At 48.0% G+C, this 143,180-nt stretch overlaps 1 protein-coding gene across 1 annotated transcript; it reads left to right on the top strand.

Annotated features, from left to right (window-relative positions):
• Positions 1–35,541: 35,541 nt before the first annotated feature.
• Positions 35,542–129,793, top strand: UNC5D (unc-5 netrin receptor D; the record flags this gene model as incomplete). The annotated part of the gene is made up of 16 exons (XM_083880569.1): positions 35,542–35,635; positions 68,266–68,484; positions 74,773–74,916; positions 78,455–78,558; positions 96,180–96,360; positions 97,081–97,248; positions 97,657–97,821; positions 109,046–109,231; positions 111,670–112,047; positions 115,250–115,334; positions 116,900–117,068; positions 118,028–118,255; positions 120,418–120,567; positions 123,561–123,725; positions 125,871–126,049; positions 128,495–129,793. The coding sequence occupies 16 exons, from the start codon at positions 35,542–35,544 to the stop codon at positions 128,694–128,696; spliced, it is 2,817 nt and encodes a 938-aa protein (XP_083736695.1). The 3' UTR covers positions 128,697–129,793.
• Positions 129,794–143,180: the final 13,387 nt, after the last annotated feature.

The raw sequence follows: 143,180 nt of genomic DNA, 5'->3' as shown, positions 1-143,180 counted from the left end.
AGAACCTTCCCCAGGGTCTGCTACAGAGAGAGGATTTGAAATTCCACCACCATGAAAGGGAACGAGGCAGGGGCTCCTCCAGGGCAGGACTGGGGGATTTTTTGGGGGGATTTCTGTCCCCACCCTGCAGGGGACAACCAGATCAGGCTCGAGTTGTGACCCTTTTTTTGTTCAGTTCTGTTTAAACCAGATTTTTTTTTTCCCTTCTGTGTGGAGTAAAGAAATGTTGGGAGGTTTTTGTTTATTAAAAGAGAGAATTGTGATGTTGCGAAATTTAGGAGTTGAGGACAACAGGTTTTGTTCGCAGCAAAGAGAAATATTCTGTATTTCCCACGTTTTTATGGCTTTTTTTATTTCCTTTTTCCACCCCGTGCAAAGGCCTTTCCCAGGTAAACTGCAGTGCCTGTGATCTCCATTCTCCTCAAAATTCAGGAATTGGGGAAGAACTGGGATATTGACAGTTCTGATAGCAGGGGTTCTGCCAGCCCCAGGTGAGGAGGGAGCCGAGCAGATGGAGGAATTTAAAATTCTGTGCGGCGCAAAGACCTTGAAATAACGAAAAGGGAGAGAAGAAAAAAAAAAAAAAATCAAAATGCAAACTGAATTCCTCCAATGCGTCTTCAGGCAGGGGAAAATAGGATGCAATTAAGTTCTTCCACCAAGGCTCCAGCCCCTCTAATGATAAGGTTTAAAGGAGCAGTTTAATGAAATGTCACAAGGATGGGGCTGGAACAATCCCCAGGTCCTGGCAGATGAGCAGAGCTGCACCTGATGGAGGAGGAATTACAGGGAGGGGATGAAAAAGGAGATTTTGATGCTGTAAATCCAATGAAACCTCTAGGGTTGTGCCATGGAGGGATTTGGATCTGCAGTTTCAAACAGGAACGACCCCCCAATGAAAGGATTTGAGTGGGAAGTAGCCGAGGTCCTCAAATAAATGGGATTTTTTTTACATTAGGTTGTTGGTAATGTCCTTTAACTCTGCCCAGGATGTTTGCCAGTCTTTGGGGTGATGGGGCTGGGAATTGGATCCCCTCAATCCCAGCCTGGATCCCCTAAATCCTTCCCTGGATCCTCTCAATAATTCCCTGGATCCCTCAATCCCCCCTGGATCACTCAATCCTTCCCTGGATCCCTCAATTATTCCCTAGATCTCCTCAATCCCTCCTGGATCACTCAATCCCTGCCTGGATCCCCTAAATCCTTCCTTGGATTCCCTAATCCCCACCTGGATCCCCTCAATAATTCACTGGATCCCCTAAATCCCTCCCTGGATCCCTCAATAGTTCCCTGGATCCCCTAAATCTCTCCCTGTATCCCCATAATAATTCACTAGATCCCCTAAATCCCTTCCTGGATCTCCATAATAATTCACTGGATCCCCTCAATCCTTCCCTGGATCCCTCAATCCCCCTTGGATCCCCTAAATTCTTCCTTGGATCCCCTAAATCCTTCACTGGATCCCCTCAATAATTCACTGGATCCCTCAATCCCCTTCTGGATCCCCTAAATCCTGTCCTGGATCCCTCAATCCCTTCCTGGATCCCTCAATCCCCCCTGGATCCCTCAATCCCCCCCTGGTCTCTCCGAACTGAGGTTCTGATGGATTTGGGTGTTTGAGAACGAGATTTTTTTGAGCGGAAATTTGCTCCAGGTGAGATTTTTCTGCTCCCTCCTCTCCTCCCCAGGCCCTGCCAGTCCCAAATTTGGATAAAAACAGGTAAAAAAAACCCAAAAAACAAAACAAATCCAGCACTCAGTAAAACTGTCCTGGAACACATCAGCAGCTTCTTGTTTTGGCCCTACCTTGGAAATAAAATTCTCCCAGCACAGCTCCCCTGGGGCAAGAGAGGAACTCTTGAATTCATTTCTTCTGATGACCACGTCAACCTGCTCTGCACCAAAAAAATAAAAAAGAAAAAAAAGAAGAAAAAAAAAAGAAAAAAAAGAAAAAAAAAAAAAAGAAAAAAAAAAAAAAAGAAGAAAAACCTATATTTAGAATGCATAATGCAAGCATATCATCTTCTAAACAAGAAAGTAGGACACGTCCTCAGCTGGGATGAAAAGAAAAACGAGGAAAGGAGAATAAAAGGCAAAAAAAAGAAATAAAAAAGCTGATTCTGCATTAGGAAGGGGGGGGATGGCTCCCACATAAATGGGGTGTCAGAGCAGCAGCTCGTTCTCTAATCACGGCCGTGTAAATACAAACACAGACAGGCCCCGCCGCACGCGCCGCGACAGGGGAACAAAAAGGGTGACAAAAAAAAAAAAAACAAACCCAAGTGATGAATATTTCCTGAATGTTTCTGAACTCCTGGCAGGGAGTGAGGGAAAAGCTGATGGAGCTCTGGGGCTGGGTGCTGAGTCGGAGTTTTCTCAAACTCCTGGGGCTGGTTGGGCTCCTTGGAACTGTCAAATGTTAAAAAAAAAAAAAAAAAAAAAAAAAAGAGTTTTGAAATGTCCAAATTCTTCTCATCAATGGGCTTTTAATTGGAGTAAAGAGCCTTTCTTCAGGCAGGTGCCCAAAGAGGTAATTTCTGATTTCCCGGTGTCAGGATGGGAAGTTTCATCCCTGGGTTGGGACTTTTTAAACCAGATCCATGAAAAAAAATCCATGGAAAAGTGGCGTGGGAAGCTGTGCCTGGAGGGGATGTCCATGGTCATCCCTCAGGGCACCCTGGAAGGTCACAGAGAGCCCTGGGACCCGAGAAAGAGGGTCTGGGGTCTGTGCAGGGGGGTTGGAGACCCTGGCCCAGAGCCCAGGAGGACACAGGCTTTGATTTCAGTCCATGAGAAAAACTTCCAACACAGAGAGGAATTACAAGTCACAAATGTGAGACAGACAGTGGTGTGGGTTATCACCGGGTGGAAAATTTAGTAGTTTTGGGGGTTTTAGAATGGAGCTGACTGGGGGACAAGATGGAGGATTTAGGGTGGTTCTGTGCCCCTCGCTTTGGTCCCTTTGGTCCCTTTGGCTCTGTCCCCTCACTTTGGTCCCCACCTTGACCACCCTATAAAACCTCTGCAGACCCCGCTCACTTTTGTGATCACCCCACTGGAGAAGATCCCATCTATGGGCATTTTTAGGCCTCGAGGACTCGTCCCTCCACGTTGGCAGCTGTAATCCGCTTCCCTTTTTCTCTTATCTTTTTCATTATTCTTTATTTTTTTCCCCCACTATCTCATTTGTCGGCACTAAATAAAAATGCATTTTTTTATTAAGTCAACTGAGTGTCTTTTGCGCTCTGAGATCCTTAAAACGAACCATCAGGTTCCCCTCATATATTTTTTGGACCTTGACACCCTTCCAGTCCAGGCCCTGGGCATTGGAATGAAATGATAAATCACTGAGCTCCCAGCAGTGCCCGGGGACGGAATCCTGGCGGCGTTTGGGGCTGTTGGCGGAAATTCCGAGTGAAAAACTCTTGGCCTTCAGTCCCAAGGGTGTCGGTTCAGGGAATTTTTGGCAGATTCTCCTCCCAGCTCGGCTCCAGCTGGCCCCAGTCACCTCCCGGGGCTGCCGGAGTCGTTTCCAAACCGGCACAGCCTTGAATTTCCTCATGGTTTGTTACGCGGGATGCGCTTGGCCGTGGATAAATCAGGACGGTTGGGTTGTTTTGGAATGGAGCATAGGCATGGATGGAGGGAAAAAAACTAACAAAAATTCTGGGTTTGGAGGGAAAAAAAACCTAAAAAAAATCCTATTTTTGGAGAAAAAAAACTAAAAAAAAAAAAAAATCCGATTTTTGGGGGAAAACGGCATAACAAAATTCTTATTTTTTGAAGAAAAAAAAACCTTTAAAAATTCCTAATTTTTGGAGGAAAAAGACCTTTAAAAATTTCTAATTTTGGAGGAAAAAAATCTAACAAAATTTCTATTTTTGGAGGAAAAAATCCCTAACAAAATCCTATTTTTGCAGAGAAAAAAACCTAAAAAAAATCCTAATTTTGGTGGAAAAAAAACCCTTCAAAAATTCCTACTTTTGGAGGGATAAAAAAAAACCTCTTTAAAAATCCCATTTTTGGAGGGAAAAAACCCTTTAAAAATTCCTGTTTTTGGAGAAAAAAAAAACCTAAAAAATTCCTATTTTCGACAAAAACCCCCCTATTTTTGTAGAAAAAAAATCTAAAAAAATCCCTATTTTTTCTCTCATCCCCCACCTGGCCAGAGCCGCTCTCCCAGTCAATGTTCCCTGGTATAACTTGTTTGTTTAATTGATTGCATTGCTGTGTCAACCTGCCCACGCAGGAGCCTCAAATATTTGCCCAGAGCGAGTTGGGCAGGGCTGGCTCCTCTCACGGCTCAGCCCCCTCCTATCCAAACACCCCAAATTAATTTGGGTTATGTCCATAAACTCGCTCTGATTCTCTCAGCTTTGCGAGGAGAACGTTCCTCTGCTTGTGCTCAAACACGTTGATTAAACAGCGCTGAGGTTTTTTGGAGTTCTCCTTCGTGGTGGATAAAAGCAGATTATTGCAGAGCTTCAGAGGGTAAATATTTGGGGTTTTTTTGTCGGGAGTTGTTTTGGTTTTTCCCTCTGTTGAGTCTCCTCTTGTGGGCAGGCACTTCTCCGTGAGGTTGGGATGACTCCTGGAAAATCAGGAAGGTGCAGCCCTGAGGTGTTTTGGTTTTCTGAAATTCTTTTCCCAGGGAATTTTTTGTAAGCAGGAAAAATGTTCTTGTAACTGTACTTTGGTTTTTATTTGTTTTTCCCCCAGGAGGGACTTCTCCTTGCTGTCCCTCTGCTCTGACCAATGGGAGTGAAGAGGTTTGTCTTTGTGTCACCAATCAGATTGGTCTGTGTGAAATGGGATAAAAGGGAGACACATCCCAGAAATAAATAAATGAGTCATTTTCAGCCTCCTGAATCTCAGAGTCTGTGTTGTTGTGGTGTCAAACAGCATCAAAGGGGTGACCCCAAAATGGAAGAGGAGACCCCAAAAAGGGGAGGGAAAAGCCTTACAAAGAGACCTTTACAGGTGAAGGGGTGTAGCCCTGGTTTCATACCTGAGGTGTTTTGGTTTTCTGAAATTCCTTTCCCAGAGAATTTTCCATAAACAGGAGAAATGTTTTTGTAGCTGTACCTTTGTTTTATTTGTTTTTTCCCCAGGAGGGGCTTCTCCTTGCTGTCCTCTGCTCTGCCCAATGGGAGTGAAGAGGTTTGTCTTTGTGTCACCAATCCAATTGGTCTGTGTGAAATGGGATAAAAGGGAGACACAGCCCAGAAATAAATAAAGGAGTCATTTTCAGCCTCCTGAATCTCAGAGTTTTGTGTTGTTGTGGTGTAAAACAGAGTCACACCAGGAGTGTGCCCAGCCCTGTGTCACAGCCTGGTGGGAAATTCCAGATGAGAAATGAGGATAATGAGGATGAGGATGATGAGGATGAGGAAAATGATGAGGATGATGAGGAGGATCCCATCATTGGAAAGAGAGGACCCCAGTGTAGCCTTGGTTTGTACCTGAGGTGTTTAAATAAATATTAATTTCTATATATTTTCTAATAAATAAATAAATAAATATTAATTTCTATTAAAATAAATATTAATTTCTATACATTTTCTAATAAATAAATAAATATTAATTTCTATTAAAATAAATATTAATTTCTATACTTTTTCTAATAAATAAATAAATATTTATTTCTATTTAAATAAATATTCACTAAACCAGCCCCTGCCCCTGCCTTGTCCCCTGCCAGGTCCTGCAGAAATCAAATCGCATCCAGTCCAGATCAGTGTGAAAACCCAAACACAAACCAGGTGTTTGCTAATTAAAACTGAGATTTTAATGAATGACCTGTGTGGTTTTTTGGTGAATAAACACCACTCTCGGCATCTGCTCTGTAATTAGGTTCCAACTTCTCTTTTTTTTTTTATTTTTTTTTTCCTCTCCTTTTCCTCAAGTCCCAGTAAATAACTGCAGAGTGCCAAGTTTAACAAAAACCTGCAAATCTTTGCTCTTTAATGGGGGAAAAGCAGATGTTTCCTGCCCAGGTAATTCCAATCAACAGAAAAAAACCACCAAATTCTTCATTTTTAATGTGTTTTTCTCTCTGGGTTGTACAACAAGGGAGAGATTTCCTAAAATCCTCCCAGTGCTGTGGGTTGATGCCACGTTTGTAGGGTGGCACCACTTGGGGGTTTATTTTTGTTAATTTAGTGTTTGCTGGGACAGATTTCATATATATATATATATATATATATATATATTTCCCCAGTTCTGGACCTGTTTTATATTAAATGTAAATACGGATCCATGGGAATGGAATTATGGAGCTGTTTCTGTCACTGGGGTAATTTGGGGTAAAAAAAAAAGGAGTTGAGGGAGCCATTTGTGTCACTGTGGAAATTTGGGGTAAAAAATAGGAATTAAAGGAGCCATTTGTGACTTCTCCTTCTCCTTCTCCTCCTCCTCCTCCTCCTCCTTCTCCTTCTCCTTCTCCTCTTTTCTCCTCTTTTCTCCTCTTTTCTCCTCCTCCTCATTCTCATCCTCCTCTTCTTCCTTCTCCTCCTTCTCCTCTTTTCTCCTTCTTCTCCTTCTCCTTTTTCTCGTTCTCCTCCTCCTTCTCGTCCTCCTCTTGTTTCTCCTCCTCCTCCTCTTTCTCCTCTTTTCTCCTCTTTTCTCTTTCTCTTTCTCTTTCTCTTTCTTTTTCTCTTTCTCTTTCTCTTTCTCCTTCTCCATCTCCTTCCACGTGAACTCCAACCTGGCACAAACCAGGAGCTCTCACTGCTCCATCCCATAATCTGATACTCACTTTTTTTTCATATTTAAAAAAACATAAAGCTTGAGGGAAAATGGAAAAACAAACAAAAAAAAAAGGTTTAAAATGAGGTTCTGGGGGCTTATTTAACAATTGACCCTTTTTTTTTTTCAGCACGCTCAGCCTTACATTCAATTACATTGCCAGGCAACAGCTGCTGTCAGGCCTAAGTGGATCCCGGGATTAATCCACCATCAGTCAAGACACACATTTATTCACCTTCCCTCACAAGAGTAATGGGATTTTTATTTTTTTTTTTCTTTCTTTCCTGGGCCAGGCTTAATTCTGTAGATGAGGCTGACACTGAATTAAAGCTGCTTAAATCCCAGGTGGTAATGAGGGGGTGAGATCCCAGGGGAGGCAGAGCAGGGACGGGATCTGGGATTAGAAATTCTGGTGAGGGGGAAAATACCATTAAATAAGGGTTGAAAAGCTCAATTCAGACTGAGCTTTTGGTGGGCATTACACAGATCCCTGCTGTGCCCCTGCCTAGAGCAGCACCTTGGACAGGTTTTATTCAAATAATCCCCCCATGGATTTCACAGTTCCTGTGGTCCCAAAAGTCGTGTTTTTACCCACAAAAAAAAAAAAAAAAAAAAAAAAAAAAAAAAAAAAAAAAAAAAAAAAAAAAAAAAAAAAAGAGAGAGAGAGAGAAAACTCGACTGTGGTGTGTAGGATTATCTGTGGAGGGCAGGGAGAGGGAACTCTGCAGAGCTGAGATATTCTAGAAACACGTGGGTTTATTGCAAGGGTTGTGGGTAAAAAGGGCTTTGCCTTCAGCCACCAGCCTGGGCTGGAGGGAACCCCAAAGAGAGAGGGAGAGAGAGGGGGTGAGGTGAGGGAGGTAAAAAAGATGAGAGGGGTAAGAGAGAGGTAGAAGAGTAAGAGCAAGAGGTAGAAGAGAGTGAGGACCTTGTTCCAATCCATTCCATCTCCTTTTGTGTTGAATATTCTAATTTACAGCGACCAACCGGCGCCAGATACAAACCCTACAGACTTTGCCTGCAGCCCATGAGAACTGCTCTATCACCACATCATCCTGTATTCTAAACTCTAAAGAGACTTTTCTCATCCCCCTTTTCCCTGATGCCTTGGCAGGGTGGAGAGGGGCTGCACCCTTGGGGCCTTTTGTTTTCTGTCCTTCCACCCATCTCCAGCTCATCCCCGTCTTCCTGCCTGCCATGATCACATCTCAGAGCTGCCCTTCATTTCTATTTCCCTCACAGGTTTTACACCTCCAGGATTTCTTTACCAGACAATCATATCCACAAGCCCTTCCTGTCCCATCTTTCCCAACAGCTGGTAGAGATGTTTACAAAAAGGTGGTGCCCTAAAGGACCAACCCTATTCCTTGTACCCAAAATTGTATAAAATAATCTGTCTCTCAATAAACTTTGCTCTAAACCCTCCAAAGAAATTGAACTTCTATGTATCGTTACATGAACTATCCTGAATTGTAACGATAATATTCCACAAAAATATAATTTACAGGATTGTCTCTTCCTGCAGGCACCTTTCCCTGGGCTGTGATTCCCACCCTCCTCTCTCACTGACATTCCCAAGTGGGAAAATGCTGAAATTCCTCAGATTTCCACACCAGGAGCTGTGGGATCCCTGCCCTGGCCCTGCTCCTCCTGGGGTCACTGCAGGACATCTCAGAGAAGCTCTTTGAGCTCAGCCATTGTCTCTCAGCTCTTCCCTGGCGCAAACAGATGACATTTTCGAGTGGGGGAAAGGTCTATTAATCTATTATTAATTAATATTCCGCGTGTCTCCTGGGAGGCGGAGGGGAGCGTTTGAAGCCATCTGGTTTGTGCCTGCTCTGGAGCAGAGCCATTGTCTGCTGTCTGCTCCTGAGTGTGCCCAGGAGATGGGGATGTGCTCTGAGCTGCCCCAGTGTCCCCAGTGTCCCCAGTGCCACCACAGGCACAGCCACAGCCCCACAGGATCCCACAGACCCCCGTTTGACCAAAATTACAGGTTTTTATGGGATTTCTGCCCCTCTTTTCGTGGATAAGGGTAGTGCAGGGAGGGGTTTATCTATGAGCAGTGCAGGAGGTGACACCCTGCAGGAAGGTGACACCCTGGGCAATGCAGGGAGGTGACACCCTGCAGGAAGGTCACACCCTGGGCAATGCAGGGAGGTGACACCCTGCAGGAAGGTGACACCCTGGGCAATGCAGGGAGGTGACACCCTGCAGCTGTGACACCCTGGGCAGTGCAGGAGCTGTGACACCCTGGGCAGAGCAGGGAGGTGACACCCTGCAGGGAGGTGACACCCTGGGCAGTGCAGGAGCTGTGACACCCTGGGCAGGGCAGGGAGCTGTGACACCCTGGGCAGGGCAGGGAGGTGACACACTGAGCAGTGCAGAGAGGTGACACACTGCTCAGGGTGTCACACCCTGGGCAGTGCATGGAGGTGACACACTGCAGGAGCTGTGACACACTGAGCAGTGCAGAGAGGTGACACCCTGCAGGAGCTGTGGCATCCTGAGCAGAGCATGGAGGTGACACCCTGAGCAGTGCAAGGAGGTGACAACCTGGGCAGTGCAGGGAGGTGACACCCTGAGCAGTGCAGGAGCTGTGTCACCCTGAGCAGTGCAGGGAGGTGACACACTGCAGGACCTGTGACACCCTGCAGCAGGAGCTGTGTCACCCTGGGCAGTGCAGGGAGGTGACACCCTGGGCAGTGCAGGGAGGGGACACACTGCAAGGAGGTGACACCCTGGGCAGTGCAGGGAGGTGACACCTTGGGCAGTGCAGGGAGGTGACACTGCAGGAAGGTGACACCCTGGGCAGTGCAGGGAGGTGACACCCTGAAGGAAGGTGACACCCTGGGCAGTGCAGGGAGGTGACACCCTGAGCAGTGCAGGGAGGTGACACACTGCAGGAGGAGCTGTGACACCCTGGGCAATGCTCTGAGGGTAGGATTGGTGTCACTGGGCACAGATTGGGGTTGTTCTCTCTGCTCCACGTTTCTCTTTGTGTGGAACCCAAATTTTGGAGCAATTTTCACCTCCTCCACTGGGCTTGGCCTCCAAAAATCATCACCCAGCTCACAACCCAAAGGCAAATCCTCCACCCCAAAATGCCAGTGGGGATGGGGGAACCATCAGGATTTTGCAATTCCAGGAGTGTGGGATCCTTTCCCTCTCTGCTGCCTGAATTTCCATCCCTGCACAGCTCCAGCTCTGCTCTGCACTTCCAGCACAAGGATTTCACCCCCTAAATCACTTTTTCCCCTCTAAATCACCAGCCCAGGCTGCAGCAGGATCCCAAACCAGGCACCAGGCAAAGCCACGCCGCTCCAGGCGGGATTTACACAAATCGAGCACTAAAAACCCCTCTAATATTTAAAGTGTTATAACAAAGCAGGAATAAAACCTCCTCTTTTCAAAGCTCTATGACAACCCCATGAATATGTAAATTCCAACGCAAAGACAATTTTCTAGTGGCTCCCAGTAAATATTGAGGCAGAGCATTTAAGTGGCAGATTTAGGTCCGGGTTCATTCCTATTTTTATTTTTTTTTTAAATTTTTTTTTTTTTTTAAATACCACACTTAGAGACCAATTTGGTCGTAACGCAGCGAATCTGTCGAGGATTGCAGCCGGGGCTGATGGCGTTGTTAAATCATACTTATTTTGGCATTTCTTATTGAAAGCAATAGAAGAGCAACCAGAGGTGATAAATTTGTTTGTGGAGAGGCAGCGTTGCCTGTCGGAGCCGCGCGCTCCTGTAACGAGGGCAAAATTACACGATAAATTTGCAGGTTTATTGCCCTTTTTTCTGCTATTTTTTAAAATTTTGTTGTTGTTGTTGTTGTTGTTGTTAGTGACCTGCTTTTTGTATTCTAAGTGCAAGGGATGCTCTGGCAAAGAGAGGATTGTGAAATGTGGGTGCAGCAGTGTGGGATGTCCCAGGTGCCTTCACTGGATTCATCTTATTCTGCTCCAAAAAATGGGATCTCCCAAGGGGAAAAGGTTTATTGGATTCACCTTTTTCTACCTCCAAAAAATGAGATTTCCCGGGAGAAAAGGGTTATTGGATTCACCTTATTCTGCCCCCCAAAAAATGGGATCTCCCAGGGGGAAAGATGAATGAATTCACATTATTCTGCCCCAAAACATGGGATTTCCGAGGGGGAAAGATTAATGAATTCACCTTCTTCTGCTCCAAAAAGTGGGATCTCCCAAGGGGAAAAGGTTAATAATTCACCTTATTCTGCCTCCCAAAGAATGGGATTTCCCAAGGGGAAAAGGTTTATTGGATTCACCTTATTCTGCCCCCTAAAAAATGGGATCTCCCAGGGGAAGAGATGAATGAATTCACCTTCTTCTGCTCCAAAAAATGGGATCTCCCAAGGGGAAAAGGTTAATAATTCACCTTATTCTGCCCCCTAAAAAAATGGGATTTCCTAGGGGGAAAGGTTCATTGGGTTCACCTTATTCTGCCCCCAAAAAATGGAATCTCTCAGGAGAAAAAGTTTCTTGGATTCACCTTATTCTGCCCCAAAAAATAGGGTCTCCCAGGGGGAAAGCTTAATAATTCACCTTACTCCGTCACAAAAAATGGGTCCTTCCAGGAGAAAAGATTTATTGGATTCACCTTATCCTGGCCTCAAAAATGGAATCTCCAGGTGCTTTCACTGAATTCACCTTATTCTGCCTCAAAAAACGGGATCTCCCAGGAGAGTAGGTCAATGAATTCACCTTATTCTGCCTCCCAAAAAATGGGATCTCTGCTTGGAAGTTTTTCTCATTGACTGAAATCAAAGCCTGTGTCCTCCTGGGCTCTGGGCCAGGGTCTCAAACCCCCCTGCATAGACCCCAGACCCTCTTTTTTGGGCGCCAAACATCTCTGTGACCTTCCAGGGTGCCCAGAGGGATGCCCTGGACGCCGACAGAGGAGCAGCTCTGGGAAAATCCAGCCCTGAATCCCTGGAACGTTCAGCCCATGGATCAGCTGCTCCTCCAGAGCCAGAGCACAAAAGCCAAAATTCCAAAAGCTGGAACCTCGGAGGATTTGTTGCACACGAGGCAATAAACAGCTCCTGCAATTGAATAAATGCCAGGGCACAGCAGTTTATTTTAATTACGCTGCGAAGGGAGGGATATTATTGTTCTTATGGCACGACATAACAAGGGAAGGAGGAGAGGAAATTGTCTCCCGCTCTCCTCCTGAGAAGGTTTAGCAGCAGAGTCTTGTTTATCACAGAGGGCTCAGGGCAGCAGGATCCTGAAATAAAACATGAGGAGGAACTGGTTTAGAGAGGAGATGGAAATAAAAACCAAACCAAACAACAACAAAATGAGAAAAAAAAACACCCTAAAACTCAGAAATTAAATCAAATCCCTTTGTCTCTCTCATCTTGAGCGGTGACTGGTTCTGGCCCCCTTGGCTGCAAAAGGAAATGTTGGAAAACCTGGAAGTTTTCAGGGTTTGGATGGAGGATGGAGGGGTTGGGAGGGGGCTCCTCCTGCTGCCTCTGAGTCCATCCAAAATCTGGGCTGGAACATTCAGGGGATTTAAAAAAAATTGTCCATTATCCGCAGAACTCACCAGAAAGAAAAAGAAGTGGAGAAAGTTCCCAATTCCCAGTTAAATCGAGAATTTGCTCCCTGTGCATTTTCCCCCAGCAGTTCTCATTTTTTTCCTTGATCCCACCTCATTCCCTGTGGCTTTTCCACGAGCCTGGCACACCCCCAGATGTTCCCTGCATCTTTGGGAACATTTCTCTGTGTCCAAAAATGAGATTTGAGAGCAAAAAAAAAAAAACCCACAGAAAACCCTCTGTCCAAAGGGAAATTCCCAGCAGGTTTTCCTGCCCGTGCCTGCACAGCCCCAGTAAATCCATGGGATTTCCAGCGCCAGGAACAGCAAATCTGCCCTGGCTGGGAGCTCCAGATGTGGGGTTTGGTGGGGTTTGGTGGGATTTGGTGGGATTTGGTGTGGGGATGACAGGACAGACATCGGCATCTCTGGATTTGTGGTTCATCTCTCCAAAAAAGGCAGGGAAAACCCACAGGGAGGGATTCCATGGGAATGTTTCCATCAGGATTAGCACAGGCAGCTGCAGGTTCATTGAGAGCAGCAGCTCCAGCCAGAGGCTCAGGGAGCAAAGCCTTGGTCTGATGGAATGGCCAGGAGCAGCCCTGCTCCGGCTCTGCAGGGTGGGAATTGGAGGGAATCTGGAGTTTCAATCAATCCATGGATGGAATGGCTCTAGCCCTGCTCCAGCTCTGCAGGGTGGAAATCAGAGAGAATCTGGAGTTTTACTGAATCCATGGAATCACCAGGAACAGCCCTGCTCTGGCTCTGCGGGGTGGAAATTGGAGGAAATCTGGAATTTCACTTCATCCATGGATGAGTTTTCTCCAGCCCTGTGTGCACACACAGACAGGTCTGGCATCCATGGATCCTTTCCTGCTCCTGACTCTGCAGGGTGGAAATTGGTGGGGATCTGGAATTTCAGTCAATGCGTGCATGAGTCCTTCCCTGCTCCAGCTCTGCAGGGGGGAAGTTGATGAGAATCTGGAGTTTTCCTGAATCCATGGAATCACCAGGAACAGCCCTGCTCTGGCTCTGCAGGGTGGAAATTGGAGGGAATCTGGAATTTCACTTCATCCATGGATGAGTTTTCTCCAGCCCTGTGTGCTGGACAGACAGATCTGTCACCCCAGGACCCCTCCCTGCTCCAGGGTGTCCCTGGGGGGGCAGACCCTTCCAAAGCCAACACAAACCCCTCCTAACTCAGATTGTCCCCATCACCTCCCCAACACAGCCTTTAACCAACCCCCGTGTTTTAAATCCCGCTTCTAATCGCTCTTTTAATTATTTCCACTCTCCAAAATCACCTCCTGCCCAACCTTTTGCTGTCTCCACGTCCCTCCCTGGGGCTGTGAAACGCTCTGGGATTTCTGGCGAGCAACAGGGAGGGAGAAATTTGTGTGCTGTGAGCACCTCCCGCTAAATCCCGGCACCGCGGATCCAATTTTAGATAAAAACGACTCCTCCAGAGGAGTGGAACGAGCCTGTGATCCTCACCCCGGGCAGGGTTCAGGGGCTGAGCCACGGATAAAGACGTGTCAGTGGCAAAATGGGAAACGCGCGGAGCTCGTCGGAAACTCGGGATATGATAAATTTATGGGGAAAGAGAGAGAAGAATCGTGTCGGGAGCTCCAGGCTCCAAATCACTTTGGTGGCTTTGGCTTTGTAGAGTTGACAAAGCCCAGGAGCAGAGGGCATTACCAGGGCTGGGCTGAGCTCTGCTCGCTCTGGATATTCCGCGAGTCTGTGAAGAGGGAAAATCTCTGTGTTCAGTGAATTCGGGGGACTAAAGAGAGAAAATCCTCTGAGCTCAGCCTTGGCTTTGATATCCCTGGGAAATGTCGCTCTAAAGAGTCGTGGGCACAGAATTCAGACTGCAGGGTTATTCTGAGTTGGTTTTTGAGGCGTTTCTGGCCCCTCCTCAGCTTAACCTGCTGAATTGATGTGGGAAATCCTGATTTTATTGGGATTTTTTTTTTCCTGGGTGATGTTGGTGGGAGCAGCAATCCTGGGGTGTTCAGGGCTGCCCATACTGGAGAAAAAAAAAACCCAAAAAATGTCAAATGAGCTGTGCTGGAAGGTCCTGGATGTTCCCAGTGCTGGGAGAGCCCTGGGGCAGAAATCCTGATTTTATTGGGATTTTCCCCACAGAATTCCATGGGTGCTGTTGGTGGGAAGAGCAATCCTGGGGTGTTCAGGGCTGCCCATCCTGATGAGAAAAAAACCCCAAAAAATGCAAAATGGGCCCTGCTGGAAGGTCCTGGGTGTTCCCAGTGGTGGCAGAGCCCTGGGGCAGAAATCCTGATTTTATTGGGATTTTTTTTTTCCTGGGGGTTGCTGGTGGGAGCACCAATTGTGGGGTGTTCAGAGCTGCCCATCCTGGCAAAAAAAAAAAAAAAACAACCAAAAAGTCCCAAATGGACCCTGCTGGAAGGTCCTGGGTGTTCCCAATGCTGGGAGAACCCTGAGGGCAAAAAATCTGATTTTATTTGAAATCTCAATTCCCACTTGGGGGAGCTTCAGCTCCCCAGAATCTTCTCCTTCCCTTGGCACTGACAGCGAGGAAAAAAAAAACAACCCATAAACGGATATTTAGGATTCTCTGACCTTCTTCCCCTAAACACTGTAGCAAAGTCAATTGTCTTTCCCAACTTTAAACTGAGTCAACATTTTATTAAAAAAAAAAAAAAAAAAAGATAAAACATTTCTATTTAAATCTTTACCTGAATTCACCATCCTGAAGTTTTTTTTTGGGGGGAGATACAAATATAGGTTTTGTCACCGAGCGGAATCAAAGGTAATAAAACCCATTGATCTCCAGTAGGACAATATTAATATTACCATCCGCCTTTTATAATTAATTTGCTGCCAGATGAAAGGGAAAACACGAGCTCCTTTTAATGCTGGTGATTAAAGCAAAAAGTAAACCTTTGAAAGGCGGATTTGCATGGGCAACGTGTTGCGCCAGTTCCAGCGGATCGCGGGGAATTGTTACCGCGCAGAGTCGCAGTGAGGAGTTTGGGATCAAAGACTTGGGGGAGAAAAGCCTGGACAGAGCTGGGATTTCTGTTTGGGATGTTCTGTTTGGGATATTCCATTTGGGATATTGTATTTGGGATATTCTGTTTGGGATATTTTAATTGGGATGTTCTATTTGGGATTTCTGTTTGGGATATTCTATTTGGGATATTCTATTTGGGATATTTTATTTGGGATGTTCTATTTAGGATATTATGTTTGGGATATTCCATTTGGGATATTCTGTTTGGGATGTTCTATTTGGGATATTTTAATTGGGATATTTTAATTGGGATGTTCTATTTGGGATATTTTAATTGGGATGTTCTATTTGGGATATTATATTTGGGATGTTGTATTTGGGATATTCTGTTTGGGATATTCCATTTGGGATATTCCATTTGGGATATTCTATTTGGGATGTTCTATTTGGGATGTTCTATTTGGGATATTCCATTTGGGATATTCTATTTGGGATGTTCTATTTGGGATGTTCTATTTGGGATATTCTATTTGGGATGTTCTATTTGGGATGTTCTATTTGGGATATTCCATTTGGGATATTCTATTTGGGATGTTCTATTTGGGATGTTCTATTTGGGATATTTTAATTGGGATGTTCTATTTGGGATATTCTGTTTGGGATATTCCATTTGGGATATTCTATTTGGGATGTTCTATTTGGGATGTTCTATTTGGGATATTCTATTTGGGAAGGATTTTCTCCTCACGGAGCCCCTCAGTGGGGCCAAAGGAGGAATTTCTGTGGTGAGCCAGGTGAATTTGGCTGCAGTTTCCTCCCTGAAATCCCCATCCCCATCGACTGGAGCCGCAGAAAAGTTCATTTACAGGGATCAATATCACTTTTCCTCCTGCCCGCCCTGGGAACACCTCCCGGAGTCAATAGTGATTAGAGAGACAGGCTGGGACAGGACATCGATGGAGTTCAGGGATTTCCTCCTGCCCCAGGACAGCTCCTGGTGGTGGAATATCAGATTTGGGGACGGGACATGGGGAGGAAACCCCGGCTCCAGAGGGGTGGGGACAGGAGATGGGCGGGGGCTGCAGTGGGGGAGAATTTGGGGACTAAACTGGGACCAAAGTGGGACCAAATGGGGTGTGGAGCCAGACTCTGGGGCAGAGGATTCCTCCAAATGCTGCAGGAATCAGCTCAGTTTTGTAATTAGAGGGGAGTGATGTGGATAAATAATGAGTGACGTGGATAAATAATGAGTGATGTGGATAGTTAATGAGTGACGTGGATAATTCATGAGTGACGTGAATAATTCATGAATGATGTGAATAATTAATGAGTGACGTGGATAATTAATGAGTGACGTGGATAATTTAGGAGTGACGTGAATAATTCATGAGTGGCATGGATAAATCATGAGTGACGTCAATAAATAATGAGTGACGTGGATAACTAATGAGTGATGTGGATAATTAATGAGTGACGTGGATAATTAAAGAGTGACATGGGTAACTCATAAATGATGTGAATAATTCATGAGTTATGTGAATACTTAATGAGTGACTGGGACAATTCATGGGGATGGATAAATCTGGAGGTCAATCCGTGCTCACTGGGCCCTGCACTCTGTGAAGGGCAAGGACAGTTCCCACTCTGGTTTCCAGGCCAAGCTCCTGGCCCAGCTCATCCTGACGGGCTCAGGATCCTCAGGATCCACCCCTGGAATTCCCAACACCTATAAAAAACTCCCCACAAAATTCTCAGGACTCTCCTCAGGAAACTGCTGCCGTAATTTATTAATTTTCCCCCTGAATTCTCCTCCCCATCACCTTCCCCTCACCCCTCACCCCCAAACCAAAGCCCAGCTTTGTTCTCCTGTGCCACAAAAGCCGCTCCAGAGCCAGGCCCGGGTGTTTTATTCTGTCAGCCACATGTTTTATTCATGTGTCACTCCCCTGTTCATCGCTAAGGGTTTACAAATGCTTCATCAATTATTAACAGCCTGATACCTGCTCGGGGCTTGTCGTCGTTGTTGTTGTTGTTGTCTCTTTTATTTATTTATTATTATTTTTTTTTTCTACGTAAAGAGGTGTTGGGAGGGTGGAGGAGAGAGCTACAGATGTAAGGAAACAAATTAAAATAGGAATTCAATAATTCAGTGCCGATTCTCAGGCAGTTAATGTCTCAGGGAGAGCGGCTGCAGCTGAGATAATTGAATTAAGGGTTTTCAGTCAGAGCTCAGAGCAAAGGGGAAACGCTCAAAGAGGGTTTGAGGAGGAATCCAGGAGTGAGGTGTGGAATTCAAGGGTGAGGAATGAGGAGGATGAGGATGATAAGGATGATGAGGGTGATGAGCGTGAGGAGGATGAGGAGGATGATAATGAGGATCCGATCGTTCCGCTAATGAGAGGACACCAGGAGTTCGTTCAGCCCTGTGTCACAGCCCGGTGTGAAATTCCAGGGTGAGGATGAGGATGATGAGGATGATAAGGATGATGGATGATGAGGAGGATGATAAAGATGATGAGGATGATGAGGATGATGATGATGATGAGGAGGAGGATCCGGTTGTTCCAGGAAGGACAGGACACCAGGAGTGTGCTCAGCCCTGTGTCACAGCCCGGTGTGAAATTCCAGATGAGAAATGAGGATGATGAGGATGATGAGGATGATGAGGATGAGGAGGATGAGGAGGATGATGAGGATGATAAGGATGATAAGGATGATAAAGATGATGAGGATGATGATGATGATGAGGAGGATCCGATGGTTCCAGGAAGGACAGGACACCAGGAGTGTGCTCAGACCTGTATCACACCCTGGTGTGAAACATTTTTGGGGTTCCCTGGATCCTCTTGGCTCCATAATTAACAAATTAACGCTCTGCTGGCATTAATTTATTTCCACTTTGGTCATTCCTGAGCTGGTCCCACCTCCATTGATTACAGCAGCCAATTAACACAAGTTCATTAGCACAAACCCCCCAGGACTCATTAACACCCCCACACCTTCCCTGTCCCCCGGGGTGTCCCCAACCTCATCCCAACTGATCCCAAGATTTCCTCTTCTTCTTCTCTTTTATTGTTTTTTTTTTCCCTCTCCTGTCTCTCACTTTTAAAATCTGAATTTTTCATTCGGGCTCCAATTGTGGTTTATGATGTATTTATCTAGTTTTTAAACTAACTTTTATACTTACAGGCAAGCAATTACTGCTCCAGAGGAGCCCGGAGTTAATATTTTTTTTGGGGGTTTGAAGCCTCCTCGCTTTATTTGAGACTATATAAATAAGGTTCTCATGAAGTATTTATACAGCCTGAGCCGGCTCGGGGAGGAAAACAAAAGCAATGAGTAAATAATGAAGAATCAGATTTGTGCTTTTTCATTTTCCAAAACGGGGCGGAAAAATTTTTTTTTTTTTTTTAACTTTTTAAAGGGAGAGAGAGCAGAGCTTCGTTCCCGCGGGGTTTTCACTCCTGAGCCTTTTTGCGGCAGATTTGGCCACAATTATTCTCATTTTTACCCTTAATTTGCTGAGCACCAAAACACCTCCCAGCTTTTTGTTCAATGGGGAGAGATGAGATTTTTCCAGAGTGATGGAATGATCCAAACTCTGCGGAGAAAACTCCGCTCAGGTAATTACGTCTTCTCCAGATAATATCATTTGCATACACATTTCTACCTCCGCCAGCCTTCTCGGAGACTTTAATTAAAAATTAGGCCTTTCATTTCCATGATTCCATCCCTTCCCTGCTACTCCCACTGTTTTTTAATTTCGTTTCAGGGTTTATTTTTTTTTTTGATGACCCTTCGATGTCTCCTGAAGACGTTTCTCCCGCGGGCAGAGCGTGATTTGATTTATTTTTGTTCCATGATTCAGCACTTTTGCCATCCCCTAAAAAAATCAAATTTCAGCGATTGCTGCTGGTGCTGAGATCAATATCTGGGGCCCCCCTTCACCCCTGGAGCCTTGAGTGACCCCCCACGTCCTCCAGGAGCTGCTGGGAATTCAGTGCAGCTCCTGGGCTGTGGGCCTTGTGTGACTTGAATAGAAAAAGGGGGGTTTGGGGTTTTTTTAAAAGCTTTTTTTGCCTGGATTTAAAACAAAATGGATTTTTTTAAAAAAAGTTTCGAGTGTTTTGGGGTTTGTGCTCTGCCCCTGGGGGCTGCAGCCAAAGCCCTGATCCCAAACTGATCCCAAATTTCACCTGGGGAGCTGCTCCATCACCCCTGGTCACCCTGGTTGTTCAATTTGGGACTGTCCAGAGGGAATTAATCCCAAATTTCACCTGAGGAGCTGCTCCTTCATCCTGCAGACCTTTTTATTTTTACCCCTGCAAAACCCTCATTTGTACCTTTTTTTTTTATTTTTTATTTATTTATTTTCCCAGGGCACAGCAATATTTAGTGGCAGAAGCAGCTCCGTTAACTTATGTTGGTGGAGCCCCTGTTATATTCAAGCTGACATAAAATGCCAAGAAATGGCCAAGAATGACATTTAAATGCATGGAACCGACAGCCCAACCTCGAGGTGTGGGTTTGCTGCAGCTTTTTTTTTTTTCACCCCCTCCTTAAAATAATAACGAAAAGCTGCATTTGCCATCCAGCCCTGGTACCTTAAAGCACCTTGTTTGACATTTTACTGTGATGAGTGAACCTTTAACAAGGTCATTAGCTTTGAAGGATTTTCCTCCTGGGGCTGTGGGGAAAAGCAGTTTATCCCGAACAGCCGAGGAAGAGAGAATAAAATATAAATAAAAATAACACGGTGTAACCGTGAAAGGGATTTCATTTGTGAAGGAAACATAAAGTGGAAGTCTCCACGAAATAATCCCGGCCCTTGAAGGAGCCAAGGAGTCGTGGAGATGAATAAATCCAAGGCACGGCGGAAAAACGCCGGAAAAATAACGACAACAAACTCCTCTGGGTTGATGGGAGGGGAGGAGGAGCTGGGGCAGCTCTGGACTGGGAATGTTCCTGGAATTGCCACTCAGATGGAGAGGGAATGGGAGCAGAGGGATGGCAGGGATGAAAATGGGTGGATTTTAACTTAAAAAGGGAATGAGGTGAGGTCTTAACATGTGTTTTTCCTGAATTTCGAATAAAAATGGGTGGATTCTCACTTAAAAAGGGAACAGGGCGAGATCTTAACACTTGTTTTTCCTGAATTTCAAATAAAATAGGCAGATTCTCACTTAAAAAGGAAACAGGGATCCTAACCCATGTTTTTCCTTGAATTTCAAATAAAAATGGGAAGATTCTCACTTAAAAAGGGAACGGGGTGAGATTCTAACGTGTTTTTCTTGAATGAAACAGCGTCAAGCAAAGACAAACTCCTGCAGGGACATGGGGGCAGAAATGGATTTCAGACTGGGATAATCCAGGAATTCCAGTCCCCACTGTGGATGGGAAATGTTCCTGTGTGTCTCTGTCCATGCAGGACCTGCCAGGCCCTGACAGCTGAGGGGGGACTGTAGCTCTGGTTTGTGACTGAGGTGTTTTGGTTTTCTGAAATTCTTTTCCAAGGGAATTTTCTGTAAACAGGAGAAATGTTTTTGTAAACTCTACTTTGTTTTTTGGGGGTTTTTTCCCCCAGGAGGGACTTCTCCTTGCTGTCCCTCTGCTCTGCCCAATGGGAGTGAAGGGGTTTGTCTTTGTGTCACCAATCAGATTGGTCTGTGTGAAATGGGATAAAAGGGAGACACATCCCAGAAATAAATAAAGGAGTCATTTTCAGCCTCCTGAAGTTCAGAGTTTTGTGTCGTTGTGGGGTAAAACAGAGCCAGGGGACAGAGGGACACCAAGGAAATGCTCCCAGGTGGTGCTGGAGGATCTTTGTCCACTGCCCCAAGAGCAGCCAAAGCAGAGCCCAGCCTAATTAGCATCTCATTAATTGCCCTGTTCAATCAAAGTGGTTATCAATGAGCAGGAGAAGGAGTTTTCAGATATTTATTTGCTGCCCACAGCCCTGTGGAAACGTCTCCTGTTTAATACACAAATGTGTCTCCTTTATCTCCCGTCTCACCGGGGATTTGTTTAACCCAGGCTCGGGCTGATAGGAGCAGCTTTTAAATTGAAAAATTGCAATTCATTCCCCCCCCTCCAGCTTTGATACAAGTCTTATCAGCAGGAGGAAGTGACAAAAGCATATCTCTTCTCCAAGACAGAGGAAGGATTAGCTGAGCAGCAGAGGAGGCTTCGTTTTGTGTCTGGGGAAGGAGAGAAATGGGAGGGAGGTTTTGTCCTTCAACCAGGAACACGAGCTGATGTTGGGCCTGGCTTTGCAAAGCTGGGCCTTGTAGTCTGGGTTTTGTGCCTGGGCTGTTTTGGTTTCTGAAATTCCTTTCCCAGGGAATTTTCTGTAAACAAGACACATATTTTGGTGACGGCAATTTTTTTTATATATTTATTCCTAGGAGGGATTTGGGATTTCTTGCTGTCCCTCTGCTCTGACCAATGGGAGTGAAGAGGTTTGTCTTTGTGTCACCAATCCAATTGGTCTGTGTGAAATGAGATAAAAGGGAGACACCCTCCAAGAATAAAGGAGTCATTTTTTCAACCTTCTGAAGTCAGAGTTTATGTCATTGTCATTATGTCACTGGGCTCCTCCTCAGGCTGGGATTGTTGCAAAGTTCTCAGGGGGTGTGAAAATAACGGGGAGGGCAGGTGGGGGCAGGAGGGGTCTGCCAGCCCAAACCAACCCTGCAGCCCTGGTTTGTGCCTGAGGTGTTTTGGGTTTCTGAAATTCCTTTCCCAGAGAATTTTCTGTAAACAGGAGAAATGTTTTTGGAACTGGAACTTTGTTATTCATTCCTTTCCCCAGGAGGGACTTCTCCTTGCTGTCCCTCTGCTCTGACCAATGGGAGTGAAGAGGTTTGTCTTTGTGTCACCAATCACATTGGTCTGTGTGAAATGGGATAAAAGGGAGACACATCCCGAAAATAAATAAAGGAGTCATTTTCAGCCTCCTGAATCTCAGAGTCTGTGTCGTTGTGGTGTAAAACAAGAATCAAACCCACCCCAGGGAATTTCCTGACAAAACACCCCTAAAACTCCCAGTTCTCCTGGGATTCCCTGACCAGGGTGAAATAACCCAGAACAAGCCCCAGGAGCTCCCGGGTGTGCAGCAAAACCAGCCCAGGAAGTTTCTCCTGAGGGCAGAGACTGGCAGGGCTGGTAATTTTGTGAATTGTCTCATTAATAAAATATATTTTATTCTATTTGATGCTGGCTTTGGAAAGTTCCTGGATGATTATTACATTTTTTAAGCGTGAGGAATTTTTCTTTTTTTTTTTTTTTTTTTTTTTTTTTTTTTTTTTTTTTTTTTTCTGAAGGCTTTACTGGAGGCTAAATTGAGATCTAATACAAAATTCAAAGAGGTTCTGCTGGAACGCCATTAAAATTTTAACTTTATGTTCTTTCAGGGGTTTGAAAGTTATATAGAGGCAAAGCAGTACAAGCCAAGAGGAATTTAAATACCAGATTTCTGCGTTCTCTAATGGGCAGAGCATCCAAAAAAAAAAAAAAAAAAAAAAAAAAAAAAAAAAAAAAAAAAAGAAAAATTTTCTACTTTCCGAGAAGGATTTGGTCAAAGAAACTGCTGAGGAATGAATCCTTGGCCCATCCCTGACTACAAATTACATAAATGTCTGTGGGCATTTCCAGCCTCCCAGGATGGGTTTAATTTACAATCCTGGGGTAGAAAAGCCCTGGGAGGAACATCCCATTTAACACCCGTTCCCTCCTCCCGGCTGGAATTCTGGCTGGAGCTTCATCCAGGGGAAAAATAAATAATAATAAAAAAGAGAAATATCAGCGGCTGCCACTCCTCCCCGCAGCGATTGCACGGGGCTTTTAATTTTGGTGATAGCCGCTGAAAAATTCATGAAGGAGTTTTTTCTGCTGCCTCACAGAACTTGGGGGGTGGCAGGGAAACGCTCCCTGGCTCTGGGAGGAGTCTGGGTGAAGTCTCCCTGCTTCTATCCCACAAAAAGCATTTGATAACAAAAACCATAAGTTACCAAGGAGACCAAGTGTTGGATACTTAAGAGCGCTTGACCAAAACAAAGAGGTGACCAAAGCTCGTCTGGGGAGATTTTTCTTTATCTGTTGTAACTCCAGAAGGGAGGAGGTGACTGCCTTCCCTGATAACAAACCAGCTGTTAAAACAGGGTGGGGAATTGTTTCTTATCTCAGCTCAGTCTTCACTGCCTCCCAAGGCAGCTGGGAAAACCAGATGGAGCAGAGTTTGTTTTCTCTGGTCACTCCTCCACTGCCCCATGGGGATATCTCCTGTTAATGGGCCATTAAAGCTCACCAGTGACATCACACATTTCCTCACCCCAGTGTCCCTTATCTTCTGTTGATGGGCTATTAAAGTTCACCAGTGACATCACACATGACATCACCCCAGTGTCCCTTATCTCCTGTTAATGGGCCATCAAGGCTCACCAATGACATCACACATTTCATCATCCCATTGTGAGATGCTCCACCCAGGGAGGAGGAGCCAAACCATTTCCACCCAGATAAAAAGGAGCCACAAGTGTCCCCAGACACTCCGGTGTTCCCACGGGACTCCCAAAGGAAGACCAGACCCATCTCTGGATCCTTTTCCCCACAGGACCATCTCTGCTCCCAACAGGACACACCTGCCCCTCCAGGAGGGCTGACTTTGGGCTGTTCCCAACCCCCTGACTAACAACAGGCTGTCAGGTTGTATTTCTGACTCTATCAGGGTTTTCTGGGATTCCTGGTTTGTTTGTTTTGCTTATTCTTTTGTACTACAACATTTGTATTTTTAATATCCCCAGTAAAGAACTGCTGTACCTATTCCCAAAATCTTTGTCTGCCAGCTTTTTAATTGCAAATTTATAATAATTTGGGAAAAGGAGACTGAGGGGCTGACATTCCAAGGGAGATCCCAGTCTTCCCTGAAGACACCTGTCTGTCCAAACAGGTAAAACAGGGATGTGCATCCACATCCAAACATTCCTGAACCTGGGGCTCTCCTGGCCCCATTTCAGAACTCAAACAGAATTTCCCTCTCTCCTGCTCACTCACTGTGGATTTTGTCCTGCTCCTTCACACAAAACTGCTTCTTAAAACTCTCTGTGACTTTATTTTGACAGGGTGGAACATTCCCCAAGGGGGTTTTTCAGGCATTGAGGTGGAAAAGGGAAAAAAAACCCAGTTCCTTGCTGCAGCAGGAATGGCCCAAAATCCCCGTGTGCCCTGCAGATCCTTGGGGTGCCTGGCCTGGCAATAAACTGGGGTCAGCAGCTTTAATCGAGTTATTGCCATGAGATAATGCCACAAGAATCATTGGAGTCCTTTTAAATCCTTTTGTTTTCACAGCAATTAAATGGACCAGACAAAAACCCAAAATCTTTTTGGAGAAAGGGAGTGGGACATGGGCAGGGGGAACTGCTCTGGCGCCTTTGGGGTTTATCCCTCCTGCAGCCTCACATCTGCACTCCACGGGAAATTAAAACACAAACCACATTTTCCTGGCACAAAACGCTCTGGTGTCAGAGGCAGTGCTGGATGAGCAAAGCCCTGAGTGCTGAGGCATCAAATAGAAGGTTTTGATTTATATATATATATATATAAATATAAATATATGTGTGTTACATCAGACATCCAATATAGACACAGATCCTAAAACTGAAATTCCCAAAGCTCTGAATTCACCATTTCCTGTCCCTCTCCTCAATGTCATTCCACTGCTTCACTTTGCCTTGTCCTTCAGCTGAGGCTCAATGGACTCTTTGAATCCTGGAGGTTTGGGTCAGCAGGGAATCATAATTTCAGACCTTGGGGTTGGTTTTTTTTTTTTTTTTTTGGGAAATCATCAGCAAAATCCCTGGCTGGTGAGAGGTGAGGAATTCCATGGATAGAACAAAGGGGAAGGATAATTCAGGAATTTTCCATGGACAGCACCATGGACAGAGAGGCTCTGCTGGTGATTTTTGTGCTGCAGGATAATTCAGGAATTTTTCCATGGACAGCACCATGGACAGAGGGGCTCTCCTGATGATTTTTGTGCTGCTGCTCCTGGGTGCTCACAGGGCCAGGCTGAGTGGGCTGTGCTGGTTCTGGCATCAAATTCCACTGGGATTTTTACCCAGGAATTCTGTAGAGCTGAGGAGTGACCTGATTCCACCTGGGAGCTCACCCTGAGCTCACCCAGCTGGAAGGGAAACTGAGGCTGATTCCAGGTGAGAAGCCCTGGGGAGCTCTGAGTGAGGAGCTGTGAGTGCCTGGCCTCACCCAGAGCTGGGGAAGACCTCAGTGTCAGGGCTGAGTTTATCCAAGCCGAAGGTGCCTCGTTTTCTTTCAGATCTCCAGCCGAATTCTCTCCTTTCCATAGCAACTGCAGCTCAGCAGAAGAAATGTCGGATGCTCGGGGAGATATTCGGCCTCACTTGAAGATTTTTTGACAAAAAAAAATAAATAAACCACTCTGAAGATGCAGAAGTTTATTTGCGTTCAACAAAATTAAATGTATGCTTAGGGACGGCCTGGAGAGAAAACCAGAAAATATTCTTTATTGCCAATTTAGGGGTGAGGGAGAAAGGGACGAAAACGCCACTGTGAGAAATGGCTGGAAACAACAATAAATGTGTGAAAACGGGGACGTTCACACCTTTTTGTGCTGCAGATGCCGAGGAAAATCCTTCCCAGGCACGAATCCTGGCTGAACTCTGCTATATCACACTTGTCTTGAAATGGTTTGGAAAAGAAGTGTCTGGAAATTACGAGGGTTGGGAGATCATCTTCAGGGGATTTTTATTTTTTATTATTTTAGTCTCTCTCCTATGTGATCACTTAGAGGAAAATGTTGGTAATGACCAGAGCTGGGGGGATAAAATGAATGGGCTGGGCTGGTGGGTTGGGGACTGGGAGGGGAATGCGGCAGGGAAATGTCCCTGTGGAAGGAGAACAGACCCACAGCAAACCTTGACAAACCCACGGTGCCTCAATTCCTCGAAAAAACCCTCACAGAACATCAGTTCCCTCAAGAAACCCCACAGAACCTCAATTCCTCAGCTAAAACAAACACACAGCACCTCGATTGCCTCCAAAAAACCCACAACATTTCAATTCCCCCCAAAAACCCCACAGAACCTCAATTCCCCAAAGAAAACCCCACAGCACCTCAATTCCTGAGTGTAAAACAAAGCCACAGCACCTCAATTGCCTCGAAAAACCACATAGCATTTCAATTCTCCCCAAAAAACCCCACAGAAGCTCAATTTTCTCAAAAAACCCCGCAGCACCTCAATTCCTTCAGTTAAAACAAACCCACAGTGCCTCAATTTCCTCAAAAAACCTAATTTTTCTCAAAAAACCCCACAGCACCTCAATTTTCTCAAAAAAAACCTCAACTCCCCAGTTCCCCCAGTTAAATCAATCCCCTAGTCCCCTCAGGATGTGTTTTTAGGGCCTCTCAGATGCTCCATCTCCCTGCTCTCCATCAATAGATGGAGCTGGAACCACACAAATCCATGGGAAGGATCCTGGGAGCTCCTGCTGCCCCCGGGCCGGGAGGAGAGGACACAGAACAGGGATGGGAGTGCTGTTCAACCCAGTCTGGGATTGTTATCCCATCAAACAGGGCTGGGAATGCTCTGAAATCAGACCTGGAATTTTTATCCCATCAAACAGAGCTGGGAATGCTCTGTGATTGGATCTGGGATTGTTATCCCATCAAACAAGGCTGGGAGTGCTCCCCAACCCAATCTGGGATTGTTACCCCAACAAACAGAGCTCGGAATTCTCTGCAATTGGATCTGGATTTTTTATCCCATCAAACAGGGCTGGGAATGCTCTGAAATCAGACCTGGGATTGTTATCCCATCAAACAGAGCTGGGAATTCTCTGCGATTGGATCTGGAATTGTTATCCCATCAAACAGAGATGGGAGAGCTCTGAAATCAGACCTGGAATTGTTGTCCCATCCAACAGGGCTGAGAATACTCCTCATCCCAATCTGGGATTGTTATCCCATCAAACAGGGCTGGGAGTGCTCCTCATCCCAATCTGGGATTGTTGTCCCATCAAAGCACCTGTGGCCTGAACTGGAGGTGCTCTGGGTTTGTTTTAAACAAACAAACAAACAAACAAACAAAAAAAGATCTTAAATGTCTTTTCCAGTGTGGTGTCCTGAACTGGAGCCCTGCACACTTCTTGGGCCTGGGAGAATTTTATTGCAAATCTCAGCTTGGCTCCAAATCCAAGAGCAATTTCCTGGCAGTCACATCCCCACCTTAAAAATACAGCCCTGGCTTGGAAATGTGAGTTTCTGTCATAGTTCATTACAGCCACTCTTTAAATAACCAGCAATTACCAGCCTTTAACCTTTAGTTCAGACCTGAGACAGCAGTTATTCCATATTATTTTACCTTAAAGTGTTGAGGACAGGGAGAAAGAAAATCTGTATTTCAAAGCAATTCAGTGTTATGGTTTGGCCATATGATCTGGGCGTTTAATGTTTTATAATTATTCTTTACCTGGGTTGTCTCTTTCTGCCTCCCTGCCCACAAATCTCCTTCATGGCAGGATGGGGGAATTGTCGCCTTCAGCCTCCCTGGGAACAGGGCAGGGAGGGAAACTGAGGCAGGGAGGGAAACTGAGGCAAGGAGGGAAACTGAGGCAGGGAGGGAAACTGAGGTATTATAGGGGAATTGAGGCATTAAAGGGGAATTGAGGCATTAAAGGGGAATTGAAGCAGGAAGGGAAACTGAGGCAGGATGGGGGAACTGAGGCAGGGAGGGAAATTGGGGCATGAAAGGGAAACTGAGGCAGGAAGAGGAATTGGGGCATTAAAGGGGAATTGGGGCTTTAAAGGGAAACTGAGGCAGGAAGGGGAATTGGGGTTTTAAAGGGGAATTGGGGCTTAAAGGGGAATTAGGGCAGGAGGGGAAACTGAGGAAGGAAGGGGAATTGGGGCAGGATGGGGGAACTGGGGCATTAAAGGGGAATTGGAGCATTAAAGGGAAACTGAGGCAGGAAGGGGAATTGAGGCTTTAAAGGGGAATTGAGGCAGGAAGGGGAATTGGGAGTTTAAAGGGGAATTGGGGCATTAAAGGGGAATTGAGGCAGGAAGGGGAATTGGGAGTTTAAAGGGGAATTGGGGCATTAAAGGGGAATTGAGGCAAGAAGGGGAATTGGGGCTTTAAAGGGGAATTGGGGCATTAAAGGGGAATTGAGGCAAGAAGGGGAATTGGGGCAGGAAGGGAAATTGGTGCATTAAAGGGGAAATGGGGCATTCCGGCCAGAAATGCTCATCAGTGCCCAAATTCCAGCCCAAAGTGCTCGAGACTGCCAAAATTCTGGCCCAAAGTGCTCAGGAATACAGAAAATTCCAGCCAGAAATGCTCAGGAGTGCCCAAATTCCAACCCAGAAATGTTCAGGAATGCTGAAATCCCAGCCTAAAGTGCTCGGGAGTGCCCAAATTCCATCCAGAAGTGCTCAGGAATGCCAGTGGAGGTGGCACCAAAGCATGGATTTACGTGGACAAAGCTAAAAAGGGCCTGGAATTAAATAATAATCATATCATACTTAAATAATAATATATTTTGAAAAATAATGAATTTAAATTAATAATTAAATAACAATTAAATAACAATTAAATAACAATTAAATAATAATTAAATAACTATTAAATAATTATTAAATAATTATTAAATAACAATTAAATAATAATTAAATAATAATTAAATAATAAAATAATAAAATAATTAAATAATAAAAAATTAAATAATTATGACTGCTGAAGTTGTGATTCTTCCCATCCCATTTGGAGGAAACACTGCCGGTGAAAATTTCAACCACGACCAATTCCCCCAAATTACAAATCAAAGAACAAATTAGATATGAAAATAATGACATATTCCAAATTCCTGGTTCTTCTGATTCCTGAAATCGATGAGGAAAATTCAGATTTTGTCCTCCCCTGACACGTTAATGCACATCTCCCCACCCCGAGCTCCCCCAGCCACTCCAACATTTGATTTTTTTATCAGCTCCACTTTGCCCCGCGCTCCCCGCGGCTCCTCGGGATGAGCAAACACAGGGAAATGCAAATAATTGCCTTGTATTTCATCTGGGATTAATGGAATAAAAAAATAATATGGATTTCCAGCTCCTCGGAGCTGCTGGCTGGTGACAGATCAAATGGGGACTGCACTTGAAAGGAAGTGGCTGGGAATTGTTTAGAGAAACATCATGAGGGGCTTTAAAGAGGTTTTTTTTGTTTGTTTTTTTCTCATCTCTGAGGAGGATGAAGTTTATCCTTTGAAATAAAAGTGGCTCTATTTTATTTTATTATTATTTTTAATTGATTTGGAAACAAAACAGCACACGTTGGCCAGGGAATGAGGAATCTTCTGATCTGATGTGCTCAGATATTGATTTCTTTCTTTTTTTTCCTCCCTCTCTCTTAAAATTCTGTTTACAAATTCCTTTTGCTTTAATTGGGGATGGAAATGGAGTTTGTTTCCAAAAGGAGGATGAGAGCTGAGCTGTGCTCTGGGCTGGACCCCAATGGAAATGGACTTTATTTCCAAGAGGGGATGGAAATGTTGAAAGGGACCACAAAATCCGAAGGGGAGCTGTTCCCTGGGGCTGCATCAGAGGTTTCTGTTGAAATCCCGTTATGGTCCTTTCCTGGCTGGTTCTGCTCTTCAGATACCACATAAATGAGTTATTATTCCTTGTGGAATTCCTGTGGTTTGTCTTTGTGGGAATTCCTGTGGTTTGTCCTGGACAGGGATGTCCTGCTCTCTCTGGATGATTTACCTGTGGCTCAGGTGAGAACATCAGTGATTCAGGTGTGGAACATCAATGGCTCAGGTGTGGAACATCAATGGCTCAGGTGTGGAACATCAATGGTTCAGGTGTGGAACATCAATGGCTCAGGTGGAACATCAATGGCTCAGGTGAGAACATCAGTGGGTCAGGTGAGAACATCAGTGGGTCAGGTGGAACATCAATGGCTCAGGTGAGAAAATCAATGGCCCAGGTGGAACATCAATGGTTCAGGTGTGAACATCAATGGCTCAGGTGGAACATCAATGGCTCAGGTGAGAACATCAATGGCTCAGGTGGAACATCAATGGTTCAGGTGTGAACATCAATGGCTCAGGTGGATCATCAATGGTTCAGGTGGAACATCAATGGTTCGTGTGGAACATCAATGGCTCAGGTGAGAACATCAGTGATTCAGGTGGATCATCAATGGTTCAGGTGGAACATCAATGGTTCATGTGGAACATCAGTGGTTCAGGTGAGAATATCAAGGGTTCAGGTGCATTTATTCTCTTTTATCAATGGCTCAGGTGGGTTTATTCTCTTTTATTAATGGTTCAGGTGGAACATCAGTGGCTCAGGTGAGAACATCAGTGGCTCAGGTGCCTTTATTCTGTTTTATCAATGGTTCAGGTGGAACATCAGTGGCTCAGGTGGGTTTATTCTCTTCTATCAATGGCTCAGGTGTGTTTATTCCCTTTTACCGTGTCTCCCATTCAGATCATCAGCTCTGTCACACACCAGGGATGTTCCCACACACCAGAGCAGCAGGAGGAGGCAGCTGCAGCTCACCTGTGTCCCCTGCCCTCCTCCAGGTGACAGAAATCCTGATTTACAGCACTGCACAGGTGAGGAGCTCCAAGGACACCCTTCAAACAGCAAACCCAGAGCTCTGCAGCCAGGTGAGACCTTTGCCAGCTCAGCTGGAGGGTTGTGCTGAGCCTCCAGCACACAGAAACTGATTTATTTCCCATCTCCCCCACCCCTGCAGCCCTCGGGGTTATTGAGAACGATCACAGTGTCAGAGTCTCCTCCACACAGAGATTCCCCTGCAGCTGCAAAGTGCCAAAGTGGCTTCAGGGAGTTAATGAAGATTTCAGGGATCTCCTCAGGGCCCAAGAACAAACCTGAGATGGGGGAAAAGGTGCCCAGAGGTTCCTGCGGGGTGGAGATTTTGGGTTCTGGATCCTTTCTTATTTTCCAGCTGGGATGTGGCTGTTGGGTGTCACCCCTGGATTTTCTTGCTTTTGAGTGTTTGGATCTTTGCAGCCTGATTCTCACACTGTTTCATGTAAACTATATCAGTATGTTTTGCATAGTTTTTCTCTGAGAGAGAATTTGACTGATGGTCACAGTGACCAATGGGGTCAGGAGGTTGTGACCTCCTTGGGCCAATCCTGTAAAAAGTGTATATAAGTGATGGAGTCAGAAAAATAAAGATTTTCCACGTCTCACCTGCTGCGCCTGCTGTCCTCTGTGAGGGTCTGTGACCCCTCTGAGTGAGGGGACCACAACTGGGTCAAAGCATTCAAAAAAAGCCCAGACCAAAACAACTTTTCTCCTTTTTGATTTTCAATTTTTTCTGATTTTTTTTTTTAATTTTTTTTTTTTTTTTGGTGGGTTTTTTTTTTTTTTTTTTTTTTTTTTTTTTTTTTTTTTTTTTGGTGGGTTTTTTTTTGCAGCTGCCTCAAACTCCAGGCCTGGAGCTTCCAGGAAACTCCAGATGTGGAGCGTGAACCCAATTCCTGGAATCCCTGAAGTGCCCTGGTGTGCTCAGAGCTGCATTCCTGGATTTATTATTTATCCCCCAGCAGCACCGAAAGGACGGATCAACTCCAGCAGAATCTGCCTCAGCTCGAGATTTTATTTTTGTGGAATATTCTGCTTATTTCCATTTCCAAGCGCGCTGATTGAAGGCGCAGCTGCTGCCCTTATTTCTACTTTTGCTCTCTCCTTCCCCATCGGAGCCGCGTTGGGGTATTTTTATCTGAAGCACCAAACACAGACTCGGTGGCGAAGGCAGAAATCCAGAATTAGTGGGGCTCGAGGCACAAGTGGCTCCGGGAAGAGGCTGAGCTGACGTGGGCAGGGGAGGGGGCTCTGCCACCTGAGAACGGCCTGGCTCTGCTCCTCCTGGGGTTTTGGGGTTGGTTTGGGGATTTGTTTGGGGTTTGGGATTTTTTTTTGGGGGGGGCTTTTTGAGTTTTTTTGCTTGGGTTTGTTGTTTTTTTTAATTTTTTAAAAACTTTAATTTCATTTATTTGTTTATTTATTTACTTTTTTAATTTTTTAATTTCTTTTTATGTATTTATTTTTATTTTTTTAATTCTTTATTTCTTTTCATTTCTAAAAAAAATTATTGTTTAAATTTTTATATCTTTATTTGTTTATACTTTTAAAATTTTTATTTATTTCTATTTTTATATTTATTTATTTATTTATTTCTTATTTATTTTTATTTTTATTTATTTAAAAATATTTATTTATTTATATATAAATTTTTATTTATTTTTATATTTATTTTTATTTAAAATATTTATTCTCTTATTTATTTATTTATTTAATCAACTAATTTATATATATATATATATTAAATTTTTTTATTTCTTTATATATATTTTAAAATTTTATTTTTAAAATTTTTATTTATTTTTATTTTCCTCGGCAGCATCAAACACAGAGAAATGACCTAAAAGCCGTTGAAGGAAATCCATTTTTCCTGTATTTTCTCCCTGCCTTTGCAGCTCCTCATTGTGAGCTCCGGCCTGGCCAGCACAGCTTGCCCAGGGAATGAGGAATCTTCTGATCTGACGTGCTCAGATATTGATTTCTTTCTTTTTTTCTCCCCTCTCTCTTAAAATTCTGTTTACAAATTCCTTTTGCTTTAATTGGGGATGGAAATGGAGTTGATTTCCAAAAGGAGGATGGAAATGGAGTTGATTTCCCAAAGCAAAGGGGAATGGACACAGAAACTGCAATGTCTTGGCCAGGAATTCTGCCGAGCTCCCTCCCACAGCCAGAATTCCCTCCACGGTGCAAACACAGCCCGGCTGTCCCTGCCCTGACCTGGGGATCTGAGTGGGATCTCCATCCCTGAGCACCAAATCTCCTCTGGTGCCTTTCCCTGCCCCGTTCCAGGGTTTATATCCTGGAGATCTGAGTGGGAACCTCCATTCCTGAGCACCAAATCTCCTCTGGTGCCTTTCCCTGACCCATTCTGGGGTTTGTGTCCTGGGGATCTGAATGGGAACCTCCATCCCTGAACATCAAATCTCTTTTTGGTGTCTTTCCCTGCCCCATTCCAGGATTTATATCCCGGGGATCTGAGTGGGGATCTCCATCCCTGAACACCAAATCTCCTCTGGTGCCTTTCCCTGCCCTGTTACAGAGTTTGTGTCCTGGGGATCTGAGTGGGATCTCCAGTCCTGAACATCAAATCTCCTTTTGGTGCCTTTTCCTGCCCCATTCTGGGGTTTGTGTCCCTGACCCTCCCATGCCCCTTTCCCCTGCAGAGAAAACCCCAAATCCTGTCCCCAAAGGGACATAAAGAGCCTGACAGTTCTTTATGATCCCCAAATTCCTCGCCCTTCCCTCCAGGCTCTGCCTTTGCTTTCCCCCTGTCCCTGGTGGGATTTAATTTATCCCCAGCAGAGCTGAGGTGGTTTCACCAGGCACAGCCAGGAGGTTTTGGCCTCGGGACCCTCCTGCCATGTCCTGATATCTGATAAAAAATATTGATGCGCAATTAGCTGGGGAAGGGAAACTGCTGCTGCCGGCAAGAAACGGAATTTTAGATCACAGCCCCCTGCAATATTGATAACAACAGCCCAGGGAGGGATGGGAGGGATGGGGGGATTTTCCATCCTGGTCCTGGTCACAGGGATGAGTTTTTAGGGGTTGGGGAGTTTAAAGGGTGGAGCAATTTGGGGAGGGTGGAGAGGGGCAGGGGGGGCGCAGGGTCAGGCTGGGGGGTCCCAGCCTGGGTTTGGGATCTGGGGAGGGGTCGGGGCTGGTCCCGGGGGCTGTTCCGGGCTGGGGCTGGCGGGTCCTGAACCCCCGGGGGGGACAGGGAGGGACGGGCCCGGGGTGTGTCCTCTGGGTGTGTCCCGGCTCACCTGGGGGCGTCCTCATTCTGCACACCTGGGTGTGTCCCCGCCCCGCACACCTGGACATGTCCTGGCTCACCTGGGTGTGTCCCTACCCTTCACACCTGGGTGTGTCCCCATCCTGCACACCTGGGCGTGTCCCGGCTCACTTGGGCGTGTCCCCGCACACCTGGGTGTGTCCCCACCCTGCACATTTGGGCATGTCCCCGCCCTTCACATCTGGGCGTGTCCCAGCTCACCTGGGTGCCCCTCCCCCTCCGCATTTTGGGGATGGGGGGAGGTCTCGCCTGTCCCCACCCCCCCCATCCCCCCCCCCACCTGCGCGCGCCTCCGGCCCCGCCCCGCGCGCCGCTAATTGGCTGCGGGGGGAGGGGCGGCTCATTAGCGATGCGGGCGCGCGCCGCGGGCGCGGAGAGCGGAGAGCGGAGAGCGGAGCCCGCAGCGCGACCGGGAACCGCATCCCCGAACCGCATCCCGGAGCCGCATCCCGGAGCCGCATCCCCGAACCGCATCCCGGAACCGCATCCCCGAACCGCATCCCGGAGCCGCATCCCGGAGCCCCGCAGCGCGGGGGGCAGGAGCGGGAAAACCCCCCAAAACCGCCCAAAATCCCGGCGAATTGTCTGGCTGGAGATCGGCTTCACATCCTCGGCACCACATCCCCGGCACCGCATCCCCGGCACCGCATCCCGGGGCTCCATCCCTGGGCTCCATCCCCGGCTCCGTTCCTGGCTCCATCCCTGGGCTTCATCCCCGGCTCCGTTCCTGGCTCCATCCCTGACTCCGCATCCGCGGCTCCGCATCCCGGGGTTCCATTCCCAGCTCCGCATCCGCGGCTCCGGATCCGCAGCTCCGCATCCCAGAGCTCCATCCCGGGGCTCCGCATCCCGGGGCTCCATTCCTGACTCCGCATCCCGGGGCTCCATTCCTGACTCCGCATCCCGGGGCTCCATTCCTGACTCCGCATCCCGGGGCTCCATCCTCGGCTCCATCCTGGGGCTCCTCATCCCGCGGCTCTGAATCCCGGGGCTCCATCCCGGGGCTCCATCCCGGGGCTCCATCCCGGGGCTCCATCCTTGACTCCTCATCCGCAGCTCCGCATCCCGGAGCTCCATCCCTGCTCCACATCTCCGGAGCTCCATCCCGGATCCATCCCCGGGGCTCCATCCTTGACTCCGCATCCGCAGCTCCGCATCCCGGCTCCATCCCGGCTCCACATCCCTGACTCCGCATCCCCAGAGCTCCATCCCCGGAGCTCCATTCCTGGCTCTACATCCCCGGTTCTGTCCCGGCTCCATCCCGGGCGCTGCGGGCTCAGGATGGGCGGAGGAGCCCCGCGCCTGCCCCGGCCGCTGCCGCTGCTGCTCCTGGGGCTGTGTGTGTGTCTGTGCGGCCGGACGGGCGCGCTGCGAGGTGAGCGGGGCTCGCTCGGCCCCCCCAGGGCCGGCCGGGGGCGCGGGGGTCGCTCCGGGGGCTGCGGGGATGGGGGAGAGGGGGGATGGAGGGGACCCGCCGGGAGAAACAGCCGCAGCCCAGCGCCGGGAAAAATATCTGTGATCCCACCTGCGGGGAAAATATCCGCTATCCCACCTGCGGGAAAAATATCCGCTATCCTACCCAGGGAAAAAACATCCACTATCCCACCTGAGGGAAAAAATATGCGTTGTTCCACCTGTGGGAAAAAAAAATAAATATCCGTTATCCCACCTGAGGGAGAAGCATCCGCATCCTCCCTCTGGGATAAACACCCGCATCCCACCTCCCGGGAAACCGCCACAGGGAGCGGAGGCGACGGCGCCGGGATGCGCTGGGGGGTCCCGGGGTGGTCTCGGGGTGGTCCCAGGGTGGTCCCGGTGGTTTTTCCGGATGGATCTGGCGGTTCTGGGGTGGTCTTGGCAGTGGTCCCTGCGATGGTCCAGGCGGTGGTCCCAGGGTGGTCCCGGGATGTCCCGGGTGGTCCCGCTCAGCTCCCCGGGTCTCGGCTCATCCCCGCGGGCTGCGGTCTCTCCGCGCTGTGGGAGCAGCAGCCGCAGCGGCCTCGGGGGGCTCGGGGGGCCCGGGGGGCTCGGGACCGGTTGGCTCTGGGCCCGGACACGGCTCGGGCCGTCCCGGGACGGGCTCGGGAGGCTCCCCGGGCTCATCTCCGGGCTCATTCCTGGGGTGATGCGCACCCGCGGCTGGAGCTGCTGTCCTTCTGCAAGGGAGACACCGGAGATGCTCCGAATCCCTTTTTTTACTGTGAATTTATTTCACTTTTCCCCGGTAAATTACCCCAGGGCACCCGGGCAGGGATGTCCCCCACCCTCATCCCCTGGTTGTCCCGCACCCTCGGGGCTGCCCGGGCTCCTCCCGGCGCTGCAGGTGCGGGGATTGCGGGCGGGCTCTGCTCTGCCTTTCCCAGGAAAGCACCGGCTGCGGTCAGGCGGCTCCGGGTGTTCCTGACAGCAACGGGCTGTTCATGGAACCTCCGGGGTGTTCAGGGCAGCTCTGGGTGCTCAGGGCAGTTTTGGGTGCTCAGGGCAATTTTGGGTGTTCGTGGCAGCTCCGGGATGCTCACAGCAGCTCTGGGTGTTCACAGCAGCTCTGGGTATTTATTCACGGCAGCTCCGGGTGCTCAGGGCAGCTCTGGATGCAGTTTTGGGTGCTCACAGCAGCTCTGGGTGCTCATGGCAGTTTTGGGTGCTCACAGCAGCTCTGGGTGCTCATGGCAGTTTTGGGTGCTCACGGCAGCTCTGGGTATTTATTCACGGCAGCTCTGGGTGCTCATGGCAGTTTTAGGTGCTCATGGCAGCTCTGGGGTGTTCACGGCAGCTCCGGGGTGCTCATGGCAGTTTTTGGGGGCTCAAAGCAGCTCCAGGTGTTCACAGCAGCTCCAGGTGTTCACAGCAGCTCTGGGTGTTCACAGCAGCTCTGGGTATTTATTCACGGCAGCTCTGTGTGCTCATGGCAATTGTGGGTGCTCATGGCAGTTTTGGGTGTTCCTGGCAGCTCCGGGATGCTCACAGCAGCTCTGGGTGTTCACGGCAGCTCTGGGTATTTATTCACGGCAGCTCTGGGTGCTCAGGGCAGTTTTGGGTGTTCATGGCAATATTGGGTGCTCATGGCAGCTCTGGGGATTTATTCATGGCAGCTCTGGATGCTCATGGCAGTTTTGAGTGCTCAGAGCAGCTCTGGGTGCTCAGGGCAGCTCCAGGCTGTTCCTGGGAGTTTTGGGGTGCTCATGGCAGCTCTGGGGTGTTCACAGCAATTTTTGGATGCTCAGGGCAGCTCCTGGCAGTTTTGGGTTCTCACAGCAGCTCTGGGTGTTCACAGCAGTTTTTGGGTGCTCATGGCAATTTTGGGTGTTCCTGGCAGGTTTTGGGTGCTCACGGCAGCTCTGACTGGGGCAGAGTTTTGGACACGGTTTTGGGGAAGAGAAGAGATTTTGGGGCAGTTTTGGGGGCAGTTTTGGGGCAGAGCAGGGATTTTGGGGCAATTTTGGGGCATATTGGGGCATTTTGGGGCATTTTTGGGGCATTTTGGGGCATTTTTGGGGCGGTGCTGCCTGGTGCTCACCAGCAGCTCTGGCTGGGACAGTTTTGGGCACGGCTGTGGGGCAGAACAGAGATTTTGGGGCGTTTTGGGGCAATTTTGGGGCGGTTTTGGGGCATTTTGGGGCATTTTGGGGCAGTACTCCCCAGTGCTCCCCACCAGCCCCAGCTGGGGCAGTCCAGGCCCAGCTGCTCCCCCAAGCCAGGAGGGTTTTTTTTGTTTTATGAAGTTGTCTCAAAGCTGCCTGGGAGACAGATTGAGCTCAGCTTTCCTCTTCTGAGCGGGGATTAAAGACAAATGGAGCTGCTGTAGGAACCCCTGGCACGGCGTTTGAAATCTGCTGGAATGAATAAACACGGATAGCTCTGGGCTGTTGTTTTCACAGGAAAAAAAAATTAAAAAAAAAATTAAAAAAATCGCCCAGACAGGCTCGAAATTGGAGGAGAGAACCACTAATATTTATTATCTCACTTGATGCCTCCAAACTAATTTTAAGTTGCAATATCTGTGAACACAGCATTAATTCTCCATCCCCCAGCCTGGAGCTGCGTCTCACACGGTGCTGAAATCTGAAGGGATTTGCTGCTAAAGAAGCAAATTTTGGGTGATTTTCCTGCCTTTCCCTGCCCTGCTCAGAAATGAAGGAACAGGGGCGGCTCTGGAGGTGCTGGAGCAAAGATTTAAAGTTTTAAATTGCTTTTTTGGCCGTGATTTTTGCTGTTGCGAGAGCTGCGGTGTGTTTACGGTGGCGCTGTCCAGCAGCACCAGCCGGGGATGGGGAAAGAATGTTGAGTTTGGGGTTAAAAACAGCCATTTCTGGTTGGGATAAAACCAGAAACTTCTAGTTCAGGTAAAACCCAGCAATTTCTGGTTTGGGGTAGAAACAGCAACTTCTGGTTTGGGGTAGAAACAACAACTTCTGGTTGGGGTAAAACCCAGAAAATTCTGTTTAGGGTAAAAACCAGCAACTTCTGGTTTAGAGTTAAAACCAGCGATTTCTGGTTGGGGTAAAAACCATCATTTTCTGGTTGAGGTAAAACCCAGCCACTTCTGGTTTAGGGTTAAAACAGCAACTTCTGGTTGGGGTTAAAAACCAGCAATTTCTGGTTTGGGGGAAAAACAGCAATTTCTGGTCTGGGGTAAAAAACCAGCAACTTCTGGTTTAAGGGATAAAAACAGCAACTTCTGGCTTGGGGTAAAATAGCAACTTCTGGTTGGGGTTAGAACAGCAAATTCTGGTTTAGGGTTAAAACAGAAATTTCTGGTTTAGAGTGGAAAAGCAACTTCTGGTTCAGATAAAAACAGCAACTTCTGGTTGAAGTTAAAAACAGCAACTTCTGGTCTGGGGTGAAAACAGCAACTTCTGGTTTGGGCCCAGATTGGCCCTTTAGTCTCACATTTAATGATGTAAATTAGATGAGGCCCCAATAAGCCCATCCTGGAGGGGCTGGGGGTTCTCTGTGTGCCCCAGGATTTGTCCCCAGAGCTGGTTTTGGGGTTACTGGTGCTCAGCTGTGCCCGTTTCTTCCCCAGGGGAGGATTTGGGGTGTTTGGGGCCATTTCTGCCATGCCAGCCCCAGTGAGGACACTCCAGCATTGATTGATCTGCTCTTCAAGTGTCATTGATAACCCAGCCCTGGGTCTGGCTTTATCCTGGGCTTGACTTTACCCTTAGACTTGACTTTATTCCTGGGCTTGGCTTTACCCCTGGGCTTGGCTTTACCTTTGGGTTTGGCTTTATCCTTGGATCTGGCTTTACCTTTGGGCTTGGCTTTACCCCTGGGTTTGGCTTTACCTTTGGGTTTGGCTTTATCCTTGGATCTGGCTTTACCTTTGGGCTTGGCTTTACCCCTGGGTTTGGCTTTACCTTTGGGTTTGGCTTTATCCTTGGATCTGGCTTTATCTTTGGGCTTGGCTTTACTCTTGGATCTGGCTTTACCCTGAGCTTGGCTTTACCCCTGGGCTTGGCTTTATCCCTGGGCTTTGGGATGGACACAAATCCAGGCACAAACCCACCAATATCAGACTTTTCTGTGCTCTTGGAGCCTCCCCTGACTCTGCTGGGTCTCTCCATGTCAACAATTCTGCATTTTGAGCCCGGACAATTCTGCATTTTGAGCTCGTTAGGACAAAGCGTTAATTAAAACAACGACCCCACGCTCAGCTCCCCCTCCCCTGCAGGACCTGTGTGGGCTTCTCCATCAATATTTATATAATTTAATTTATTATTTATATTATTTAATTTGTAATTTATATTATTTAATTTGTAATTTATATTATTTAATTTGTAATTTCCCAGGAAATGAACCTCCCCAGGGGATAAACTCCCTTCCCTGGTGGGTTTAGGGGCAGCTCAGGGTCCATTTCTCACCTCTCCGGGGTGACCCAGGGCTGGTGGAACTTTGTTGTCCTTAGACAGGGACAGGATTGTTTACTGATTGTTATTGATTATTTTCTCTAAACCACAGGGGATTTATTGATTTATTATTTTCTCCAAACAATGGGGGATTTATTGATTTATTGATTGTTCTTGATTATTGTCTCCAAACCATGGGGGATTGATTGATTGTTATTGATTATTTTCTCCAAACCACGGGAGATTTATTGATTTATTGGTTGTTATTGATTATTTTCTCCAAACCAAGGGGGATTTATAGATTTATTGATTGCTATAGATTATTTTCTCCAAACCACAGGGGACTGATTGATTTATTGGTTGTTATTGATTATTTTCTCCAAACCATGGGGGATTTATGGATTGTCATTGATTATTTTCTCCAAACCACGGGGGATTTGGGGACTTTGCAGAGCAGGGTGGCAAAACAGGAAATAGGAGTAAGTGGCTTGGAATTATTTTCTTGGGGGTTCTGTTCAGCCCTTAATAAATATATATATATAAAATATATATATTATAAAATATAAATAAGTATATTATAAAAATAGAAATATAAAATTATATATTATATAAATAATAAATATATAAACTATATTATAGAAATATATATTATAAAAATAGAAATATAATATTATATATTATATAAATAATAAATATATAAACTATATTATAGAAATATATAAGATATAATATATACAAATATATATATAAATACATTAAAATAGATATTTTTATATATAAATACATAAATATATATATATAAATATATAAAATTTTAAAAATGATTATAAACTTTTTTTTCTGCAATTCATTTCTGTGTTTGTGACATGCTGTGACAGAATCCAGGAGACAAAATAACCCCTGATTTGGACAGGAACATTTCCCTGCTCTGGAGCACTTTGGGGTCTGGTTTGGGGCACTGACCCTCCCATCCCAAACACAAATAATTCCATTTCTCCCAAGACGGAAAATTCCAGAGCCCAGCAGCCCTGGGGGTCAGTGGCTCTGTGTTTTTCCTGTATTTTTAGCCCTGCTCTGGAGGAAGGAGGAGTCTGGGGAAGCAGCAGAGTGTTGACACCAGAGGCTGCTGTTCCTGAGGCTGCTGGAGCAGATGGTCACATTCATCTGCCTCAAACACACCCAAAATGCTTCATTTGCTATTTATAACTGTGAATGGTCCGGCTGTGCCGCGCGGGGCCGGGCACTGGGGAGGGGCTGTGGCCCTTCAGAGCCCACCAATAAATCACATTTTGGGGCCTTCAGCTCCCACCAATAAATCAAATTTTGGGGCAGGTAGGGGAGGGTCTGTGGCCCATCAACTCCCTCCAATAAATCCCATTTTGGGGCTCATCATCTCCCACCAATAAATCAAATTTTGGGGTCCACCAACTCCCACCAACAAATCACATTTTGGGGGCCATCAGCTCCCACCAATAAATTCCATTTTGAGGCAAGCAGGGGAGGGTCTGTGGCACATTTTGGGGCCCTTCAGTTCCCACCAATAAATGACATTTTGGGGCCCATCAACTCCCATCAATAAATCCCTTTTTGGGGCAGGTAGGGGAGGGTCTGTGGCCCATCAGCTCCCTCCAGTAAATCCCATTTTGGGGTCTTCAGCTCCCACCAATAAATCCCATTTTGGGGCTCATCAACTCCCACCAATAAATCAAATTTTGGGGCCCATCAATTCCCACCAATAAATCACATTTTGGGGCAGGTAGGGGAAGGTTTGGGACCCTTCAATTCCCACCAATAAATGACATTTTGGGGCCCATCAACTCCCACCAATAAATCACTTTTTGGGGCAGGCAGGGGAGAGTTTGTGCTCCTTCATTTCCCACCAATAAATCACATTTTGGGGCCCACCAACTCCCATCAATAAATCCCTTTTTGGGGCCCATCATCTCCCACCAATAAATCACACTGGCCCTGGCAGTGAAACCTTCAGAAAATGTGGATTTTGGCCATTTCTGGTGATGTTTTCACAGGATATTTGTCAGTGGCAGGCTCAGGGTTTGAGTTACCAACAGAAGCTGTGCCAGGGTTGATTTTTGTGCTGATTTTTGGGCTGGGAAATCTCCCTTTGCTGAGGCACAGAAATACAGGGTCCCCTGCCCTGGGTCCAGGTGAGTTTTGGGTTAAATCTGCTGGGCCAGAGCACAGGAATTATTGATGTTCAGAGGAGACAAAACCCATCAGAGCTCAGCCCTGATAAACCCCAATTCCTGCAGCTGCTCTGGCTGTGAACTCTGAGTTTTGTTGTTATTTTTTCTCTCCTTTTCCACGTTCCCATTCAAGGCAGTGGGAGGAACGAGGGGGATGAACACAGCTCTGAGTGCAGGACTAATTATTGTCCTTAAAGAAGATAAAAAAAAGGAAAATCGAGTGCTTGTCCAGGCCTCTTTTATCTGTACCAGGAGCCAATTATTTAATTCAGGATGAAATTGAGTCTGGGCAGTGAAGAAGTGCCCCGGTAACATCTGCTCTGAAAATTCACCTCTTGGATCTCGGATCCATTTTCTTCTCATTAATCCGAGAGGAGATTTGGCACGTGCTAATTAAAACCAATTAAAAACACTCGTTGACCTCCCAAACTGTTATTTATTCATAACAATTTGCTTGTAATTTAAACTGATAATTCCGCTTTGAATAATTGAAAACCCGCCACCGAACTTAATTTAAAGCCGAGCGACGTCCGCGGGAATAAATTGCACGAGACGGTGGTTTCATCAATAACGTGTCAAAAGCCAATCAATATTTATGGCTCAGAGCTCTGGTAATGGATGGTGATGTTTAAAAAAAATATATAACAACCTTCCTGAAGAGCTGAAATTTCCTCCTGGTGTGAACCCCCTGGGCCAGAGCTCTGGAAAGGAGGATTTGCCTGGGAACAAACTCCTGGATTTGACACCTTGGAGGTAAAAAAAATAAAAAAGCATCTTTAATATGAAAGGATCAAATAAAAGAGAAGTTCCAGAGTCCAGTGGGGAAAAGTGTTCAATGTTCCTTCTGCATCCATAAGCCAAACGCACAATTTAAAGTGGCTTTTTTTTTTTTTTTTGGGTTTTTTTTTTTTTTTGGACTGATTTATTTTAGATCAAATAAGGGAGAAGTTCCAGAGTCCAGTGGGGAAAAAGTGTTCAATGTTCCTTCTGCATCCATAAGCCAAACTCACAATTTAAAGTGACTTTTTTTTTTTTTTTTTTTTTTTTTGACTGATTAATTTTAGATTTACCTGGTTCAGATTCATCCCAGGCTCAGGGGACACTCTGGGCCTCACCCCTCATCCAGGAGAGTTAATTGGGATCCAGGGTTTTCTGGGAATCCTGGAATGTTTATTTACTATCAGCTGTGGAGATTTAATGTCTGTAAAATATAAAACCAGATCCTGAAGTGGTTTTGTGAATCCCCATCCAGGTTATTATTTTATTCCTGTGGGGCCAGGAGTGGGGTGGGGACCAGTCCAGGCAGGAATTCAGCCCCAAACCCAGCAGGGCTCTGCAGTTTCCCTCCAGAGGGGCCAAACGAGGATGGAATTGTGGATTGGGGCTGTGCAGAGAGCAGGGGGATTCCCCAGATCTCTGAAATCCCTGGATTGCTTTGGGATGTCTCCCTGCAAGGACATACAATGGGGAAAATATCTTTATTTTCCTGCCCACACAATGGGATCAGAATCTTTATTTTCCTGCTCATATAATGGGATCAAGATCTTTGTTTTCCTACTCACACAATGGGAAAAAGATTTTTATTTTCCTGCTCACACAATGGGATCAGGAACTATGTTTTTCTGCTCACACAATGGGGAAAAAGATTTTTATTTTCCTGCTCATATAATGGGATCAAGATCTTTATTTTCCTGCCCACACAATGGGATCAGGATTTTTATTTTCCTGGAAGCGGCTGGATTTGTGTTTCCTCACCAATTCAAACTCCCCTTTTTGTTTTTTTATTTTTTTAATTTTATTTTTCTGGAGAACATCTTGCACACTTGCATTTTTCTGGCTGCTGTCCCTGCCTGCCCTGGTGTTTTTCCTCCCTCTGTCCCCGCTGAAACATGAATTATCATCTCAGCACCGCGGACCCGTGAGAAATGGCCCGGAAAACAACTTAAAGAGCAGCTCAGCCGAGCTGGTGTGGTGCCTTTGGATTCCTGGATGTGTCCTGGAGGAATTTATCTCACCTGGGTCAGGACTTTCTCAGCCATTTCCAGTTCCAAGCAGCGATTTCCAGTTCAGTTGAGCCCTTGGCTTTGTGTGACACTCAGTGAGGGGAGCAGATCTTGATTTTCTTGGGAGTCCATCCCTTCCTTTGTCCCTCTGTCCATGGCCAGGCGCAGGGAGTGAATTGAGAGTGATAATTCCAAATTAATTCCATGGACACGGGGATTTGGGAAGCCTGGATTGGGTTCAGTGCCTGGAGGTCAAAGTCACGACAAGGAAGAACGACACTCACTGTCAAGTTGAGAAGTGAGGAGAGAAAAGAGGAAGTTTATTATGATTTGAGGTTTAAATAATATTTGGAATTTGAACCGGGATTGGGGGATGAAGGAACCACCTCTCTGACCCCAGTGGTCAACTCAGAAGTCCATCACAGAGAAATATGAAAACAATCTACATTGTTTTGAGAAACTCCAGGAGAAATATGCAAAAAACCATCAGAAGGCTGAAGATTAGAACGACACTTGGCTTTGTGTGACACTCAGTGAGGGGAGCAGATCTTGATTTTCCTGGGGGTCTGTCCTTGTCTTTGTCCCTCTGTCCATGGCCAGGGAGTGAATTGAGAGTGATAATTCTGAATTAATTCCATGTTCACGGGGATTTGGGAAGCCTGGATTGGGTTCAGTGCCTGGAGGTCAAAGTCACGACAAGGAAGAACGACACTCACTGTCAAGTTGAGAAATGAACAGAGAAAAGAGTAATTTTATTATGATTTGGGGTTTAAATAGGATTTGGAATTTGATCAGGGATTGGGGGATGAAGGAACCACCTCTCTGACCCCAGTGGTCAACTCAAGTCCATCACTTTCATCTTTCTTCCTGAAAAGAATGGGGTTTTTTACAAAACATCAGTCTTTGTTTATGTTAAATAAACATTTAGGAGAAATGTTTATAACTCAGATTATGTTAAATAACATTAGAACCATAAAGAAACTCCAGTAGAAATACAAAAACAAAAATCAGAGGACTGAAAAATCAGGGTGACACCTGGAGCATCCAATGACCCACATCCTCCAAATAAACCTCTTTTTTATTATTTTTATTATTATTTTCTTTAATTGGAATAGGACTGGAACTTTTCTGCTTCTCTCTCTGGGGTCGCCAAAGGAGCCCAGAGGATTTTTGACCTTTTTTCCTCTCTCTGGGGTCACCAAAGGAGCCCAGAGGATTTTTGACCTTTTTTCCTCTCTCTCTGGGGTCGCCAAAGGAGCCCAGAGGGTTTTTTCTGCCTCACTGAGCACCAGCCCCGGAATAAAAATTATTTTTACAAGGAGTTGGGAGTTTTTCCCCAACACCTCAGGAACGGGGCTGGGCAGGAGCTCCTTTATAAACCCTTTAACAACAACAATTTCCCAAATCAAAGCAATCTGCGCTTCCCCATTTCCAATTTCATTTCCGAGCGCTGAAGCCTCATAAAAGGTTTTACAGCTCTGTGAAACCATCCAGCAGCCGACAGTGGCGTTATCTTCGCTGGAGTTATTTTATCTTTAAAATGATGAGGATTTGTTCTGCTCCTTTTTTTTTTTTTTTTTTTTTTTTTTTTTTTTTTTTTTTTTTTTTTTTTTTATGCAGAAATAGAATGCTAACAGATGCGAAAGTTTATTTTTAAACTTGGCTAGGGGCTGGAAAAGCACATTTGGTGGAGGTGTCGTTTGGTGCTCTGAATGTATTTCAGGCTTTAATAGTAAAATGTTAAAGAAATAAAATAAAATAAAAAAATCACAGAGCTGATGATTTCTGTGGTGGAGGTGACACCGAGGGTGGACATGGAGAATTTCCCAAATTCCATCCCAGGGTTGCCCTTTCCTGCCTGGATGCTGCTGGAAAAGCATATTATTATTAATTATTGATTAATATTTATTATTTATAGTTATTTACTATTAATTTTGTTAATTATGAATAATTATATTAATTAGAAGTAATAATATTAATGATGATGGAGGTGATGATGAGGAATAGGAGAGAGAGTGGAGCTCTGGGTGTTCCCAAAATCCCAGGGAATCCGGCCCAGGATTTATTGGAGGATGTCACAGGAACTTCAAATCATTGTTGTGGATTTTAATATATTTAATATATTTTAAATATATTTATTTTATATATATTTATAAATATTTATATTTGTATATATTATAAATATATATTTATATGTATTTTTGAAAATATTTAAATTTATTATAAATAATACAGAAATATAATATATAATTATAATATATAATTATATAATAGTAAAATATATAATATATAATATATAATATGGAATTTATTATATGTAATATATTATATGTAATATATGTAATATATTATAGGTAATATATTATATTGTATTGTATTATATTATATTATATTATACATATTATAATTATACATATTATAATTACACACTTTAGATATATTATTGAAATTATTTAAAATTATTATTTTTTAACATTTGTATTACATGTTTAAAATATATTTTAATATGGCAGGGAATACAGAGTTGTGCGGCTGTAATTAAAACCAGGTGTTAATTGTGGAGACAGGCAGAGAGGAGCTCCCAGCCCCAGCACCTGCTCCCATTCAGATCGAGGAACAAAAAGTAATTTACAGCAACAGATGGGCTCCAACTCGTGCTGGAGCCGCTGAATTCTTTTTCATTTTTGATTTACGACGCCTCCCTCATACAGCACCGAAACAGCTCCTGTGTCGTGTTCTTTTATCATCCTGGGGAGGTGTGAGAGGGACCAGAGTGTCACTAGACTGACATGAAAGGGCCACACTCACCAGTCAGGTTGTGAGAACAGAAAAAGAAGGAAGTTTATTTGAGATTTTGACTTTTACAGCTTTTAGAGTTTGATCAGGGATTGGGTGATGAGGCTGACACCTTTCTGACCCCACTGATCAAACTAGAAGTCACTTAATTTGTCCTCCTTCTTCCCAAAAGGAATGCACAGTTTTCAAAACATCATTTTTTGTTTACGTCACAACGCGTAAAAACTCCAAAATGTACAAAAACACAAATATCAAAATGCTGAAAAAAATCAGGGCGACACCAGAGTGTGTTTGTGTCTGCTGAGGGATGGAACAGGGAGAGCAGAGCTCGGTTTGGAGCTGGAACCCAACAGGAGCGAGGGTGGAGGTGCAAATCCCACAGGAAAAACTCCAAACCTGCCTCTCCCAGTGGGGATGGGGCAGGAATTAGCTCAGGTCTGGTGTGGTTTTGTGGGGCAGGAATTAGCTCAGGTCTGGTGTGGTTTTGTGGGGCAGGAATTAGCTCAAGTCTGGTGTGGTTTTGTGGGGCAGGAATTAGCTCAGGTCTGGTGTGGTTTTGTGGGGCAGGAATTAGCTCAGGTCTGGCCCAGGGTTTGTGGGGCAGGAATTAGCTCAGGCCTGGTTGTAGTTTATTGGGGCAGGAATTAGCTCAGGTCTGGCCCTGGGTTTGTGGGGCAGGAATTAATTCAGGTCTGGTGTGGTTTTGTGGAGCAGGAATTAACTCAGGTCTGGCCCTGGTTTTGTGGGGCAGGAATTAACTCAGGTCTGGTGTGGGTTTGTGGGGCAGGAATTAGCTCAGGTCTGGCCCTGGTTTTGTTGTGGGACAGGAATTAGCTCAGGTCTGCCCGTGCTTTTGTCACCAAATCCCAGAGATTTCGCTCTGGCTGCTCCACTGTGAAGATTTGGGGATTCCAGGCTGGAATCCGTTTGGGGATTTGGGATCCCTCAATCCCCAGCAGCTGGTGCCGTGTCCCAGAGCCAGGACAGGGTTTAATGGCCCATCTGGTGGCTGGAATTGCCGTCCCTGCGGGCTCAGTCCTGCCCGGGGACAGAGACTGTGCCAGGAAAACAGAACTGGAGCTGGATTTCCTTCCCTTGGGGTTCCAGGGGCTCCAGGAAAACAAAACTGGAGCTGGATTTCCTTTCCTTGGGGCTGCCAGGTGCTCCAGGCTGTGCCAAGAAAACAAAACTGGAGCTGGATCTCCTTCTCTGGGAGCTCCAGGGGCTCCAGGAGAACAGAACTGGAGCTGGATCTCCTTCCCTGGGGGCTCCAGGTGCTACAGGCTGTTCTGGGAAAACAAAACTGGAGCTGGATCTCCTTCCCTGGGGGCTTCAGGCTGTGCTGGGATAACAAAACTGGAGCTGGATCTCCTTCCCTGGGAGCTCCAGGTGCTCCAGGAGAGCAAAACTGGAGCTGGATCTCCTTCTCTGGGGCCTCCAGGGTGCCCAGAGCAGCTGCTGGGCTGGGAGAGCTTTGGGATGCAGGCAGAGCACTCTGCACCTGTGCCAGGCTGGGGGAACAGGGACCATTTCCGGTGATTTCCAGTGGGACAGGTGTGATTTTCAGTGGCACAGGTGTGCCATTCCCAGTGGGACAGGTGCCATTCCCAGTGTGTCATTTCCAGTGTCACGGGTGTCGTTTCCACTGGGACAGGTGTGATTTCCAGTGGCACAGGTGTGTCATTTCCAGCATCACTCCCTGGTGCACAAATTCAGTATCTGTGCCTTGAAGAGGAGCAGACTGGAGGTTCCAGCTGGCAGAGGACAACTGCACAGACAGTTGGGATAGGAGAATTTTTCTGGGATATTTTTTCTGGGATAGGAACTGCACAGGCATTTGGGATAGGAGATTTTTTTCTGGGATAGGAACTGCAGAGGACAGCAGGGATAGGATATTTTTTCTGGTATATTTTTCTGGGATAGAAACTGAAGAAGACAGTTGGGATAGGAGGTTTTTTTCTGGGATAGGACATTTTGTTTTCTGGGATAGGAACTGCACAGGCAGTTGGGATAGGAGAATTTTTCTGGGATAGGATAATTTTTCTAGGATAGGATATTTTTTTCTGGGATAAGAACTCAGAAGACAGCTGGGATAGGAGATTTTTTTCTGGGATATTTTTTCTGGAATAGGAACTGCACCGACAGTTGGGATAGGATTTCTTTTCTGGGATAGGAACTGCACAAGACACTGGAATAGGATATTTTTTTTGGGATAAGATTTTTTTTTTTCTGGGACAGGAACTGCAGTTGTCTTTGGAAGACAACAACAACAACAACAAAACTCCAGGAATTGTGTGGATAGTTCGGGAAACAATGGAAAGTTTCCCAGCTGCCGCTGAGTTCGTTGTGTGTTAGTTGGGCCCAGGAGAGCAGCCACCACCTCCTGCGGTTGATTATGCAAATGTGGATAAATATGTGAATACCTATTCCAACTTTTTATCCTCTGCAATCTAATGTCTCCCCTGACACAATACTCTCAAATTATCTTCAGTGAGTAATGACTTGCATTTAGCATTTTACACCGAACTGTCATATAGATCATTTTCCGTAATACTTTACATAAATTAGGAATCCTCCCCCATGGAACGAGCGCGGCTGCCGCGAGAGGTTTTTTTACAAGATTAAAAGTGCAAACAACACAATTCCGGTGTAATTTGGAAACCCGCGAACGGAGCTGAGGTGGGAAACGTGGAGGTGACAGCAAATTACGGAGCCATCAGTCAAAACCCCACGGGGAGCCCTTTGGCTTCCCCAAAATGGGATTTATTGCCTTTGGCAGGGTGGGATTGGGGCTCGGGGTCATTATCCTGCTAATTGTTACCCTGGTAATTGTTGTTCCGTGGCCTCGCTGGCTCAGGGTCTTGTTATCCTGTTAATTGTTATTGTGTTTATTGTTATTCCATCCTGGCTCTCTCTGGGACGGAGAAGGTTTGGGGTTCTGGGGGATGGAGAGGAGGATGATGATGGAGGAGGAAGGCAGGTTTGGGGTTCTGCGGGGTGCAGGGGGTGATGCTGAAGGAGGGAGAGAGGTTTGGGGTTCTGGGGGATGCAGGGGTGATGATGATGATGGAGGGAGGCAGGTTTGGGGTTTTGTGAGGATGATGATGGAGGAGGAAGGCAGGTTTGGGGTTCTGGGGGATGCAGGGGTGATGATGATGATGGAGGGAGGCAGGTTTGGGGTTTTGTGAGGATGATGATGATGGAGGAGAGGTGGGTTTGGGGTCCATGGGATGAAGAGGATGATGCTGAAGGAACTCCTGAGCCCACCTGAGGCAGGTTTGGGGTTCCATGGGGTGGAGAGGAGGATGATGAAGAAGGAAGGGAAGTTTAGGGTTTTGTGGGCTGGAGAGGATGGTGCTGAAGGTGCTCCCAAGCTCACCAGAGGCAGGTTTGGGGTTCTGTGGGATGGAGAGGATTATGATGCTGAGGGCGGAGCTCTTGATCTCACCTGAGGCGGGTTTGGTGTTCCCCGGGGTGCAGAGGATGATGATGATGATGAAGGATGGAGGGAGGGAGGTTTGGGGTTCTGTGGGGTGCAGGGGATGATGATGAAGGAGGGAAGGTGGCTTTGGGGTTCTATGAAGGTGGGAAGGTGGTTTTTGGGATGAAGAGGATGATGCTGAAGGAGCTCCTGAGCTCCTGACCCCACCTGAGGCAGGTCTGGGGTTCTGTGGGATGAAAAGGATGATGATGAAGGAGGGGACAAGGGACAGAGGTTTGGGGTTCTGTGGGTTGCAGAGGATGATGATGCTGATGGAGGAAGGCCCCAGGGACCAGGCTGGGCTAACTGGGAGCTCCTTACTGGGCAAACTGGAGGCGCCACCCCCTCCGCGAGCGCGCGCTGGGCGCGGGACCCCACAGCCGGTGTTTTCCCCCAAAACCTGCTAAATGTGGCTGAATCATCTGCTGCTCTCGGAGGCAGTGGGATTTCTGTTTCCTGTCATTACCATTTCACCAACTTGGGCTGCCAGCCCAAACTCTGCTGCTCGTTTTCCCCGCCGGGATCCTCCTGGTGCCATCCCAGAGGAGCTTTTTGGGGCCATCCCAACCCCACTCGGGATATTTTTGCTGCCAGCAGCCCCCAGAGCTGGGGGATTCCAGGATTATTTAATTTAAAATCTGCTTGGAAGGGGCCAGAAGCTCTTCCCTGGGCTGGGGGATGTCCAGCAGCCCTGGAAATCCCTGGATTAGGGATGATTAGGGATGATTAGGGATGATTCTGCATGTTAGGAATGCGCGTTATAAAGTTGGCTTTTGGCAAATATTAAAATGAATGCTCTACGTGATGACGTGGAAAGTTTCACTGTATTTTTTTTAAGTCGTGAAAGCTTTTTGTGACATTTAAAACCAGTCAAGCCAGCTGACCAAACTAGATCAAACTGTCACCAGAAGATACAGAGAGAATATTCCACATTTCAAAGCTTTTTGTGACGTTTAAAACCAGTCAAACCAGTCGAACGAAACTGAATCAAACTCTCATCAGAAGAAACAGAGAGAAACTTCCACATTTTAGAGCTTTTTGTGACGTTTAAAACCAGTCAAATCAGTTGACCAAACTGAATCAAATCCTCACTGGAAGATACAGAGAGAGAGAATTTTCCACATTTCAAAGCTTTTTGTGACATTTAAAACCAGTCAAACCAGTTGACCAAACTAGATCAAACCCTCATCAGAAGATACAGAGAAAATCTTCCACATTTTAAAGCTTTTTATGACATTTAAGACCAGTCAAACCAGTCAAACAAAACCAAATCAACCCCTCACCAGAAGATACAGAGAGAGAATCTTCCACATTTCTGAATTGATAAGATGGAGATAAAGGTGGAACAAAAAAGCTCCAAGAAGGAATTCATTGATCTCCTGGTGTCAGAAAGAACTACCAGGCACCAGTTGGGATTTTTATCTAATAAAATGTTAATTTTATTAACAAGTTTGGAAGGAAGGAGGGGCCGAAAAAACCAAAGGGAATGTGTGGACTCAAAGGAAAGTTTGAAAAATGCAAATATAAAAGGTTAATCCTTAAAAAAACTATTATTTTGGAGGAGTGAGTGGCTTTTCTGGCAAGGCTGAGATACTTTTGCTTTTCTGTCTCCTAAATTGTCTCGTCTTTATTTTTTATTAACCTTATAAATTTTTCCGAGAGAGCAAAACTCATTTTTCACTTCTTTTTTGGCCCTTTTTTGCTGCGCTGGTGGATAAATTCCCCCCAAAAAACCCCACCAGGAATTGCCACCTCCTCCCTGGAATTCCAAGCGGGATTTTTCCAACTAAAACCTGTCAGGAGGCAGCAAAAAAAACCCCAAAGAAACCCTTTATGTGCCTCACTTTGACACTGATGAATATTCAAGGCAGCAGCTCCTGTCCCTCACCTGCAGGAACAGAGTTTACAGGTGATATTTCACCTGTTCAGGAGCCATAAAAAAGGGGAATTTTAGGGAAAAAACAAGTCCAGGTACATCCCAACCCTCCCCAGGGCAGCCCTGCTTTGCTTTCCCCGTTTATGTTGCTGCAAAGGAAGAGATAAAAATTTTTTATTTTGCTTTTAACGGGAGATAAAAAAGCTCTGGCAGCGTGACTGCTGTCCTGGGGATGGGGAAAAGGGACAATGACAAAGTTTTCAGGCAGCTCCAGAGGGTTGGGATCGTGTCCTGCAGAGGGGATGAGGTGAATTTATCCTGGAATTGATTCCTCCCATTGGAATAAATCCCGTTCCCCCCCCCCCGGCTCAGTTGGAATTTTATTGTGTTTTGTTGTGTTTTATTGTGTTTTATTAAGCACAATCCTGGCCCTGCAGCAGCTCCCAGGGGAGGGGAGAGCAGAGACCAGAGCAAATCCTGCTGGTTTGTTTTAGGGATCTCAGAGCGTAAAAGACACAGTGAGGGTGTCCTGGGTTGTGGTGTGGGATGTGCACAAAGTATTTATTCTCTCCCCATCGCCATGAGCTGTTGGAACCAGGTGGGGCAGTGTTGTGGTTTGAAAGCAAAACGAATGAGAGGCTCCAAGTCAGAGATATAATTTAATAAGAAGAAAAGTAAAAAGGTAAAAATAAAATAAAATCAATGCAATAACACAAAGGAGCACTGCCAGAGTCAGAACACACCCTGAGCAGGGTGGGGGGAGCAGTCCAGGTGAGGGGCTCTTCCTGAAGCAGTGATCCCACAGAAAGGTCTGGGAGCTCTGCTCCTCTGGGAATCCAGTGGCTCAGGGCTGCTTGTCCTGTCCCAAATCCCAGATTCTCTCCAGGTGGGAATGCTTGGCTCCTCCCCCTGGGCATTGGGAGCATCTCCCAATGGGATGAGGAGTCGTGCAGTGGCTCCTTGATGGCCCATTAAACAGAGAGAGCTCCTGGAGGGAGTTCCCTGTGAGTCCTGGGCAAGGCATTGATGGGCCATGAGCAGAAGAGCCCAAAGGAGGGGCCTGGGAAAACACTGCCCCACCTGGTTCCAACAGCTCATGGGGATGGGGATGGAATAAATACTGTGTGCACATCCTACACCACAACCCAAGACAGGCAGTGTTTTCCCAGGCCCCTCCTTTGGGCTCTTCTGGCTCTGGCTCAGCTGGGCTGGCTCAGGGACAGGGCTCGGGTTTAACGTCCAGCCCAGTGCTAGAGCCGGGTCTGGATGTCCATAAATCCCAAAATCTGTGCATTTGGTTCCTGACTTATGTCACAGCCGAGGGGGGCTGGCTGAGGTTTCTGTGAGTTCTGTGATTTCTGTGATTTCTGTGATTGATTTCTGTGATTTCTAGTTTATACTCAAAGACCCAACATCCCTAAATGGTGGCTGAGAGCACCCAGAGTGTGACACTGCTGGGACTTGGGATGAGCAGGCTCTGGCCTGGCTCTGATTTCTGTGATTGATTTCTGTGACTGATTTCTGTGATTGATTTCTGTGATTGATTTCTGTGATTGATTTCTGTGATTGATTTCTGTGATTTCTGTGATTGATTTCTGTGATTTCTGGTTTGTACTCCAATACCTGACCCAACATCCCTGAGAGCACCCAGAGCGTGGCACTGCTGGGATTTGGGTTTTTTTTTTATCAAGTTTTAATCCCTCGGTTTATTTGTGTTTGATGAGGGTCCTGATGGTGAACAGCACCCTTGGGTTGTGTTCCTCACAGGAGGCGACGGAGTTTTGTGATGAGGAAAATGACTTTAAAACATCCCAGCGCTGCCCTGATGAGGCCTGATGGTGTTGATCACATCATTCTGTTCCAACCTCGAGCGTTTCAGCTCAGCCCGAGGTAACACCACTCGTTTTTAGCGCAGAGACAATCTCATTTTTTTACTCTAAACGAGTCTCTTCTGTACCTGTTGATTTCTCGAGATGCCTGGATGGAGTTGAAGTGTTTTTATATCTTCTTAAAAAAAATCTATAAACCACATGTTAAGCACACGTGAGACGTGTCACTTCCCTGCTCCTTGATGCCTTCACAGCCTTTTTTTATGGAAATGCAGATTTTAATCTCCAGCAGTTGTTTATCTCTTTCTCATTTCCAAATCAACCCTCGCCGTGATTTTGCCTCCTGATTTCATAAATTCCTGCTCAGGCGCCGCAAGAGGAGATCGGAGCTGTCAGACTTGACAAATAAATCTCCAAGTCCTGGAACAAAAGGGCTGCGAGTCCCCGAGCAGGGGTTAATAACGCTGCCGGAGGATGACTCAGGCAGCAGGGGAGGAAACCAGCGATCTGATCATGCTGCAGATATGAAAAGGATATTGTTCACAGGGCGATGGAGCAGGGCTCCGGAATAATTCCAGGGTTTGTTTTTTTTTCCCGGAGATTTTCCTGGTGGATGAGCAGAGCAGAGCCTGGTTGGGGATGGTGGCTGCACCTGAGGGGGTCTGGAGGGTCTGAGAGGGGTTGGGACATCCCAGAGGGACTGGGACATCCCAGAGGGGCTGGGACATCCCAGAGGGGCTGGGACATCCCAGAGGAGCTGGGACATCTCAGAGGGGCTGGGACATCCCAGAGGGGCTGGGACATCTCAGAGGGGCTGGGACATCCCAGAGGGGCTGGGACATCTCAGAGGGGCTGGGACATCCCAGAGGAGCTGGGACATTCCAGAGGGGCTGGGACATCCCAGGGGTGCTGCTCCATCCCTGCCACAGCTGGGATGTGCTCAGAGGAGCAGTTTGAGGTGGAGGGGAGCAGAGTTCCAGCCAGGAACAGCTCTGGGATGGGGTAAAGGATGGATGGATGGAGGGATGGATGGATGGATGGATGGATGGATGGATGGATGGATGGATGGATGGATGGATGGAAAGAGCTCTTGGGATGAGTTCTCAACTCCTGGGACACTCAGGGAGTGGCTGTGGGGATTATTTCCTGCCCAGCAGCCTGTCCCTGTCCAAGGAACAGCCCCAGGGACATTCCCAGGGCTCTTTAGGATCAGTTTTCATCCAGGAGCAATTCTAGGATGGATGGATGGATGGATGGATGGATGGATGGATGGATGGATGGATAGATGGGAGCAGCTCTTGGGATGAGTTCTCAGTCTCAGCTCCTGGGACTGAGCTCAAGGACTGATCTCATTCCCAGTGACATTCTTTAGGACCAGTTCCCATCCAGGGGCAGGTCTGGGATGGGGTAAATGAGGGAGGGATGGGTGACAGCAGCTCACTGGGATGAGTTGTCACCTCCTGGGACACTCAGGGAGTGTCTGTGAGGATTATTCCAGCCCAGCAGCCTGTCCCTGTCCAAGCACGGCCCCGCTGACGTTCCCAAGGCTCTTTAGGATCAGTTGCTGTTAGAAGTGAGATGAAACCCTCTCCACTGTGTTCTGCCTGAGAACAAAGCCCGAGGATGCCTTTGTCTCTGACAGGCTGTCTGAGCTGACGAGGACGGGCTTTGTACATCATTAATAACAAATTTTCACGCTGTTGTTCCTCTCTGTTCTCCTCTCCCAACACGAAACGTGGCACCGTGTGCTGCTGCTGTGCCAGAGCTGCTCCCACCAGTGACAAACTGCTCAGAGTTCCAGCCCCAGAGGAGATTTTTCCCCTTCACTGGAGGGTTTTGTGTCCCTGAATTCCCAGGGATTGTGGTGTCTGTCCCTGCCGTGCTGAGCAGGGGGATCCAGCTGGGAAACTGCAGGAATTGGGAGTTTTCCAGCAGGGAGACAGTGCAGTTCCATCAGAGGAGTGTCCCACAGGGCACAGGAGGGTCCAGCTGTCCCTCGTCACAAGTCACTTTGACTTGGCGATTTCACCCTATGAAATAAAATATAAATATAAAATAACAGCTGGACAGATTTTTGGAGCGGAGCTGAGCACCTTGCCCAGGAAAGGCTGTGCAGGTCCTCAGTGGAAAGGAGTTTGTCAGCTCTGTGCAGACCCTGGGGTGATGGTGCACTATTTTAGTGATTGATAAACATCCAACTTCACATTGTGTTGTCGTTAACAGTCATTAATTACGCTTGTCATCGGAAATGTTCTTAATTCTGAACCCGGCCCAGTTCAGGGCTCTGTCAGAGGGGGCTCAGACACCCCCAGCACTCCCAAATGTCGTTCCCAGATTAACCAGGGTGGGAGAGGGGCTCAGCACAACCTGCAGGTCGAGTGTGCTTCAATCTCAGTGACTTTGTAACAGCAGCCTGAGAGCTGCTCCCAGATAAACGAGAGCTTAAATGGGAGTTAAATGGGACCTTAAATGGGATCTAAACGGGATCTTAAACGGGAGCTAAACTGGAGCTAAACGGGAGTTTAAATGAGACTTAAACTGGAGCTTAAACTGGAGTTGAACGTGAGTTAAACAGGAGCTTAAACAGGAGCTTGAACAGGACCTAAACGGGACCTGAACAGGAGTTTAAACAAGAGCTGAACGGGAGTTAAATTAAATGGGAGTTAAATGGGAACTCAAACGGGATCTAAACTGGATCTTAAACGGGAGCTAAACTGGAGCTAAATGGGAGTTAAATGGGAACTAAATGGGAGCTGAACGGTAGCTAAACTGGAGCTAAAACGGGAGGTAAACAGGAGCTAAATGGGAGCTTAAAGAGGAGTTTAAATGGGAGCTAAACGGGAGCTAAACTGGAGCTAAATGGGATGTAAACAGGAGCTAAACTGGAGTTAAATAGGAGCTAAAATGGGAGCTAAACTGGAGCTAAATGGGAGCTTAAACTGGAGCTAAATGGGAACTAAATGGGATGTAAAAGGGAGCTAAACTGGAGTTAAACAGGAGATAAGTGGGAGCTAAATGGGAGCTTAAACGGGAGCTAAACTGTGCTTGACTGGGCACAGTGAAAATTGTGAAACATGAAATAATAAACAACACAAGAAACATTGAGAAACAAGACCTTGAAGGCTCTGCTTCTTTCTCGTGACCTGGCTCAGGGTTTTCAGAGGGCAAAAGACTCTCAACCACCTGAATTTCAGGTGAAAAAACCAAACCCAAGACTCATCCTCATCCTCTTCCTCATCGAGCCCAGCTGGGCTGAGCTGCAGCTCCCGGAGGAGCTGGATCCTCACCCACCGCCCAGGCTGACATTTATCACACCTAATAAACCCCAGCGCCGAGGAACTCAACTCAAATATCATGTTCAGGCAGCTGGAAGGAGATGGATTTTAATGTCATACTCCATGATTTTTGACGTGCTGTGGGGGAAAAAAAATAAAATTAATAAATGGGAGCGTTGAGTGATGTTATTGCTGCTTTTTTGTTCTGAGAGCAGCTGGTGAGCTGTGGGAATGCAGAGGTGGCTGATCACCCTCTTCCCCTGCCCTGTTAGGGACAAAAAAAAAAAAAAAAAAAAAAAAAAAAACAAAAAAAAAGCAGATTTTCACCAAATTTCCAGCTCTGGGTGTTATAAACCCCCCCCAGCATTCAATCCCAAATCTGAATTCTGTATTTCTGCATTCAGCCCGTGGGTTGCTGCCTCTCCAGCCATCAGCCTCCACTTCCAAATTGGAATATTCCCGCTCCTAATGGCTCGAAAAAAAACGCCTGCAAATGGGTGCTTGTTCAACATAAAAATTACCAGCAATTTGAGGATAAGTCATGGAGGGTGTAATGACTTGTATTACAAGGTTCGGGGAAATTGAAGTGTGAATTGGGAGCTGAAGGGGCGGCTTTGTTCTCTGCCAGGAGTTCAGTCCTGAGCAGGACCTGAGGAAAATCGCTGCCCTCCCTTCCCCAGAGCTTTTCATCTGCTGCAAACGCTCCTCGGGTCGTGGTGTTCCCTTTTCCCACGCAGAAAAGGAGAAATTGCGGGTTGTTAACTGAGCAATAGCTCAGTTAACAGGGGAAATTCTGATGTCATGGAGGCCGGAAAAAGAAAAGAAAAGAAAAAAAAAAATATATATATGAAAAACAGAATTATTCTTTTAGAAATCAACCCAAAATCTCACCCTTCAAAGTTTCCCCCAGTCTGAGGAGGCATTCTCAGGATGGTGAGAACAAAAGGGGCTGGTGTTTCCTGACCCCACAGGAAGGAATTTTTTAATTTTTCCCATCAGCAAATGCTGGAGGTGCCGGAACTGGTGTCCCCTGCAGGCCCCTGCAGGTGGAGATCTGGGAAATTCTGTAGGATTTTGTAAAATTCGTTTAAAAATTCATCGTAAAAGCCTCGAGGAGATTCTGTAAAAGATCAGAGACTGCAATATTGGGTAAAATCTCTGGAAATCAGGCTGGAGATGGGGAAGGGGGAGCTGGGAAAGGGTTTGCTTGGAGGGGAGGTGGGAAAGGCTGGGTGGATCCTGGAGTTCTCCAGGTGGGCACGCGGCAGCCTGAGGATTTCAGGGCAGGGAATGTGGCTGGAAATGAGGAACTTTTGGTGTTATTGAGGAACCTTTGGTGGTAATGAGGAACCTCTGGTGTTGATGGGGAATGTTTGGTGTTGACGAGGAACTTTTGGTGTTAATGAGGAACTTTTGGTGTTGATGAGGAAGCTTTGGTGTTATTGAGCAACTTTTGGTGTTACTGAAGAACCTTTGGTGGTAATGGGGAACCTTTGGTGATGATGAGGAATTTTTGGTGTTAATGACGAACCTTTGGTGATGATGAGGAACCCTTGGTGGTAATGAGGAACCTTTTGTGTTATTGAGGAACCTTTGGTGCTATTGAGGAACCTCTGGTGTTGATGAGGAACCTCTGGTGTTGATGAGGAACCTTTGGTGTTTGTTAATGAAGAACCTTTGGTGATGATGAGGAATTTTTGGTGTTAATGACGAATCTTTGGTGTTGATGAGGAACTTTTGGAGGTAACGAGGAACCTTTGGTGTTGATGAGGAACCTTTGGTGTTGATGATGGACTTTTGGTGCTGATGAGGAACCTTTGGTGTTGATGGGGAACGTTTGGTGTTAATGACGAACCTTTGATGTTTGTTAATGAGGAACCTTTGGTGTTAATGACGAACCTCTGGCGTTAATGAGGAACCTTTGGTGCTGGCAGCCCCGGCCCCTCCACAGAGCCACCAGCTGGAAACCCGCCGGGTCTTTTACCATGACAAAACCCCTTCAGCGTGAGAAACAGCGTGGAGCAGGATATGGGGGAAAAAAAAAAAAAAAATCTCTCACAAAAGTAGCTTGTGATTCAGATGGAAAATGTCAGGTTTTGAAAATTATTAATCTTTGTGCGGCACAAAACCGTCAGCTGTAGGGGCGGTGGGTGTGGGAGGTTCCTGCGGGAGAGCGTTTCCAAACGGGGCTTTTTTTGGGGCTGTTTTTCTCTTTCCCTTTTGTGCTTTTTTTTTTTTTTCTTGGAGGGGGGTTTTCTTTTGTTCCTTCCCCCCACGGGGGGCTGAGTAAACAGGCAGCTGAAGCTCCCGGTGGGGACAACAGCACGAGTGACAGGGGAGGGAGGTGACAGCAGAGTCAGGGGATTGTGATTCACCGCAGAGGGGGAATAATGGAGTGAAAAAAGGGTAAACAACCTCCCGTGGGATGGTTTGGGGCAGATCTGACACAGAAATGGGGTTGGGGTGAGGGGATGACTCAGGTGGCTCCATCCTGCTCACCCTGCAGGGGCTCAGCACGCCCTGGGTGGGTTTGGCCAGGAAAAAACAGGGAAAGTTCCAGAAAAGGTCCCTGGGGTGGCTGGGAGGGTGCTGGGGGGATCAGGAACAGGCAGAGAGGATTTCTGTGCCTTCTGTGCCTTCCAGACCAGGGCAGCTCTTGGGGCTGGGTGGGGCTGGCTTTGCTCTCTTTGCTCTCCCATTCCAGGGGAGATCTCTCTGCTCCCATTGATTTATTCAAATCTGGGATATCTCTGCTCCCATCACTTTATCCAAAGTTTCCTTTTTACTTTGGGATATCTCTTCTTCCATCCCTTTATCCAGAGTCTGGGATATCTCTGCTCCTATTCCTTTATCCAAAGTTTCCCTTTTATTTTGGGATATCTCTGCTCCCATTACTTTATCCAAAGTTTCCCATTCCATGTGGGATATCTCTGGTCCCATCACTTTATCCAAGGTTTCCTTTTTATTTTGGGATCTCTCTGCTCCCATCCATTTATCCAAAGTTTCCCTTTTATTCTGGAATATCTCTGCTTCCATTGCTTTATCCAGAGTTTCCCATTCCATGTGGGATATCTCTTCTCCCATCCCTTTATTCAAATCTGGGATATCTCTGCTCTCATCTCTTTATCCAAAGTTTCCCTTTTATTTTGGGATATCTGTGCTCCCACCCCTTTATCCAAAGTTTCCCATTCCATCTGGGAAATCTCCACTCCCATCACTTTACCCAAAGTTTCCTGGTTGCGAAGGGAAGAGCGAAAGAAAAATTACAAAATATTCCCTTACCCAAACAATTAACTCTGAAATCCAATGTTGTCCCAGTGCAGGAAACAGCTGATGGCAGCTACAAACTCCAGCAAACCCAAATCCTCACAGGTCTCTAACAATGTTATTCACCAAGACATTTTACTGATTAATTTGAATTGCATGGAGGTCGTGTTTCAGGAAATATTTGTAGCCAAATGCCCTGAAAAAAGCAGAAAAATGAGCAGCCAGAAGAGGCTGGGTGTGGAACCCAAAGCTGCTCCAGCGCCCAGCTCCCCCTCCTGGGTTGAGCTGCTGCAAACACAACGTTAAAATATTCCTTAAATGTCACTTGTTGCTTTGATTGAATTCACAGAGAGATCTAAAAAAAAATTCTGTGGCTCAGTGTCCCTGCAAGTGGAGAAAACATCAATGGATTGGATGTTTCCTGTTGTAAGGGACACTTCAAAAGCTGGACAGAAATCCCAAATCTGGTTTTTTTTGCAAGAAAAAAAAAAATCATAAATTATAAAATTTTACATCCCAAACTTTATTGTTTAACTGCAGGTAAAGTTTATTTCCCCAATCACAACGAAACGAAATCACAGAATATAAAAACCAATCATTAAATTCAATTTATGCAAAGGGCAACAAGGACTGGAAACTCCTGCAAAAGCAAGAACTGGGAAATCTGATAACTCCAAATCTCCTCCTCTAAAAACTCCTGTTTAAATTGGGCTCTGGCTGTTGGAATTATGTCCATTAATACTTAATGGGCCCAATTTTCTCAGCAGTCCAGATTTACCTGAAGGAGCAGAAGGAGCTGCAGGTTCCTCAGCCCGGTTTTAATGAGCTCAGCGGGGATTTTAAGGCTCTGTTGTCAAGAGCTGCTCTGTGATGTCTCACTCGGCCACTGAGTGTCCCTAAATTGTAATTTCATCATTTTTTATTGCTGTGGTCTGTCCAGCTCTCAGCATTGGAATGAAACCCCATTTTTGGAGCCTGGTTTTTCACCCAGCCTGGGTGGAATGAAGTTGGATTTCTCTCTGAGCTCCTCTTGTGGGTTGTTTTGTTGGGGTTTTTTTGCATGTTGTTTTTTTTTTTTTTCTTTTCCAAATGAGCATTTCCATATCGCTGTCTCAGTAATTAAGATTAACTGAACCCGGATCTCATCAGAGACACAACTCTGGGAGCTCGGCAGGGATCCACATTAGCAGGTGAAACATGAAATTTTGAGTAGGAGAGGAGTTAATTTGGGGAGTCCCCTCCTTGCCTGCCTCATCCATTTCTCCGGGAAGTTTGGCAGCACTTGGGAGGGGTTTGGATCCAGCCTGGGAGGAGGCCCGGGGTGAGCTCCCAGCCCCTCTGATGGGCAATAAATGAGATTTTATTTGGGATGTTCTGCTCAGGGTTCCCTGGTTGGGATTGTTGGGGGCAGCAGGTCATGGAGAGGGAGAGCAGAGTCCCCAGGAGGGCAGGGCTGGCACTGGGGACACTGCAGGGATGGTGACACTGCTGGGGTGGCACTGGGGTCACTGCAGGGATGGTGACACTGCTGGGGTGGCACTGGGGTCACTGCAGGGCTGGAGACACTGCTGGGGTGGCACTGGGGTCACTGCAGGGCTGGAGACACTGCTGGGGTGGCACTGGGGACACTGCAGGGCTGGCACTGGGGACACTGCAGGGCTGGCACTGGGGACACTGCAGGGCTTGGGATCCTGTGGGGCTGGCACTGGTGACACTGCAGAGCTGGTGACACTGCAGGGCTGGCACTGGTGACACTGCAGAGCTGGTGACACTGCAGGGCTGGCACTGGGGACACCGTGGGACGGGCACTGGGGTCACTGCTGGGCTGGTGACACTGCAGGGCTGGCACTGGGGTCACTGCTGGGCTGGTGACACTGCAGGGCTGGCACTGGGGACACTACAGGGCCAGCACTGGAGGCACTGCTGGGCTGGGGACACTGCTGGGCTGGGGACACTGCAGGGATGGGGACACTGCAGGGATGGGGACACTGCAGGGATGGGGACACTGCAGGGCTGACACTGGTGACACTGTTGGGCTGGAACTGGGGACACTGCAGGGCAGGCACTGGCACTGGTCCCTAAGGGATGGAGTCTCCTCTTCCTCCTGGATCTCCCCTGGTAGGGATCAGGGATCTGATCCATCCCAGGGCAGCGCCCCACAGCTCCTTCTGTGCGGGGCCAGCTCTGCCCAAACCCGGGGCTGTGCTGGAGGGGAAACTCCTTTTGTGCTGGGAATTGTCCTGGAGCTGTTCGGGAATTGTCCTGAAGCTGCTCAGTAACTGCCCTGGAGCTGCTCAGGAATTGTCCCAGAGGTGCTTGGGAATTGTCCTGGAGCAGCTCAGGAATTGCCCTGGAGCTGTTCAAGAATTGTCCTGGAGCTGCTCAGGAATTTTCCTGGAGCTTCTGGGCCATTCCAAACCCACAGTTTTCCATTTCCAGGCTGTGATTTCCCCCCAGCAGGGGCTGAGGTCGGAGTTGGATGCACAGCAAGGCTGATACTCCTCACACACCCCGTGTTGGGATACTGTGAGTTACAGATCCCTCTTTTTGGGATTCTGCAGGATCCTGTTTCCCTTCAAAGATTTATATTGTTTGCATATTGCTCAAATAAAAAAAAAATAAAACCAAAAAAACCCTAGATGTTAAATAAATGTATGAAAGACGCTTCGAGTTTGTAACCCAGTTAATATTTAATAAATGTAATGGATCATTTTTATAAATCAGTGTGGCTGGGATATAAATAAATTCAGGGCGCAGGAGGGATTACAGTGGGACTCACATTCATCTCCACAAGCACAGGAAGGGGCAGCGACATTTTATCAACAAATTAATCCTGGCTGGGGGTAAAATAAATGTGCTTCCCTCCTGCAGCCAGGGACTGGAAATTCCCTCGGTGAATTTCATGGATTTGGGAACATCCATGGGATGGTTCTGAGGAGGATGAAGTTCGGGATCTGTGGGAAAAGGTGGGATGGGTGAAACTTGCTTCTCTTTTTTTGGGGTTGTCGTGGTTTGAAAGCAAAACGAGTGAGAAGCTCCAAAGCAGAAATACAATTTAATAAGAAGAAAGGTAAAAAGGTAAAATAAAATAAAATAAATGCAATAACACAAAGGAGCACTGACAGAGTCAGAGCACACCCTGAGCAGGGTGGTGGGAGCAGTCCAGGTGAGGGGCTCTTCCTGGAGCAGTGATCCCACAGAAAGGTCTGGGAGCTCTGCTCCTCTGGGAATCCAGTGGCTCAGGGCTGCTTGTCCTGTCCCAAATCCCAGATTCTCTCCAGGTGGGAATGCTTGGCTCCTCCCCCTGGGCATTGGGAGCATCTCCCAATGGGATGAGGAGTCGTGCAGTGGCTCCTTGATGGCCCATTAAACAGAGAGAGCTCCTGGAGGGAGTTCCCTGTGAGTCCTGGGCAAGGCATTGATGGGCCATGAGCAGAAGAGCCCAAAGGAGGGGCCTGGGAAAACACTGCCCCACCTGGTTCCAACAGCTCATGGGGATGGGGATGGAATAAATACTGTGTGCACATCCTACACCACAGCCCAGGACAGGAGTGAAGGTTTTATAGGAATGAAAGTGTGAGGGGCACAGGGATTGAGGAAGGACTGGGAGCTTTGGGAAGAGGAAAATGAGGGTTGTGGAAATCTGCTGGGCAGGGCAGGACAGGACAAGAGGGACAAGCTCTGTGTGTGTGACAGCACAGCCACCTCCCGGTCCTGGTGCCACCTTTTGGCCTCTTTGGTGACACTGGGGCAAAAAAAAAAAGCCTCTTTTATAAAATTTTTTATTTTTAAAGATAAGTTGTCGACACTGCAGCACTCATTGCCCTTTTCTGGTTTGTTTTTGGTTGTCTGCCTTGATTTTTATTGCGATTTTTTTGTATCATTTTGTGTACTGGATTTGTTGCTTGTATCTTTATAGATTATATATAGGAAGAAGTTTTATTGTTGTATTTTTAAGGGTAGTTGAGTTCTATAGTTTTAGATTTAGTTTTATAGATTTAGATTTTAGTTTTATTAAGAAGAGGTTAAAAAGAGGTTTTGCATTTGGAAATCTCTTGTAGACTTGGCCTACAAAAGGTTTTTTAGGGTTTTTTTTAATAGTTATAGGGTAATTTTTGATTCTGCCATTCCCACCCCTTTCTGAGCCTCCCAAAAACCCCACTCTGCGTGGGGGGCCGGGGTCATCTGATTAAGCAAATGTAGGCAAATCTCACCGAGCTGCTTTTCTGACTGAATAATGACTCAAATTTCATCATGGAAACGGTGCCAGGCATGAGGAAATTCTCTATTCTGGAACAGGCTTTTTTATTTTTCCGTGCCCTGATTTCCCAGGCAAGCTGAGCACGCCTGGGGATTTATTTGGTGCTGGAGGAAATCCTGAGTGCAAGGGGTTAAAATCCAGCGGGGTGGGATCCATGGAAAGGGGAATATTGGGAATATTGGGAATATTCTTCATCTCCAGTCGTGATTCTGCTCCTGAGCTGTCCAAAGGAGGGGTTGGGATGTTCTCAGCTGGGAAAAAAAAATGGGTTTTTCCTTTTGGGTTGGGGTAGAAAACATCCACAACAGCAGAAAAAACATCCAAAGCAACAGAGAACATCCAAAGCAACATAAAAAAACATCCAAAGCAGCAGAAAACATCCAAAACAGCAGAAAAAACTTCCAAAGCAGCAGCGAATTACCCAGAGCTGCTCCAGGATTTATAAATTCAGGGGTTTGGGAAAAGGAAGCAAAGGAGGAGGAATTCCAGGGAGGGAACTGGGAGTGGTTTGAGGTGGGAATGGATCCTGTCCCTGCAGGAGGGATCGCCTCAGTCCCAAAAATCAGGCAAAATCCCAAATCTTGGGCAGAGAGGGAAAAATCCCAAACCTCGGACAGGCAGAGAGGGAAAAATCCCAAACTTTGAGCAGAGAGGGAGAAAAGCTCCCTCTGATCCCAAAAATCTGCTGGATCAGAGAGGGGAATTCAGCCACATTTGGGACTTTTGGAGTTTTGTTCTTTCTGGTAGCACAAAGTGTAAAAAAGTTGTGTTTAGACACTTGGGAAAAGCCTCTGCAGAATTTATTGCCAAATTTATTTGTATTTATCACAAGCTTGTTGAGAACACTTTAACTTTTGGTTTTTTGGGTGTTTTTTCTTTTTTTTTTTACTGCAGGAAGAATAACGCCGCTCAATTTAAATAATTCCTAATTTGAAAAAAAAAAAAATAAATAAATTCAGGACTCTCAGTTTTTCACTGGTTTAAGATCTCATTTTAACATCTAAATTATCCTAATCAGTTTTGAAATACTGACTCATCCCTGTCTGCTGCTGTCCAGATCTCCTAATGTGTTCTGACAACAGCAGTGTGTTTATTTCAGAGAAGAATTTAATGTTTGTTCCTAACTTTTTTTTTTCTTCCCTCTCCTCCTTTCTTTTTTCATTTCTATTATTGCCATAAAAAGATTTAAAGTCCCTTTTGGCCTCTCGTGAAGAGCATAAAACACAAAACCCTTCCTGAAAGGTAATTTTCCAGGAATGAAAGCTACCAGAATTGTGTGTCAGGCTTTGCTTTTCTGTCATTTGCTGCTGCTACAAAAAAAAACAGCTTTTTTTTTTTTTTTGTTGTAGCTCTGAAGGGCCTGAATCCCAAAAAATGACATGGAAAAACTCAGGGATTTGCAATCAGCCCCTGGGAAAGTTCCAGAAGCTTCTGGGGGAAGGTGAATTCGAGTTCAGGCACAATAAAGGTGATCACAAGGGGAAAGGGGCATTGAGGTAAAATCCTGAATATTAAAGGGCACTTTAGGAGAGGAAAATGGGGAAAAAGTTAATTATTTGGGAATTTGTGCTGGTCCCTCCTGGAGCAGGAATGTGCCACGAGGAGGAATTCAGCGCAATTCCATTTGTAAAACACAGGAATATTTGTAAAATACAGAAATTTTGTAATACAAAAAAAAAAGTGGGGCTGGGATTTCCCCTCTCTGTGCCTTGCCCTAAATAGCAAATTCAGTGGAATAACTCGGGGTCAGCGGGAGTTCTCCAGCTGGGGGATCCTGAGGGGCTCAGCTGCTGCTCTCCCTCCACTCCAGCCCTTGGTGGGAGTTTGGGATTTCCCAGCCTCTCCAAAATCTCAGGACATTTTTTTGTTATTCCCTTTAAAACTCGGATTCAATAAATCCCGCGGGGACGCAGCGTCGCGGCAGATTGACAAGACGGAAATTGGCATCAGCGTTGGGGAGTAAAACGCTGAGAGTTGTGATGATGTTTTATAAAGCGCCCTGAGAGGGGGATGAAAGCTCCCAGCTCGTTTGAAGGTGGCTGTGATTTCCCAGCGCACACAGAGCTCCGCGCTGAGGGACAGCTCCCTGGATTTCACAGAAATAAATCAACGTTCTCCTTATTCTGTCGTCTCCTTCAAGGGTTTGGTTTCCCTTCTCAGCACCACAACTTCCCTCTCGTCTGCCTTAATTCCGCTGCTGTGGGTTCAGTGCCCTCCTTGGTGCCCTCTGTGTTCCCTCTCTGATCCCGCTCCCTTCATCCTCACACCTCGTCCAGATCTCTGATCCTCCCGCAGAAATCAATCCCCGCTCGCTTGCGTTTGTCACTTTCCTCTGAATCGTCGCCAAAAAAAACGACAAAGTGCCGAGATAAATTCCAGCATTGCCGGAGATCAATGGGAATTTCCCGGGTTTGACAGCAGCCAGGAGGGTTTGAGTGGGTGGGAGCTGTTCTAAAGGCAAAGCCTCTGCTCCAGAGCCTCGGGAATTTGGGGATTGAGGGGTCTGGGCTCATCCATCCCCTGCTGGAGGAATGCCCTCACCGCTCTGAGGGGGTGTGTGGGAGTGGTGAAAACTTCTCTGTAGCCCTGGTTTGTGCCTGAGGTGTTTTGGTTTTCTGAAATTCCTTTCCCTGAGAATTTTCTGTAAACAAGAGAAATGTTTTTGTAGCTGTAACTTTGCTCTTCATTCCTTTCCCCAGGAGGGACTTCTCCTTGCTGTCCCTCTGCTCTGACCAATGGGAGTGAAGAGGTTTGTCTTTGTGTCACCAATCAGATTGGTCTGTGTGAAATGGGATAAAAGGGAGACACATCCCAGAAATAAAGGAGTCATTTTCAGCCTCCTGAATCTCAGAGCCTTTGTGTTGTTGTGATGTAAAACAGAGTCGCTTCTCCATTCACATCCTGCAGCCTCTGGAGCCTCAGTTCCCCACCTGTGGGGCAGCTTCACTGCAGTTTGGTGGCAGTTTGGCAGCTCTTACCTTTCAATAATTTGATTTTTTTTTTTTTTTCTCTGTGTGTCCTTGCAAAGCCCAACCCAGCAGCTCTGCAGGCACTCCAGGAGTAAAACCCAAATAAAACTCAATGCTGAATTTTCACCCCAGCAACAAAAAGAGGCGGTAGAAGAAATGCGAAAAACATGAATTTCCCTTTTTTTTTCCTTGCAGGAAATGAGAACAGTGAGGCCCTGCCCGAGTCCATCCCCTCGGCCCCGGGGACGCTGCCCCATTTCCTGGAGGAGCCGGACGATTCCTACATCATCAAGAGCAACCCCATCGTGCTGCGGTGCCGCGCCGCGCCCGCCATGCAGATCTTCTTCAAGTGCAACGGGGAGTGGGTGCACCAGAACGAGCACGTGTCCCACGAGAGCCTGGACGAGAGCACGGGTGAGGCACTGGAGATCACGGGGTGGATCCCAGGGGGAATCTAAGGGAGGATCCCAGGGAAATCCCAGCAGGAATCCCAGGGGGAATCCCACTGTGAATCCCAGGGGGAATCCCATCAGGAATCCCAGCAGGAATCCCAGGGGGAATCCCACAGTGAATCCCAGGGGGAATTCCAGCAGGAATCCCAGTAGGAATCCCAGCACGAATCTCAGGGGGAATCTTAACGGGAATCTCAACAGGAATCCCATCAGGAATCCCTGTAGGAATCCCAGTGGGAATCTCAGGGGGAATTCCAGGGGGGAATCCCAGGAGAGACTCCCAGCAGGATTCCCAATGAGAATCCCATTAGGAATCCCATCGGAAATCTCATCAGGAATCACAGCAGGAATCCCAAGGGGACTCTCAGAGGGAATCTCAGGGAGAATTCTATCAGGAATTCCAGCAGGAATCCCAACGGAAATTCCTGCAGGAATCCCAGCAGGAATCTCAACAGGAATCTCAACAGGAATCCCAGCAGGAATCCCAACACTGGCCCCGCCAGGGGCTCTGCAGGGGCCTGGGATTCCTCTCTTTCCATTGCAGCAGGAACTGGAAATAGGGAAACTCCAGTTTTTATGGGATTTTTGGGGGGTTGGACCCTGGGGTTTGCCCCCAGCCCCAGTTTTTATGGGATTTTTGGGGGGTTGAACCCTTAGGTTTGCCCCCACTCCCAATTTTTATCGGTCTCCAACTGGGTTGCCCCAGGGGTTTGCCCCCAGCCTCAGTTTTTATGGGATTTTTTGGGGATTGAATACTGGAGTTCACCCCCAGCCCCAGTTTTTATGGGATTTTTGTTGGGTTGGACCCTGGGGTTCACCCCCAGCCCCATCCAGGACAGGAATTGGGGTGGAAACAACCCAAGCAGGAGAAACCCACAGTGCCCAGCGCGTGTGGGAGAGAAGAAGGGAGAGATTTGGGATCTGTCAGGAGATTTTATCAGCTCCAAGCAGAACCTGTGGCTTTTCTCATCGAGCCGATAAGGATTGCAGACCAGTTTAATGCTCTGGCTGCACAATTCTGGTTGTTTTTTTCTCTCTCCCCTCTCCCCTCCCAGCATTGCTAGGCAACCCCCAGCCTTGGCAGCAGCGCTCTGTGTACAACACCTTCTCCAGCAACACAAGAAATTCCTTTTTTTAGAGGGAAAAAAAAAAAAAAAAAAAAGCCATTTAAAAAGAAGTTTCGCCTCCTAAAGTGGTGTTTGGCATTCTTTTGAAGTGACACATTCTGAAGAAGTTTGGTATTAAAGGGTGTTTTTTTTTTTTTTTTTTTTGGTAAATGCTAATCTGAATGAATTTTAATTTTCGCAGTTACCTTTTCAGAAATAATTTAATAGGCGTAACCTTTACTTCTGAAGGCACTGCTGAATCAATATGGGAGAAATGTCGTCCCTAAAAGCTTCCCTCCCATATGGCTCCAGAAAAATCTCTCCGTGAGAGCTGCAATTACGTTTCCTGAGCTTTGGGTTAATAACAGAACGAGACCAGGATTGGCAACACGAGTTGGGCTTTAAATGACATCGATAACATTGAGGTTTGAGACACAGAGCAATGGAGATTGTGGAATGGGTTGGGTTGGGAGAAAATTCCTCTGGTTCCAGGGGCAGCTCCCAGGTTGGATTTAACCCAGGGGTGGAGATGCCCCAAAGGTCTGGACCCAAAAGCCATCCTGGTGCAGGCAGGACAGTGCCCAAGTGTCCCCGAGGTGCCAAAATGCTCCTCAAGGCTCAAAAATGCAGAGAGAGGCAGCCCAGGAGGGAATTTTCTCACCATGATCCCCATCCACAGCCAAGAATTTGTTTGGAACTCTTCCTCAGCCCTCAGGGAGCAGCAGCTGTTGGGTTTTTTTGGGTTTTTTTGGCATGGATGGGCAGTGCCCTCTTTGCTGGAGTCCAAGATCTGCTGCCCCGGGGGTTCCAGCTGGGAAAAAACTGCTCTGGGATTGGTGCCAAAAATGGGGATTTGGGTTAAATGCGGTTCTGGGGCCTCCCTGCACTGGGAGGGTCTGACCCTCTTCATCCTTGTGTGGGGACAGAGCCCTGGGAGGGTGTGAGGAAATGGTGAAAGGCAGGAGCAGAATCCAGGCTGGAGCAGATTTGGTGCTGATGGAGAGGATTTGGTGCTGATGGAAGGGATTTGGTGCTGGTGGAGCAGATTTGGTGCTGACGGAGCAGATTTGGTGCTGATGGAGAAGATTTGGTGCTGATGGAGCAGATTTGGAGCTGATGGAGGGGATTTGGTGCTGATGGAGGGGATTTGGTGCTGGTGGAGAGGATTTGGTGCTGGTGGAGGGGATTTGGTGCTGGTGGAGGGGATTTGGTGCTGATGGAGGGGATTTGGTGCTGGTGGAGGGGATTTGGTGCCCGGGGGGCTCCTGGCAGAGGCGCTGCAGTGGCACTCAGGGTGTCCCAAGGCAGGGACTCCCCTCGGGTGAGCTCTGCCACCCTGACGGGCACAGAGCCCAAATTTTCATTATTCTGCCTTTACAGGCAAAGAACAAAAAACCTCCGAGCAGGCCAGGAGTGTCTGTGAGGAGGAGCAGCAGGACTGGGAGTGTTTTTTTACAGGTTTTGATGTCTGGAAGGCTTTGCCTGGAGTGTCCCTGGGCTGTCTGTGCTGCTTTTCCTGTTTATTCCCAAGCCTGGCAGAGCAGGGACTTTATTCTCTCTGCCTCACCGAGGGGGAGCCGAGCCCGTGGACTCCGCCTTGATCAAAGCGTGGCAATTAAGGGCTGATTAATTTCCCTCTGCCGCATTTCCTGCACGCTCCAGAACCCGCCCGGCTGTTCCAGGCTGTGCTTCAGCAGAGGCTCAGCCTCTCACTCACAGACTTCCCTCGCCTGATAACTCGAAGGATTACAGCAATAACCGCTGTCAGTGTTTTTTTTCCTCATTTAAACAAATAAAGCTGACAAATGCCCAAGTTCTCTGCAGCTCCGTCGTGTTTAGTACACGGAGAGCAATTATTCATCTGCTGCCAGCACCGGGCCTGAGCAGCCCGAGCATCCAGCAGAGCCCATTAGCATTTCGGTGCCACAGCCAGCACTTGATATTCCGCGTGGGCTCTGCCGTAAAGACAAAAGATGATGGTTCTAATTTGCGCGATAATTTAAAGGGTCGGGCCGGCGGCGCTAATCGGAGTTATCGGAGCCGCAGGTGAAGTGTCGCCGAGGTTTATTGAGGTGCCCGGTTTGATTTGCGTGGGTTTTCTCACCCCGGTGTCGTTGCCCGTGAAGGATTTTTCCCGAGGTGCTGGAGGTGTTTGCTGGTGAAATACGGGGTTGATAAATGGGAGAATGTTCCTCTCCATCCCCGTGGGTTTTGCTCTCTGTCGTTGTTGCTTAAACAAATGGAAATCGCTGCGTTTTCTCCATAAACAAACAGAACTTCCCCCAAAGACTCCCGAGGTCCCGTCCAGCCCCAACAATTTCCGAGATTCTGCAGCTTTTGGATGCATTTATTCCGTCTATGGGTGAGCTGGGAGACCTTTAAGAGGACCTGAATTCCTGCCTGGCCCATTCTGAAAACGCTGAAGCGCATCTTTCCCCGGCCCGTGCGCTCTTTGTTTGCCACATTAAATACGGGCTGATTTATAGATTAATTAAAGGCCGTGTCAATGAGAGGAAGAGCTGGGCTGGTGAATATTCCACCTTAATAAATCTGGAGCTGTAAATGCCTGAATTCACCGACGCCTGCTCAGAAATTTGCAGCACCCAAGAGCCAAGAAATGGCTTCAGTTTCTCTAAAATTCATCATCAAGTGATGAATATTTTTTTTTTTTTGTTTGGTATCAAATTCCTGTTGTTTGAGCAGGGGCTGTGCTGGGGCAACTCCCACACCTCTGTCTCTCTCTCTGCTGCTTCACAAAATCCCCAGAGCAGGATCTGGGGATTGTCATGGGGCCAGCACAGTTTTGGATAACCCAAGCAGGGTTTTCCTACTCCTGGTTGGAAATGGGATCCCAAATCCTCATCCCTGCTGCATCCCCAGCACTCCCATCCCCTCTGAGGCAACTCACTGCAGCTTCTCCCACCTCAAACCTGCACAGAATCACTCTGCAAATCCTTTTAACGCCAGAACCCCCAGGATTTCTGGCTGCCAGAGCAGGGATGGTTTTGGTTCAGGGGCTGCGTTTTCCTGGCAGGGTCTTCTGGCAGAGCCTTTGTTCCTCGGGGTTTGTTGTCACCGTGTCAGGAAATAAAAGGGAGGCTTTTTGTAAACAGTTTTGTTAAAAACGGCGTCAACACGGGGAGAAAACAAAATGCAAATAAAAGCAGCCAGGAAAACCTGTGCTTGTTTGTTGCAGGGGGAATAAATATCTGAGGGGCTGGAGGGATTGTGGAGACAACTTGAGGAGCTGTCAAGGGTTTGTCCCTGTCTTTGGGTTTTGTTGTAAGACAAGCTTAATGAAAAGAAGCAAAAAAATCCCCTTTTCCCGCTGCTGGAAAAGCGTCAAATATTCTGTATTTTTGCACAGGATTTAAAGCTTGCCTGAGCTTCCCCTTTTTGGAGCATCCCCAGTGAACCCCATCCCTGCTCTTGCCAGAGGAGCACAGTGACTCCCCAGTGCCTTTGAGCAGCGCCTGCCCAGCTGTTAATGACGCCTGAGATTAAGTGGAAGCCAATTTTTATGGAGTTCAGGTTTAGAATTCTTGCTGCTTTATAAACTCCACAGGCATGAAATACGGCGGGATTGGCTTTGCCTCCATTTCCAGTGGAGGGGAAATAACTGCCTGGGGACCGTGCTGGAGGAGAGGGGAGGAACAGCAAGGCCTGAATGTTTTCTGGTTTTCGTTTTAATGTTTTTCTGACTCTTTCAAATGGTTCCCAGCTCCGGGTTTGGATTGGATTTCTTCTCTCAAGGATGTCGTGGCCGAGGTGGCTGCAGGTCTGGGGAATGTCCCCAGGGTGCCACACAAAGGTGTGGGAGGGTTCTGGAGGTCTGGAATTCACCTTCAGGCTCCTGGTCTGAGGGGCCAAACCTGCTCAGCCCACCCTGTGCTGGAGGGAGGTTTGCAAGGGCGGGGAAATGTTGTTTAAAGACATTTTATTGTGCGTGATTGAATTCCAGACAAACAGTATTGATGATGGATGGAGAGACAGGAAGATTGATTGGGCGATCAGAATTCGATTTTACTCAGATTTTCCAAAAGGTTGTGTACCATTTCAGGAAGGTTAATGATTTTCCCAGTGCAATAATCAGGTGAAAGATCACACAGACATTTTTTACAACATCTTTTCCTTGTGGAACTTTGATTGAATCTCTTCCCGTAAGCAGGTTTAATCCCATCTCCTGTAATCCTCAAAGTTCTGTTTGTTCCTGCCTTGGCATCCTGGTTATCAAACCAACTATTCTAATTAAGTCTGGCTTATTCTCTGTCCTGTGTGTTCTCACAAAACCTCCAGGGTGAAGGAGGCACCTGTTACCCTGATTTTTCATCCTTCTGATTGTTTTTAATTCTTGGTCTGGAGAGTTCTCACAATTGTACATAAACATAGATTATTTTCTCATTCCTCTCTGTGATGGGCTGCTGGTTTGACCACCGGGGTCAGAGGGGTGTTCTTCTCATCCCTCAATCCTTGACCAAATCCCAAAAACTATATAAATTGGGATTCCCAAAATAAGTTGGGATTCCCAAAATAAAGTCTTTATTTTTCTCACTCTCACGCTGACAACTCAGTGTGGTTCTTTTCGTGTCCTGCTTGTGACAGGCACCAGAGGTGAGGATTCTGAGGGAGGAGGTGCAGAGATCACCCTGGGGATAATTCCTGGAACTCGGCGCACCCTGACCCGCTCATCTTACAGAATTTAATTAGTGCCGCGACATTATTGTGGCACTAATTACGGTTCTGCCCTGATTGAGAAGGGCACTGTTGGTGACAGGAGAGGTGAGGATCCCTCAGCCTCCTGCCTGTCCCTGCTGATTCTCTGCTGTCGCCCTGATTTTTCAGCCTTCTGATGTTTTTACATTTCTGTACTGGAGTTCTCACGCTTGTAACATAAACAAAGAGTGATGTTTTGTAGATAACACATTCCTTTCCAGGGGGAAGGACAATTTGATGAACTTCTGGTTTGACCAGTGGGCTCAGAGAGGTGTTAACCTCATTCCCCAATCCCCGGTCAAAGTCCAAACCCTATTTAAACCCTAAACCCAAATAAACTTCCTTCTTCTTCTTCTTTCTCATCTCACACCCTGACAGATGAATGTGATTTTTTTCGTGTCCATCCAGTGACACTCTGCCTTTCCCTGCAGGGCTGAAGGTGCGGGAGGTTTCCATCAACGTGACCAGGCAGCAGGTGGAGGATTTCCATGGCCCTGAGGATTATTGGTGCCAGTGCGTGGCCTGGAGCCACCTGGGCACCTCCAAGAGCAGGAAGGCGTCGGTGCGCATCGCCTGTGAGTAATTCCTGCTTTTGTGGGGCTACTGGGGGGTGGGAGAGCTGCCTTTGGGGTTAAATATTATCCATGGGGTTAAACATCATCCATGGATGTGGTCTGGCACCTTTATCCCTGCAGGAACATCCCGGGAACCACAGGGGTCAGCAGAGGAAAAAATCCCTTCCCTCATTTGTTGGGATAAACCCTCCTTTGCTTGAATTGTTCCGTCCTTTGCTGGGATTTTTCCCTCCTTTTTTGGGATAAACCTTCCTGTGTTGGGATTGTTCCCTCCTCTGTTGGGATTTTCCCCTCCTTTGGTTGGATTGTTCCTCCTTTGTTGGGATTGTTCCCTCTCCTGTTGGGATTGTTCCCTCCTCTTTTGGGATTGCTCCCTCCTGTGTTGGAATTTTTCCCTCCTGTGTTGGGACAAACCCTCCTTTGTGGGGATTGTTCCCTCCTCTGTTGGGATTTTTCCCTCCCTTGTTGGGATTGTTACTCCTTTACTGGGATTTTTCCCTCCTTTGTGGGGACAAACCCATCCCAAAGAGAGTCAGGAGCACTGCAGGGCCCTGGGCTGGTGTTGGGGACAAACGATGGGGCTGCTGTCCATGGTGCTGGTAGGGCAGGTGAGGGACAATCGTCCACTCCTCATGTCCTTGATGTGCTGTGGGGTCGTCACTCACCAGCCACAGACCCTGGAAAAAGGGGAAATGTCCCAAATCCTCCACAGCCAGAGGGACAACAGGGACATAACCCTAAACACAGAACTGTCACTGGGAGCTGCAAAAGGGGAAATGTTCCCAAATCCCACAGCCAGAGGGACAGAGGAGACACAGCCCCAAACACAGAACTGTCACCAGGAGCTGCTCCAAGCCTCATCCCACCCTTGGGATCAGAGCTGGGATGTTTTCCTGGCACAACCAGAGCCTGACACTGCCCCTGTCAGCAGAGAATTCAGGGATTGCTGCCCCCAGCCTGGGGTGACCCCTTTTCCTTTGAACCCCAGCTCAGAACTCCCTTTTCCTGTCAGGAGAAATATTCCCTGGGAGAGGAGGGCAGGAGCAGAGGGAGAACCTGAACTCCAGGGAGTGTTCCAGCAGCTCCTGACAATATAAAAAGGTGTCTTTTACCAGGATAAACATTTAACAGGGTAAAACAAACATTTGTCAGAAGTAAAAGGACAGTGTAAGAAAACCTTCATTTCATTAACGGTGGATTTTTTTTTTTTTTTTGTGTTGGCTGATCCAGCCTGAATGTCTAAATACGTGTAAATTCAATTTTTTATTTCACTGCATTAACTGTCATAACACTGAGCCCAATAATTCCCCTGCATTGCCGAGCTGAAAGGACCTTTATCTGAATTGAATTTTTATTGACTTTTCTCGGCGCTGTGATTTCCCAGCCCCACAAAATGGCAATTTGAGCCAGGCTCAGCAGGAGCAGGAGCAGGAGTGTGCTGGGGCTTTTCAACCCCTCACTGTGGGGCCAGCTCTTCCTGCCAGTGCCCCCGAGACCCCATTAACCCCACAGAGCTTTGGAGAGGCTCTTCAGCCCGGCCTGGAGGTTTTGTGTGAGAGCTGAGCTCCTCTCTGCCCCTTCCTGGGCTGTTCCTGCTCAAAGCTGAGGGTTTTGATGGGAAAAGCAGCAATTCTGGAGGGCAGAGGTGAAGGAGCTCCTCAGGCACAGCAGGAACGCCCTGGGGTGGGATTTGTGGCTTGGGGAACACCCTGGGGGGGTCAGGGATGAGACCCTGCAGGTGAAATCTCTGACAGAACCCAGAACATTCTCCCAGCACTTCTGGGACGGGCACTGAAGAACCCGTGGCTTTATTCCCTCCCTTTTTCTTTTATATTTTTTTGATTTTGCACTGAAACCCCGAAGTTTCTGAATTGTGACTCGAGTCCACAGTGCTGCAGCACTTCATATTTCTCCGAAGGAGCAGGTGAGTATTTCTTTGTGATGGTGGGGAAGGCAGAGCAAAGGGATCCTGCTCCATTTTTCACTTTAATAAAGGCATTTGTAGGCACGAGCGCAGCCCGGCTGTTAATGAATGCCTCCTTAAAGAGAGCACTGGAGAAGAAATTGGTTGTCTGGAGGGGGGAAATCGACATTACCAAAGAATCATGGAAAGGAGCTCGCAGGCACTGTCAGCATCTCTCTGCAGCTCGCTCAGAGGAGTCTCAGCGTGTTCTGGAAAATGCAGAGCCAGGGTTTTATTTCATCAGCCTCTGCGAGCAGGGAATGGAGTCTGTAAATCTCCACCGTGGAGCCTGAGACACTGGGAACGCTCTGGGAGCTCCTGATGGAACATCCTGCAGCAGGGAGGTGTCGCTAGGATTCAGGGCAGCTCATGGAAGGAGGACTCTGATTTCTTCAGAGGGCTCAGAGCAAAGTTTATGGAGAGACAGATTCTTTTATCCAGAGTTTGGGTACAATGAATAGGGTTGGTCCTTCAGTGACTCTGTTTTACACCACAACGACACAGACTCTGAATTTCAGGAGGCTGAAAATGACTCCTTTATTTCTGGGATGTGTCTCCCTTTTATCCCATTTCACACAGACCAATTGGATTGGTGACACAAAGACAAACCTCTTCACTCCCATTGGTCAGAGCAGAGGGACAGCAAGGAGAAGTCCCTCCTGGGGAAAGGAATGAAGAACAAAGTTACAGCTACAAAAACATTTCTCCTGTTTACAGAAAATTCCCTGGGAAGGGAATTTCAGAAAACCAAAACACCTCAGGCACGGAACCAGGGCTGCAATCCAGTGTGGATTTTGGTGATCCTAAAGGTCTTTTCCCACCTGGTTCATTCTGGGATCCTGTGAATTGCTCCCAGCCCCTTTCTCCTCCTCGGGGTGAGCTCTGCACACTCTGGGCTGTCAGACCCTGCTCTGAGCAGGGCACGGCTCAGCCAGGCTGGGCTCACTCAGTCCCAGCTCAATTCCAACCCCCTCGACTCACCCACAGCACCCCGGGGATCCCAGGCTGTTCCTGCACGGAGCTCTCCGGATTTCGGAAGGCTCTGGAGATGGGATGGACGGCTGGAACCTGGGCTTGGGGATTCTGGCACGGGTTGTGTCAAACACAGGAGGGTTTGGAGAGGGGAGGAATGGGAATAGAGCTGGAGGTGATGGGATCTGGGGCCAGGGTCACTCACCTTGGAGCCCCCTTGGAGCTGTGGGGCAGGAATTCCAATGGTGATGAGTTCTCCCAAACAAGGAATACCAATGGTGATGAGTTCTTTCACCCCATGAATGCCAATGGTGATGAATTCTCCCACCCAAGTAATGCCCATCACAATGAGTTCTCCCATCCAAGGAATACCAATGGTGATGAGTTCTTCCATCCAAGGAATACCAATAGTGATGAGTTCTCCCATCCAAGGAATGCCCATCATGATGAGTTCTCCCATCCAAGGAATACCAATAGTGATGAGTTTTCCCATTCAAGGAATGCCCATTGTGATGAGTTCTCCCACCCAAGGAATACCAATCATGATGAGTTCTCCCACCCAGGGAATGCCAATCCTGACGAATTCTTGTCCAACCCCCACAGATCTACGGAAGAACTTCGAGCAGGACCCCCAGGGCAAGGAGGTTCCCATCGAGGGGATGATTGTCCTGCACTGCCGACCCCCCGAGGGCGTCCCCGCTGCCGAGGTGAGCTCTGGGATGGGCATGGGGACAGCAGGAATAGCTCTGGGATGGGCACAGGGCACCAGGAAAAGCTCTGGGATGAGGGAAGGATGGGGAAGCAAAGGGCTCAGCTCCTGTGGGGTGTGGAGGTGCTGATCCCAGTGCTCTTCTCCCCCAGAACACTCCAAGTGTCCTTTTATAATTCACTAGATTTACAGAAGTGTGGCTTTTAATCCAAATTCTGGACTGTTTGCTGAGAAATCCTGGTGTTTTTCAGACAATTTTCGAGTCCTGTGCTTCCAAACTGAAAAGCAGATCGTTGCACATTTTCCCAGGAATTACTTTTCTCCTCAAAAAAAAAAAAAAAAAAAAAAAAAAAAAAAAAAAAAAAGAGACAAAGTAAAAGGCAAACCTAAAAATATTGTGATAAATGGTTGCTGGGGAGAGAAAATCTGCTGCAAGTAATAATTTGGTGGGGCTTGGCTTAGCTTTAAGCAGGCTTTTTTGTGATGAGAGCTGGATCTTAACAGGAAAACAACGGGGATGCCTTAAAATGGCAACAACCAGGAGGTTGGAGGGAGAGGTTCGGAGCGGGTCGTGTTTAAAAATCTGCTGCAGGGGCTTTAAAAGCCAAGGAAATGTTGATTTTTTTTTTTTTTTTTTAATTGCACCCTGCAGTTCTCTGCAGCACCTTCTGGGAAATGAGAGCAGCTGCATCACTCAGGAGTTGGTTTTGCCCCTCATCCCCAGCGTGGCTGGGGTTGGCAATAACCGGGGGAAGAAAAGGAAAATAAACTCCAGAGAAATGTGTGATTTTAGTTAATGAGAAGGGATTGGAGCAGATGTCCCTGGAAATAAAGAGGAGAAAAAAAAAAAAAAAAAAAAAGCAGACACCATCAGCGAGGCAGGAGTGCTAAAGGAGAGGAAAATGAGGCAGAGATGGGCTCAGTGGATTTGTGTCCGGGTTTCTGGTGCACTTTGCTCTGTCACTCCAATTCCTGCTCAGCTCTTGTGGCATTTTCACCCATTACCAGGGAAATGGATGTTGCATTGCAGGGAATTGCCGGGATTGCTCTGGAAAATGGATCTGGTTTGGAGACAAAACGAACCCCCACAGGTGCGGCTCCCCAAACAGCCTCGGCGTGATTGAATTTTACTGAGAATTTCAGATGTCTTTGACCTGGCAGCTTTACATCCCTCGCTTAAACAGGGAGTCTGTGGAAGGCAGGAATTATGTCCAAATGAAAACCTGACATTTTAATTGCTCGCTCCAAGATAAAAGTGGTGGAGTTTCCCAACGACCCCCTGATTTACCGCTGTTGACGGTAAAATTGTTATTGCTGCTAATAAAGCTGGGAAATCTCACCAGGTCAGATTTGCTTTGGCCAATAAAACGTCCCATAAAGGCTCGGGCTAATTCTGGGCTCATCGAGGTAAAGAGTCTGCTGGAAATTAGTCAGTGTCTTTAAAAAGTGGGTTAAATCTGTTAAAGCAGGCCCAGCTTTGGGCTAAGGGGATAAACTCAGCTTTATTTCCAAGTTAAGGACAGCCTGTCCTGATTAAGACAAGGCTGGGGAATAACTGAACCACAAAAATAACAAACTGAACCACAAAATAACAAACTGAACCACAAAACAACAAACTGAGCCAAAAAATAACAAACTGAGCCACAAAACAACAATCTGAACCACAAAATAACAAACTGAACCACAAAATAATAAACTGAGCCACAAAACAACAATCTGAACCACAAAATAACAAACTGAACCACAAAATAATAAACTGAGCCACAAAACAACAATCTGAGCCACAAAACAACAATCTGAACCACAAAATAACAAACTGAGCCACAAAATCTCTCCCTCAGCTATTGTTCTGTGGGCGCTGAGGGTTCCAAACCCCAGTGCTGGCAGAGGATCCCTGGTTTTGATCCAAGAATTGATTTCATTAGGGTTTGGATACAGCCCTGGATGGAAACACGAGGCTGGAAATAACTCGGGACAAAGGAGCTTGTCTGGCGTTTGATGAGATGCAAAGCGGGCGCTGATCGGGGCATTGTCGGTGTTTGTTCAACCCAAAGAGGACGGGAAACAAGGGGGAGGGAGCTCCAGCCCACCCTGCGCCTGCCAGAGCCTCTCCCCTGGCGAGGGTTCGGATATTCCCAGGGCAGAGCTTCGGGAACGCTGGTAGAGTTTGGTTATTCCAATTCCAGAGTTTTAGGAACATTGTTAGATTTTGGTTATTCTGATTGCAGAACCTCGGGAATGTTGTTAGTTTGGTTATTCCAATTCCAGAGCCTCAGGAATGTTGTTAGAGTTTGGTTATTTTGATTTCAGAGCTTCAGGAATGTAGAGTTTGGTTATTCCGATTGCAGAACCTCGGGAATGTTGTTAGTTTGGTTATTCCAGTTACAGAGCCTCAGGAATGCTGGTAGAGTTTGGTTGTTCCAATTCTAGAACCTCAGGAACAGTTGGAGTTTGGTTATTCCAATTGCAGAACCTCGGGAATGTTGTTGGAGTTTGGTTATGCCAATTCCAGAGCCTCAGGAACAGTTGGAATTTGGTTGTTCCAATTACAGAACCTCGGGAATGTTGTTAGTTTGGTTATTCCAGTTACAGAGCCTCAGGAATGCTGGTAGAGTTTGGTTGTTCCAATTCTAGAACCTCAGGAACAGTTGGAGTTTGGTTATTCCAATTCCAGAGCCTCAGGAATGTTGTTAGAGTTTGGTTATTTTGATTTCAGAGCTTCAGGAATGTAGAATTTGGTTATTCCAATTCCAGAGCCTCAGGAATGCTGGTAGAGTTTGGTTGTTCCAATTCTAGAACTTCAGGAGCAGTTAGAGTTTGGTTATTCCAAGTGCAGAACCTCGGGAACGTTGTTAGATTTTAGTTATTCCAATTGCAGAGCCTCAGGAATGTTGTTAGTTTGGTTATTCCAATTCCAGAGCCTCAGGAACGCTGGTAGAGTTTGGTTATTCCCAGTGCAGAACTTCAGGAACATTATTAGAGTTTGGTTATTCCAATTCCAGACTTCCAGGGAGGATTTTTGGGCAGAATTCCTGCGGATGGAGTTTTGTTGGGAGCAGTGCCTGTCCCTGCCATCTGTTCCAGAGGGAGAAGCAGCAATGGGAACATACCCGGATTAATTTTGCTTTTACACGTGTTCATTTCTGCACACGAGTGTCAAACCAGCCAGGAGAAAAGGGATTAAAGGGCTGGATCCCCGCTCTGAGCCTGTCTGAAGTGGAAATGGCTCAAACCCAGCCTGTGGCAGTGAGTTTCCCAGCAATGGGAGCTCGAGGGGCTCTGGGGCTGCTCTGCTCACACAGCTCAGTCTGGTAAATGCTCGTCGAGCTGAGTAACACAGCAGGGAGAGCAAAATCCAGGGATTACAAACGAGGAGCAGCAAAATTCCAGCTCAGCTCTCCCAGGGCTGCCTTGGCATCCTCAGACTGGGCTGGGCAGGCTGAGGGTGAAGCTGCTGCACTGGGTTTATTTCTGTCCCTATAACTCACTCTGAATATATTTCTGCCCCTATAACTCACCCTGGGTGTATTTCTCTGTCCCTATAACCCCCCTGGGTGTATTTCTGCCCCTATAATCAACCCTGGATATATTTCTGTCCCTATAACCCACTCTGGGTGTATTTCTGCCCTTATAACTCCCTCGGGATTTATTTCTGCCCCTATAACTCACCCTGGGTGTATTTCTATCCCTATAACCCACCCTGGGTGTATTTCTGTCCCTATAACTCACTCTGAATATATTTCTGCCCCTATAACCCACCCTGGGTGTATTTCTCTGCCCCTATAATCTACCCCAGGTTTATTTCTGCCCCTATAACACATTCTGGGTGTATTTCTGTCCCTATAACCCCCCTGGGTGTATTTCTGCCCTTATAACCCACCCTGAATATATTTCTGTCCCTATAACCCATTCTGTGTTTATTTCTGCCCCTATAACCCACCCTGGGTATATTTCTGCCCCTATAACCCACCCTGGATATATTTCTGCCCCTATAATCAACTCTGTATATATTTCTGTCCCTATAACACACTCAGGGGGGTATTTCTGCCCCTATAACCCACCCTGGGTGTATTTCTCTGCACCTATAACCCACCCTGGGTTAATTTCTGCCCTTATAACCCACTGTGGGTGTATTTCTGCCCTTATAACTCCCTCGGGATTTATTTCTGCCCCTATAACCCACCCTGGGGGTATTTCTGCCCCTGCAGCAAGTTTTCCCATCTCCAGAACTCTCTACAAAACAGAAAATTTTATTTTTTTTTACCCAGCTCTGCTTTGGGGCAGCCTGGCCGCACCAGCACAGCAAGTAAGACAGGCAGAAACCCCAAATCCCGGGGCTGGGCAGGCTGGAAAAGGCTTTTAAATCCTCTTCTCATGCATTTACATAGAGAGCTGGTGAGCAGCTGTGCTTGCAGGCATCGGCACCCAACCCAAATAAATTCAGTTTTTATGAGTTAAGCATCGAAATGAAAAGGAAAATTCAGCATTTAAATAGAGCAGCTGAAAAATCCCCCGCTGAGGCAAATGTTGATTCAGCTCTGGAGAGTCTCTGCTGGCACGGGCTGGGTGGGACCAGAGCCTTTCCTTCCACCATTGCTGGGCTGGAGGCAGCTCTGGGCTCCCTCCCCAGGGAGATATTTGGGAATTTTGTGCAGGAATTGTGTCCTCAGGCTGGGGCTGAGGGCCAGGCCTGACCCTCAGGTGTGGGAAATGGATTTTGTAGGGAATTCCTAAAATTGAGTTGTAGGAGCATCTGTGGAGGGCAAGGAGAGGGAACTCTGCAGAGCTGAGATATTCTAGACACACGTGGGTTTATTGCAGGGTCGTGGGTAAAAAGGGCTTTGCCTTCAGCCACCAGCCTGGGCTGGAGGGAACCCCAAAGAGAGAGGGAGAGAGAACAGGAAGGTGAGAGCTGAGAGAGAGGGGAGAGAGAGAGCTGGGAACAAGAGTTTTCCTCCCTCTGGCCTGAGCTGGAATGGGGACAGAAGTGTTTCCTCTGGAGTGAGGAGCAGGGACAGCCCTGGAAGTGGGACAGGAGTGTTTCCTCTGGAATGAGGAGCAGGGACAGTCCTGGAGTGGGGACAGGAGTGTTTCCTCTGGAATGAGGAACAGGGACAGTTCTGGAGCAGAGACATCTCTGGAACAGGGACAGGAGTGTTTCCTCTGGGGTAGGAGCAGGGACAGCTCCAGGGCAGGAACAGCTCAGGAATGGGGACAGGAGTGTTTCCTATAGAATGAGGACCAAGGACAGCTCTGGAATGAGGACCAAGGACAGCTCTGGAATGGTGACAGGAGCATTTCCCCTGGAACAAAGAGCAGGGACAGTCCTGGAACGGTGACAGGAGCATTTCCTGTGGAAGGAGGAGTAGGGACAGCCCAGGAGCAGGGACAGCCCAGGAGCAGGGACAGCTCCGTCGTGTCACCCCAAGCAGCTCGGGAGGGCTCAGGGTGACCCAGCAGCTCCTCCAGCACTCAGCAAACACAATAAATTCCGCCCTGCTGCTGCCTCACCACCATTAATTCCCCCTCCACCGCCTCCCCCCAGCCCCGGGGCTGCTGTCACAGCAGGGCTGAGCTGCAACCTGGAAAATCCTCGGTCAACACCCGTTTAATGAAGTCGGGGATAATCTCTGGGCTTGTGTGTTCGGCCTTGTTAGTGCCTCAGAGTGTAAAATATTAATTCTGTCGGGTACAGCAGCGGGGAAATAAAAAGGTGTTTTTGGTAGGTGGTAATCCTCCAGGCAGGTGTGCTGGGGAGTGTCACTGCTGTCACCTCCGGCGGTGACAAACGGCCTCTGGATTTTTCAGCTGTCAGGGCTTGTTCCTGTTTCGTTCAGTGGGCTTGAAAATCGGGTTTTTTTCAATGTTTAAATGCATTTCTTGCACTGGAGTGGAGCTCCAGGAGGTGTTTGGTCATCGGCTCCTCAAGGACTGGGTGTGATGTGGAGCTGGGACATTTAAATCTGCAATGTGAGGATGAGGGTGCTGTGAAGTGGGGTTAAAGCTGCCCCAGGGGGGTCACAAATTTCACAAATTCTGTCACCACTGCTCTGTACTGTCCCTGACAAACATCCCTGCCCCAGGATGGAAGTGCCACCTCACCCTGATATCAGAGATCAATGTTCATAAACCTCAGCCTTCCAAATTAATCAACACAAACCCAATTTTGAGCTTGCGGGACTCGCCTTATCCTCACCCGAAGAATGCTGAGGGGCTTTGGAATTTCCAGATTCCCAGCTGGAATTTCCAGATTCTCACCTGGAATTTCCAGGTTCCCAGCTGGAATTTTCAGATTCTCACCTGGAATTTCCAGATTCTCACCTGGAAATCCTGGGCTGGAGAGGGGGAGCAGCAGCCAAGGCCATTGAGAGGCACAAGGCGCAAACCTGAGCCTTAAAACTCACCCTAAATCCTTTCCTCATGAACGAATTTCAATTCCAATGAAATATCAGCCCAAACCTGATATTTGAGCGTTAGCAGGAGCTCTGCACCTCCTCCCTGCTCTGCCTGTGGTGGAGTTCTCACGAGTTTCGGGCTCTTTTTCTTTGCTTTGTTTTTGTTTTGGGTTTGGGTTTCCTCTGCAATAAAAGGGCAGCTGTTGTGCTAAACGATTGCTGATAGTTTACTGTTCCCGAACTATTACTGCTGAGTGCTCTGCAGAGGTTTGTGAAACGCTCTTAAAATATCTTTATCGCATAATATATGCAGATATTTCAGATTTAAACGTGTGTCGTATCCGGCGCTGCTTTTTTTTTTTCAAACGTTTAACACGGATCCTGACGTTTTAATGGAGTGCTGTGGATGTTCCCAGGAATATCTGCCTGAGCTCCGAGGGTTTATTTACCGCCAGGGCTTTTAATGGAAATGCGAAATCATTTCTCTTCCGGGCAGCACATCAACACCAGGCGAAACCCACATAAAACTCAAAAAGCTGCGAGGGTTGCAGCCTGTTTTCCATAGGTTTGTGTATTTATGGGGCTGGAACGGGGCGGGATAATGGGGCTGCAGTAAAACATCCCGGCAAAGGAGGCTGAGAGTTACAGCCTGCCCTGAATCCCGCTGGATTCCCTGTGGGATTGCTCAGCGCCGGGAGAAACGACGGAATTGTCTCCACAAACAAACTCTGGGTGTGCTGGGGGATAAAACCAGCGCTGAGAGAGAAAAGGAACAATGGGGAGGATTCTTATGGTCCTTCTGAGCTCGTCTCCCGCCTAGCTCTGCTCTTCAAATCTCATATAAACGAGTTATTTCTTTGGGTCCAGATTTCAGAGACCTGACTTTGCTTGGAATAAGGACTGGACTCACACTGGGTGGAATTTAGGGAAGTGTTTATTTAGGGTGAAGGCCCAGGTGTCAGAGAGCGTTGAGAGTGTGAGGGAGGATTTTTTGCTCTTACCTGCCCTTAAATACAGGGGTGTTATTGAGGGAAATCAGGGGGAGTGATTTAGGTACAGGGGGGATTGACTTTGCCATTTTGGGGCAAAAGGGGTGTGGGGACACCTGAAACTTCGGCTGAGCCATCAGGGTACTCAGGTACCGAGGTGTGTCAGCAGATAAGATACAATAAAAGATAAAATACACCGGGACAGGGCATTGAGGAGATACAATGGAAAGGGCCAGGCCATTGAGGAGGATACAATGGGGAGGGAGAGGAGATAACGACAGGGATTAAGGAAATGGGGGGTGAGGGCAGGAATGAACCATTACAGGAACTTAATAATAAAAAAATCATACAGAACTTTAGAAAACCCAAAACGCACATTGCAACAGATTCCGCTGATGGGTGGATGGATGGATGAATGGATGGATGGATGGATGGATGGAAAAGGAGATATTTGCCTGTCGCTACAGGACACAAAATGAAGGACACGCACGCGGTCAGGTTGTCAAGGTGAAAAGAGGGAAGATAATTTTTTTATTTTGATTTATATAGATTTTGGACAATGACCAGAGATTGGACAATGAGGTTGACACCTCTCCAACCACACAGGTCAAACTGGAAGTCCATCAACTGTCCCTCCTCAAAACAGGAATGATAAATGAGAAAAATAGTTTATAATAACATCACTTTTGTTTATATGAAAGTCTGTGAGGAACTCCACTACAAAAATGCAAACATCAGAAGGCTGAAAAAGATTGGGTTGATGTTTTCCTTTACAAACGAACTGTGGGTTGGCTGAGAAATTAAATTGGATATTGGAAGGTGAAAGAAACAATGGGGGAAACCCATAAATTCCATAAGAATTAAAAATTAAATGGGGAGGTTTATACATTAAAGGGGAAATTTAGGTATTGGGCACTCTGGGAAATCTGGAACTCTCAGGTCCTTCAGCCAATGGGGAAAGAGAGAGGAAAATTAGGATAAAATAGGAGAAATTGGAGAGACCCCAGGGGAAATGCCCCACGGCCTCTCCCTTTCTTGGAATAAAGTCAAAGGACTCCTCTGTCTCCTTTTTGAACACAAACCCCTGGTGTTTGTGGGTTAATTTTCCTGACAGTGCAAACAGCCTGGATTTGTCCAGGTGCTCTGGATCCTGCTCAGCGGCACAGCCGTGTTTGCTCTGCTTTTCAGGGATATCAGTTACAAGTGCAATAAATGGCTTTCATTCCTCACCGGGGATATTTCACTCCCAGGGCCCAGCCCGGGCGTGTGCAATGTCTCATTTGTGATTGAGCTGATATTTACATTGAGGGTTTTAGCTGCTTTCAAGAGCAAATTCATCATTTTTATGGTTTCCCATTCAGCAAAGATTGAGAGCTGTCATGGCTGGTCTGGGCTGATTTTACAGCAATGGGGCTGATGATGTGCCAGCCTTTTTATTTTATAAAATTTGGCCTCAGTTGAAGCTGGTTTGTTTGAAGGGTTTGCTGTGGGCAGCACAAAACCAGTTCCATTTCCAAATTCCATTTATTTTGTGTGCTGTTACACCTCCAGCTGCACCCTGCCCTTCTCTCCTGCTGCCCCAGGTGTGATTTATCCCCCAAACCAGGGGGATTTGGGCTGCTCTGAGCTCCAGGGGTGCTCCAGAGGCTGAGGGCAGAGCTGCTCCTCCAGCTCTTCCCCTCGTTAGGAAAATTAACCCACAAACGCCAGGGGTTTGTGTTCAAAAAGGATTCAGAGGAATCTTTTGACTTTATTCCAATAAAGGGAGAGGCCATGGGGTGTTTGCCCTGGGTTCTCTCCAATTTCTCCTATTTTATCCTAATTTCCCTCTTTCTTTCCCCATTGGCTGAGGGACCTGAGAGTTCCAGATTTCCCAGAGTGCCCAATACCTAAAATTCCCTTTTAATGTATAACCCCCCTTTTAATTTTTAATTCTTATGGAATTTATGGGTTTTCCCCATTGTTTCTTTCACCTTCCAATATCCAATTTCATTTACCAGCCAACCCACATTTCGTTTGTAAAGGCAAATATCTTCTTTTCCATCCGTCCATCAGTGGAATCCTCCCCATTGTTCCTTTTCTCTCTCAGTGCTGGTTTTATCCACCAGCAGACCCAGAGTTTGTTTGTAAAGACAAACCTGTCATTGCTCTCACTCTCCCAGCCCTGGACACTCTGGGCTCCTCCCTGTCCTCCACCACCCTGAAAGGGTTAAATCTGTCACCCCAGCTGTCCCCAGTGTCCCTGCAGGAGTTACCCCAATAAATGGCACTCCCTTCCCTGCTCCTGTCCCCTCAACAGCCTCTCCTGCTGCCTCTCCCCCTGATTTTGTCTCTTTTTCAGCCCCTGGGGGGCTCCTCATCCCCTGCACATCTCCCCTCGATTGGACACCGGGGAGGTTTTCTTCCAGCAAGGAAACAAAAAAATAAATAAAAATGTTTGTTTTCCTTCTGAGACTCGTCTGGTTGTGAATAAATCAATACAGCCAGGAGGTAGCGGGGTCATGAAACAGAAATGCTGGAGCAAAGCACTTCTGAATTAGATTGCTAAACTGAAAAGAAAAAAGAAGGGAGATAACTTTGTAGTTCCCCGGAATAGATAATTCCTTTTCATGCAGACAAGTGCTCTGGGGCCTCTCCGGGTTTGATGTGCTGCTTTTGCAGCGCCGTCTGTTTTCTCCGGCCCTGTTGTCAGAAATGTTTTTTAATTTCGAAACGCTGGAACATGAAAGGATCAGTGGTGAGGCTTTATCATTGTGTCTGTAATCACGGGGATGGTTGTGTGACTCCTGCGGGGACGCGGGAAGTTCTCGGCGATGGAGGTGGAGGCTGAACCAACTGGAGGCCCCACCAGAGGTGACTCTGAAATTCTTTAATGGTTCAGGGGATGTTCTGCCCCTGGGCACGGAGCTCAACACTTCTTTTAGTTGTAAACAGAATTAAAGGGGATGGTGGGGAACTGAGAATCCGCTGCCTGATGAGTTTAGAGCTCAGTGACACGGCGAGTTCATGTTGGGAAAGGTGGGACAGGAAGGGCTTGTGGATATGATTGTCTGGTAAAGAAATACTGGAGGTGTAAAACCTGTGAGGGAAATAGAAATGAAGGGCAGCTCTGAGATGTGATCATGGCAGGCAGGAAGACGGCGATGAGCTGGAGATGGGTGGAAGGACAGAAAACAAAAGGCCCCAAGGGTGCAGCCCCTCTCCACCCTGCCAAGGCATCAGGGAAAAGGGGGATAAGAAAAGTCTCTTTAGAGTTTAGAATACAGGATGATGTGGTGATAGAGCAGTTCTCATGGGCTGCAGGCAAAGTCTGTAGGGTTTGTATCTGGCGCCGGTTGGTCACTGTAAATTAGAATATTCAACACAAAAGGAGAGAGAATGGATTGGAACAAGGTCCTCGTGCTCTTCTACTCTTCCACCTCTCTTGGTCCTACTCTCTTGCTCTTCTACCTCTTTACCCCTCTTACCCCTCTCAGCTCTTTTACCTCCCTCACCTCACCCCGTCTCTCTCTCCCTCTCTCTTTGGGGTTCCCTCCAGCCCAGGCTGGTGGCTGAAGGCAAAGCCCTTTTTACCCACCACCCTTGCAATAAACCCACGTGTTTCTAGAATATCTCAGCTCTGCAGAGTTCCTTCTCCCTGCCCTCCACAGATGCTTTTACACATTTCTTAGCCAACAGTTGTATTTCTGTCGAGGTTGGGGTTAAATTCTGTTCACAGAGTGTAAAAGAAGATGATTTTTGAACGGATCTAAAGGGTGCTCAGTGATCCCTCAGGTCCCTCCCAGCCCAGGTCACTCTGTGACTCCTGTAAGGTCTCACAGTTGCATTATTGAAAAGATAATTTAATTTTTAGCCTCCGTCTGGAGGCTGCTGAGGAAAAGGAACATCATCAGGTATCGATGATCCCGCAGAAGGCGAGAGGATGGTGAAATCACAGCCTGAGAAGGCTTTGGTTTCAATTACTGAGAGTTTCCTGTGATGATTCCCTTATCTCCAAGCATTTCCTCTATCAGTGTCCATCAGGACACCGGGACAGCAAAACCCTGCAAGCACCATCAGCCTTATCTAGAGAGGGGTTTTCGGTGTCAGCAGCTCTTTGATTACTGCCTGTTATAAATGATTAGAAGCCAATCCAAAAATAAAAGAATTTATTTAGCGATTTTCCAAGATCAATTTAAAAAAGCCACAATAAAATGGGACGATATCAATCCAGTCTTGGGTGGACAGGGTGACAGCATCAAGGGTGCCATCCAACCTTGCCCACAAATGCTGGGTCTGTACAGCTTTTATACAGTTTTTCTGTCCAGAGGCTGCGTCTATTGAAAGTCCAAATATTCATTTCTTTATTCCCTAGTTAGGTTTTGAAAGGGTTTTCCATAAGTATGAAAGACGTCCCAATAATCTTCCTTTGGGGTTCTGATTTTATCATCCTCTGGATCCTCCACCAAGATTGATATCAGGTTTGATATTGACCTGATATCAGGTCTTGAGTAGCCATGAAGTGGAAGTCCATCCTTGATGGTCACCTCCAGTCCGGCCCTGTCATTTCTGTTGCAAATTTTGTGGTTTCCCAGCTGCACAAAATGGGCCTTGGAATCCTGGAGACACCCTTGAGCAGCTTTTAATAGTCCAAGCTTTTAATACAATATTTTATACAGTAATTTACACACTACATCTATCACACTGCACGAATATGTTTTATTATATCCAAATATCTGTGCAGTTTCAAACCAGTTCCAAACCAGTTTCAAACGAGACCCGAGGATTTCTCTGTATCAATTCGGAGTTAATTTAGCAAAACAAAAAGTGGGGTTCACCTCCAGTGGTGAGCTTTGTAGGGACAGGAATTAGAGCAGGATTGCTGTGTGTGTGCTCTGTCCCATCCCTGATGACCTTTGGGGTTATTAATTCTGATTTCTTCCTTGTTTGTGCATGGAGATAAAAAAAAACAGTGCTCCAGTTAACGGTAGACAATCCAAAAATAGGGATGAAGATGAAATTCCTTTGGGATCTGGTGGTGTCTTCACCGAGCAGACAAGGTACCATTAGCAGTGGCATTTTCAGGAGTGGCTCCTCATCCCAGGGACCCAAAATAGCCCGGCTGAGTCAGCTCCTTGCCCACCTCTCCCACTAAAAATTGATGCACACGTCCAGGCTGTCACCTCTCCCTTTATATCAACTCAAAATCTCATTTTAATTGCATTTTGAGTCACCCCCTCCCATGCTGGCCCGGCTTCCCCCCTCTGGATCCTCCATGGGTGTGGATATTTGGGATTTTGGAGGGAGCAGAGCTCACAGGGAGGAGCTGTGGTGGCCACAAATGAGGATTTCTGCCCTTGCTGGTGGATTTTGTGCAGCAAAACCTTCCCTGCCTGCTCTGGGAGGGAAAAAACAACACAAAACTGGGTGTGAGCAGCACTGGGGGGTCTCAACTGGTCCCTCTGGCCACCCCCAAGTGCATCCCCTCAGGGCAGAGCCTCCTCCAGCCTCCCCAGCACTGATTTATGGGTTAGTCAGCGTGTCAGATTCCTGTAATGAGATTATATATTCAATCTAATGAAGGGAAAATATGCTTACCAGCCCGGTGTGACAGTGCTGTGATTAAACGATTTGAGAACAGAGTTCTCTCGGTGGATTAATTTAAAAAAAAAAAAAAAAAAACCCGCAGCAGGTAGAGCTGACCTGTTCTGGATGTTGTGATGGGCTCCAGCACTGGATTAATGGCTTGTGATGGTGTTGATAAAATAAAGATAATAAAGGCAGGGAGGAGTGTGTGCAGCCCTTGGGTTTGTGTTAAATCCATGCTGGGGGAGGTTTCCCCTCCTGGTGTGAGTCTCGGGGTGGAAAGGGAGATAAAATGTGACAGAGGGGCAGAGGCAGCTGCCCTGCCCATCCTCATCCTCATCCTCATCCTCATCCTCATCCTCATCCTCATCCTCATCCTCATCCTCATCCCCATCCTCATCCCCATCCTCATCCTCATCCTCATTCCAGCTGCAACAGCGACAAAGATTCCTCCAGTCTGAGATTTTAGGAGCAGGAGTTCTGTGTTAGAGGAAGGTGAGGAGGTTTTTTGCTGTTTTTCCACTTGAGGGAGAGACAAAACCATCACAAGAGCCCTTTGTGTGCCCTGAATCACCTTCCCCATCTCAAACCCCAGAGGTTTTATCTGGCATCATTCTGGTTGTCCCCTGGGAGGAGCTGGCACTGTCCCTGCACTGTCTGTCCTGTCCCTGCCCTGTCTGAGGTGTGGCTGTGCCTGGGACTGACCACGGGGCTGGTTTTATGGGGCAGCAGAGGATGATCCCAAAGCAGGGACAGGATTTTGTCTGCTGGACCTCCCAAATCCTCACTGTGCCCACCAGGGCTGGGAGCTGCCTCGGGGGTTAAACCTGGGTGGAATCTCAGACAAAGTCACCAAAAAGAGCCAAAAATTCCATCCCAGCTCTTGGGAAGTTTGAATATCCAGTAGAGATGCCGGTGAGAGACTCTGGGTTTGTTTTCCAGGGAGGGGAATTCTCTAACTCCCATAATCTGCCCGGGCCCACTGTGCCCACCAGGGCTGAGAGCTGCCTCGGGGGTTAAACCTGGGTGGAATCCCAAACAGGGTCACCAAAAAGAGCCAAAAATTCCACCCCAGCTCTTGGGAAGTTTGAATATCCAGTAGAGATGCCGGTGAGGGACTCTGGGTTTGTTTTTCAGGGAGGGGAGTTCTCTAACTCCCATAATCTGCCAGGGCCCACTGTGCCCACCAGGGCTGGGAGCTGCTTCGGGGGTTAAACCTGGGTGGAATCTCAGACAAAGTCACCAAAAAGAGCCAAAAATTCCATCCCAGCTCTTGGGAAGTTTGAATATCCAGTAGAGAGGCTGGTGAGGGGCTCTGGGTTTGTTTTTCAGGGAGAGGAGTTCTCTAACTCCCATAATCTGCCCGGGCTCTGGTGCTGAGCTGATTTGACTCTGATAATGCCATAAGCCGGCCTGTGATAATTGCCTTCTGTAATTGGGGCGAATTGATGATGATGCTAATTGGGCTGCTGCCACCCAGAGAGGGGCCGAGTTAACCCCTGCCTGCCCGGAGCTGTAATCAGCCCTCCTTGGAAACTGAGCCAGGGGGGTCAGCCCTGAGCAGATTGAACTCCAGAGGAAAACACACAGGGTTTTCTTTACAAACCTACAGCATTTTATAGCCGGTTTGAAGTCTGGTTCCAGATCATCAGGGTAATTCTTAGAAGGAAAAGGATTTAATTCCGTTACAAGCAGTTGTGTGAGCTCCACGCTGAGGGAAGTGAAGCTCTGAGGAGTTTTGAGTTTCCTCTTCAGACTCTGCAGCCCAGACCTCCACAGCTCATCCCAGTGGGGAGATGTTTGAGGTTCCTGGCTGGTTTTATTTCCCCTGGTTGTTTTGTGAGTGTTTGTGCGGGGGCTGAAGCCTCCCAAAGGTCACATCCCTGCCAGCCACAAACATCTTTTGTCATCACGACTCCTTTAAATGTATTTTTATCCCATAAATCCGTCCCTTGGTCCTCCCGTCTTTGAAAGGCTCCATCTGCTGAGGCAGAGCAGGGGGTGGCCTGGGATAAACCTGGTTTTCTTCAGGGGAAGGGGGGCTGGAGTTGAGGGGAGCCCTGGCAGTGCCATCCTCCCTGAGAAATCAGGGTTTGATCTCACGTCCCGACACTTTGGCGTTTATGTCCCGTCTGTTTAATGTTCTCCCTTTTGCTGGGATCATCATTCTTTCAAATGCTCTGCTTTAATGCAAATGTTTTAATGTTTTCTGCTCGCCACATTCCCAGAGTCAGCAAACACGGGATTCAGCAGGTGAGGGTGACAGGGAACTTCCCCAAAATTCCCCCCTGGCCCGAGGAGAGTCAGAATTTATAAAACACACTTGTGAAATAATGAACTCTGGGAAATGCTGGCCGTGTTTGTCATTTCTCTGCCCATTTCACTGCACATAAAGTGTGCTCACCATCGAACTCCTGTCACTTGATTTATGCCCATGCGGCTGCTCCATAATTTAAATTGAATTCCTAATTTCTGTGCTGAAACCCCCTCGGATAATTACTGCTAAGGTTAACTGCAGAAGGGGAACTGAACGGTGAGTGGATTAGCTGGTCGTTCTGTGTCTTAGACCACAGGAAAAGGGAACATGATCCAGGGATATTGTCCAGGGAAGGCTTTGGCTTGGCTGGAAAAGGTTTGGCATAACTAGAACACTCTCCAGGGATACTATTCAGGAAATGGTTTGGCATAACTGGAACACGCTCCAGGATATTGTCCAGGGAAAGGTTTGGGATGGTTGAAACGCACTCCCAGGGTTTTTATCCAGGGAAGAGTCTGGCATGGCTGGAACACAGTCCAGGGATATTGTCCAGGAAATGGTTTGGATTGGCTGGAACACACTCCAGGATATTGTCCAGAGAAAGGTTTGGCATGGCTGGAAAAGGTTTGGCATGGCTGGAAAGGGTTTGACATGGCTGGAACACACTCCCAGGGTTATTATCCAGGGAAGGGTTTGGATTGGCTGGAAAAGGTTTGGCATGGCTGGAACAGTCCAGAATATTGTCCAGGGAAGGGTTTGGCATGGCTGGAACATACTCCATGGATATTATCCAGGGAAAGATTTGGCATAACTGGAACACACTCCAGGATATTGTCCAGGGAAGGGTTTGGATTGGCTGGAAAGGGTTTGGCATGGCTGGAACAGTCCAGGATATTGTCCAGGGAAGGGTTTGGCATGGCTGGAACACACTCCCAGGGTTATTATCCAGGGAAGGGTTTGGATTGGCTGGAAAAGGTTTGGCATGGCTGGAAAACAGTCCAGGATATTGTCCAGGGAAGGGTTTGGCATAACTGGAACACACTCCAGGATATTGTCCAGGGAAGGGTTTGGATTGGCTGGAAAAGGTTTGGCATGGCTGGAACAATCCAGGGATATTGTCCAGGGAAGGGTCTGGCATGGCTGGAACACACTCCCAGGGTTATTATCCAGGGAAGGGTCCGGCATGGCTGGATTTAGCACAGTTTCTTGGCCCCTGGAGCTGTGCCCAGGCTCTGCAGGCACGAGGGCAGTGTCCCCTGGCTGGGAGGGACAGCTGGGTACAGGAGGACAGAGAGATGGCAAAGGCACCACAGAGCTCCAAATTCCCCATTCTCCGTGTGAAACGTGTGAGCCTCGCCCTCAGGTGACTCACACTTGCACAGAGGTGTCAAATCACGGTTTAACTCCCTGCAGGATGAGGTGGGCCAGGGCTGGAGCCTCTTCCAGGTGGGTTTGCAGCCCTTGGCCGGGCTGTGCAGGGCTGGATCCATCCCAGCCCAGCCGGGAGTGCTGCTGTGGAGGGGAATCTGCTGCCTGGCACCAAACCTAATTGGCTCCGATGGTCAGCGCTTGCAGATTTGTTTAGGAACTGGAAAATGTACAAATTGCAGCCCATCTGCGCAGAGCTGAGTGCTAATGAATGCCTGCAGCTACCACAGCCATAAGCTCATTACCACAAAGTTCCAAGTCCTTCTACAAGTTGCTAAACAAGGTTATTCATCTGAAGGGAGTGGAGAAGGGAGTCTGACTGCAGGGCACAGCCAGAGCTCCTCCAGATCTGGGAAAGCTGTTAAAACAACCCCCCTGTTCTCTGGTCTTTTAATAGAATCCGTTGATTTTTTTTTTATTTCTATTTTTAATTTTGCTCCCCTGTGACAGCAGCCTGCCATGCCTTAACTATTTTCTGTTCGCGTTTGGAGCGGAAAGGCGCCTTGCAGGCGAGTGCTGGGTGTGCTCAGAGACGTGGGGTGGTGAGCTGGGGAAGATGGATGGGAACACCTCGTGCACAGCATTTCAGGGGGTTTATGGAGCGTGGCAGCAAACACTAATGGCCTCTGTTCTCAGGGTGTTTGTGTCAGCTGGGAATCCGTTATGATGACTCTGCTCTTCCTCCGTGTGCCCTGTCAGGCGATTTCGTCTTCCTGTTTCTTCACAAAAAGTGGAATTAATAACCCCTATTATCTATTTTATAGAACTGGTCGTTGTCCAAGTGTTTGAGCATCCAATGCACAGTGCAGGAGCAATGTGTAAAAATATTTCCTATTCTCTCTTGGCTGAGAGTTTATTCTGTGCTCCTTCAGGGAAAATCAGCTTTTCTAAGTTACCAGCCAAAGGAAGCACTTCCCCACCCAGTTAAGGAGGTGATGAGGTCCCTTTGACCTGCCCCACGTTTCCCTGTGCTCCCCCCTGCCAGGTGGAGTGGCTGAAGAACGAGGAGCCCATCGACTCCAACCTGGACGAGAACATCGACACCAGGGCCGACCACAACCTCATCATCCGCCAGGCACGACTCTCCGACTCGGGCAACTACACCTGCATGGCGGCCAACATCGTGGCCAAGAGGAGGAGCCTGTCGGCCACCGTGGTGGTCTATGGTCAGTGACTGACAGGGGCTGGGGGCCTGTTGGTCACCATGGTGGTCTATGGTCAGTGACAGCCACTGTGGTGGTCTATGGTCAGTGACAGGGGTTGGGGGCCTGTTGGTCACCACGGTGGTCTATGGTCAGTGACATGGGCTGGGGGCCTGTTGGTCACCATGGTGGTCTGTGGTCAGTGACAGGGGCTGGGGGCCCGTTGGTCACCATGGTGGTCTATGGTCAGTGACATGGGCTGGGGGCCTGTGGTCACTACAGTGGTCTATGGTCAGTCACAGGGGTTGGGGGTCTGTTGGTCACCGTGGTGGTCTATGGTCAGTGACAGGGGCTTTCTTCCATTCATTTAAAAACTTTTTATTCCATCTCATGTGAAGGGTGAAGCAATACAGGTGTTACAATTCAAGCCATCACAATCAGAAGCCAAACTATTTCCTAATTACAATCCATTATAAGTGTTTCTTTTGCCAAACAATGCTGTTAATGCCTTTTCACACATTTCCCTTTCCCTACAAACCCATTCCCCACATTTTCCCTTTCCCTACAATCCCATTCCCCACACTATCGCCGCTCCAACCCAAACCTGGCGCACAGTGGATCAAACCCGGCGCACAGCGGATTTTCCAGCCCAGCCCTTCCCACCAGGATATATTTGGGTTTTTTTGGTTCTGGGGGGGCTCTGTCTCATCCCCACAAACCTCCCCCCGTGGCGGTGTCTTGCAGTGAACGGGGGCTGGTCCTCGTGGACGGAGTGGTCGAGCTGCAACGCGCGCTGCGGGCGGGGCTGGCAGAAACGCTCCCGCACCTGCACCAACCCCGCGCCCCTCAACGGCGGCGCCTTCTGCGAGGGCATGTCCGTGCAGAAAATCACCTGCACCTCCCTCTGCCCCGGTGAGTGAGTGCCCCCCTGGGCAGGGAGGGCTCTGGGGGGAGAGAATTCCCACATTTCCGTGGGAAGGGAATGGGAAACGCAGCCGCGGTTAGGCTGAGTGTAATGTGGATGTGGGTGAAATGCCAGGCTGGAATTAACCCAGTGCCAGGACAGCCTCTGGCTCAGGGGAGACATCAGGGACCTGGGTGGGGGTCTGGGGTCAGTTTAGAATGGGGAGCCGATATGAACAACACCAGAAACACAGAAACCCGAGCTGAGAACTTCGTTAAAACCATTATTTATCTCGCGAAAGATGTTTTAAAGTATATTAGACATGGAGTTATGGAGGAGAGAGGTGAAAGCAGCGCTGCTGCAGGACTTTTTGGTGACAGGGGCAGAACTGACCATGTCTCCCCTTGCCCCGGCAGTGGACGGCAGCTGGGAGGTGTGGAGCGAGTGGTCAGTGTGCAGCCCCGAGTGCGAGCACCTGCGGGTGCGCGAGTGCGCGGCCCCGGCCCCGCGCAACGGCGGCAAGGACTGCGAGGGCCTGAGCCAGGAGTCTGAGAACTGCACTGAGGGGCTCTGCATCCAAGGTGAGCATTCCTGGGGGGCTCTGGGATCTGCCTGAGGTGGGCTGGGGGCCAGGGAAGTGGTGCAGGTGGGGCTCTTGTGTCTGAAAATAGAGATTTTTTTTTCCGTGTGGTTTTCCGTGTGGAGTTTGAGATTTTTCCGCGTCGTTGGATTTGTCTTGTGCGGTTTTTTTGCCTGTGGGTGATCAGGTGGTGCTGAAATCTCAGATCCAGGGGGTTTGCAGGGTGTAACTCCGACCTCCACATCCAAACTCAGCCTCTGCCTTTCCTTACAAGTAAAGCCCTCCCAGGAGAGCTGCGGGTGCAGCCACCGGTCAAGGTCGGAATTTGTTGCTTTTGCTGCCTCTAAGAGGAGTTAAACCCAAATCTGCAGCTCCCTGGGAAAGGCTGTGCCCTTCACCAGTGTCTGGGCAGCATCTGGCACTGGGAAGCTGCTGCTGTTCCCAGCACGGGGAGCTGGGCTGAGCAGCCCTGCAGCTGCACAGGCTCCAAACACGGCAGGAATTTGTGATTTTTATCCCTGCCCTGAGCCTGCTCCCGTCCCTGTGGAGGGGCTGTCACCTCGTCAGGTGGAACAGCAGCCCTGGGAGCCATCAGGAGTGCCAGGGCTGGGGATGTAAACAAGGATCTGTCTGTTTGCTGTAACGTTGTGTTTAACCAGCCCTCTGTCCTTGTTTCCATGGTTCTGCATTTTTCTCTTCTAAACAAAATGAACTCTTTATTTATTTTTTTTTTTTCTTTTTTCCCTGAGATTTTAATGCTTTCCCAGTGGCAGAGAGCATCCTGTGTTTTTATTCAGGCTCCAGAGATACCTGAGCTGAGACCTTCAGTCAGATTTTGCTGGGGTTTGGTGGGAGGGAGCACTCAACACTCTGCCTGTAGATCCCAGCACTCAAAAAAATTCCCAGGGCTGCAGAACAGCTCCAAGGTGTCCAAGGACAGAAAGGAAATTCAATTTGTTTTTTTTTTTTCCTTCGCTGTGTTTGAAGAAAGAATAACCAGAGAGGGTTTGGGAGCTTTGCCATTCACTCAGCCCTGGGGGGCTGTGCTGATTTTGGGATGTTTCTCCTCCCTGTGCATTGATGAACCATCCCTGCATCAATCCCAAATCCATCCCAGTGTCCTTTAGCATATCCGTGGGCAGCAGGATGTGTGGGAAGGGTGTGAGGAGCAGCTGAGGCTGCACGGGGGGGGCTGTGACAGCCAGAGGGGACCTGCCACCCCCTCAGCTCCATCTGTGGTGTCCCCAGGGCCAGGTCAAGGTGGCCCCACTCAAGTCACTGCCTGAAGGAACACTGTGAGGGGAAATGTTCCTGTCCTGCCCCAAATTCCCTCCTTTTTCCCCCCTGTGGGGTCCTGGGCAGCCCGGGGGTCACTGCACATCCTGGGGACACAGGGACAGGGCCAGGACTGTGCCAGGAGCCTCTGGCATGGAGGGAGCTGGGGCAGCTCTGCCCTGCCAGGCCTTAGGGGCTCACACCAACTCATTCCCTCCTTCCCCTGGGTTGGAGTCACAGAATCCTGGAGTGGTTTGGGTGGGAAGGGACATTAAAGCCCTGAAGTGCCACTCTCCTCCAGGGACACCTTCCCTGGTCACCTTCCATGGACATTTCCATACGGGCACCTTCCGTGGAAACCTTCCATGGGGGCACCTTCCATGGACTCCTTACACAGAAACACCTTCCATGGTCACCTTCCATGGCCACACCTTCCATGGCCACACCTTCCATGGCCACACCTTCCATGGCCACCTTCCCTGGACACTTCCATGGCCACCTTCAATGGTCACCTTCCATGGAAACACCTTCCCTGGTCACCTTCCATGGACACTTCTCTGTTCCCCTTCCATGGTCACCTGCCATGGAAACACCTTCCATGGTCACCTTCCCGTGTCCCAGGTGGCTCCAAGCCCTGCCCAGAACCCCCAGACTCTCCTCCAAGCCTGGATTTGCCAGGGTGGATTTCTCTCTCTCTCTCTCTCTCTCTCTCCTGCAGAGGTGAAAGTTTTCTCTTTGCTCATTAGAAGAGAGGGGTTTTGTGGTTTGTTTTTTTTTTTTTTTTTTTTTTTGAGAGCTTTTTGTTTTACTTTTATCTGTGCCTCTCCCTGTGGGTCCAGCTGGTCTGGAGTGCTCCGTGTCTCCTGCTCCCTCCATCTCCAGGTGTGACCCTGCCTCTCCTCCCTGGCTCCAGCTGTCCCCGTGTCCTTGTGCCACGCTGTTTTTAGGGCTGTGATTGCTTTCCCAGCTAACAGGAATCACTGCAATTACCCTATTTTTAAAAAAATCTCCTCTCCCCTGTTCATCTTCCAGTATTGTGACTTTCCTGCTCCGCTCCTCGTCCCGTGGGGAATTGTGGAGGAAATGCAGCCCTGAGCCACGGCAAACCAATCTCTCGGAGGTTTTTTTATCAGGCACAACTCATTAACTTTGCTCCTTCTGTGAGGCAAAAATAGAAACGTTCCTTTGGCTGACAAATAAGGGCTGAGCTCAGAGTGAGGACAGGGATGGAGGGTGCCAGGGAAGGACCTGGCTGGGAAAATCCTGATCCTGGGTGTAGGATCATCCATGGAGGGCAGGGAGAGGGAACTCTGCAGAGCTGAGATGTTCTAGAAACACGTGGGTTTATTGCAAGGGTGGTGGGTAAAAAGGGCTTTGCCTTCAGCCACCAGCCTGGGCTGGAGGGAACCCCAAAGAGAGAGGGAGGGGGTGAGGTGAGGGAGGTAAAAGAGCTGAGAGGGGTAAGAGAGAGGTCAGAGCAAGAGTAAAAGAGTGAGGACCTTGTTCCAATCCATTCCATCTCCTTTTGTGTTGAATATTCTAATTTACAGTGACCAACCGGCGCCAGATACAAACCCTCCAGACTTTGCCTGCAGCCCATGAGAACTGCTCTATCACCACATCATCCTGTATTCTAAACTCTAAAGAGACTTTTCTTATCCACCTTTTCCCTGATGCCTTGGCAGGGTGGAGAGGGGCTGCACCCTTGGGTCCTTTTGTTTTCTGTCCTTCCACCCATCTCCAGCTCATCCCCGTCCTCCTGCCTGCCATGATCACATCTCAGAGCTGCCCTTCATTTCTATTTCCCTCACAGGTTTTACACCTCCAGTATTTCTTTACCAGACAATCATATCCACAAGCCCTTCCTGTCCCATCTTTCCCAACACTGGGGATGAACGTTCAGATCTGGAGGCAGGGAATGAATTGGGGATAAAATGGATCAACTCTGAGTTTCTTCATTTGATCCCTGAATGAATAATTTGGGAATAACCCCAAGACACCCCAGGGGAACATCCCAGTGCTTGGATCCCTGGGTGGATCCTGATGGTCCTTCAGGGAATTTCTCCTGGAAGAGCTTTTCCTTCAGGGAATTTCTCCTGGAACTTGTAACACTCCTGCAGATCCAAACTTGGCTGCAGGAGGAGGAGGATTCCTGTGGGGTTTGATGAAGATAAAAAGGATTTCCAGAGCTGCCAGATCGATTCCCTGGGATGCAAAGGCCGCTCTGAGCCCAGGCAGTCCCAGGACCTCCCTGGTTCCCTCCTGTTTGTTCTCTGTGTTTATTCCCTCCCAGTATTCCCAGTTGGAAGCTTTGCCAGGGTGGATTTCTCTCTCTCTCTCTCTCTCTCTCTCCTGCAGAGGTGAAAGCTTTTTCTTTGCTTAATAGAACAGAGGGGTGGTTTTGTTGTGGTTTTTTTTTGAGAGCTTTTTTGTTTTACTTTTATCTGTTTGCTTTAAAGTTATTTTTCCTGACTTCAAAACCTATTGATTTCCTCCGCCAGCGCCCAAAAACCAAAACAAACAAGCAGGGCTGACCTGCAAACATGTTTTTTTTACTAATGCAGCCCAAACAATCACAAAACAATCACAAAATCATTTCCTTTTCCATTTTCCAAGCAGCTCTGCCGCCGTTGCCAGGAGGCTCCTGGCTCCAGGAATCTCCATTTCCATGGGAAATGCTTTTCCCTCTGCAGTTTGGTGCAAATAGGGAAGAGTTTGGGTGGTTTTGTGCCTCATTTTCCTGCAAAATCAACACCAACCTCAGGCAGGAAAAAAAAAAAAACCAACAAAACTCGTCCCAGCAGGTTTTTGGCAAAGCCAAAATCCAACCATCTTCTGGGTTAAGTTTTTTTCTAAATTGAGCATCAAAGCATCAAAATGAAGAGGAGGAGCCTCGAAATCCACCTGAGTCTCTCGATTTTTAGGGATTATAAATATATAAAATTGGCAAGTTTTAGGTTATAAATTTGGCAGGTTTTAAGTTATAAATTTGGCAGGTTTTGGGTTATGAATTTGGCAGGTTTTAGGTTATAAATTTGGCACATTTTAGGGTATAGATTTGGCAGGTTTTGGGTTATAATACTGGCAGGTTTTGGGTTATAAATTTGGCGGGTTTTAGGTTATAAATTTATCAGATTTTAGGTTCTAATTTGGCAGGTTTTGGGTTATAAATTTGGCAGGTTTTGGGTTATAAATTTGGCAGGTTTTAGGTGATAATATTGGCAGGTTTTAGTTTATAATTTGGCAAGTTTTACTTATAAATTTGGCAGGTTTTAGAGTATAAATTTTGCAGGTTTTATGTGATAAATGGTGACTCAAGTGCTCTACATAAGGGAGGCAAGGAAAGTTCATCTTTGAGAGCTTCAGTCCCATAAAAAAACCCTTTTAATCTCATATTTCCATCTGCTGGGGGCACACTAAAGTGTGTGTTCAAACACACACAGAGAGGTGCCATTTATTCAGGTATTTAGGTACAAAAAAGTGAATAAAATGGGCATTTTTGTATCTTGTAACTGCTTTAAGTGCCCGTCACCAGCTTTTCCCCACATCAAAACACACAAAGGGATCGTTAATTCTGACCCGAGTCTCTTTGCCAATGATCCACTGCGAGTTATTGAACTTCCTTCTTGCTGAGGTGTAAATAAACAACAGCATCCGATAGAGCCAACAAATAACCTGAATTAACCAAGTGAGAAATTGCTGCGGAGGAACTTCCTGAAAGGGATTTAGGAAAAAAAAAATAATGGGAAAAAAAAAAATAAAAAAAAAATAAAAAAGAAGATGAAGAGAAAAACATGGACAACATTAAATATTCATATTGTCAGCAAACGAGGAGAAAATGTTTCATTTATAGAGTGAGACAGAAGCAATATAGGAAATAGATATGCTCCATGTAAATTTATTAAGTGCAACTTTCTCTCTCTCTCTCTCCCTCTCAGATAAAAAACCTCTTCATGAAATAAAACCCCGAAGTGAGTTCTTTTTTTTTTTTCTCCTGTAAATAAGATTTTCCCCATCTTCTCTGCCGTGTGGGTTATTTGTTTAGGAGCTGAGTAGGAGCTGAGGTTTTATGAGAGGCTTTAGAATCTGCTGAGAGCATCTTTGGCACAGCCCTGAGACCCCTCTGAGGGTCAGCGTGAGCCAGGGGAGTGCTCGTCCTCATCTTCATCTTTATCCTCATCCTCATCCTCATCCTCATCCCCATCCTTGTCCTCGTTCTTGTCCTCATCCTCATCCTCATCCTCATCCTCGTCCTCATCCTCATCCTCATCCTCGTCCTCATCCCCATCCCCGTCCTCATCCTCGTCCTCATCCTCATCCTCATCCTTGTCCTCATCCCCATTCTCGTCCTCATCTCCATCCTCATCCTCATCCTCATCCCCATCCCCATCCTCATCCTCATCCTCATCCTCATCCTCATCCTCATCCTTGTCCTCAGCAGTTTGTGTCTGACAGGGAGCCCTGTGGGCTTGAGATCCATCCCTGGGGCACTTGGATCCATCCCTGGAGCACTTGGAGTCAGGAAAAAAGGAATTAATGAAAAAGTTTGGGGTTCTTGGCTCTGAGCTCGCTCAGGTCCCTCCTATCCCCCCTGGAGGGGGTTTCTGTACCTGTCCCTGTGCCTGGGGATCCATCCCTCGAGCCCTTGGATCCATCCCTGGAACACCTGGAGTCAGGAAAAACAGAATCAATGCAGGAGTTTGGGGTTCTTGGCTCTGAGGTCTCTCAGCTCCCTCCTGTCCCACCTGGAGGCTGTTTCTGTGCCTGGGGATCCATCCCTGGAGCACTTGGAGTCAGGAAAAAAGGAATCAATGAAAAAATTAGGGGTTTTGGTGCAGGTGTTGGGGTTCTTAGCTCTGAGCACGCTCAGCTCCTCATGTCCCACCTGGATTCTGCTTCTGTGCCTGTCCCTGTGCCTGGGGATCATCCCAGGGCTGCTCTGGGGCTCCTGTCCTGCCCCTGCAGCTCAACAGGCCTGGGGGTGGAAAGGGCTCAGCTCCACCCTGGGGCAGGGACACAGAGCTCAGCTCCTGCTGCTCCCGGGGCAGGAGCTGCTCCAGGACTTCCTGACTGCTCAGGGATCCAAAATCAAAGCCAATTAGGAGGATAACTGAGGGACAACCTCTTGTACTGACTGATATCTTACCCAAATCCCTGACTGGTGATCCTTGTGCTCCAAGGATGAGAAAGATCCAAAATTAAAGCCAATTTTGACAATAATTGAGAGACAACATGTTTCACTGACTGATCTCTTTACCCAAGTCTCTGACTTGTGGTCCTTGTGTTCCAAGGGTGAGGAGAAGGATGGAAATCAAAGCCAATTATGATGATAATTGAGGGGCAATATATTTCACTGACTGATCTCTTACCTGAATCCCTGGCTTGTGGTCCTTGTGCTCTAAGTGTGAGGAGAAGGATCCAAAATTAAAACCAGTTTTGAAGATATTTGAGAGACAACAAGTTTCACTGACTGATCTCTTACCCAAGTCTCTGACTGGTGATCCTTGTGCTTTAAGAGTGAGGAGAAAGATGCAAAATCAAAGCTAATTATGAAGATATTTGAGGGACAGCCCGTCCCACTGACTGATCTCTTATCCAAATCTTTGACTGGTGATCCTTGCACTCCAAGAGTCAGGAGAAGGACTTTGGCCCGTGGCAGTGATGGGGAATTTGGGAAGGGGATCTGGAGGAGCCCCGGGGATGTCCTGCCCTGACCCAGGGTCTCCCCTTCCTGCCAGAGCTGGTGAAGTGGGGCCCTGCACCGCTCTCCTCGTAAATGAGATAATTTAATCAATTACGTCTCCTAATGCGCTAAACCAAATGTTTCATTTTCTGCTCCTGCACATCTTAAATTATCTTCAGGTGCTTTATGAAACTTAATCATAGTTAATAGAAACTTCATTACCATCAAACGCGCCTTCAATAGATGTTGTGTAACAGTGGCAGGAGGTGGAGTGACAAATGGGCTGCAATTACCACAAACAGGGATCCTGGAGCAGAAAGGGATAAAAATCTCGGTGTTTGCCAGGCTTTCTCCCACCCCGGGGGCCGGGAGGATGATGCAGCTCATTAAGGAGTAATTGGCGAGCTATAAATGTTTGCTTTTCTCGTTTGTTTGGTTGGTTTCCGCTTTTGTTCCTTTCTGGGGAAAAAAAAAAAATCCAAATAGAACCTCAGTCCTCCCCCTCAGATTTCCCACGCCTCCCTCCTTCCCTTAATGTCTAATCTCTCATGAAAGGAGTTCTCCAAAAGAAAAGATCAGAAGGTGAAGAGGCAAAAAATTACTTAAAAAAAAAAAAATCAAAAAACAACAGTGGTTGTTTCTAAAGAAACACCAAAATCCTGAACCAAAAATAAAAGCTCCTTTCTGGTGGAGTTTTGTTCCATGGGGATAATTCAGGGAATACCGAGTCACTCTGGGCTTTGCCCTTTTAACATAAAGCCGTTTAAAACCCCACTAAATCCTGAAAAGGATCCTTTGCCTGTGATCTCTGTGCTCCCCTGAGGTCTGTGCTGGGTTTTCCCGGCAGTTCTGGGATCACCGGGGTGACTCTGCCAGGTGCTCCAGGGGAGCAGAGCAATTCATCCCCGGGAAGGAACCTCGGGCAGAACTCCTGTGAGAGCCTTTCATCATAAAATTTATAGACCAGAGTCCAATTCGAGCTCTGGAGACACTTCAGAGTCAATGAAAAGAAAATTCTTCTCCGCAGAAAGGTTTTGCTGAAGTCCAACCGCTCCCATTTTTTTTTTTTTTTTTTTTTTTTTTTTTTTTTTTTTTTTTTAATTCTGTGCCCTCCCTCTCATCTTTAACCCATGTACAAGGGTTTAACAGCGGGAAAGTGGAATTGCCTGACACAGGAATCGATGGGAAAGGAGATGCTGCAGCACTCGAGGAGATTTAGAGCCAGAAATTGCAGTTACAGTGAGGAGCGGCAGGAGATCAGCCTTTGGGGTTCTCCCCCACTGCTGTTCCTGGGGGCTGGAAGCTTTTCCTGCTGTTCCCATTTCCTGGGATATTCCTGTGTTACCCCTCCCCTTAGAGGGGTGACAAGTTGTGACGTGGTGTGGACCCTCACAGGGGACAGCAGGTACAGCAGGTCAGACATGGAAGGCTCTTTATTATCTGACTCCAATTAACTTATATACATTTTGTACAGAGGGCCAAGATTGGGAGGTCACAACCTCCTGACCCCATTGGTCACTGTGACCATCAGTCAAATTCTCCTCTCAGAGAACAACTATGCAAAACTTACTGATAATTTCTAAGAATACAATATTGTTTACATGAAGCAGCGTGAGAATCAGGCTGCAAAGGTTCAAACACTCGAAAGCAAGAAATGCAGGGGCGACAGGTGTGGACCCTCCCAGGGGACAGCAGGTACAGCAGGTTAAACATGGAAGGCTCTTTATTATCTGACTCCAATTAACTTCTATACATTTTGTACAAAGGGCCCAGGTTGGCCCAAGGAGGTCACAACCTCCTGACCCCATTGGTCACTGTGACCATCAGTCAAATTCTCTCTCAGAGAACAAGAATGCAAAACATACAGATAATTTCTAAGAATACAGTATTGTTTACATGAAGCAACATGAGAATGGCTGCTGCAAAGATTCAAACACCTGAAAGCAGGAAAGTCAGGGGCGACAGGTGTGGACCCTCCCAGGGGACAGCAGGTACAGCAGGTCAAACATGGAAGGCTCTTTATTATCTGACTCTAATTAACTTATATAGATATAAGTATATAAGTACTTATATAAGTATATAAGACTCCAATCTGCTTATATACATATATACAGAGGGCCCAGGTTGGCCCAAGGAGGTCACAACCCCCTGACCCCATTGGTCACTCTTACTTTCAATCAAGTTCTCTCTCAGAGAACAACTATGCAAAACATACAGATAATTTCTAAGAATACAATATTGTTTACATGAAGTGGCGTGAGAATCAAGCTGCAAAGGTTCAAACACTCGAAAGCAAGAAAGTCAGGGGCGACGTTCCTTCATCTCTCAGACTCGCTGATTTATCACCCCGACAAGGCAGGAGGGGCAATTCACAGTCTCATAATTTTCCTGTTCTAAAGCAGTGATCCAAAGGGAGGAACTGAAGACTCTTTGTGGTGCAATAACCACGAGCTCTCTGCGTCTCCCCAGGAAGGGAAAGACCCCAATTGTTCCCAGGTTTCTGGAGATCCATCCCCTCCCTCCCTCCTGCCTCCTTCCCGGCTCTAATTACCCGCAGAAATTAAGTCAACAATAGCGTTTCATAATTAATTCCCTGTTAACAACGAAGCAACGCGGGAACAGGGAATTGGACGGAATAGGAATGTGATTATTGTCTGTGCTTCCCTTTCTGCACCTGGTGCTGGGGAACAGAACGGAGCCGTGGGATTGGGATCTCTGGGTTGGGGTTTGGGTTGTTTTGGTCTGATTTGAGACGTTTCCAGTTCGTTTTCCAAACCTGGGGGTTTGCATTTCCTTTCATCTCGACACTCTGAAGTTCCCTGTTCGTTTTCAAAAACTCAGCTAAAATGAAATTATCTGGCTTTCAGCAGGAAAAGCACAACAGAAGCCTCCTCCCAAACAGTAATTAAGTAATTTCCATAATTGGCTATTTATTAAACGCTGATTTTAACTTTTCACCCTATTTCTGTGCAGTGCAGTTCCTTTACTGACACTGAGCACTCTGGATTTCCCAGTTATTTTTTGTTGCTCTCCTTGGCAATAAATAAATCAAATTTTTGTTCCTGGGGCTCTGCTGGGCAGGAGAAACCCCCAGCAGGACCCAGCCCGTGCCCAGGGTGGGCTCTGAGCTCCCTCACCCTCCCTGGAGCTGGGAATTCAGGGACCCTCTAAATGCCAAATGATTTAATTCCATGGGTCCCAAATCCCAGCAGATGGAGGAGAGCAGGATGGGATATTTGAATTATGGAATATTTTGGAATTATGGAATATTTCAGGGTTAATTTGGGTTCATCCTGTCACTGCAGTGAGTTCCTCCTCTCTCTGCTGTGGAGGTTTGGGGTTTTAGGGGGTTGGGTTTGGGTTCCTGGCTGGGTGCAGCCCCAGGGGGTGGGTTTGGTGTCCAGGACCCCCCAGAGGCTGAAGGTGCCCCCCAGGGGCTGTGGGGTCACCTCGGCTGGGCTGGGAGGGGATGGAGCTGCTGCTGATCCCAAAGGTCACCCAGCGGAGACGGGGGGAAGGAGGGGGATCCCCATGTCCCCCTGTATACCCATGTCCCGCCATGTCTCCCTATGTCCCCATGTCCCCCTATGTCCCCCTATGTTCCAGTGTCCCCCATGCCCCCTTGTCCCCCTTGTCCCCCCATGTCCCCCTGTCTGCCCATTGTCTTTGTGTGTCCCGTCTCCCCACGACCTCTCATGTCCTCATGCACCCCATGTCCCCCCCTGTCCCCCCTCTCCCCCATGTCCCTCTGTCCCCCCATGTCCCCCATGTTCCCTGTGTCTCCTCATGTCCCCATGCCCCCCATGTCCCTCCATGTCCCCCTGTGTCCCTGTGCCCCCCTGTCTCCCCATGTCCCCCCATGTCCCCCTGTGTGTCCCCATGTCCCCATGTTCTCCATCCCACCATGTCCTCCCATGTCCCCATGTCCCCCCATGCCCCCCTCTCCCCCCATGTCCTCCTGTCCCACCATGCCCCACCATGTCCCCAAGTCCCCTGCGTCCCCCCTGTCCCCCATGTCCCACCATGCCCCCATGTCCCCCATGTCCCCACGCCCCCCATGTTCTCCTGTCCCCCATGTCACTCCATGTCCCCCCATGTCCCCCATGCCCCCCTATCCCCTGTGTCCTCCTGTCCCCCCATGTCCCTCCATGTCCTCATGCCCTCATGTGCCCCCACACCCCCTGTCCCCCGTGTCCCACCATGCCCCCATATCCCCACACCCCTTGTCCCCCGTGTCCCCTGTCTCAGAGGCTGTTGTGTCCCGCAGACGTGGAGCGCGGCGGGGACATCGCGCTGTACTCGGGGCTGGCGGCGGCGGTGCTGGCGGTGGCCGTGCTGGCGCTGGGGGTGACGCTGTACCGGCGCAGTCAGAGTGAGTACGGCGTGGATGTCATTGATTCCTCTGCACTCACGGGAGGCTTCCAGAGTTTTAATTTTAAAACAGTCAGACAAGGTTAGTGTGGCGATTTCCTTTTCCTTCTCTGCGCAGCCCCCCAAGGCTCAGGCCCCTGCTCTGGGGAGGGGGTTTGGGGCAGCCAGGGACAGGGACAGGGACCCTGGAATTGGCTCTGCTCTGTCCCACAGACACAGAATCCTCCCTGGCCACACTCCAGGTGCTTTAGAAATGCTCCTACACCGATTTAGGAGAACCTCAAACCAAAGCAAAGCGGCCAGATCAGAGCAAAGGCCCTGGCCACGCTCCAGGTGCTTTAGAAATGCTCCTACACTGATTTAGGAGAACCTCAAACCGAAGCAAAGCGGCCAGATCAGAGCAGAGGCCCTGGCCACACTACAGGTGCTTTAGAAATGCTCCTACACCGATTTAGGAGAAGCTCTAACCAAAGCGAAGCTCAAACCAAAGCCAAGCTCTGCCAGGTCAGAGCAGAGGCCCTGACCACACTCCAGGTGCTTTAGAAATGCTCCTACACCGATTTAGGAGAAGCTCAAACCAAAGCAAAGCGGCCAGATCAGAGCAGAGGCCCTGGCCACGCTCCAGGTGCTTTAGAAATGCTCCTATACCGATTTAGGAGAACCTCAAACCAAAGCAAAGCGGCGGGATCAGAGCAGAGGCCCTGGCCACACTCCAGGTGCTTTAGAAATGCTCCTACACCAATTTAGGAGAAGCTCAAACCAAAGCGAAGCTCAAACCAAAGCAAAGCTCTGCCAGGTCAGAGCGAGGCCCAGCAGCACAGGTGTGGTTTCCTCCTGCTCTCAACCACAGAGCTCTCCTCACTCCAAGAAAATGGATTTATTCTCTCACTGACACTCTGAGACCCCCCAACTGGAAGTGTTCTGCAGCCTGTTGCAACACACAGACCCCAAAATCTGTGAGAAATAAACCTCTGCAAGGCTGGACCCCTAAAACCCTGTGAAATATTAAAAAAACCCCCACCGGCGGCATAAAATACGGACAAAACATTTGCTAAAAGCAGCGCTCAGGTTTTCAGGAATGTGATTCCCTTTGAACAGGAAGGTGGGGAGGGAGAGGAAGGGGGATGAAAGCAGAATGTTTATTGATTCCCTGCTGCCAGTTCCCTACCTCAGACCTGCCGGATTGCGGGTGGGCGGCCGCGGGGGCCGCGTGTGAAAGTGTCCCCGTGTCTCTGTTCTCTCCTCAGAAAAGGGAAATATGTCGCAGAGTTTGTTTTGGGGGGGTGTGTTTTTTGTGGTGTTGTTTTTTACAGTTTCTTTATTTCCTGGAGACGTTCCTCACCGAGCATGACTTGCAAGAAATTGGGGGAAAAAAAAGGGGTTTGGCAGAACAAGGGCGTTTGAAGGAGGTTCATTCATCTATTGCTAAATCCAGACCTTTAATTAGGGCTCTGTAAATCTCAATGAATGTCTCAAGCAGGAACGTTTTTTTTTTCCTTTGTGGTTCGGTCTGAATCTTGTTTGGAGTCTGGGGAATTGTTAGCTTGGCTTTAATGCTAAAAAACCTTTCGTTCTGGATGCTCTGAAAATCCCCGACTAAAACAAGCAGAGGAAAAGACCCCACCACAAAATCAGCCCAGCCGGAGGATTCAGGCCCTAAATCCGTCCACTCCTTGTTTTCCAGAGTGTTTTCTGAGGTAAAATGCCTCAAAATGAATAACTGTGGTGTTTTCCTCTGCATCACTCCTGTCCCAGTCCCCCTCAGGCACGAAGTTTTGGGTTTTGTGTAAAAGGTCTGCAGGAAGATGTTGTCACCCGGTGGGGTTTGATGTAAGGAGAGAAAACAACAAGAGAGGAAAAAGGGCAAAAAACACAAACGTGAATCCAAAACAAAGGAGGTTCCTCCTTGGATTCCTCAGCCTGGAGCTGCCTGAGGTGTGGCAAACACCGGGAGTCAGGTCTCTGCACCTGAACAGGAACTCAGCCCAGTTCCTGTGTTCTCTGACGTGGCCAGGGCTGATTCTGGGCTCTGAGAGCTCGGGGAGGGCAGAGCCAGTGCCAGAGGGGACGGGGAGGGCTTGGGGAGGGGTTCCTAAGGTGTCTTGTCCATCCACACCTGTCCCTGTCCCCACAGGTGACCCCTGTCCCCACAGGTAACTCCTGTCCCCACAGGTAACCTCATCTCCTGTCCCCACAGGTGACCTCTGTCCCCACAGGGTAATTCCTGTCCCCAGAGGTGACCCCTGGCCCCACAGGTGACCCCCATCCCTGTCCCCACAGGTAACTCCTGTCCCCACAGGTGACCTCCATCCCTGTCCCCACAGATAACTCCTGTCCCCACAGGTGACCTCCATCCCTGTCCCCACAGGTAACTCCTGTCCCTGTCCCCACAGGTGACCCCTGCCCCTGTCCCCACAGGTAACTCCTGTCCCAATAGGTAACTCCCTGTCCCTACAGGTGACCCCCGTCCCTGTCCCCACAGGTAACTCCTGTCCCCACAGGTGACCTCTGTCCCCACAGGTAACTCCCTGCTGCTGAACTCGTCCCTGCAGCCCGAGCTGACGGTCAGCAGGACCTACAGCGGCCCCATCTGCCTGCAGGACCCCCTGGACAAGGAGCTGATGACGGAATCATCGCTGTTCAACCCCCTGGCCGACATCAAGGTCAAGGTGCAGAGCTCCTTCATGGTGTCCCTGGGCGTGGCCGACAGGGCCGAGTTCCCCGGCAAAGCCCACCCTGGCACCTTCCCCCAGGGCAGCCCCCGGCCCTTCGGGACCCTCCAGGCCAGGAACAAGGCCATGTTCATCCAGAGCCTGGCCTCCATCTCCAGCAGCAGCCAGCTCAGGAGCTCAGCCCTCTTTGGACACCTGGGGGGCCGCCTGGTGGTCCCAAACACAGGTGGGTGTCTCCTTTCTGCTGAAAGAACATCAAAGAGTTCGAGATCAGGCTGCCTGATGTGGTGTTTTATAATTAAATTTATAAAATAAAAGGCAGGAAAGAAGAATTGGGGGCCTCGTTGATGCAAATTTTGGGGAGTAGGGCACGTTGCCCACACAGGACACGGGTGATCAGAGAGAAGCCTGGGCTGAGGGCTGGAGAGGCATTATGCCTCTTTGAGCTGTTTTAAATTACTGCCTCTCTTGATGTCTTCGGCATGAAAGTCACATTAATCAAAGCTGTGCCTGGCTCAGATCCCGCTCCAAAGGAGAGGCTCCCCGGGAAGGGTCGATTTGGGATCTTCTGTAAGGGGATCACGTTCCTGCAGCAGCCCCAGAGCCCTGCCTGGGGACACAGGGACAGCAGCCAGGCCTGGGGACATGGGGACAACAGCCAGACCTGGGGGACACAGGGACAGCAGCCAGGCCTGGGGACATGGGGACAACAGCCAGACCTGGGGACATGGGGACAACAGCCAGGCCTGGGGACATGGGGACAGCAGCCAGGCATGGGGACATGGGGACAACAGCCAGACCTGGGGGACACAGGGACAGCAGCCAGGCCTGGGGACATGGGGACAGGGGGACAACAGCCAGACCTGGGGGACACAGGGACAGCAGCCAGGCCTGGGGACACGGGGACAACAGCCAGGCCTGGGGACATGGGGACAGCAGCCAGGCCTGGGGACACAGGGACAGCAGCCAGGCCTGGGGACACGGGGACAACAGCCAGGCCTGGGGACATGGGGACAGCAGCCAGGCCTGGGGACATGGGGACAACAGCCAGGCCTGGGGACATGGGGACAGCAGCCAGGCCTGGGGACATGAGGACAACAGCCAGGCCTGGAGACAGGGGGACAACAGCCAGATCTGGGGACATGGGGACAACAGCCAGGCCTGGGGACAGGGGGACAGCAGCCAGACCCAGGGACAGCCCCACTACCCACCAGGCTCCTTCCCCTCCTGTTTTCCCCTTTCTTGGAGCAAAAACCTCCCCAAATTCCCACAGCAGGGGTTTTCCTGCCCCAGGCTGGGCACTGGGCTGTTCCCTCTGCTCTGTGTCAGGAGTTTTGTCACCTCAGGGCCCTGTGGGACGTGTTTCAGACCCTCAGGGTTGTTTGGGAATGAGCTGAGCAGCAGATCAGAGCCCAGCCAAGGCTGTGGGGTCACGGCCCTGCAGTTGTACCCCAGGGCTGTGTTTGCATCCCCCCAAATCCCAGTCCTTGCCTCGGGCATTTTTCTCTCCTCAAAAAGCAGCACAAAAATCCAGACACCCCATTGCCAGCTCAGGGGTTATCACCCCCCAAACCCCAGTGACATTTATTCACTTTAAACGCATCTCTGTTTTCGTTTGTCCAGTGGCTCCAGGATTATCTGCTGCTCCCTGGCTGGATTGGATGATTTAGAGCTTTATCCTTCCTGTCCCACAAAAACAGGGGCTTTAAAAGGTTACCATAAAAAAAAAAAAAAAAAAAAAAAAAAAAAAAAAAAAAACACAAAACCAAAAAAACCAAAAAAATCGTGGTTTGTGTTTGGAGAGGATTGATAAGAGTGACAGCCCGGGCATTGCACAACGTGGGGAATGTTTTCCTCTCTCTCTCCACAGGCTGAGGAGGGAACACTGCAGAGTTTAAGGCATGAATTAAGAATTCCCTCACACTGTATATTTAGCTGCTTTATGTAACGACGGTCCCCCATCAATTAGATTATTAAAATATGTATTTGGTCCACTCAAAATTTATGTAATTCTTGCAGCCCTTTTATGTAAGATCAGCTGTGCCGAGCAGTTGTGAGTTCCAGGGTGATGGAGCCGGTGCCTCGCCAGGCTCAGATGCAAAGCCAAGCACGTTGCCCTTGTGGGAGAGAGAAAAAAAGCAATTTAATTCCAGTGGGAAACTCCCCTGATAACTTCTGAGCTACTCTGGTGGTGCCAAAGGAGAATGGGATAACCTGGATGGAGGAGTGGGATGTGTGGGGACAGAGGGGTGGAAGAGATTCCCTGGGATGCCACAAGGATCAGGTTTGGTTTCAAAGCTGGAAAGAGGCAAAGAGCCTTCAAGAGGCTCTTTGGGAAATGAGACGTCTTTTCCTTGAAGGGAAAAGTAACAGCTTTGTTTCCTTTGATAATTTATGCTCCTTTCATCTGATGATGTTTCCATGAGAAGAAGGAACTGAGAGGAACATTCCCTATTCAGAGGAACAATCCCTAACAGGAATTGAAAGGAACATTCCCCACCAGGAATTCAAGGGAACATTCCCTATTCAGAGGGACATTCCATATTCAGGGGAACATTCCCAACCAGGAATTCAGATGAAGGTTCCCAAGCAGGAATTTGGGGGAACATTCCCTATTTAGAGGAACATTCCCAAGCAGGAATTCACAGGGACATTCCCTAGCAGGAATTTGGAGGAATATTCCCTATTCAGAGGAACATTTCCTAACGGGAATTCAGGGGAACATCCCCTAGCAGGAATTCACAGGGACATTCCCTATTTAGAGGAACATTCCCAAGCAGGAATTCAGAGGGACATTCCCTAGCAGGAATTCACAGGGACATTCCCTAGCAGGGATTCAGATGAAGGTTCCCAAGCAGGAATTCAGGGGAACATTCCCTATTTAAAGGAACATTCCCAAGCAGGAATTCAGAGGGACATTCCCTAGCAGAAATTGAGGAGAACATTACCTATTCAGAAGGACATTCCCTAGCAGGAAATAGAGGAAAACATTTCCTAGCAGGAATTCAGAGGGACATTCCCAAGCAGGAATTCAGATGAAGGTTCCCAAGCAGGAATTCAGGGGAACATTCCCTATTCAGAGGAACATTTCCTAACGGGAATTCAGGGGAACATCCCCTAGCAGGAATTGAGAGGAAACATTCCCAAGCAGGAATTCAGATGAAAGTTCCCTAGCAGGAATTCACAGGGACATCCCCTAGCAGGAATTGAGGGAAACATTCCCTATTCAGAGGAATATTCCCAAGCAGGAATTCAGATGAACATTCCCAAGCAGGGATTCAGATAAACATTCCCAGCAGGAATTCAGATGAACATTCCCAGCAAGAATTCATAGGGATGTTCCCTTAGGGCTGCTCCCTCAGGGCTGTCCCCTGTCCCTTCCCTCCCTGCCCTTCCCAGGGCTCATTCCTGCCCTTGCTCTTTTCCAGGGGTCAGCCTGTTGATCCCACACGGGGCCATTCCCGAGGACTCTTCCTGGGAAATCTACCTGTCCGTCACCCAGAGGGAGTCCAGGTGAGAGCTGCAGGATCCTGGATCTGCCTCCTCTCGTGGCTTTGGGATGGGACAGGAGGGGTCACTCCTGGTCCCCATTGCTGGGGTGACCCTGAAAGGGACACAAAAACGTTCCTGGAGTGCTGCTCCTGTGAAATCCATGGAATTCTTGACCTGCTGCTCCCTTCTCCTCTCCCTGCTCAGGAGGAACTCAGCACCTGCACCTCAAGCTCTGGGGCTGCTTGGATTTATTTTTTTTTTAGCCTGAGAATCCAGCAGAATTTATTATTTTGACACTTGAGAGAGGGGAAAAAATAAATTGGCCTTTTTTTGTGCCTTTTTTTGTGCCTTTTTTTGTGCCTTTTTTGTGCCTTTTTCTTTTTTTTTTTCTCCCCTGCAGTGTCCCTCTCACCAACACTTGTTCACACAGGCTGAGGGGAGGGGCTGGGACGTTCCAGCCTTTCTTCAGCAGGAATGGAGTTTGGAAAATGCATTTTCCAAGTCAGCTGGGGCTTCTCCCCTTTTGATATCCTGGTTTTATTGTCGTATCTTCTTATTTTCATCTTGGTTGAGGTCCTTCCCCTAATTTTTATCTTGGTTGAGGTTCCTCCTGCCATTTTTCATCTTAGGAACACCATTTGCTTTCATTTGAAGAGGGAACTGCGTGCCCAGAAATTTAGAAATCAATCATGGGGATCACACGATCCAAATGAATTAAAATATGACCAAAATTGACCAAAATTAACCAAAATTAAAATGCAATTAAACGACAAAAAAAAAAAAAAAAACAAAAAAAAAAAAAAAAAAAAAAAAAAAAACCAAACAAAAAAAAACAACAACAAAAAACAGCAGGGCAAGAGTTTTCAGTTGCTGGTTCAGTGTCCAAGGGAGTCTCCTCCACCCTGGCACTGCTCCTGCCCAGGGATTTATTCCAAGAAATCCAGAAAACACGTGGATGTGGGGCTGGGTTGAATTTGTTGGAGTGGGAGGGAAGAAAAGCAAGTCCCACATCTCTGGAATTCAGCAGGCAGAGGATGCAGCCGTGAATTCAGCCCAGGTGAATCCCCTTAGCCCAGCCCTCCATCCAACACATCCCTGCCTCTGAGCCCCTAAAAGTCACCGAGCCCCTTCCTCCTGCAGAATACAAATGGGTTTTCAAAGCAGGGAGATCACACTCAATCTGGAAAAAAAAAATATATTTATGAGCCTGTGGTTTTTTAAGCCATAATTTGTTTTATCTTCGCTGCTGCGAAAACATTGCTGATGGCAGAGTTTGAAGGCAGAGCACGGTGGGGACGGGAGCAGCTGGTGCTCAAAGCAGGGCTGGCTGGCACAGAGAAATCCCAGCGCTGGATTTGGGTTAAACAACTCGAAATTCATTTTTAAACAGCAGAGCCCTAAAACTGCCCAGCTGCTGACTGGAGTTAGATGGGATCTGATGGGTTTGTCTCACCTCCAGCTGCCGCGGAAACGAGCAGAAACGCGCGGATGGATGGAGGGAAGGAGGGAGGCGCTTGGATTTGAGCTGAAACATTTTTCAGTGAATTCTCACCCCTGACAGCCACTCTTGTCTTTGCTGCCCCAAGCCTGGAGCCCGAGGGCCCCGAGGTGCTGCTGGGGCCCGAGGTGAGCTGCGGGCCCCCCGAGCTGGCCACGAACACCCCGTGTGCCCTGACCATCCCGCACTGCGCCCACGCCGACCCCCAGCACTGGAGCATCCACCTCAAACGGAGGACGCAGCAGGGGAAGTGGGAGGTAAGCCCAGACCTGTGCCCACCATGGGAATGGAATTAACCCTGGGTCGTGCAGAGGTTTTGGCAAGGGGGAGGCGCAGGGAGAGAAACCTGAGAGAAACGGTTACGGCAAAAAGGGTTTGGGTTTTTTTGTGAAGGAGCAGCAGGATTGGTTCCTCAACCAATTTGGGGGTTTTACCAAGATGGGCAGAAGTTCGTGGCTACAAAGCCCAGCCGTGGATGCCATGGCTGTAGCCTGTCCTTCTGTCCTCCTGTCCTTCTGTCCTTCTGTCCTGTCTCTCTCTGAGCCCCTGCCTGGTTTTTGCTCTGCTTTCAACCCTTCCCAGTCCCATTTCCTTAATTCAGATTTACCCAGTCCATGGGCAGCTTTAAACAGGCTGGGTCACTGAGGAGAGGGACAGAGGGACATGGGGACAGATGGACAGAGGACATAGGGACACAGGGATAGAGGGACATGGGGACAGATGGACACAGGGACACAGGGCAGGACTGAGCAGAGCAGAAGGAATTTTTCAGGAGGGAAAACGTGTCTGTAATGGGTGTTTCTGGAAGGAAGTCAAACCCCAGCCTTTGTTCAAGGTTTGCTTATTGACTTTAACCTTCAAGGTAATTTTTTAACTTGACACTGGGGGGAAAAATTAGCCAGAAAGTCAAGAGCACTTGAAAAAAAAAAAGCTGCTAAAATTGCTTAGGCATCATCATTATTATTGTATGTACACAGCGAGCTCCGCACAGGGCACGGCCATAAATCCTCCTGCTGACTCAGGGCTAAATTGGGAATATTTACTCAGGGAAGCAGTCCCCCTTTCTCCCCTTCCCCGAGAGTTCAGCCTGGCTCTCAGCAACGCTCTGCCTTCCAGCTGAATAAAAATAAAGCATGAATGCCATGAACTCCTCTTGTCGAGGCCTGTTGATCACGACTTCGCTTTATTCTCTTTAAACCCGAATTTCGTTTTGCAGGAAGTGATGTCTGTGGAAGAGGAAACTACTTCTTGCTACTGCCTGTTGGATCCTTATGCCTGTCACATTCTCTTAAACAGCTTTGGAACTTATGCCCTAATTGGGGAACCCCTCTCTGACTGCGCCGTTCGACAGCTGAAAGTCGCCGTTTTTGGCTGCCTGTCTTGCAATTCTCTGGATTACAATCTGAGGGTTTATTGTGTGGATAACACCCCTTGTGCATTCCAGGTAAACGCCTTCCCTTTGCTCCTCTGGGCTTTGTTTCTTTTCCCATTAAATGATGACATCTTTTCACTCCCCTGGGTAGCCCCCAACTTTAACCCAAGGAGGATAGTGGGGTTTTTTTCAATATTGGAATAAATCCTTTAATTTCCTTGCAGTTGTGGATTTACACTGAGAACTTTAGGGCAGCCAAACTCTCTTCTTTTCTCTCTCATTTTTTACCGTATTCTCAGCTACCCACACTCACCCAGCCCTGGTTTACAAAAATTCAATTATCCTGCATTTCCTCTTATAAAAAAAACCCAAAAAAACTCAACCCAATCCCCACGTGGCAATTGAGAGGAGAACGATTTTCCTGCGCCGCGTTCCAGGACAAAAACAACGACATTCTCTTGGCTCCTGGTAAACTCAGGGGCTTTGACAAAACGCTGTTCTTTGGGGAGCTGAAAGGCAAACAGTTGTGAGATGAATTTTTTTCCCTTTTTTTTTTTTTTTCCCCCTTGGCTGTCGCACAGGAATGGAAACACGGCTCCTACTGCCGCCTCTGTGCTTCTAATAAAAGCCAAGGCACCAAAAGGATTGTTAGAGGCTCACAATGGCTTTGTAATTATCCTCTTTATAACACTTAGACAATTAGCGGGTACCGGTGTCTTCCTGATGAGTCTGGAGGAAATGATCAGAAGAATAATTACGAGTTCTCCGCGCTCCCAGGAGGGAGAGAGGGGTGTTTGCAGATACTGAGACAACCCTGGATAATGCAATGATGCAGCCCCTAAAAGCAGGTCAATATTAGTGGGGAACTTGGGGAATTACGGAGGTTTTTTGGGTAAAATGTCACAGTTGGGGTTGCCAAGGTGTGTTTGATTAATTCTGCATGGCGCAGGTTTATGTCAAAGATAAAATTCTCTTTTTTTTTTTTTACTTTTTTTCCCGGTGTGAAAACTCTCCTTGCTCCCTTGACTTGGGCCTTTGTGAAGTTCTGGGAAATTCCTGGCCCTTAAAACTGGAGGGACCCAAGTTTTTGTGTTTTTGGCCAAATGTTGCTGTGGGAGCAGCCCCATGTCTGCACCAAAGGGAGAGCAGCACTCACAGGATGTCCAAAAACATCCAACACACTCCAGGAATTTCAAGAAAAAAAAAAAATTAAAAAATAAATTAAAATTAAAATTAAAATTTAAAATTTAAAAATTAAAATTAAAATTAAAATTAAAATTTAAAATTAAAATTTAAAATTTAAATTTAAAATTAAAATCTAAAATTAGAATTAAAATTAAAGTTAAAATTAAAATTAAAATTAAAATTAAAAATTAAAAAAAATAATCTGCTCCCTTTGCGACTGGAAACCAAAAAAACTGAAATCTCCCAATTACCTTCCTTCATACGAACCCAACCACCAGGGGTTAAACCAACCTAAATGCCCGTAAAAATTGGTTTATAATAAAAAATCCATTAGAGAGCTGGAGCATTGAATTTTCAGAAGGTCACAACGATTCCAGGAGCTCCTCTGGCAGCAGCTTTGGTCCTGAGGAGCACTAAACCCCTTGGATGGACACAGATTTGATATAATTTATGTGGATTAAGAAAGGTAATTTGGAAACACTGCTCGCCTGCTGATCCTTAAAGACTTTTTCAACATTTCCTTTTCCTCACTGGTGTTTTTTACTGCAACAGCACAGGAATAAACAACGCTTAAGTACAGGCAGGGGTGATTATTTTTTTTTTTTTTTTCTGCCATTATGTTTTAAATTCACGGAATTACATTGAAATTTCTCTCGGATCAGAGCTCTGGAGGACTGTAGTGCAAACCCCCTGCCCGGAGTCCGCCCTTCACGCTGCTCAGGGTCTTGTCCAGCCATCCTAAAAGTGCCCCAGAGGTGGGACATGGAAGTGAATGATTTCACCTGAAGTGTTGGAAAGCCCTGAGAGAAATTCCTGAGCAAAGCTGCTCTTAGTCCAGCTGTGCTGGGCTGCACTGGGGCTAAAAATTCAGTGTCCAGAAATGGGGCTGGCAGTGCCCAAACTTGGCCTTTTGGGAAATACAAACACCAAACCCATCAGCTGCCCACGAGAGAATCTCCACGGTGCGCCCAACCTCCACAGAGAGGGATTTCCATTGGATTTGGGGTTTGCTCCTAACACTGAGAACATTCTCTCCTCCTCCCTTGCAGGAAGTGGTTTCGGATGAAAGGCTCCAAGGGGGGCAGTTGCTGGAGGAACCCAAACTTTTGCCTTTTAAAGGCAACAGCTGCAGCCTCCAGATCTCGGTGCTGGACGTGCCTCCCTTCCTGTGGAGGATCAAACCCTTCACTGCCTGTCAGGTACCTGCACCTCCCCTGATTCCCTTTGCACTGTGGGGACAGAACCCAGAGGAAAACAAGTCTCTTTTTATTTAAAAAAAAAAAAAGCTTTAAACCTCCCGAGCGTTTAAGGAAAACATGTTGCCTTTGGATTGTGACAAACACAGATTTCGTTTATACCAGAGCGCCGTAAATTTGTCATTTCGCAGAAATGCGCCTTGTGCTTTCCTTCCCCCCCCTCCCCTCCTTTCAGTTGCCTCCAACAGAATGCAAATATTCCTCCTGTTCAGGCTTAACCACTCCTCAAGATGTTTCTTAATATCTGTCATCCCAGTTTTGATACAACTGTGGAAATGTGGCTAAAAATGACATTTAAATGTAACCGCGAGTTCAAATCACAGCACATGGAGACCGAGCGTTAGAACTGAAGAGCAGCAAATTGGTTTTTCTCTTCTCCATTAATTAAAGAGGCTGTTGAAAACCGAAAAGGACAAAAAAAAAAAAAAAAAAAAAAAAAAAAAAAATCAAAACAAAAGAAGAATTTCCAAGGATTTTGATGACTGGAAATCCTAAGGAATGTGCTGGCACAACGGAGTGGGCTGGTTTTAAAATACAGCACTCAATTAGAATGTACAAACTCCCTTCTCCCGGCAGCAGAGACACAATTATCCATCCTCCAGGATTTTGGCAAAAAAAAAATCAAACCTGTTTTAAATGTGTCACCACACTCCCCAAAACATGAGGGGTAATGGGCTCTGAAAGTTATAAACACAGACCCACAGCCAGAGAAAGCCTCTCCTCGTTAACAACGTGGGGATAATTGGAGCTGAGATTTAAAGAATGAAATGAATTAATCCTTTTGCAGTTTCTTAGGGAAAAAAGAGCTTTGCAGGGTTTTGTTTGCTCTCCTCACTCACCTGTGTTTTAAAAGCCAAGCCAAGCAGGGTTGGGATGCCCCAGTTCTCCAGCAGGGACCTGCCAGTGTGTGCCCAAAAAAAAAAAAAAAAAAATTAAATCACAGGAGTTTCCTCTTAATGCAGCAAATTCACTCCTGCCCTCAGCAGATTATAGAGCTCCACACTTTGATTAATTTATTGTCTCCTAATCCCTTGTCCAAACACAAAGAATAAATGTCTGTGACAGACTGGAACTCAACCTCCAAATGCCACTTGGAGCCTGATCAGAGCAGGACCCAGGGATGGAAAAAAAAATCCTTTGCAAAACCTCTGTGGCTGACCCAGGGCTGCCCTGACCCAAAGGAATATTTACATTTTATTTCTCAGTGGAGCTGGGATGGCTTGGACAGCTCAGAAACACCATCACTGCTCCCAGGAGGAGCTGCAGAACCTCCCCTGGCTCTGAGCTTCCCTCGCAGGGAACAGTCTGGTGACAGCTCTGGTTTGGTTCCAGCCTCTTTTATAGAGGAGAGAAATCTATTTTTTGCACGTGGAGTTTCTTCCAGTGTTCCCTGGGCTCCTCTCCTACGCCCCACCCTGTGAGAGCAGCTGCTTGTGCTGCCTGGCAGGAACAACTGAACGCAGCCTGTTCCAGGAAAGTCTCTGGTCCAGCACCAAAACCTCCCTGGGCACTGCGGGGAGGGAAGATTTATGGAAATGACGTCCCAGACAAGCAGGGATCCCACTCCCAGGCTGGAGCAGATGAAGAAATCACAGGATCACAGAATCAGAGATGAAGAAAGCACGCTGAGGAGCTGCGGGGAGGCAGCTGATGGTGGCAGGTGGCACCAGGATTCCTGCAGGCTCTGCTCAGAGCCCTGTTGGTCCTGGCTGGCAGCAGCAGCTGCCCAGGGCTTGGCTCCTTTCCCAGGGGGATCCCTGGAGCCGTGGGTGGTGCAGGAGCTGGGCAGGCACCTCTGGCTGCTCTTTGCCTCCCATCCTGCCTCTCCTGGAGGATCCAGCCCTGCTCGAGGACCATGAGATGATTTACAGCCCCTGTGTCTGCAAGGAGCTGGATGATAAAGGCAGAACGGAGCTGAAAGCATCTCCGGAACACTCACACCACTCATTGTTCCAGCACTCCTCGGCTGCTCTGTGTTGTTTCACACGGAGTCAAAGCAGAGATGATCACCCTGAAAAAAAAAAAATCTAATTACAGTTGCTCCACTTCTAACGCTTTGCTAATGTTGCCTTCATCACTGTGAGCATCTCCCTGCTGCTGCTGCTGCTGCTGCTGCCAGCTGGGATCCAGGCAGGGGATGGGGACAGGCAGGGGTGGGGACAGGCAGGGGTTGGGGACAGGAAGGAAGGGTTCCAGGACAATTTCCAGTGGGAATTTCCTTTGGGATGGAAAAGGGAAAGGTTTCAGGGCCAGAGCAGTCGTCAGTGGGAATTCTCTTTGGGATGGAGAAGGGAAGGGTTCCAGGGCCAGGGCAGCTCCCAGGGGGAATTCTCTTTAGGATGGAAAAGGGAAGGATTCCAGGGCCAGAGCAGTTCCCAGGGGGAATTTCCTTTGGGATGGAGAAAGGAAAGGTTCCAGGGCCAGGGCTGTTCTTGGAGGGAATTTCCTTTGGGATGGAGAAGGGAAGGGTTCCAGGGCCAGGGCAGTTCTCGGTGGGAATTTCCTTTGGGATGGAGAAGGGAAGGGTGGCAGGGCCAGGGCAGCTCCCAGGGGGAATTTTCTTTGGGATGGAGAAGGGAAGGGTGGCCGGGCCAGGGCCATTCTCAGTGGGAATTCCCTTTCCTTGGATTCTGCTTCCAAGGTGATTCCAAGGAGACACAGAGCAGAATCCTGATCCTGGCAAGCGGAAGGGAGCGAAGTAGATTTTTCTAAATATCTTTAAGCACCTTTTTGAAGCATCTACCATTCCTTGTTCCCTTGGAGCTCTCACCCACTGCAGCACCTCAGCGTTCATTACCAAAATCCTCATTTTTTGTCTCTGTACCCCTTAGACCTGCCAGGGTCATTACTGAGCTCACCCCAGCAGAGTGTTGTAGTCACATCAGGGGATGTTTCCCCTCTGTCCCCTGTCCCTGACGTGTCCCTGTGTCCCACAGGAGGTGCCCTTCTCCCGGGTGTGGCGCGGCAGCCCCCGGCCCCTGCTGGGCGCCTTTTCCCTGGAGAGATTCAGCCCTGGGACAGGCCAGCTCTGCTGCACCGTCAGCGTGAGGCAACTGCAGGGCCACGAGCTGCTGCTGCACCTCCAGACCTCCGTCATCGAGGTAAGCCCTGCTCTGTTAGTCTAGGAAAAAACACATAATCACGGGTGTTATAAGTGTATATTATAAAATCGGCTTTTACGAGATGTGCGTTATATGGTCGATAACGTCGCGGTAAAGATATAGAATATAAGTTTTTTATTTCTGTTATTAGTAGAAAAAAATTAGGCTTAGTGGTAGTAGTAGTTGATATAAGGATGCTTAAAGTGTCTGTTTGGTCAAAATAACAGCCAGTGAACATGTAAAGAAGACTCTGCTATTGATACACCAACTATCAGCATCTCCCATCTTGAAAAAAGTGTGGGTCAAAGCCCAACCTGAAAGTGATAATGAAGACACAGCCAAAAAACACACATAGTCTAAAAAGGTGGACCTAAGGAGGGGCCAGGCTAAACAGTTCCTAAAATATAGAAACTAATTTATAGAAAAATATGAATATGCAACAAACTGATGCAATAAAAAGAGTATTTAAAGAATGTCTCTGATATAGCAAAGTGTAGACTTAGCTGAATGTCAAGTCACTTGGCCATACTTTCCTTTTTTATCTCCTAATTGTCTTAATTTTTTTTATTAAACCTATTTCTTAAAAATTTACCGAAAAAGTGAACCTCGTTTTTCACAACGGGAGATGATTGTATGCGGTGCTTTATTTGGAGAGCTCTGGGAGCCAGGGGTCTGGAGACCCAAATCTTGACTCCAACAGAGGTTTGGAATAGACGCGGTTTTATACTTTACATAAGGATACATGTTAATCGTTAAATCCCATTGTTCCCTGAGCAGGGAGTGCAGCAGCTGGGCAGGAGCAGCAGGAACAAAATCCTGTGTAAAAACTCAGGACTTCCCGAGTGCTTTTTGCCTCTTTTTTTATTATTTCACAAAACCCCTCTGTCACTCTCTGTGTCTCCAGTCCCTGTCACTCCTGCCTTGCTCTCCCTCTCTGCTGGTTTTTAAAGGCCCTGTCTGCACACAAGTCCCCAGAGCACGTCCCAGCTCTGCTCCGAGCAGATTTGCTGCTCTGCAAGGTTTTCTCATGCCTGTCTCCAGCGGTGATTGAAGAGGGAGGATAATTCGAGTGGAAAATAAATCTACAAGTGACAAGTCCCCCCCTAGCCCTGGATGCGCTCGGTGCGTGACAATCCCGCAGCACCGGGGTCGCTGTGCTTATCTCACACGCGCAGGGCAGCAGCAACTCCTGCAGCACCCAGGGCTCAGCCTGCCTGGCCCTGGGGACGTGTCACCAATGTTGGATGGAGGCTGCGCCACCGCTGCTGGTTGATAATCGACGCTGTGTCACTCCGGGATGAGTAATGCACTGAAATTTGGCTCCGTTATGCAAGGCTGGTGTGATGATTCCATGAGGGAAAAGAGGGGTCAGATCTGAAAAGGACCTGGATTATGGAGAGGCTGGGGGAGCTGAGGTGCTTAAAGAATTCAGTGTTTAAAAAAAAAAAAAACCCAAAGAAAGAAAGAAAAACCCGTAAATTTGTGCATCCGTGTTTCAGGTTTAAGTTATTAAAGGTTTAGAAACACAGCACTGCTCTGTAACACAAAAATAAAGAAGGAAAGGAAATATTTTCCTTCATGGAAGGAAAATAGCATCACTTTAAAGGTTTTTGTGCACAAAATTTGATGTTCCAGGTGTGTTGCAAGAGGACACGAAAAGAACCACACTCACCTGTCAGGATGTGAGATGCAAAGGAAAAGGAGGGTTTATTTTGGGAATCTCAACTTAAATAGTTTTTGGGATTTGGTCACAAATTGGAGGACGAGAAGAACACCCCTCCAACCCCAGTGGTCAACTCAGAAACCCATCAATTTGTTCTTCCCCCTAGAAAAGAATGTGTTATTTATAAAAATATCATTTTGTTTATCCTAGAATCTGTAAGAAAACTCTAGTAAAATAAAAACAATCAGAAGGCTGAAAAATCAGGACGGCACAGGCGTCACAAACCACAGCAGCACCTCTAAACATCACTCTTTGTTTATCTTACAATACCCAAGAAATCTCCAGTAAAATAAAAACAATGAGAAGGCTGAAAAATCAGGGCGACACAGGCCTTCTTTCACAAACCTCTTAGCTCACTCATTTTCCGAGGAATCCCAGGTTTGACTCTCCCTTTCCCCGCTCTGCTCTCCCGTTCTCTGCAGGCGGAGAGGGAGAACATCACCTTCTTTGGGCACGAGGACGGCGCCTTCCCCGCCCAGCTGGGCCCCAAGGCCTTCAAGATCCCGCGCTCCATCCGCCAGCGCATCTGCGCCACCTTCGACGCGCCCGGCGCCAAGGGCAAGGACTGGCAGATGTTGGCCCAGAAAAACAGCATCAGCAGGTGATGGCAGAGCCCTGGGCACTTTGGGGGCACCTGGAATTGGAATTGTTGGCTCTTCAGGGGTTGGTTTTTTTAGTTTGTTTGCTGTGCTCGGTGTCTGTCATTGTCATCAGACGGATACGAAAGGATGGACACTCACACAGTCAGTGTCAGGGCAAAAAAAGAAGGGAGTTTATTTGGGATTTTTATTTTTATATAGTTTTTGGAGTTTGATCAGGGGTTGGGGGATGAGGTTGACACCTCTCTGACCCCAGTGGTTGAACTAGAAGTCCGTCACAGAGAGGAAGGCAAAACCAATCGACTTTGTTTATGTTGCAGTGCGTGAGGACTCAAGTAGAAGAATGTAAAACATCAGAAGGCTGAAAAAATCAGGGCAACATGTCATTACAATTCAAGAGGACTCATGTAACAACACATAGAACTCTGATTTCATTGGAGAGCTCAGAGCAAAGTTTATTGAGAGACAGATTTTTTTTATCCAGTGTTTGTATACAATCAATATGATTGGTTATTTTAGAGCAACACCTCTCGACCGTCTATCATTACGATTCAGGAGGGCTCACGTAACAGCACATAAAACTGATTTTTTTAGAGGGTTTAGAGCAAAGTTTATTGAAAGACAACTTCTTTTATAAAATGTTTGGGTAAGGAATAGGGTAGGTCCTTTAAGGCACCACCTTTTTGTAAACATCTCTACCAGTAAACAAATTGGAGAAACACCAGGTGTCAGGAGGACGAGGATATCCACAGGGATTATTTATGGGGTTGTTCTGGGTTCCTCCTCACGATTTCCCCAGCCCAGACTGAGAGAGTTTTGTCCTTGGCTTTCCCACAGGCCTCAAGGCACTGCCTGGAGCCTGAGAATCCACATTCTGACCACTGCCAGCTCCCTCAGCTGTGTGTGTGCAGGGAACTGAGGGGCTGAGCGGGGCTCTCTCCTCAATTCATCTGCTGAGAGCTCTCAGCTCCTTGTGCTGGGGCTCTCTCCTCATTTCAGCTGCTCTGGGCTGGACATTCCTCTGTCCACCCTCAGGAGCCCCAGGCTGCAGAAGGAAGGGTTTTGTCCATCATGGGAACTGTTGTTGGACTCTGCATGTTCCCCCAGACAAATCCCCTTGGTGCTCATGGGGGCATTTCCTATTCCAAAATGAATCCTGCAGATTTTTTATTATTATTATTTTTTTTTTTAAGGGAAAGACATCTCTAAAAGAGACAGTCATGCTCTGCTGTTAGGAGTAATAATATTATGATTATTAAAACTGAAAGATGCTGTAAAAACCAATTTACTTCTTGCTTTGCTTTTTCCGCTTGGCTAAATTAAATTGGCGGAGGCAGCTCCCTCACAAAAATATTTTCTGATTGTCACAAACTCTATAAATGTGTTCCCAGGGGAGCAGAGGAATACTTAAATCAAGCGAAGTAACTTTCCATTGGCTTCTTGCTTTGCGTGGGAGCCTCAATTAACCACATCTGAGCCAAAGGAAAAAGAGTTCTGAATAAACACTTTGTTTTACCAAATTCTGTTCAAATCACCCCTGCAGGGTCCTAAAAACAAAACAGAAACTTATAAACAAAATAGAAAATCACAGATAAAAAGTGATTTTATCTGCATAACCATCAATTGCTGTCAATTCCTCTCCCTGTCACGTTCTTGCTGTATTTCTTGGTGATGCTGCTCAGAAGGGATTTACCCATCCCAGGGGCAGCAGGGCTGGGCTGGGGACACCCTGGGCTGCTGGTCACTGTCCTTGTGCCAGGCTGGGCCTGGGGACACCCTGGGCTGCTGGTCACTGTCCTTGTGCTGAGCCTGGGGACACCCTGTGCTCATGGTCACTGTCCCTGTGCCAGGCAGGGCCTGGGGACACCCTGGGCTGCTGGTCACTGTCCTTGTCCTTGTGCCAGGCTGGGGACATCCTGGGCGGGTGGTCACTGTCCCTGTGCTGGGCCTGGGTACACCCCGGGCTTCTGGACACTATCCCTGTGCCAGGCTGGGTCTAGGGACACCCTGGGCTCCTGGTCACTGTCCTTGTCCTTGTGCCAGGCTGGGGACAACCTGGGCTTGGTGGTCACTGTCCCTGTGCCAAGCTGGGCCTGGGGACACTCTGGGCTCATGGTCACTGTCCCTGTGCTGGGCTGAACCTGGGGACATCCTGGGCTGGTGGTCACTGTCCCTGTGCCAGGCAGGGCCTGGGGACACCCTGTGCCCATGGCCACTGTCCCTGTGCCAGGAAGGGCAGGTGTCACACCCTGTGTTTGTGGTCACTGTCCCTGAGCTGTTCAGGTGCCACACAAGAACCCACCACCCTCAGCATCCCCTCACCTCATCCCCCAGCTCCACTGGAGCGTTTTTACTTTCCAATCCCACTGACGGTGCTGAGCACAGGGCACAGCTGAAACCCAAGGCTGCTCCTCATCCCTGGTTTTTTTCCCCCTTTTTCCCCGCAGGAATCTCTCCTTCTTCGCCACCCAGAGCAGCCCCTCCGCCGTCATCCTGGACCTGTGGGAGGCGCGACACCAGCACGACGGGGACCTGGACTCGCTGGCCTGTGCTCTGGAGGAGATTGGGAGGACACACTCCAAGCTCTCGGATGTGGCAGAGCCCCAGCTCGAGGAGCCCGAGTTCCCCTGCAGCAGGAAGGGCCTTTAGTCCCTCTGTCCCGCCAGGACACACGGACAGCCCGGCCCTGACCGCGGGGACAGGGGACAGGAGGGGTTGGCGGGGATGGAACTCACCCCAGAGCAGTGGCAGTGCCAGGAGCAGAACCAGCCCTGCTAAAAAAAACCTCTCTGGTGATGAGGAAAAGAAGCTTCTCACTGTCCTCCTCCACTTAAAATCCACCTTTTGGTGCCCCAGACAATCCTGGACTTGTGCCAGTCCCGGGGCAGGAGGGAAGAGAGACACAGAGCCATAAGAGGTAAATGTTGTCGTGTATTTAGGGACAGTCATGTTCATGTAATGCCTAGTGAAAAATCAGCAAACAGCGGTGGGTATTTCGAGCCACTGGAGGTTAGTCCTGCTTTAAAAGGTTCCTCACTTCGGGAGTGGTTTAACAATCCCATCACGTTGTCACTTTATGTCTGCTACAGGAAAACTGAAAAATTTGGCCTTATCCTGTTCAGATGTTTGAGGAATTAGAAGATCTCATAATTATTTCATCCCACGTGTGTAATCCAAATAATTTGTTTTAAAAATTCAGCCCCTTGATGAATGTACATTTGCTGCAGAGCTTTGCCCTGTTACCAAAACCCCAGAACAAACCCCTTCTCTCTGAGACTGGGGGGGTGTGTGCACACGCAAGAGGAATTTTCTAATTTTCTACGTCTGCAAACTTTTTTAGTCAAAAAACTGTCTTTGGGGGCGGATTTAAATAACCAAATAACACACGGGAAATTTCCAGCCCTGTTTTAGCACGTTGAGACGTTTATTTTTATGACTTCACTCCCCGTGGTTGAGCTGAAGGTGAAGGCAAACGAGCACAGCTTCCTCTTGGTTTGGTTTCGGGCTGAAACCACAAACCCCACAGGGCACTGCCAGCACTGGCCTTGATTTTTTGCACAATTTGGGAATTTCACAGCACCCAGAGCTTGCTGTGTTACCTTGGTTTAGATATAAATTGTATTTACCCCCCAAAAAGCAGAATATAACTGGAGAATTCACCTCGGTTTTTTATCCATTCCATACAAATATGAGTTGTGATTTCAACCAAACCAAAAAGAGCTGTCACTGTGAGCGAGGTCAGCTGGTGGAGCTGGTTCTGAGCCACATTTTATCATTATTTTGGCCATTTTTTCACTCCCATCCTTCACCACAGCCCAGGTGCTCCTCAGCCCATGAGGCTGCCAGGGGCACAGGCAGGAGGAACAGGAACAGAAATGAGGCTTTGGGAGCTCTGGAAATGCAGAAAAACCCAAAACAAGGATTTTGGGAGGCTGTTTTGGCCAGGAGCAGCACCAGGGCAGGTCCGGTCTGGAATTATTCCTTCACTCAGCACTGCAGTGTGAAAATCTGAACAAAAACAACAACAACAACTCTGTCCTTGCTCCTGCTTCTTTGGAATCACCAATGTCACCGCCTGCCCAGCTCAGGAACAGGCTGACACTCGGACATCCTGAGATTTGGGAATCCTGAGGCCCCGTGCAAACATTTCCTGCAGCTCAGCATCCTCCCTGCAGCCTGGCAGGAGGCTCCTGGTGCAGAGGGGACAGACAGAAATACCGGCTGCAAGCTGTCACTGCTTTCAGCAGCACATGCTCCTCACAGGGCTGGGATTACATCTCCAGTGACTGCCAGTCCTCCCCCTCACAAACCTGTTCTTCGTTGGACAAAATGTCAGGCATTAGAAAAAAAAACAACAAACCCAACAAAACAAGGAATGGCAGCCGGGGAAGGAGAGAGCGCGAGCTGCTGTTGTCGGGGAAACCGGCCCCGGCCTCCAGCAGGGAATTTGTTCTTGTTGCCTCAGAGCAGCTCTGGCTCTGCAGCAGGGCTGGGTTTGTGTCCCCCCAGCATGGACCAGGGGTTGTGGGGTCATCCCCCACAGCTGCGTCCTCTGCTCTGGTTCCCAAACCCAAAGAGATGCCAAAATCCCAAAAGGAGCTTTGGGAGCTCAGCCCTGTAGTCCTTTCTCTGGGAACAGCCTGGGAATGTCCTGGGAACACCTGGGAGCACCTGGAGACAGCCTGGGAACACCTGGGAACACCTGGGAATGCCCTGGGAACACCTGGAAACAGCCTGGGAGCCCGGTAAACCCCCCATGTGCAGGACAAAGCTCAGGGACCCCTGGGCTGCTCCTTAAACTCACAGGGACCCCTGGGCTGGTCCCTAAACTCAGCTCACAGAGACTCCCAGGCTGCCCCCCCAATCTCAGCTCACAGGGATCCCCTGGGCTGGTCCCCAAAGCTCAGCTCACAGAGATTCAGCCTGGGCCTGGTCCCCAAATCTCAGCTCACAGAGACCCCTGGGCTGCCCCCAAATCTCAGCTCACAGAGACCCAGCCTGGGTTGGCCCCTAAACTCATCTCACAGGGATCCCTTGGTCTGGTCCCCCAAATTTCAGCTGACAGGGACTCAGCCTGGGCTCGACCCCAAAGCTCAGCTCACTGGGACCCCTGGGCTGGTCCCCAAATCTCAGCTCACAGGGATCCCTTGGTCTGGTCCCCCAAATCTCAGCTGACAGGAACCTCAGCCCCACACCAGAATCCCAGTTCTACCCACAATCCCCCAGAGTTCATGTCCTGAAAAGTAATAAATGTCCAAACTGGACAATTCCAGAAGGAAACTGTTCCCCTGTGGCCGGAGCAGGGCTCAGTTGAATTTTAACCTTTAGGATTTGTTCTCTGGTTTTTCTGCCCTTTGGCTAAAGCTGTTCCTTGTTGCTGGTTTCACTCTTTGAGAACCTGAATCAACAACTCGCAAGTTTTCCTTCCTATTCTTGACTCTTCTGATGCTTTTATATTCTTCAAACAAACCAGAAACGCCCCAAATATTTATTTCCTTTCTCTTAAAAAGACCTTCTGGAAATCTGTTCTCACATTTATGCGATTTGACCCAAAACACAGATGTTTTGGAGGAGCACCTGGGAAAGGATTAGAGGCCAGAAATTAAAAATTCATTCCTTCCTTCTGTTGTATAAATTATGACATTTGAAAAACAATTTTCCCCAACCAGAAGGTAAAAGAAAGAGAAATGTGATTTTTTTTTTCCCCCTTGTAGATTCCGCGTGGCCGCCCTGGCCGCGCTCAAGGGGAGGAAAGAGCCATTCTGATTTTACATCACCAAAAAATCTGCTTTGATAGATTTTCATCTTTCCTGAGCACTTTGCCCAGGTATTTCTGTGCCGTGAGTCATCGCAGGCTAATGGCTGCATTTTAAAAAACGACTCCCAGCTCCATAAAGCTCATTTCCATTCCGCGCCGCCCCGCACTCCCACGGAAATTTTATTGGGATTTTTGTAATAGACCAAAAAGATACCCGACACAATTCTCTTAAAACCCAGGGGAAGTGCTTTTGTCGTGGTTTTTATCTCTAGTCCCTCTCTGGCCTGGGCTCTGCTGCCTTTCAGAGGATCTTATTCAGCATAAATCACCAAAAAGGGATTTTTGCAGGGTCTGGGATATTCACATCACACTGCAAGTCCATTCTTCTTTTCCACCTGCAAGGCAGTGCTGGGTGGGTTTTAAAACATTCAAAACCTGATCAATTCTAGAGAATATTTCCCACAAAAGGAAGGCACAGCTCAGGTCCACGGTGATTTAAACCAGGGAGGGACCAGGCTGGGCTTCTGGTCACCACCTGGATCTTGTTTTTTTTCAGCCTTTTCTGCCTGTAAAACACAGACTGCAGCAAAGAGCTGCCTCGGTTCTTGGCTGGTAATTAACTGAGTGGAAAACAGGAAATGAGATTTTAAGTCCTTGACAACCGTGGATGATCTCCAGGGTTGTTTCTCTGGCCTTTCCTGGGCTGATTCCCCCAGGGAGTTCTCTGCTGTGGCACAGCACAGAGGGTGAACATCCCTCACCCACAGCCTGTCCGTGCCACAGGAATGATTTTCCAGGGGTTGTTCATTCCTGAGGTGAGCTCTGGTGGAATTTCTCCCTGGACATTGCTCCAGGAGAGGCCAGGGGGGTTTTCTGTGGCAGCAAACACAAATGGACAGTGCATGGTGGGCTGGTTAAAATGATTTACGGGATTCCTGACCAGTGGTGATCTGGTTAAAATGATTTACAGGATTCCTGAGCAATGGTGATCTGGTTAAAATTATTTGTGGGATTCCTGAGTAATGGTGGTCTGGTTAAAATGATTTACAGGATTCCTGACCAGTGGTGATCTGGTTAAAATTATTTGCGGGATTCCTGAGCAATGGTGATCTGGTTAAAATGATTTACAGGATTCCTGAGCAATGGTGATCAGGTTAAAATCATGTACAGGATTCCTGAGCAATGGTAGACTGGCTAAAATGATTTACAGGATTCCTGAGCAAACCCAGGAGCTGAACCCTGCAGTTCCTGCAGCCCCTCCGGCCGCTGGTGATTGTGACCCACCCCCAGGATCACCCCCTGCCTCTCCTCATTGCCAAAACCAGCAGAAACGGTAGCAAACCCCTCATTCCCAGCAGAGACAGAAATAAATGAATCCCTCTGGGGCTGGAGGCTGGCTGGGAGCATCCTGTGGTGGTGGCAGCACCTGCAGGGCAGGAGGCAGAGCTGGGCTGCCCCAGGTGAAGGAGAACCTGTCCTTGTTCATGTCTGTGTCCTGTCCAAAGCACAGTCTGTGTTAGGAATTTCCTCTCTAGTTTGTGTCTTAGGGCTCAGTAGTGCAGATTGTGAACTCTGCTGTTGTTTTTGGGGCCGGGGAGGGGAGGGGGGGTTGTTCTTGAGCTGTTGCAAAAGCTGCTTTAAACTGAACTGTGGAGTTGCCTTGGATTGTGCTTCACCAGGGAGGGCCAGAGGGCAATGTCCCCTCCCTGAGCCACAGAGTGCCCAGAGATGGTGTCACCCTGTCCCACAGGGCTGGTGTCACCAGGGCTGGAGTCACTGTGTCCTACAGGGCTGATGTCCCCTGTCCCACAGGGCTGGTGTCACCCTGTCCCACAGGGCTGGTGTCCCCATGTCCCACAGGGCTGGTGTCACCGTGTCCTATAGGGCTGGTGTCACCGTGTCCCACAGGGCTGGTGTCACTGTGTCCCACAGGGCTGGTGTCCCCATGTCCCACAGGGCTGGTGTCACCGTGTCCCACAGGGCTGGTGTCACCGTGTCCCACAGGGCTGATGTTCCCATGTCCCACAGGGCTGGTGTCACAATGTCACACATAGCTGGTGTCACCCTGTCCCACAGGGCTGGTGTCACCGTATCCCACAGGACTGAAGTCACCGTGTCCCACAGGACTGAAGTCACCTTGTCCTACAGGGCTGGTGTCACTGTGTCCCATAGAGATGGAGTCATCCTGTCCCACAGGGCTGGTGTCACTGTATCCTACAGGGCTGGTGTCCCATGTCCCACAGGGCTGGTGCCACAATGTCCCACAGGGCTGGTGCCACAATGTCCCACAGGGCTGGTGTCCCATGTCCCACAGGGCTGGTGTCCCCATGTCCCACAGGGCTGATGTCACCTTGTCCCTGCACACAGCCCTCACTGCCCATCCCCAGGGGTTGTGAGGTTCAGGGTCCCTGCACCAGGCCTGGCACAGCAGGAGGGGAAGGTTTGGGGTCTCCTCCCAAACCCTCCAGGATGAGCCACCCCTGGGTCTGGATGTGGAACATCCATTGCCATTCCCCACTCTGGGATTGGGAATATCGGGACGTCTCCTCAAGGAATTCCTTCAGCTGCCCCCGTTGGGCACTGTAGGAGGAGGGAGGGATATTTTTAGGTGAAGCTGTAGATTTTTGTGTCCTTTCCCCTCCCAACCCAAAGCTCAGCCCCCAGTGCTGACCTCAGAGCCCCCTGATCTCCCCCAGCCCAGGGCACACACAGACCCCAAACTCAGCCTGGGGAGAGCAAAGTGATGTGAGCTCACCCAGCTGCCTCCTCCCACCCTCAGCCAAATTCCTCCCCCCGTGACTCTGATCCCGGGTGATAAATGGCCTCAAAAACATTAACTGTGCACCTTCTGTCCGTTTGGATGAGGTAAAATGTGATGCTGGCCAGTCTGAGCAGCGTCAGACCTGAGATAACAAAATTCCCATTCCATTTTCCAACTTCCAAAATTTGGACCAGCTCTGAGGTGAAAATGGGAGGAGGAACTTCAACCCAAAATATAAATAATTCCTAAAAAGAGGGGAAAAAACAAAACAAACAAAAAACCCCACAGGTATTCCTCCAGAGAGAGACCTCTTTTCTCTTCTGCTCCTTTATTTTTTTGCAATGAGTAGGTCGTGAAATTTCGGTTCTTGGCTGCTCTGCCTGAGCATCCCTCCCTGGCCCGGGCTGGGCGTGTTTGGGGTGAAGGAGGGCAGAGCCCTGAACCCTTTTTTTAGGATGAAGCTGAAGGAGTGGGGGAGGGAGACAGAACATGGACTCAAAAAAAAGCATGGCCTTGGCTTCATCCCACACTTTCTGTGCCTTGTTCTATCAATGTAAATTCTGAATGTTGTACAGTGAAAATAACCTGGGAAAGACTCCTTGGAAAAAAAAAAAAAAAAGGCTGCACTGGCTTCTTTTTTCAGCACATGTACATATATAAATATCTATACATATATATATATATTTGGTAATGGCAACCAGCTGTGTTCTATTGTCCTGGAGCAGTCGCAGTGGACACTTTGGATGTTTTCTGTGGAGTTTCAGACCTGCAGGGCCCCCCCGGCCTTTGGAGAGAGATGTACAGATGGGAATTATCAGCTATTTATGAATAAAGAGTCTTTTACTGACACCTGACCCTGCTGTGCTTTCGCTGCTGGGGACAAACAAAGGGGAGTGGTGGGTGACACGGAGGTTTGGGGGTGATTTTAATAATCCAGTTTATTTCTATTCTCAAGAACAGCCCCCAAAACCTTTCCTGAAGGGACTGGAGGAGGATGAAACCCCCAGGACATCCCCACCATTAACCCTCAGCGGGTGACCCTGAGATCCTGCTCAGGGAATAAGGAATATTCTCTATGTAAGGACACCCTGAGGAATAAAAGCGTTAATTAATTAATTAATCCATCCATTAATGCAGGTAGATAAATCTATCTACCATAAATCAGGATAACCCTCCAGCTTTTTTTTTCCTGCCTGCTCTGGGGCTGTGACCAGACAATTCCAGCTCGTCCCTGCAGCACCAGCAGCTCTGGGCTGTGCCAGGAGGGCTCCCAGCTCCCCATCCTCTGCTCCAAGGGAGATTTCCCTACGGAATTTGGGGGAATTCTGCTAAAGAGCAGCCACTGAAATCAGGGAGAGAGATGAGAAGTTCTCAGGATGGGAGGGAAAAAAAAAAAAAAAAAAAGAAAAGGAAAGGAAAAAAGTAAAAAAAGGAGAAAAAAAAGAAAAGAAAAAAGGAAATAAAAGAAAAAAAGGGGGGAAAAAAAAGAGAAAAAAAGAAAAAAGGAAATAAAAGAAAAAAGAAAGAAGGAAAAATAAAAAAAAGGAAAAAATAGAGAAAAGGGGGGATAGATAAAAAAAAGAAAAAAGGAAAAAAGAAAAATAGAGGGGAAAACCAAAAATAAAAAATAAAAAATGAAAATAAAAATAAAAATAAAAATAATAAAAAAATAATAATAATAAAAAAGTACCCCCAGCTTCGCGGGAGTGTGAAAAAAAAATCAAATATTACAATTCAGTCCCCATGCAGGACCAGGCTGGTCCCACAGCTTTTTTCCCCTGTCCATGGGGTGAAACATTTCCCCATCCATGGGGCCAGCAGCTCATTAAATCTCCCAGCAGAGCTGATTTTATTCCCACCTGCCAAAAGCTCAGATTTACCACCCCATTCCTCACCTGCCCTTCTCCCTCCCGCTCGTTCCTTTGTATTTGTTAATGGCCTTTTCTCTTGTTATATAATCCTGTCAGGAGTGTAAAAATGTCTCTCAGGACTGTCGTGGGACGTAAATCTCCCGGCCCGTGGCGCTGACAGCGCCGAGTGTTGGTGGCAGCAGCCCCGGCCTGTCCTCCGGTAATTGTCACCGCGCGATGGGAAAGTGTGAGATTTAATAAGGTCATAAAGCAGAATGGCGTGAGCCGGGCTGATGGGGGGATTTTTTTTTCATTAACATTCAGAAGATCCGCGTTCGGCGGGACGATAAATCGCGGCCGCCCGAGCAGAAATGACCCGTTTGATTATTTGAGATTTTTTCAGGAATGAGGGGAGAGCGCGGCGGGGCTGGGACGAAATTCCCACAGCAAAAAAAAATATAAAAATCCCTCAGTGCCTTCAAAGCTGTGCTCGCCAAGCTGAGCCCAGCTCCAACACCGCGCTCTGGAGGGGGGAGAGGAGAGCTAATTTAGCTTTGAGTGGAGTAAAATCAAATATTCCCATCAAACCTGGCGCGCGCTGGTGGCAAAGAGCTCCGCGCTGATTGCGAGTTTCCAGAGCAGAGCCCTAAATCAACACCAGTGAAGTAAAATCTAAAAAAACCCCAAATTACAATAAGAAAAATTGAGATGGTGCCTTCCCCACCAAAGAATTTCCCCTTAAAGCAACCAGAGCTCACTTTGGTTTGATCCCATCCCACCTCGGGGCAGTTTCTGGAACCTCAACTGACCCCAAAACCATCCCCAAAACCCATAATCGAGGCTTTGGAACACTGAGAAATACCTGAGCCACTGCTGGGAGCTGCTGGGACATCTGGGGCTAAAAAAAAAAATCTGATTTTTAAAGGTGCTAATTAGCAGCTGAGCTCTTCTGAGAAATGTCAACGGGATCGTGGGTGACAAACCCCTCTGAGAGCATCACCCCCAATTCCCTCAGCCCCATTTGGTGGGTGCACAGATAAATTCTCCCCCTCATTACCTGGAACCATCAGGTTCCTGCTCAGACACTTGCCCACGGCTAAAAATTATTTACTGCTCATTAGCACGGTCTCCTGTCAGGTTTGGGGAGATGGGATTGAGCAGGAAACAGGGAACAGAGACCCCGCGCTCCTGGAAACACCAACAACATTCAAATGCGCGGGAAGAAAAAGCACCTTCAGCTCCTGCTCGATTTCCAAACTCTGCTGAGGAGTGACAACCACTCCTGAAAGGATTTGTCACCGGTTTTAGGGGTTGTGACAGCGTTGACACCTCTGGATTCAACGTTCCATGGAAAAAACTTCGTCGCTTTGCTGCGCGGAAAGTCAATTAAAGTTCTGACTTTGGGAAAGGCGCTGTGATTTCTTTTCCCCCTGCACCTTTTGTCCCTCGTTAATTATTTCTGTTTAATTCTCCCTGCTAAGGAGGGCACTCGCAGCTCTCTGCAAACACCAGGCTCATTAAAGCCCCGCTCCAGAGTTTACTGAGATTACGGCAAAAGGTTTACACGCCAGAAATAATAATAAAAAATTATTTAAAAGAGATTTTCCCTCTGATTCTCCTTGAAGAGTGAGTTACACCTCGGCTCATTTTCCCCAACAGCTGATGGATCCTTCAGGAAATACCCGGGACAGGCAGAGCCCGTTTTCTCCACACTCATTTCCATGCCAGCACCTGGTGCTGTCAGAGATAAAAATGGAAATGAGGCAGCAGAGGTTGCTGTCGGGGCCCTGCCAGAGCACCGAGGGCACAGCCTCACCTCGGGCTGCCTGGAATTGAAATTTTTTGGGGCTGAATTAATAACCAGCCCAGCTGGGAAATGCCTCCCGTGCCCCGCGGGGCTGGAAATGTTCTTCTGACATTAATAAAAAAGAGAGGGAGGGGGTTGTACCTGGGCAGAGCAGGGAGGACATGGAATAAAATCCTTCCCTGAGCTCCCGACAGGCCCAGGGATGCTCTGCTGGCTCTGGTGCTTTGCAATGTGAATTTCACGGCTCCCTCCATCCTTCCCAACACTTCCAGTGTTTTTTTTGTTGTCTCAGACCAGGGAAATCACTTCATTTTCTCCGTTATTATTCCCAACAGCACTGGGAATGTTCCGGAGGGTTTCACAGTGTTGCTGTAGGACTCGAAATGAAGGACACACACGTAGTTAAGGTTGTTAGGGCAAAAAGAGAGAAGTTTATTTTTCTACCTTGATTTATGTAGATTTTGGACAGTGACCATGGATTGGACAATAAGGTCAACACTGGTCAAACTGGAAGTCCATCCATTGTCCCTCCTCAAGAGGAAAACAATAAATAAGAAGAACAGTTTACAATAACATCACTTTTGTTGACATGAAAATCTGTGAGAAACTCCACTACAAAAATGCAAACATCAGAAGGCTGAAAAAGTTCAGAGCAGCTTAAAAAAAAACAGGGGAAAGTTGAATTTAAGGGTTTTATTCCCCACCCCGGGTGTCACCAAACCTCGTCCTCTGTCACCTGGCCCTGATCAGCATCCCAGCCACGGCCAAGGCTGCTCATCACAGATCGATTCCTCACTGACCCTTCCTCTGAGGGCTTTAATTGAAATCAGAGCAAACCCATCCTGGAAATCCCAGTGTTAATTGTGAATATTCCAGGTTCCTGCAGCTCAGAGATGGGGCTGGCACAGGGAGGGGTTAAAGGCACTAGGCAGAGCCTAAATTCCCTAAATATGGGGATTGTCACACTCAGAGCCTGGCAGGGATCCTTCATGCCCTTCACATCCCATCAGGGCTGTCCAAATCCTGGAGCAGCATTCCAGGGAGGGGTTTGGGCTCCCCGGAGCAACCTCAGAGCCAAAAAACCAAATCCATCCGTGCCTCAGGAGCCCCCCGGGCTCTGCAGGAGGATCCTCCTCCAGCTCCGACTGAGCAGCTCCCGCTCTGACCCGGCACTGCAGCGTTCCAGGGACAATGGGAAAATCCTTCCCAGAGATAAATCCACTGCAGGGAGAAAGAGGGGAAGGGGAAAAAGGGCGAGGAGAGGCCACCAGGCTGCTCTGAGCCCCTGGCTGGGCTGAGCAAAGCCCTGCAGAGCACAGCCCAGCCTCCTCTTCCTCAGTCACACCTGAGGGTCACTCGTGCTCTGCTTTGCCAGGACATTTTCCTTTCCCCAGCAAAGCTCTGCTCACCCCTGGGGATGTGCACACAGCCCAAGGACAAACAGCATCACCTCAGGCCAGGCAGGAGGTGCTGAGGGCCCCGGGCCCAGCTCAGCGTTTTGCAGTTTTGCAGAGCAGTTAATTCAGCTGAGTGAGCTCGGGAAGGTGCAGGAATGGAGATGGGTCACCGGCTGCCCAAAGTCAGTGTCGTGGCTTGAAAGCAAAACGAGTGAGAGGCTCCGAGTCAGAAATACAATTTAATAAGAAGAAAGGAAAAAGGTAAAATAAAATAAATGCAATAATACAAAAGACCCCTGACAGAGTCAGAACACACCCTGAGCAGGGTGGGGGGAACGGTCCAGGTGAGGGGCTCTTCCTGAAGCAGTGATCCCACAGAAAGGTCTGGGAGCTCTGCTCCTCTGGGAATCCAGTGGCTCAGGGCTGCTTGTCCTGTCCCAAATCCCAGATTCTCTCCAGGTGGGAATGCTTGGCTCCTCCCCCTGGGCATTGGGAGCATCTCCCAATGGGATGAGGAGTCGTGCAGTGGCTCCTTGATGGCCCATTAAACAGAGAGAGCTCCTGGAGGGAGTTCCCTGTGAGTCCTGGGCAAGGCATTGATGGGCCATGAGCAGAAGAGCCCAAAGGAGGGGCCTGGGAAAACACTGCCCCACCTGGTTCCAACAGCTCATGGGGATGGGGATGGGATAAATACTGTGTGTACATCCTACTGTCTTAGTTTGAAAAGACAGGAGTCTGTAAAGGAAGGCAAAAGCCTCCTGTGAAGTGGGAAAGGTAAACCCCCTCCCTCCCTCCGAATTACCACAATTTCAAAATAAAAAAAAAACAGCTCTCAGGCAAAGGTATGGGAATGGGAATAATAGTTATTTACTAGAAAAAACTAAAATAGAAAAAAAAACAACAAATGTAATTAGTACAAACAAAACTACTGATACAGTCAGAAAACCTGACACCCTGAGGAGTCAGGGTGTTGGTAAAAGTCCAGTTGGATGGTGGCTGTGCCTCCTGCAGTGGCAGATGAAATGCTGCTGAAGCAGAGATCCTGTAGAAGGGTATAGTTCTCTGTGAAGGTCTGGTGATAGAGTAGATGGGCCCGGTCCTCCTCTGAGAATCCAGCAGGGAAGAAGCTGCTTCTCTGGGAATCCAGCGAAGATGGCTGCTCCTCTGGGAATCCAGTGAAGAAAAACTGGGCCGATGGCTTAGACCAAGCTTATTTTATGCAGGTAGGAATGCTTGGTTCCTCCTTCTGGGTGGAGCATCTCACAATGGGATGATGTACCTTATCAGTCATGCAGTGAGTCACTTAATGGCCCATTAGCAGGAGGCATCTCCCCGGAGGGAGACATTGTTCTTGGAAGAGATAAGATAACTGCCCCCCACCTCCAACAGATGGCAAATAGAATACATTCTTATCTCACAAATCCAGGACACCTACACCACAACCCAGGACAGTCAGGGTGCTCACTGGGCCCAGAACGAGGCACAGGAAAACTCCATTTCTGTAACACCCCAAATACAAAACAGAAAATCCCTGAGCCCAGAGTGAGGCACAGGAAAACTCCATTTCTCCTCCTGCAAACATTTGTCACCAGCAGTGTCCCCGAGGGGCTGCCACTGCTGCTCCAGGCTGGCATCTGGCACGGGGGGGAGGCACAGGGGGGAGAACCTGCCACGGAGATACAATAAATTCATTTTTTTTCCAACACAAGGCCAAGCTGGGCGTTAAATGTCAACTGCTGGATTGGCATCTGGGGGGGAACAAATCTCTGAAATTCAGAGTGGATTGGGCCAGCTCGAAGGCTGGAGTGAACACAAAAAGGATTTTGGGGGTAGAATCAGAATTCAGGTTAAAACGCTGCCCTGCAGAGGCTCAGTTGAGTCCTTTCCATCCTTGTCCCTTCCCTGTCCTTGGATTTGTCCTTCCAGGTGGAAGTGGAGCCTGGGAGAGGCTGAGCTTTGTTAGCACCGAGCCCGGCCCGAGGCGATGCTGCTCCACACGCAGCAAATGCCAAGAAAATTAAAACTTTCTTCCTTAATTTTTATTTTTTTTTTCCCCCATTGAAATTCAAGCTCCACTTCCAGCAGAGCTCCGCGCTGCCGAGTGACCTTTGGGTGACATTTGCTTTGCTGGGAGCACCAGGAGGGATCAGCCCAGCCCTGGGTGGGGAGGGAAGGATTGGGGTGAGCTGGTGTGGGGTGCAGGGAGGAAAATGAAACCCCCAGCCCAGCAGTGAAGTCAAAATTCTGAGTTTTATTGATAATTTTTTACCACACGAGCACAATTTCCCCCCTGGGGTCAGGGCACTACCAAATAAAACTGACAATGGGCCAAAAAAGAGCCCATCAGCTTTGTATATTTAATATATTTAACCTCTATTTATCCTGCCTCCAATCTCTGAATGCCAATAAGGGAATCGATTCCTCCTGCTTAAAAACAGGAGAGAAGTAAAAAAACACAAGAATGGGTGGTAGAAACCCCAGCAGAGCCACCCAGGAAACAACAGAGAGAAGAAGAAGAATAATCCACTCTCCAAACTTCTATAAGTCATAAATGGGTTGGTGTTTGGATAAGTTCTGCAGGATTCTTGATTAAACAAATACGTAATTGGAAAATGAAACCTTTCTAGCAGTTAGCTCGCACGGTTTGGGGGCTTAAAACACTTCTGTAAATAGAATTATCTGCTTCAGAGACATTAAAGCCACCGGTGGAATCTCTTGCCATGAACATCTGACCTCCAACACGGGGAAATAATGAAAAATTAATGGATCCAGATGTGCCAGCCCTGCCAGTGGCAGATGTTCATTTTACACACCATTTAGAAATCCCCAGTGCCTCGGAGAACACGAGGATAAAACGATGGAATAATGGGGAGGGAAGGAAACAATGCTGGGGAGGGAAATCTGCACCTTCCCCGGGGCGGGGAAAGGCAGGGAAGGGCAGGAGAGCACACCTGGAATGTCCCTTCCATGAGAGCAGCTTTAATTCAGGGAATTAATTCTCCCAGGACACTGCTGGGGCTGTCCCCAACAGCTTCATCCAGCCTTTCCTGGAGGTGCCAGCACAAAAAACACAAATGGCAAAGGGTTTATAGACACAAAACTCAGTCAAAACTCAACCCAGCAGGGATTTGCCAGCCTGGATCCATTCCTCTGCCATGAACAACCACCCATCCTTTTTTTCTCTGGGCCAGCAGAGCACCCCAGGGGATGGGAGAGGTTGGGGACAGTGGCCTGGGCTGGGTTTACAGGAGCCGGGAGAGTGACCAGGAGCACAGAGCAGGCAGGAGGGGCAGTGCCTGAGCCACCAGGACACCCCAGGGGACAGATATTGGGGACAGTGGCCTGGGCTGGGTTTACAGGAGCCAGGGGAGTGGCCAGGAGCACAGACCAGGCAGGAGGGGCAGTGTCCAGGCCACCAGGACACCCCAGGGGACGGCAGAGGTTGGGGACAGTGGCCTGGGCTGCCCTGGGAAGGCTCACCCCCATCCTGTGCTCCTCACTCAGCATTCAGCAGGTGGACACAAACTGCAGGGACTTTATTTACCCACTCCGTGGGCAGT

The sequence above is a fragment of the Zosterops lateralis genome, assembly GCF_965231275.1.
Source record: "Zosterops lateralis genome assembly, chromosome: 30".
Lineage (NCBI taxonomy): Eukaryota > Metazoa > Chordata > Aves > Passeriformes > Zosteropidae > Zosterops > Zosterops lateralis.
The sequence above is the reverse complement of the archived record's forward strand: the minus strand, read 5'-3'. Positions and strand labels throughout refer to the sequence as shown.